A 144,179-nucleotide genomic window follows, 5' to 3' on the forward strand; every position below is an offset into this window, starting at 1 on the left:
GATATAATAACCAACTGTTAAAAAAAAAAAACTGCCACTGAAGGTCGCTGAAACGCACCATCGTATCTGTCAAAGATTACGAAATCCAGACCCCAATCCGTCTTTCTGCTGGCAGATCTGTCCTCCCGTCCGCTTGTCCGCCTGTCCGCTGTCAGACTGTCGGACATCGCCAAAGGTCAAGTCCCATAATTTGCGGCATAAAGAATTTGTGTAGCTGAAGAGCTCATATTCCCAGGAAGCCTGGACCCTAACCAAGCAGAAATTCCCTAGTGAACTATTACCCCTAGCCAACTATAACAGTCGACTGCCAAATGTGTCAAAAGTTCAAAGTCATCCGGTTGCTTCGGTGCCTAAAAAGGGTTCAGCTGTCCTACAACGAAGACCGGCATAATATTAACACAGATGCGCATGAATTATTCGAGACTCTGACTGTACTGCTACGCAAATAAAATTATTATCGGATGGCAAACAAAGGCGGGCCCCATTTCCATTTCCATTTCCCATTCTGAGCCGGCTGCCTAGAAGGAGAACTTGGCAGTGCACGCGATGGGTGGCTGCTGCGTTTTCGACCACTTCAATATAAATTGAATTAAAAATTCCACACCGGCAACTGGAGCGTTGCCATATTATATTAATATATTTTTCCCTAAGCAAAGTAAAATAATTCACTCCCATGATTTCCCAACTTTGACTGGCTCACTTGAAGTTCCCATGACATGTGCCAGAAAGCACTGAGTGTGTGCGTTGTGGCGCTGATGACACTCGCTGTAAGCAGTTACCAGTTGGCAGTTTGCTGCTTGCAGTTCTCTACTCTGAAGTCATAGTCTTCGGCATCACCCCGCCAACTGAACCAAGCCGAAATGCATAGCACCGACGTCAAAAAGTTTCAAATGCTTTAAATTAGCCTGTGCGCCTGGGCCAAATATACTTGCGGCCGAGAGCATCGAACCAACCTTCATTGGATGGACTTGTTTCGAATCGGCCTCATTTCCAGATATATTTGGAAGTGAGCTTTAAGGGGGCAAAGCATTGCCAATCTCAACTAACTTACCCAGCCTATTAAAGCATCGCCATGAGTCTTCTTCAGTACTTTAAATATAATATTCACAGTTTAGAGTTATATGAAATAATATTCAATACCGTTACAGGAATATTAATACAGTACGTAAATTAATTAAGACAAGATCAAGTATTACACAGGGAACTTGGGGCTCCGTTTATTCCTACTATTATTAGCCTAACCAAACTAATAAATATAAACCTTCTTTCTGCATATATAGAGAAATAAAAAAGCTATTTTGTTTAAGTAAGGGCAAAGCTCATGATTGGCTTATTAAAGAAGCATCTTTCAGTTCAGCGCTCCAGCTTACGAATTTAGATGAATTTGGCAATTTATTAAAAAAAGATAATACTTTTCGTAATATACTTGGGCCGTCGAACTAATATTAGCGAACTCCTGATAAAACCCCATCTAAATCAGTATCTCAAACTGAATCCGAATCTACAAAGAGAGTCGTACTGAAACTTTAAACCAGGCGTGGAAGGAAAACGGAGCTTTTGCCGCTCAACTTCGATGGCGGCAACAATTTTCTCTTTCTTAATTAAAAGCAATCTTATTTATTAGTTCAGCACACACACAAACGCTTCCATGGAGGAAGGAGGTACGAATAAAGACACTGGCTGCAGATACAGATGCAAAGTCTAAGCCAAACCCATTTAGATGGCTATGTGCTGGCTCTATAATTGGCGAAAATTATTTAATTATTATTAAGTGCCGTTTCCTCCGAGCAGAGCCAGGACAGCCCAGTCCGCTCGGGAGGCAAGTTCTGCGAAGAACTTTGGTTGGCACTCAACTCGACAGCGAATGGCCTGGCCTGGCGTAGTCTGGTCCGGGATGGGCTGAATGACTTGACTGTGCTGCAAAGTTTTGTTTTTACTGCATCCATTTGTTTATCGTCGCTCGCGCAAACTTCTGCAGCCATGGCTATTACTTTCAGTTGCGATTTCTTCGGGACTCGCTCTGCTTGCGCTGCAGTCCCACTGCCATAATTAGACAGAAATCTAATTTGGTAATCGCACATATGCACATAAGCAAACCCAAGCTCCACATCGAACAACAATAATGGGCGGCCTCGTCAATTGGGATTTGGGTTTCGGCTTCCCCTACCCGTCGAGTTGCATGTAATTAGTTTGCGGCGCGCATTGTTGTTGACAGATGAGGCTGCCGCCATTGCAGCTGCATTGCTCTGTTTGTTAACTTGATTAATTAAAATGCAGCAGCTCTTAATGGCGATGGCGTGCTCATTTGCCATGAGTTTGTTATGTGCCACTTTTTCAGCTGCTTATGCAACAGCAGCGGTCCCAGACTGGGCTCCTATCCCATAGGATCCCATCTTCAAAATATTATATCGTAATGGTACTCTTCAGCTCTGCTCCCATAAGAGGCAGCCAGTTAGCCAGTACCTCCCTAATTGGGCCAGATCCAATATCAAGTGGGCTGGAAAGCAGCGGGCATCGGGAAGCGTACAGCTGAAATCATACCCATCTATAATTTCAGATTCAGTCACAGATGCATCATCAGCAGCATCAAAACAGTTCTTGCAACGCAGTCTCTTGGCTGACAAGCTGAAAACTAAGCAAGAATTGGAGAAAAGCAAAGCCAAAGCAAAAGCAAAAGCAAAAGGCTGAGACTTGGACTGAGCCGTGGAGTCACGCCGCTTTATTTACTTAACCGCAACAGTAACAGAAACCGCAATAAGAACAACGGCAACTGCAGATGCAACTGCACTAATCTCAGCCAGCCAGTGGTAGCAGAACCACTACTAGTACCACTACCAGTACCGCCCAGCGGCGAGCGGATAAAATGCTGTGTAGAAAGTAACTCAAACTGTTCTGCGTTTCGCTCGGTGGCTGCTGTCAGCTTAAGTCTTTACTAACCAGGCTCATGCCCAACGGACAGCTGCTGGAGCTGGGCTGCTGGACGGGGGGAGGGGGTACGGAAACTTGGTCTGGGGATGGGTATGGGTATGGGTATGGCTATGGGCATGGGGATGGGGATGGGATGGGATGGAGATGGAGATGGAATGGGAACCTGCTAATGCTTGCATAAATGTTATAGAGATTGCGGCATTGTTCGCCCTGCTTTGCTGGGCTCTCAACTGTTGCTGATGTTGCTGCTGTATGTGGCAGCCATAATGCAATCGTAGGCCAGCGTCAAGGAAGTTTATGTTTGTTTTAGGTTTGGCATGCCGAGTTTTTAGAACTTCATTAAAATCACATAGCCTCGCCTGTTCGCCTTCCCATCTGCGGCTGAATTTCTGGGTACTGGGGCCGGGGAAAGAGTTCTCGCCACTTGCCAAGTACATTGCCTCATGTAAACTTGACCAAATGTAGCTGAGGCATTTCAACTTGTTTCCATTTACACGTGTGTGGCTTTCAATCCACTGTATGCGTGTGTATGTGTTTCTTCTGCTCTTGTTGGTGTTGCCGGTCCGATGCTGTTACCGCTGCTGCCGTTGACTTTTTGTGCGCCCGTTCTTGTTACCCCTTCTCTTCCCTTTGCCAGCTCTCCCAAACCCAGTAGAAGGGGCCCAGTGCAACTCCTTAATTAAAGACACGTTTTAATTTCACTCACTCCGGGGCTCTGCTCTCCAGCCCACAAGTGGTCGCTCAGATCCGACCAGATTCGATCCGATCCATTTAGCCAACTACGATGCCCAATTGCATAAATAATAATATGCCGGATAACACACACACACACACACACACACACCACCGACACTGTCGGTGGTATAAACAATTTAAAACTTGTAAATATTTTCGTGGTAATCCGCTTTGTCGCCACTTGGCTGTGGATGCGGATGCAGGAACAGGAGCAAAATCAGGAAGGAACAGGAGCAGGGACAGGGACAGGGACAGAAACTCCACCCACTCCATTGCCTGCTGTCGCTATAGTTGTTTCGACAGTTTAAGCAAAGTTAATCCCGGCTGAATGCAAGGCTTACCTGTTGACGCCACTGCTACGTGTTAGAGGGACACTCGCGGAACCAAAAACCAACAAATCCATAAACAATACGACAAGGACAGCCGACAGGAATTACGCGCACACCGAGTATGAATAAGAATACGAATATGAATATGGGATGGGCTGCGATCCTGAATCGGGACCTGAATCAACCGTGCAACACGACGTGTCTGTGGGTTTCCCGTTCAGCGCAATTTAATTCAACTGTGATGCGTTCTTTGTGTTTTGTTTTAATTCTTTCAGTACTGGCGATTTAATTAAAATCGTGCCACATCCGAATCACGGCCCATTGCACGCACAACTTTTGCACCAAATGACTGCACGAGTTCGCTTAATTCTGGGATTATATCCTTTAGTTTGTTTGTTGTTTCGGCTTGCGGTAGATTGTTTGATGTGTTTTTCGGGTTGGTTGGTTGTCGGTACTCGATCTTCTGTCGCAACGCACCAGACGCTATAAGCGCTCACAGTGAACTGAACGTTGGGCTGGCGCTTCCAAAAGACTTTTAAACATGTTGCCAAGAAAGTCCAAGAAGTTGGCCCGAAAGAAAAGTAGACGCTTCAAACCAAAGAGTCACACACACTTACACACACGGCCCCAAATGGTCAAGATGACGAGGCAGAGAGGAGAGAGCCCCAAAAGAGAGATCGCGAGCTGGTTTGCTTTGCCGGCTGCGCATGCGCTGAAGTTTCTTGCTCTTAGCCAAGAGCATTGGGCCACAAACTGCGGTAAATGAGTGTCGTGAGTTGCGTTGAAGTCGAATATGCCGAGCGAATAAGTGATTTCAGGGGTCAACTGGCCCTCGATGAAGCGCTGTTAAGTAATGGCGCCGCAGAATCCATGCACCCCACAAATTAATTAAGATTACAAAGGCCAGAAAGCTTGTGCAACTCCTGAGTATGCAAACGGCGGCGACCTTTGACATCCAGCCACCAGGCTGTGTCCCTCGCAGGCATCTTAAATATCAACAGCATTATCGGGCTTTGAGCAATGCGCTCGGCCACATATGTAGCTGGCCAATTGCGAAACGAAAGCACACTCAGTGGTAGCACCATAATTGGGCCTGCGAGAAATCTAGAACCCAGTAACAATTGCAATCCAAGCGACCAGCCAACTGGCGTCTGCGGAGCACTTTCTTTTCCGTTTTCAATTTAATGCATCGCTACAGAAGGAACGACACACTGGCTTTTCAAAGTGCACACACATTCAACGGCTCCACAGCTGTGCCCTTCTTATCCTGGTGGCTGCTGTCATTGTTGTCGTTGTTGCCCCATTTGTACTTCGACGACAATCAAGCCCATATGGTGGGGAGTCCAGTCCGTATCCTACGGAAATAGATATAGATGGAGGTCGAGATACAGATGAGGATAGAGATACAGACTCCACAACGCTATAGTTACCGTTACAAATGTACATGTAGCTGGAGACGTATGAACGGGAAAGGATGGTTTTGCTAAATTACTAGCAACTTAAGCGCATCTGCGGTAAATTCAATTAAACAATTTACCATGTGTGTTTATTTTATTTTGCCAGTGAAAATAAGCAACATTTAGTAGGTTGCTGCTTCTGGTGTTTCTCTTGCCGTTTAGATGTGCAACATCTGGCTAAATGAAGTGTGAGTATGAGGGTCTGGCTGTGTGGATACAACAATTTGGAGAGCGTCGAAGCTTCGGCTTGTGCTGCTGTGGCATTTACCGAAAACATCAAGTGTTATGCAAATATTTGCGTATCATCGCTTTTTTTGCTTCACTCCGGATCTAACCATTTGATTTATCGCTGTAGTCTTAGTCGACAGTGAAATTTCGACATCATTTCGCATAGAAATTTCTCATTATCCATGTCTCTGACCGGGGCACTTTCATATACTTTCAATTTCCTCGCATTACCCACTTATCAACTATGCACAATTTGTTTGGTACTCCCAAGCTCAACACCAAACTAATGCTAAGTTACACTTGCAAGTTCACTAATTACCCCAGGGACGCTAAGATATTTCAGAAACTAGTTGCTCTGTCGCAGTCAGTCCCGTAATTTAGATTGTATGCCGTTTTGGTGTCAACCAACGTCCTTGCGGCCCACAGGCGACCGGAAAAGCCGTCCGTTACGAAATATGACGTTTTAAAGCAATTTACATAAAAATATGTATTCGTCCATTGTAATCGAACCCGAAATGCTCTGTAACGTAAGAGTTTGTCATTTTTATTTATTAGAAGCTCGATCTGTGCTAGTTCCTATTTGGCTCTTAATTAAGGTCAGCAATTGATTTTAAATTATATAATAACAGTGGACTTAGCTGGCTTGCATTACATTTATGAAGTTTTATGCTTGTCTTAGTTTGTAGATGTTCCCCATTGACTTAGGGCATTTTACAAAAAACTATGCCATTTGGCAATACTCAATTAATTCATCATTTATCAAGTGGTGGCGAAAACAGAACCGGCGGGCCGGCGGCACTCGAGTGTCGGCAATCGTTGGCCATCGATGACAGCAACGCCGCAAAAGCGGTTGTTGCTGTTGAGCCCCGATGGTGTGCCTCTCGTCGCTGCTGCATCTGCTGCTACCGCGTCTCGTGTGACATGCTGTCCTGGAGGAGGGTTCAGCTCTATTACACCCGCGCGGTCACCCAAGGTTCACTTTAAAAAATGTTCTAGCTAGTAGTAAATAAGGTCAGCATGTGCTGTGGCATGTTATATACAAAATGCTTTTTTTTTTTAAAGTAAGCTGATCTTTATTGAAATGACCAAGCCCAGTAAATATGTATGTTATCTTCAGTATTTTTATTCTAAGTTTCTACAACAGCTATATGAATCTAACTTCCGAACATTTAAAAAAGAATATTACGTTTTTTATTGTAATTTGAAAATGATTCCTATAGGAGTATCTTTGTATATATAGATATATGTATATATATAATCCAAAATATTCTAATAAGAATGGGTTGGTGATGTTAAATGCAGCAAGCATTACAACTAAAGACAATTTCGTAGCAACAGACGGACCGACAGAAAGACGGATTAAGAATATATATCTTAAAATAATTTTCTTAAACATTCAAAATTAAATTATATGTAATATTAATTTTGTACAGTGTTTTGCTGTGAGGATGGCTGTTCTCCACGCTTTGGCTGGGCTCGTGAATTTTGACATTTTCAATTGTCGGTCGCTCTTCGCAGCCTTTTGCTGGCGCGACCCCTCAACCGAAACTGCTGCCGCTTTAGCTGTTGATTTTCAGTTAATTTTTCATTTTGACATTTCCATTTGTCAATAATAACATGTTGACCAGACCGTTGCCCTCGCCTCCGTGGCTTCAACATTCGGACGGACGGTTGGTAACTGGATTTCTAGCCAAAGAGGCGTCAAGTGGAATTGTTGTTCATTTAAAATGCATTACTGATTTGGTCTGATTCGTTTGGTCGGCAGTTTGGGCTCCGGCACCGCACCCAAGTACAAGGGAACCCCGAGAGACGAATCACATACGCATCTCTGGCTGCTCCGTTAGGTCTGCGGCTCACAAAGCTTAAACGCTGACACAGCATTCGGTACCCGAAACGGCGGAGTTCTAAGGCAAGTGGGAGATGCTGGGTCATCGCATAGGTGGCAAGCCGAGCTAATGAGATGCAAGCCACAGAGCAAGGCATGAAGCGACCACCTGGCCCACTGTCAATCAGTCACGGGTCTCGCATAAATCCGCTTACGTTAAATGATGGTTAAACAGCAACAGGCAACATCGACTGCCAACTCCATCTGCGGTGCTCAATGGATTTAATACCCAGCAAGAATACGCGTTGAAGGAGAAGTGAAATGCACTCGAATCGACCATGATACACTTCAATACATCGATCCCCATGGCGACACACAACCGCGGCGCAATCCATTCCAGTTGCAGACAAATGGAGATGCTGACAGCAAGAGTCTGGATAGACAGCACAAGTGGAGTGAAGTACTCGCCGATAATCGGGCTAACAGTCTCCTCCTGAGGCAATCGCTATAGCTACTCCTCTGTATATTCCGCCGACGGCAGATGTTGTTTAAGATGCCACTGCCGCTGCTGCTGCACATGCGCCCAACTTGTGGGCTACCGAGGCGCACCTAGAACGCAGATATATCCAGTTCAGGTACACCCTTAAATTGGTTAACAACATAGTACTCGTTTACCCTGGTTTAATTACAAAGAGCTTATTAATTAGAGTGTAAAACAAGAGAGAACGCTATAGTCGAGTTCCCCGACTATCTGATACCCGTTACTCCGCTAGTGGATGTGCGAAGAAGAAATTTCAACACTGACAGTTTTTGGCGGTTTGTGGGCGTTAGAGTGGGCGTGGCAAAAAGTTTTTTGGCAAATCGATAGAAATTTACAAGACCAATATAAAAATGAAAAAATATCAAAACATTTTTCAAAAGTGTGGGCGTAGCAGCTTTGGGCGGTTTGAGGGCGTTAGAGTGGGCGTGGCAAAAAGTTTTTTGATAAATCGATAGAAAATTACAAGACTAATACAAAAATGAAAAAATTTCAAAACATTTTTCAAAAGTGTTGGCGTGGCAGTTTTTGGCGGTTTGTGGGCGTTAGAGTGGGCGTGGCAACTTTCTAGCTTTTGTAGTTTCTGAGATCTCGACGTTCATACGGACGGACAGACGGACGGACAGACGGACATGGCCAGATCGACTCGGCTATTGATCCTGATCAAAAATATATATACTTTATATGGTCGGAAACGCTTCCTTCTGCCTGTTACATACTTTTCAACAAATCTAGTATACCCTTTTACTCTACGAGTAACGGGTATAACAAGAGAGAACGCTGTAGTCGAGTTCCCCGACTATCTGATACCCGTTACTCAGCTAGTGAAAGTGCGAAGGAGGTCTTCAACACTGACAGTTTTTCATTTTTGTATTGGTTTTGTAAATTTCTATCGATTTGCAAAAAAACTTATTGTCACGCCCACTCTAACGCCCACAAACCGCCCAAAGCTGCCACGCCCACACTTTTGAAAAATGTTTTGATATTTTTTCATTTTTGTATTAGTCTTGTAAATTTCTATCGATTTGCCAAAAAACTTTTTGCCACGCCCACCCTAACGACCACAAACTGCCCAAAACTGCCCAAAACTGCCACGTTTTTGAAGTCGTTTTATATTTTTTTACATTTTTATTAGTCTTGTAAATTTCCCATGATTTTCCAAAAATCTTTTTGCCACGCCCACTCTATCTCCCACAAACCGCCAAAAACTGTCAGTGTTGAAATTTCTCCTTCGCACAACCACTAGCTGAGTAACGGGTATCAGATAATCGGGTATCTCGACTATAGCGTTCTCTCTTGTATTTACTACGATTTGAATGTACACATATCGTGGGGGATCTTGTCTGTGGACAATTCTAGGATTCCATAAACACATCACAGTTTGTTACTAAGCAAAGAACATTTAATATAGGATACAACGCTATGCACGAATGACGAAACTACTACACATCTGATAAAATGCTAGCAGCAAAGAGGGTGCTGTAGCTAGCAAAAATTCAATGATTCAGTATGTAGTAACTAGACGGCACTCTAAACGAAGTTTTAGTTAACGTTTAACATATTTCCAATACCCCGGACTTAACGACTTCAGGAACGTAGGTAAATAAAACACACTATTTACACATTAACGATTACTTTCAGCATGGATACATAGTATGGGCTTTGTGGGTGTTTCGAATTAAATTTCCACCGAGTAGTATCTTTCCGTTCGTACGTTCATATGAACAGAAAGACGCAACAACACAGTAAATTGAAAATTAACAAGAGATAACGCGGTAGTCGAGTTACCCGACAATCTGAAACCCATATTTTAGATAGTATTAGTGCGAACGAGAAATTTCAAAACTTTTCTGGAATGTCGGTAAAAATTGGGAACAAAAGTGTGAGCGTGACTGTTTTGATAGATTCGTGAGCATTTTTTTTTTTTGAGAGTGCGATTGTCACTTGATTTTTACATCGCTTTCGTTTGATATGCCAAAATACATCTGTAACTCGCAGCCTCTGGCCAATAGACCGAGACTCAGATGCAGATATCACGAGTTACCTTTTGCTTTGAGAATTTACCTTCTCTGCGGTGTTTACAGAGAAAAAATCGACTTATTAAACTTACTTTTTACCAGCCAGGCATACTGATACGTCGACTTTTGATTACATTTATGCAAATTTGAAGCTCCATGTCCTAACCACTGAATTTTCAAAAGCTCCAAAGTTCTATATACATTCTTATATAAAATGGCAAGAGCATACATTCAAATTTGCTTCATGCCCTTACAGCGCCATTTCTGTGTGTTTTGGTTGTTCATGACGAGGTTGAAGTTTTTGAGCCCAAATGGCTACATGTGCAACCACAATCACTGCAGTTGAAAAGACTGGCAAACGAGTGAGCTTGTGGTGGAGAGCTTCGTTCCGACCAGTTTGAGGTATTCAGAACTTAGAATTGAGCCAGGCTACTTACTTGAAGCTCATTCCTCTTTTTATATTAAGGGTTAAACATGTATGGTTCGATAAGCTTGGAATGGTCTGTGACGTCATTGTATGTAGATAAATACTCCGTAATGTATGTATCATTACATACTTAAGTAAATAATTTATGAAGTACATACGGCAATACATTTTGTTTCTAATAATTCTAAAATTGACTAAATTTAGATCCGCACATGCAAGAATTTAATTGCTGTTTCAGTTAATAGGAGTTTTAGGCATCGGATTTACTCTGTTCTTGCTCCCACTGAGATGTTTGATTTATGGCTTTTAGCCGGGTATTTGTGAAAAAAACCGTTTCCAAAGGAATTCCAATAATTGTAGTAATTGAACCAGAGCTCTTATGTGGAGCAAAAGGGGCATCATTGCTCACTCCAACGTATATTACAGCCAAATAATATGCTCAGCATAATGGTCAATAGCCTCTTGACCAATAAATCAAATCTGGCGTTTGCCTAAACTATAAATTAAATGCTATAGGCCCAATAGAAGCCATAGTGCTCTGCAGCAGCAACAACTAGAGTCACAGCTGGACGATAAATGCCGGCAACAACTGAAATAATCGCTCGTAAATGCCTAGTGACAATAAAATTGATGATAAACCAAATTCAATACTTGAACATTTTCAGTTTGTCAACAGTGCGAAACAGAATCAACAGCAAAACGAATTAATGCAAAGCGAATTCAGCCTTGTTCGTTGGACTATGGTCGATAGGCGCCCGCCTCCTAGGCCTCCAAACACAACAGAGGATGGTTAGGACTGTATAATGCTACTTAAACATCCTATTAAATTAATCTGACGATTGCACAGTGGACTAAGCTTGTAGTATTGGTTACTGAGCTTTGACGTATATGTTATTACCAAATGAAATCTTATGACATCAACAAAAAAGTGACTCATCCAATTAACTTTAATTTAATCATGACGTTTTATATACTTGGATTATCCACAAACAACATATTTGGTGTTCTTTAATCGTGACCATCTCTACCTTGAACACCCCAAGTAGTATCCACATCCGTTCGCGAACTAGTCTTTCCGTATTAAAGATATTTGCATGAAGTCTCCTTTCAATTGATATATTTCTAATAATCAAAGAGATATCAGTAACGCTGCATTTGAAAATAAAATGTTAAATTCTTTCTTGGACAAAATTGGGCTTAAACGTGATGTAAGTAAGACTTGTTTTCTATAAGAAAAGCATGTACAAAAAATTTGTATACACATAAAAATATAGTAATGATTTCAGTCTTGTTACCTTACTAGCATTTTCCACTGTGGTTCAGCTTGATTGCTTCTCCAGGGGCCAAAACGAACTGACGGCTTGTCCGCTAGTGACTGCTTGGATTTTATTATTCCCAAAGCAAATACAGCAGAACAATTGCCTCTTACTCCAACTTACGTCTAATGACAGTGCACTTTGATCGCCAATCAACCGAAATCAGCTGCAATTATGCTGAAAACTCATAACTGTACTTAATTCTCAATTTTCAATGGTAATCAATTTTGTAATTGAAAATTCGTTTAGAGGTTTCAGACCACAAGCAGTTGCTTATTGTCTCCGTAGTGACCGAATGAAAAAGTTCCGTTCGATGGGCTAGTGAAACATGAACATACCTCAAACGCAAGAATTTTCAGCCTCCCCTCTCCAGCGGACTACTACTTTTGTGTCGTTGCATCGTCGTTGGCTTGTTGAAAAGTTTTGTGCTCTTAATTCTTATTTAAAATTGCATGCTCATCTCTTAAGTGGGCATGGTGCACTTATTTTTATTTATTCATGTTCTCGCAGCCCCTTGTAGTTCTTTCATCTGCGTTTTCCGCCGCGTTGCTGTCTTTTAAAAGCCAAACGGGCTGGATAATTTTCTTTTTCGCTCCATCAGGGGAAAATATGTCTTTTATTAGTTTTGTTGGGCGACTTCAAGGCGACTGTCCTTCTTGATAGCGCTGTGGGGCTATTTATTAATTATTTTGTCAATGGTTTGTTCTTTTTCGGCTTTATATGTTTTCTGTCAGCAACGAGAAAAATTCAGCTGCCCGGCAAAAAAGAAATACTTAAAAATAAAGTTTCAGTTCGTGCTTCGCTTTTTACAGCCGTTACTCGTTGAGTAAAAGGGTATACTAGATTAGTTGAAAAGTATGTAACAGGCAGAAGGAAGCGTTTCCGACCATAAAAAGTATATATATTCTTTATCTGGATCAATAGCCAAGTCGATCTGGCCATCGACCGTCTGTCTGTCCGTCCGTCCGTCTGTCTGTGCGTCCGTATGAAAGTCGAGATCTCAAGAACTTTAACTTTAACGCCCACAAACCGCCCAAAACTGCCACGCCAACATTTTTGAAAAATATTATGAAATTGTTATGTTATAAAATTGTGAAAATACAAACGACCCAGAACTGCAACGTCCACACTTTTCAAAAATGTGTTGATATGTTTTCACAAGCCGCCGAAAACTGTTTGTCTTAAAATTTCTCCTTCGCACTTCTACTAGCTGAGTAACGGGTATCAGATAGTCGGGGAACTCGACTACAGCGTTCTCTCTTGTTTTTGATTATCATCTAAAATAAATTTTTGATATTTGAGAGAAAGAATGCAATAATTTTTTATTTCTGGATAATAAAAACATACTTTTCATGCGAAAGAGCTTATAGACATTATGTGACTATTGGGTCAACAACTAGTTTTCTAATGTGAGTGTTAGTTTAACGTACAAAATAAATTTGGTCCTAATATTGCAAAGAAAGATTGTCCTTGTTAAAAACATGACTCCAATGACACAATTAAACAATGCTTTGTTCGTTTGTGCATAAATATGTCAAAAAATGTCATTCCAAAAGACTGCTTGTCATTTTGATAGTTTTAATGAGCTTATGCTTACGGACAAAGAAAGCTATTGGTAAATGGAATAATAATTGAGTTGCTTATTATGGTCGGTTTTTTAACAACATAATGAATTTCATTCACGCAATTGTTCTTACTAAATGATATTAAATATGATATTAAATGATATTTATAAAAACAATCTAATCATTACCTATTTGATCTAATGCATATATAGTACTCTAAACAAAAACAAGAGAGAAATCTATATTCGAGTTCCCCGACTATATGATACCCCTTACTCAGCTATTGGACGTGCGAAAGAGGGTCTTCAACACTGACATTTTTTGGCGGTTTGTGTGCTTTAGAGTGGGAGTGGCAAAAAGTTTTTCTGCAGATCGATAGAAATTTACAATACTAATAGGAATATGAAAAAATATCAAAACATTTTTCAAAAGTGTGGGCGTGGCAGTTTTGGGCGGTTTGTGGGCGTAGCAACATGAACAAACTTACGCTGCGTCTATGCCTCTGGAGTCTGTATGCTTAATCTCAACTTTCTAGCTTTTGTAGTTCCTGAGATCTTAGCGTTCATACGGACGGACATGGACAGATCTATTCGGCTATGGATCTTGATCAAGAATATGTTACATACTTTTCAACGAATCTAGTATGCCCTTTTACTCTACGAGTAACGGGTATAATGATAAAATATCAAAATATCTTTTTAAAAGTGCTGGCGTGTCACTATTTGGAAGCAAGCTTGAGCTGCGTCTATGTCTCTGAGATATGCATGCTTAATCTCAATACTGTAGCTTATACAGTTCCTGAGATCGAGAAATTTAAAGCTTTAGCATGCAGCAAGACTACAGCAAATTCTTGCCCTATACACAATTTAGTCATTAGCAACGATCTATAAATACATTTACATATTCAACCGTTGCTCTTCCTTTAACTGAGTAACTGGTATATGACAGTCAAGTATAGAGTTCCCAATAAGTTCTAAGTTCTAATTTTTCAAGTTAAAAATATAATATAATTCAGTTTGGATAACAAAAAAGGACATTTTTCGGACAGTGCAAGTTTTTACCTAACAGGTAATATCCTTCTCAAGGGATTACAAAAATGATACAGCATTTCTTAAATTAAAAAAAAAAAAACAAAATTTAATTGTAGAAACAATAAATTCAGATTTATTTAAATATTAAAAGATAAACGCTTAGTTTGGCTTGTGTTATAAAAAATTCGAATTGTGAAGGTACACTTGCAGCATGTGTGACAAAAACCAGATATGTACTTATATGGATGTCGATTGATATTTCTTGTGTCCGTTACATTTTGTATTACTTTGCTACGCATTTTCTGGGTCAATTTATCAGGCAGCTGCCGATTGACTAAAATAAACTGTGTTCACAAAGCACGGCTTTGTGTAAGCAGTCAAAGGAGAAACAGACCGAGGTTCAGACTGAGCAATTTTTTTTTATTATTCTTTTATTTTCTGTCATTTTCTAACACTTTGTTTACTGTCTTTAACGCGGACGTTCCCTGCTAGACTATGTACTTTTTGAATTTGTCTTTCTAAAAGACTTGATGTAAAAAGACGACTAAGAAAATCAGAATGAAAGGAGAAAACTATAGAAATGTAGCTCATGGGACATGTTAAATGATAAACTTATTTTTCTTTTTGTCTGCTCCAATTATATTTTACAAGATATGCATAAAGAACTCTGTATAACATAGAATAACAACTTAAGAAAGAAATCTACATTTCTGTTTAAAATTATGTCATATTAACTTAAAACTTTACACTAAATGAGACCGAAGTTCCCAAGGCTCAAAGCTTTAATACTTCTCTGCAAACCTGACCGACATGTCGCGACATAAGCAAACGATTAAGAAAGTATTGCGCTTTTTAATATATCAGATGCGCAATATATTTGTATACCCGTTACTCGTATAGTAAAAGGGTATACTAGATTCGTTCCGACCATATAAAGTGTATATATTCTTGATTAGGATCAATAGTCCGTCCGTCTGTCCGTATGAACGTCGAGATCTCAGAAACTATAAAAGGCTAGAAAGTTTAGATTTAGCATACATACTTCAGAGACGCAGCGAAAGTTTCTTGCAGCCACTCCCACTCTAACGCCCAAAAACCACCCAAAGCTGCCACGCCCACACTTTTGAAAATAGTTTTGATATTTATACTCGTTACTGGTAGAGTAAAAGGGTATACTAGATTCGTTGAAAAGTATGTAACAGGCAGAAGGAAGCGCTTCCGACCATATAAAGTATATATATTCTTGATCAGGATCAATAGCCGAATCGATTTGGCCATGTCCGTCTGTCCGTCCGTCTGTCCGTCTGTCCGTCTGTCCGCCCGTCTGTCCGTCCGTATGAACGCTGAGATCTCAGGAACTACAAAAGCTAGAAAGTTGAGATTAAGCATACAGACTCCAGAGACATAGAAGCAGCGCAAGTTTGTCGATTCATGTTGCCACGCCCACTCTAACGCCCACAAACCGCCCAAAACTGGCACGCCAACACTTTTGAAAAATGTTTTGATATTTTTTCATTTTTGTATTGGTCTTGTAAATTTCTATCGATTTGCCAAAAAATGTTTTGCCACGCCCACTCTAACGCCCACAAACCGCCCGAAGCTGCCACGCCCACACTTTTGAAAAATGTTTATATATTTTTTCATTTTTGTATTAGTCTTGTAAATTTCTATCGATTTGCCAAAAAAACTTTTTGCCACGCCCACTCTAACGCCCACAAACCGCCAAAAACTGTCAGTGTTGAAGACTCTCCTTCGGACTTCCACTATCTGAGTAACGGGTATCAGATAGTCGGGGAACTCGACTATAGCGTTCTCTCTTGTTTTTTATTAGTGTTGTAAATTTCTATCGAATTACCAAAAAAATATTTTTCCACGCCCACAATCCGCCCAAACGTGCCATGTCCACAATTTTGAAAAATGTTTTGATATTTTTTATATTTTTGTTGGTCTTGTAAATATCTCCCGATTTGCAAAACATCTTTATGCTACGCACACTCTAACGCCCACAAGCTAACAAAAACTGTCAGTGTTGAAGAGTCTCCTTCGTACTTCCACTAGCTGAGTAACGGGTATAGTCGGGGAACTCGACTATACCCTTCCGCTGTTGTCAAAGCAAGTGAAGGTATATAAGTAAAAAAAAAAAAAAATTTAAGTTCTTTTAAAACACCCATCGAATGACAGCACATAATTTCACGTTTGTACCTCTTAGGTAATACCCGTCTGAAGAAATAAAATTGTTTGCAGGGTTTTTTTTATGCGCAATTATATTTCGTATTTGGAACAAAAGTAAGTAAAGTATATTACTTTAAGACTTTGATAAAATAATTATGTATTATTCTTGGTTGCCATGGCAATTCTGCAAAATTCGCATTTGCTACAAGACTCATTGCCTCGTGCAGTTGTCGGATTTAAGCGGAATGTGACGAGCGACTTTTGTTACTGGTCGTGTAATTATGCTTTCATTTGGACATCAAATTAAATAGCGCCGTGCGTAGAACGAACTACTTTCATTTTGCTGAATCAGCTGATTTTGATTTGACGGAGTGCCACTTATAAAGCACTTTTTTGGCCCAGAACACAAACAGCAAGCAAAGGCATTCGGCTCGCACGCACTCCAATTTATTTGCACGTTGCGTGTGGGCAAAGACACCAAGCCCAATACCAATAAGCCGCCAACCACGGACAATAAACAACCAACAACCGGGGGCAACAGACAGCGACCAAAGCAACAGTCGGCAGTGGTCTGGTCTGGACCGGGGGAAAAAAGGAAAATGGAGACTTGCCCAATATCCGAGTGACATAGACAAGTCCACGTAAATTGTCAATAATGCTGCTCCGGCGTTGTTGTTTTCCACTTTGGCCGTGATTTGATTTTGACCCGCCCCCAACGCTTATCGCAGACGCTTGTTGACTTTTTTCTCGACTGTGTTTATGCCAATAGCTTCTGGCCAAAATGTCACTTTTTTATAGCCTTTTTATGAGCGCCGCGTATTGTTTGGCTTTTTTGCCGCTGATTTGGCCCATTCCGGCCTCGGCCGTGTTGTTAAGTGTGAGTCGCAACTTTCGATTACCAAAATTATTTCACTACCTAAGTGGGCAAACGAGACACTTTCCCTAACTTGCCGCTCGAAATACGTCGGATTCAGACCACGTGGAAGGCCCCTGCTCCGCCGTCGAGATGGACTAAAGCGATTTAGTTATTCAGACGAGCATTGAATTCCTTTTGCACACAGTCCTCGAACCAGTCAAATGGCCAAGTTAGACGGCGGAGTTTTATATTTGCGTTTGGCGCCGAGCAGATCTCTAAAGTAAATGTGCGCCGAGCATTTTAATTGCAGTCTTTTCATAAAAGGCCAACCAGCGGCGAGGTGGTAGCTTCTTTCGTTTCCTAAACTACATTTGACAAGCGTCGTCAGCGCGGTCGTGGGTGAAAATGGCCAAAATGCCATTCAGCTTTCGCCCATTTGAAAGCATCGGCACAAAGCTGCCGTCAGCAGCAAGTCTCTTGGGCCTCAGTCTACGCTTGGGCACAGTTAGCCCGGCATTCACTCAAAAAAACACTGCCCCAAAGAATCAATTACCACATAAAGCTTTACGAAGACTGAATCACGGAAAACGCTTCTTCTTCTCTCTGTCGGTGCTGGTTTTACACTGTTTCACTGCAAGAGCCCAGTTTCAGCCCGGGTGTGTTTGTCCGGGTGCATACTTATGTTAGCCGGTCTCTGTTCTGACAGCTGGAGTATTCAAAGAGTCGCTATTTAATTATAGTTAAATACTGCTATGCAGTTGGGGAAAGCCTCAAACTAATTTTCTGGCACAAGGTCAGAGCAGTTCTTCAAACCCGCTCAGGCTGCAGCAAACTTCTATGCCCATCTCCCTGCCCCAGCGACACATATTACGTGCCCCCGTACTTGTCGTGCCCGTTTCAGCTTGCCGCATTCAAATGCCTTTCATGGGGCAGACTTCAGCTGCAACTGCACCTGCGTTTGGAATCCCTTTGGGACCCGGTCCCTGCTCAATGTGCCGCAAGTCAGGGCAATTTTCACGCCTCTCATGGCAGTCACTAATTTTACTTTCAGGCTGGTCCCACTCCCAATGAGCAGCATAGTCGGTCACGCATGCGCCTTAAGAAGCCCGCTCACGTTTGCTGGCAGCGGCCGTGGTCGGCGAACTTTCGTGAAAGTTCTGTGTTGGCGAGTGCATAAATCTTCCCGCTATCTGCTTGTGGGGATCTGCCTGGGATCTGGAGCTTGGGAGAGACCTCAGTCTGTGGTAGCTCCAATCTGGTGGATCGGATCTAGACAATCGCGTTCCTGACTACTTAGCGGATGTGTTGTCGCAGAGGTTCCCACATCAGCGACTGGCATTGTTCTGCGGGGCATTATGAAGATGGTAATGAAAATTTCGAGTATTTCGAGAAATTTTCGACCTGTGACCGCTTTGGCTGCGAATTGGGATGGGCGGCAGCAACTGTTCTTGCCGCAACATGCATTAGCCCGAACGGTCGTTGCGGTGGGGCAATAACGTTAATTACAAGTTATTGGCATTTGCTAGCGCAATTCCTCCCCGCCTATTATTTGTTTATTTTATAACATCTGCAGCTGCGGCGAATGTAACTGCGACTGAATCTGCCACACTCTCATAATAGGGCATTATAAACGCGTACGTCGTCGCATTAAAACAAACATAACAACTACGTGACTAATTATGTTGGTATCAAAGTTGTTTCCCTCCCCTTTTCTACGGCATTAAAGTTCATTCCCTTCTGGGCGCGTTTATGGGAGTGCGGAAGAAAGTGAAATTAATGTTAAGTACGCGTGAAGCATGAGAGTTCGTTGCGGGCTTAGAAACAGTTTGGGCCTGTAAAACTTGTTTCTCATTTACTTGAAATAAGTTAATAGAATAAGAACTAGCAAATAACTGCAAAAAAATATCTCCTGATCCAAGCGCTCAGCAGGCCGATTTGGAAAGATTTCAACACTGTCCCTTGATTCAATTTAACTGAAATAAGACACTTTTTCGACAACATGCAGCCAGAATTTTGCTCGACCACATCGTCAGTAGTGCACATAAAAAATAGTTGCACGTATTTTGGTAAAAGCCGCGAACAGAAAAGCAGCTACAGAAAACGAAACTACAACCCGAAACGGAAACTAAAACGCGACCAGACAATAAAAAAGTGAAAAACGCTATGCAAATGGCCCTTTCCCGCCGCTTCTGCACTGCCAAGTGCATGAGAAAATATGTAAAACAGAAACTGGACGATGACAAGCTAGAGAATGGAAACCGAAAGTGCGTAATTAATTTCTTTTTTATTGCAGCCGGCTGAAAATGCTAAGCAGACGTGGAGCGCTGCTCATCCCTAGGTGCCATGGCCATCGGACGTGGGTGAGGAGAGACCACTGCAGTGCGGTGGTCCTCACGCGACTGAATGGTGGAGTGGATCCAAAGTATCCCCCAATAATAAATTGGAAAAGTGCTAAATTTAATAAAATTCTTATTTTCAGAGAGCCTGTCTAAGGCCATATAAGTCCCAGCGCAACCAGACTCGCTCATGGCACTCACACCAGCAAGAGCTCCAGCTCAGACACCCACTCCGGCACACACCCACCTACACACACACACTACCTAAAACAACAACCAACAAGGGTCACAACTGATGTGCGGTTTTGGTTTTATGGCTTACGGCTTTGATTGCTGTCATCGCTCAATTGATTTTTCACTAATGCCGTCAATTGGCAAACGCAAAACCGAAAAAAAAGTGAAATGCAAAGCATTAAAAACAACAGAACTTGAACGCCAAAATAAATAATTTGTCGAACAGTGATGTGCGTGTGCGATTTTGAGGCAAACAATACATAAATCGCCGAAAAGAAAGGAAAGAGCTTATGTTTGACATGAAATTAAATCGCATTCGAAATGGGAACATGTTCCATGGTGAACAATAAAACTAAAATAGGATTAGTTGCGGTCCGCGCTTAATTTCACAGTGCGAAATACAGGCCTGGCTTTGGATGGGTTTCGTAGAATAATGCGAAAAGTGAAAATAAACAAAAATTGTTACAGATACGCTTTAACACAGCAGCGGAAAAATTGAATTAAAGCATTGTCGGGGAGACTGGGCCACTTTAAACGAACTTTAGAATTTTCTTTGATAGCTGTCTTTATATTCGTTACTTGTAGAGTAAACTAGATTCGTCGAAAAATATTTTAGTCCGTCCGTCTGTCCATCTGTACGTATAACCGCCTAGATCTCAGGAACTCCTAAATCTATAAAGTTGAGATTAAGCATGCAGATTCCAGATACATGGGCGCTTGTTTTGTTTTCAAATGCTGCCACGCCCACTCTAACGCCCACAAACCGCCCAACGCTGCCATGCCCACACTTTTAAAAAATGCTTTGATATTTTTTCATAGTTTTATTAGTCTTGTAAACTTCTTCTCTAGCCACGCCCACTCTAACGCCCACAAACCGCAAAAAACTGTCCGTGTTTTCAATTTATTTTTTTCCGAAATTCTACCAATATTTCGGAAACGGAAATTTCTCGTTCCCTGATGTACTGCCCTGGGAACAAATGTGTCGCAGGTTTGTCGTTTTGAACTACAGCAGTGGTTAGATGTGATTCCGCTGTTTTCAATGTCCCACTAGATAGTGGCAGTTTAAAGGCACCCTTTTAAATGAACGCACTCTGGCCACTTAGAAGGAACACACATCGCCCCGGATCAACCAACATTTGGTGGCCTTCGCGCCGACGCTGGTTCCGTGCATCAGCATTCAATTTGTCTGGTTGCTCGCAAATCTTCGGGCAGCACAGCAGCAGCCGCTCCGAGCTCAGCTATCTGCGGAAATTTGCTCAGTTACTTTTGCGCAATCCCCAAATCCCAGTTCAATTTTATCTATGTATCTATCTGAAACTGCTTGGCAAATAGCAAACTCTTCGCTCAGTCCCTCTGTCTCTCTGTGTGCAGGTTGAATGGAACTGTTGACGCAAATGGACAACAAAGCTTGGCACTCAGGAACCCTGCTCTATTCTTTGCAGCTGCCCAACTAGTGATTGTGGCTAAAGGGAAATGCATGGTTCGTTTAATGGCAACTGGGCTTGAATTCATGTTTATTGCATTTTGCCTCGTTCTGTGGCAAATAAATGCCAACTGATACCAGCAACCTGTGATATGCACGGTTTTAAAAGGTAGTTCTGCACCATGCTTAATTTTTGTATTCGCTCTTCCTTTCATTTGACCCGGGAGAATGCCTGGCAAATGCCTCCCTCAAAGCCACCGCCGCCGTGTTGTGGCTTTAAAATGTAGCTTTGCTTGTGTAAACAGGTACTTGATTGGCTGCCCCTCCACCCTCCAGGAATTTGCACATGGGGTATGGCTTTGAATGGAAGATGTGTGCTGGTGGTCTTTGTTTGCCCAGATTGATGCTAACTACGACCTCTCCTTCCTCCCAAGAACTGTGCTACTGGTCATCCATTCATGCTTCTTTTTATTTAGTTATCCAGACCCCAGGCAAATATGAAGGGGGCCGGTGCTCTTGTCGGGGCACCAAGTAGACGAAAAGTTTATTTGGCATCGGTGCGTATGAGTAATGCGTCCGTCTGCTGGCCAATTAGGTCTGGTTTGTGCATGTACCGCAGCTTACAAGATTGTAAGCAATCGATTTGTATTTCCACCTTCCCACTTCACTTGCATTCAAGCTACTATCGAGCCATTTGTGTGCCCGGTGCTTCAGCTCCGTCAAGTTCGTTTTTATTTGTTTCCGGTGCCATCGGCTGACTGCATGCATGGTGTGTAAGCTGACTACACATCCTACGGTGAGTGGCACAAAGCAGGCCTTTTTTTTCCGCAGAGCTTAAGGACTTCCTTTTGTTCTTTGGTGGCGCATTTTTGTGTGCATATTTTACGGTTTGAAAATTATGGGAACCAGTATCTGTTTTTTATGTTATCCATCCAATTCAACTTTTCGGATCTCGAAATATCAATGCTCGCTCAATGGTCTTAGTCCTAATGCAGTCCCAGGAAACTGCTCAGAACTTCGGTATATCATGGTCTGCTCAGGATGTTTGAATACTGAATCCACGAACTACATAGGGGATACAATTCGTTTCCATCTTTCCATCTTTCACCTTACAGAGCGCAGCAGTTGACGTTCTATGTCGTGCTGTTGGCGGCCGAAGGTAAATTTAACTGCACATTGGCAAGCCGTTTTCACTATTAATTATTTACTGAAGAGGCAGGAAGGACAACATTAATTTTCCATTTTCATTTCCAATTAAGGTTGCTGCTCAAAGGAAAAAGAGTATCAGAGAAGCAATACAGGCGACATAAATAATATCTGATGATAAGGCAAGTGAAGCTCTTGGGATGGAACGCATTTCAAGCCAGCTACATACCGTTGGTATGCTGTGTTATATGAATATTCGATTAATTCGCAGGCCAATGAAGCTATAAAATTAGAAATAACAGAGACAAAATACATGGATTTGACTATTGGTTTTATATACATTTACTGAGATATTGCTTTCCATTCGGGCAAGCTTGAATGTCAAGTCAGGCACAAATAATGTGGCATTAGCCAGGATGTCTATGCTGCTGGGGCCTTGGCAACAGCTCAATTATTCCAACATGGCCTCGGCCAGGCATTTTTTAATAATGGCTAAAAATCATCGGAAATAGGAGTTCTGCCAAGAATGGCAAATCCAAAACTTTTTCTGTTCCCATCTTTGGCTTTTATTTGGGTGCATAAAGATATGCAAGCTAATTTTTTAGCTCGGCTGTAAAAAATAAAATGTAGGACCTAATGAAAAACGAAGCCAGAAGGACGGGGTGCGGGGAATGAAATAAATTTTTGCAGGGCCAAGGACTTGGCAAAGTATAAGATATAAATGCATATAGATGATTTTACTCGCGAAACAATAAATTAACACTGAGGCTGCCGAACGAAGGGCGCATCGAAAAGCTCAAATGAATTCCAAGCATTTTATTTACTTAAAGCTTTAATGTGTGGGTGTAAAAATGTCCGCTTTATTTGCGTCTTAAAGTTTGTCCGCTTGTGTGATATTTTACGCATGCTCAATGTGTAGATAAAGAAAATACATTTTTCTCGACCCTCCCAGTCCAAAAAACGTCGTTCCCCAATGAACATCAAAAGTCAACCGAAACGCAGGAAAGCAAAAGAGTTTCCAGCCATTTCATCGCCTAGCGACTTCGTTCATTAGAATTGCGATTTTCCCGTCGCCGGGCCTGGGAATATTTTACTAAATCGCTCGTAATCAATCAGTGGCAAATTAAATTTTTCTGTGCCAGCTTTGACTAAGAATAAGCATTGCACCTACCGGGAACAAGAGTCCGGATAAGCGTTCGATGTGTCTAGCACGAAGTAAGTGCTGCAAAGTATTTTCTTCTCCTCGATGTCCAAGAGTCTGGTCAATGTATCCTCCCCAAAGCGGACATCTTCCGCGCCGATTCAAACGTATTAAGAACCCCAAACTCGACTCCGGATTAATAAACGTGCCCCGAGCCAGTAGGCCCACAAGCGCCGTTTACCACCCGCTGACTGCCATTTATTACACTAGCCATAGACGTCGCCACGGTGCCCGCAATGCCGAGGGCGTGTGTGAAAAATTTTATTGCATACATTTAGTCCGTCAGCGTAATTTCTCTTTTTTCGGGAGCTTGGGGACGTTGCGCGTTGTGTGAAGTTTATTTTCTGCCGAGACGCTCTGACGAATGTGCATCTCCCCGGATATAAAGCATTTTCCAGGAATATTTGTGCGAAAATGGGTGCCAATTTAAAAAAACGAATGTAATGTTTCATTTCATGTCTCATCTAGTTTTTTATATAAATACCGAGACAATATAAGTTAGTCATGCCTTCCACCTTAAATAACACTCAAACAAGTCACGATGAACTGTACAGTCGAGTCTTGGGGGATCGTTTTTTTTTTACCTATTTCACAAGCCATGCTTTTTCTTTCTACTGGAAATTTAAATGGGAATTTTTTTGTCGGCCTTTCTTTGGCTTTCAATTCTCTTTACTGTCCGAAGTGGTGACCAAGTTAATTGGTCAACTACAGCAACTTTTCTTGTTTCTCACGTTCCTCGTCTCTAAATTAAGATAAGCTCACCAGAAAGCTTAAGTTGCAAGTGGCAGCTGATATCTTGACAACTTTATATATGGTACTTATGTGCGTCGACAACTACATATCCTATTCTATTTAAATCAATATAAGGTAGTATTTAGTAAAAGCTCCCAATGTTAGATGCTGCCACCTAATCAATCCATTTGCTGCTTGCACATCTTCATCTCTTCAGTTCGTTTAGCTTGAGAGACGTTAAAATAGCCGCTCATTAGATTCTTTGAAAAGTATGTAACAGGCATAAGGAAGCGTTTCCGACCATATAAAGTACATATATTCTTGATCAGGATCAATAGCCGAGTCGATCTGACCATGTCCGTCTGTCCGTCCGTCTGTCTGTCCGTCTGTCCGTCCGTATGAACGTCGAGATCTCAGGAACTACTAAAGCTAGAAAGTTGAGAATAAGCATACAGACTCCAGAGACAGACGCAACGCAAGTTTGTCGATTCGTGTTGCCACGCCCACTTTAACGCCCACAAACCGCCCAAAACTGCCACGCCCACACTTTTGAAAAATGTTTTGATATTTTTTCATTTTTGTATTAGTCTTGTAAATTTCTATCGATTTGCCAAAAAACTTTTTGCCACGCCCACTCTTACGCCCACAAACCGCCAAAAACTGTCAGTGTTGAAGACCTTCTTCGCACTTCCGCTAGCTGAGTAACGGGTATCAGATAGTCGGGGAACTCGACTATAGCGTTCTCTCTTGTTATACCCGTTACTCGTAGAGTAAAAGGGTATACTAGATTCGTTGAAAAGTATGTAACAGGCAGAAGGAAGCGTTTCCGACCATATAAAGTATATATATTCTTGATCAGGATCAATAGTCGAGTCGATCTGGCCATGTCCGTCTGTCCGTCCGTCTGTCTGTCCGTCTGTCTGTCTGTCCGTCCGTATGAACGCTGAGATCTCAGGAACTACAAAAGCTAGAAAGTTTAGATTGGGCATACAGACTCCAGAGACATAGACGCAGCGCAAGTTTGTCGATTCATGTTGCCACGCCCACTCTAACGCCCACAAACCGCCCAATACTGCCACGCCCACACTTTTGAAAAATGTTTTGATATTTTTTCATTTTTGTATTGGTCTTGTAAATTTCTATCAATTTGCCAAAAACCGTTTTGCCACGCCCACTCTAACGCCCACAAACCGCCCAAAGCTGCCACGCCCACACTTTTGAAAAATGTTTAGATATTTTTTCATTTTTGTATTAGTCGTCTAAATTTCTATCGATTTGCCAAAAAACTTTTTGCCACGCCCACTCTAACGCCCACAAACCTGCACTTCTACTAGCTGAGTAACGGGTATCAGATAGTCGGGGAACTCGACTATAGCGTTCTCTCTTGTTTTTAATTTAATTTCTGTGGTCAGTGGGCAGCGATCTGTGGAAGGCGGTAAAGATTACACACGCGACAGTTTTATTTCTTTCTATCCTTCTTCTTTATTCGACTCGCAGCAACCGATTGACTCTTCATGTTCATTACATCAGCTTAACATTATCTTAACATAGGTTTAACATAGGTTATCGTGTAGTGTAAGTATCGATATATGAGTGTGCCCAGAGGGTCAGCCTACTACAATTCGGCCATCCTGACGATAAGGATCCCCTGATCCTGGTTTCTTAGAACTAAACATTTATGTTGTAACAATTTGTTTATTTTTTATGGCAAATTTAACGAATTACGGTATTTTAGTGTATATTTCCTTTAAGAATTTGTTCGTTTTCCTATCCAAGGTCTTATGTTTTGAGCACTCCATACACCCTTGTAAGGATTTCGAGAAACTTGAAAACCTTCAACATCTTTTAGCAAGAACCTGTCGTTACGAAGTATTTTATCAATTACGTAAGGGCCTTTGTTCTTTGGGATCAACTTCCTAGCAACTCCCGCAGTACTGTCAAAATTTTTCACCATTACGTAGTCGCCTTTCCTATAATCCTTTGGCTTTTTCTTTGTTTTATCATAATATGTTTCGTTATATGCCTGTGTTCGATTTTGATTATCCCTAGCCCTTTTTCTGATTTCCTCTAAGTTTTCCACCTGAACTGTGTCGTTAATTTCTTCTAATCTCTCCCTAAATTCATCAATAATTTGACCTTTCTGCTCTACACCAAAGAGCATTTTACTAGGAACCTGTTTAATACTTCTGTGTACAGTGTTATTGATCGCATATTCTACTTGTTCGATTACATTATCCCAATGAATACCATTTTCAGGCTCAGTTAACTTTGCTATCATTGGCCCAATTGTCCTGTTTATGCGTTCCACTTGTCCGTTTGCTTGCGGAGAACCTGTTGCAATTTTTAGATGTTTAATGTTTGATTCTGTTAAAAATTGTGCGAATTCGTTTGATGTGAAACAACTACCTCTATCTGAGACTATACATCTTGGTTTGCTATATGCCCTAAAATAATCGGATAAAGCTTTTAGAACTTCTTTGGTACTAGTTGTCTTTGTTGTATATAATCTAACGAACTTCGTGAAACCGTCTACTACTAAAAATATGTGCTTATTCGCTCTTCCTGCCGCTACTGGTCCGTAATGGTCTATGTGCAATAATTCAAATGGTTTATCTCCTTTAGGAATGCTGTGTAGGAAACCTTCTGACTTCCCAGTGTTTGGAGAAAATGCTACACACTTTAGGCAATTCTCAATGTGATCTTTACATTTTTCCTTGATGTTTGTGAACCAATAAGTCCTCGAAATCGCATCTATCATTTTATCTCTACCAATGTGACCAAGTTCATTATGATATTTATGCAAAACGTGATTTTCCATTTCCTCTGGGACAAAGAATAATAAACGATCGTCATTTGTTTTTCTGTACACTACTCCATTTCTCATTTCAAACAGTTTATGCTGATTTTTTTCTAAATCTTCCTTTATTTTCTGTATTTTTAAATCTTTTGATTGGCAGATTAATAAATTGTCTTCAAAACTAGTGGTTTCTACAATTAAAATGTTGCATCTGCTCAGAGCATCTACGTGTTGCATTTTTGTCCCGGATCTATGAATCAGTTCGTAATCATAATTTTGAAGTTCGAGTGCCCATCGGGCGATTCTAGGATTTAGCTCGACTCTGTTTAATGTAAGCGTTAAGGAATTGCAATCAGTTAGTATTTTGAAATGTCTCCCTTGTAAATAGATTCGAAATCTACGCAACGAGTATATAATAGCCAAAGTTTCCAGCTCAAAGCTGTGATACTTCGCTTCAGTCTCTGAACTTCGCTTTGAAAAATAGAATACGGGATGGAGTTTTCCGTCTTCTTTCCTTTGCATTAAAACCGCTCCAAAACCCATAGCACTGGCATCGCAATGCAATTCAATAGCTAAAACGGGTGCTTCTATCAGTTTTTTCTTAAGGTTCAAGAAACAGTCTAGCTCTCTTTGTTCAAAAACAAATTCCTTGTCTTTTCTTAAAATGTCGTAAAGTGGTTTTGCTAACGTAGAGAAATCTTTTATAAACCTTCTAAAATAAGAACATAATCCTAGAAAACTTTGAACGTTGTGTACTTTTCCAGGAATTGGAAAGTTTGTAATTGCCTCGATACCCTTGTCATCTGCTCTGATCCCTTCTTTAGTGATAAGAAATCCTAGGTACTTTATACTAGATTGCATAAACTCGCATTTGTCCATACGAAGTTCTAATTTGTTATTGACTAGTCTTATGAACACATCCTTTAATGTTCTTAAATGTTCTTCCATGTTTGCACTGGCTATCATTATGTCATCCATGTATACGATAACTTTGTTTTCGCGTATCAAATCAGCAAAAATTTTGTTTACAAAGCGTTGGAATACTGCTGATGCGTTCTTGATGCCCATAGGCATCCTTAAAAATTCAAATTGTCCTAACGGAGTCACGAACGATGTGTATTTAATTGAATTATTGTCAACGAATACGTGAAAATATCCATTCTTTAAATCGAGCTTTGAAAACACACTTTTATTCACTAACTTGTCTAGAAGATCATCTATCAAAGGTAACGGATAATTGTCTTTTATTAAAATTTTGTTCAATTTTCTATAGTCTATACATAAACGCAAGTCTCCCGTCTTTTTCTTCACTAGCACAATGGGGGAAGCATATTCTGAATCACTGTTTCTTATTATGCCTTTGTCTAAATATTCGTCTAATAATTTTTGTAGCTGCTCCTTTTCACTAAATGAAAGTCGCCTAGGCGAGCAACTGAATGGTTTGGATTTTTCTAAACTAATTTTCATTTCGCATCTGGTAAATGGCCTATCTGGTCTCTTCGCATTGACGTAAGATTCTTCGAACATTTTAACAAATTTGCATTTCGTTTCATAACTTACATCACACCCGCAGTTATAGTCTAAAAATTGATCATCAACAACATTGATGTTCAGCATTTCAGTTTCAAAGTTGTCTCCTAAAATTTCTATTCTTTCACTTCGTTGTATCTCACCAGTTGTATCCTCTGACATTTTTTTCCTAAAAGTTTCATTCTCTAACAATTTTCTCTTAGGAGTTTCATTTTCTACACATTTTTCCGTAAACGTTTCATTTTTTAAAAATTTTTCCTTAAAAGATGCATTTCCTAACGATTTTTCCTTAAAATTTTCATTTTCTAACGATTTTTCTTTAAAATTTCCATTTCTAATGATTTTTCCTCTTCAGTTGCATTTTTCAAAAATTTTTTCCTAAAAGTTTCATTTTCTAAAAAATTTTGCGTAACAGTTTCATTTTCTAAAAATATTTCCGTAGCCATTTCTGTTTCTAAAGATTTTTCCACAAAAGTTTCAACTTCTAACAGTTTTTCTCTAACAGTTTCATTTTCCGTTGCGTTTCCTAACAGTTTTTCCTTAACGATCTCATTTTCCGTAACAGTTTTATTTCCTAACAGTTTTTCCTTAACAATCTCATTTTCCGTAACAGTTTTATTTCCTAACAGTTTTTCCTCAAGAGTTTCATTTTCCCTAACAGTTTCGCTGACATCGCAATTGGCTACTACGGCAGTTGCCAGTTGTTGATCATTTTCCCCAAATATTTTAATCATATTATTGATACCTTCATTAACGCCAAGGGTGTCTAGATTGATGTTCAAACCATATTGATTCATAAAATCCCTTCCCAGGACTACATCGTATCTCATTGATTCATTAGCGACGACAACCATTTCGAATTGAATTTTTATTTTTTCTTTTAATACGAAACATAAAGTTTTTCCAAATATTTTAAGCTGGCTCTTGTTTATTCCATGATACACTTGGTTAACTGCTTTCAAAGCTACTTCAACTGGAATTTTGGATTCTTTAATGAATGATATCGCGCTCCCTGAATCTATGAGACACTCTGCAATAATGGGTAAATTAGTGAAATAAACAAAGAAAATTTTTAACCTTCTTACATAGTTGTTAGTGTTGCTGTTGATGTTGCTTTTTCTTAGACGACATTCTCCCACAAAATGGCCCATTTCTCCACAAGCGAAGCAAGATCCAGGTGCCCTTGCTGGTTTGCGGCAGTCTTTGGCGAAATGGCCCTTGGAGTTGCAGTTCCTGCAACGCAGGTTGTTGACCACCGCCTCCGATGTTGACTTCTTTGGTACGTAGCTCCCAGCTTGTTGCGGGAGGCGTACATTGGTAAATGCTAGCAGCATTTGCTCCGGATTGGCGAATCTTTGGATGCGAGCTTGATCGCGTAAGCTCGCCGATGGGATCCCCTCAATGAGATGCTCGAGCAGTTCTTCCATGTCCATGTTGACGGTTTGGGACATCATTTTCTTTTCCTCGAAGTACATGGTGAAACGCTCGTTCCTTTGCCATTTTCGCTGTTCAAATCTTCGGCGCAGCTCTGATTTCGACGCTGCTTCTCCAAATGCTACGATCAGCTGCTCACACAGCCTTTCGAAAGTTTCTAGCATCCGAGTTTGGTTGGCGTGTAGCCAACGCTGTGCGTTACCTTTAAGTTTGGTAACAAACAGCATTCGTAGGCAGTCATCTGTTAGATTGTAGATCAGTCCTATATTTTTGAGGTGCTCCACCCAGTTGCGTGCGCAAATGTTCCCTTCGAAATCGATGGCAGCTTCTTTGGCATGAGAAAGTGAAACTGTTGATCCAGCCCTGGTAAATGGCCTCTCTCCCTGGTTGCCATCAGGGTTGCCACCCAATCCATTTCCAATTAGGCTGGTAGGGCGCAAATCGTACATGTTGGAAACTGTCTGCTTTTGTTGTAACTGTGTGTGTGTGACGGCACGCGTCTCCTCTTGCTGTTGTATGTGTGTGGCGGCGCGCGTCTCTTGCTGTTTTGTATGTGTGCCGGCGCGTGTCTCGTTCTGCTGTTGTGTATGTATGGCGGCGCTAAGAAGCTCTAGCTGTTGTTGTTGCAATGCGCTACGCGTCTCTGCTTGATGCAACGCATTTTCCTGCGTAATAAGCGCTGTTCGTAGCTGTGTGATAATTCCGAGAAGTTCATTTTGTTCTGGAACATTCTCGGAAACGCCTTCCTGTGACGAATTTGTTTCATTTTCAGGATCGATGATGCTTTGCGGTCCGGTGCCGGAGGTGCCGGGCTGATCTTCTTCTGGCATATTTCCTCGCTGTACAAGCGGTACTTGCCCTAGGCGAGCCATTAACTCCGATTTAATACCTTGGGTTGGTAAACCCAACGCCGAAAGCCACCTTTTTAATTGGGTGACGGAAAGTTTGTTGAGATCGGCCTGATTCATTTCGTAGGTTCGACCACTTCTGAATTTGTGGAAGGCGGTAAAGATTACACACGCGACAGTTTTATTTCTTTCTATCCTTCTTCTTTATTCGACTCGCAGCAACCGATTGACTCTTCATGTTCATTACATCAGCTTAACATTATCTTAACATAGGTTTAACATAGGTTATCGTGTAGTGTAAGTATCGATATATGAGTGTGCCCAGAGGGTCAGCCTACTACAGATCGGAAACATACATTGATTGTTACCCAAAGTTACTAAATTGACTTCTTTTGGAGGCCAGAAGGTGTGCAATGTACTGTTAAATAGATGACACAAGCTCTTCCCCTCGTTGTAGACGGTCCTTACTTCGATATGTTTTATACTAAAATTTATTACTATAAGTTTTTAATAATAATGACAACTTTTTACCACCACCTTCTATCGGTGTTTCTCTTCACGGTTGCGCAAACAGAAGGAACCCATCTTTGCCACTGCAAACTAAGTCAACACTAAATCAAAAGTTAAAGCTAACCCCTCAGTGTCCAGGAATCAGTGCACTCTTTGAATTGCGGCAGTTGCTACGTGGGAATTTATGAACTCTTCGCATGCCAAGTCTGAGGCTCAAGACGAAAAAGTTGAAGAGAACTCGCTGATGTCCTCAGGTCGAGCGGAAGTAGTGGCCTATAATGGCTCAAACGTAAAGTATGCGGCAAGAGATCGGAAGCGAGGGACTAACGCAGCTCGAGCCAGAGCATTGGGAATGACATGCGGACATCCGACATAGGTCAGAAGCCAGAAAGCATCATGCTAAGCACTTGGGCCCAACCTAGACGTCTCGGACAACTCCCGACCCTGTACATCGGCTTTATCAATTATGCAAATAGCAAATTTAACACCTCTGCAACTCGGCACATTCGACTGAGCAGTGCAAATGTACTGAGTGGGGCTCTGCTAGCTTAAATTGGGGTGGGGAAGCGACGCCATCGACCATAAATCGTTGTCCTGGAAGTGCAGTGCTGCGACGTTGGGAGATCGGGATAATATTTAAAGTACTTTGTTCCTTTGCTCAGCGCTGACTGACCTAACCACGCTGTTTAACTTTACTTTGTTAAACTTCGTTCCGGAAATCACGGCAAAGTGGATTTTTCCGTGAAACATAAAAGGAAAGCTCACTCTGTCAATTAATGCAAACCCAAAGTGGAGCCAGGCAAAATACAGGAGCACTTAGTACTGGAGCGATCAGGTGGAATCTGCTGAATTGGACATGAGAGCTGAGCAAAAATGAAGATGAAGTTGATTACGTGGTAAAATATTTTATGCGAATGCGAATGCGAAAATGAAACACAAACGGCCAGCGGGCTATTAATTTATATGCACGTGCGAAAGCGAAAGAAAACCGCCTGAGTCTTAATACTTTTTCATAATACTCTGTCGCTTTGCTAGCATAAGCATTTGTTTTATTCCGGCCACACCCACATTTTCGACCAACTCCGTCAGCTGCTGCTATGGTTTCAGGCTTTTCGTGTCCTGCTGAGCGCAGCACAAATGCCTTCGCTTTTAATATTAAAATAACCGGAAGCGGAAATTCAAAACGCCACGGTACCAACGTTTATCAGTATGTATGCATCCACACGGTCTGCTGGAAGTTGGGGTTTTTACATATTTGATTACGTATGAGAACCTTAAGCAACCCCTTGCATGTGGCAAAGTATTTATGAAAGTTGCACGCAGGCATTCCGAAAAAACGTCCAGCAGCCCAGACTGACTCCTTAGTCCAGTGCAGGCTCCGATCCTGAATGAAGGAGCCCACCCTACAGAAGTTCAGAAGCCCGCCAGGAGCCTTTTGTTTATATGCCCTGCAACAAATTATGAGTGCAGAATGTCGAAGGCTTCCTGGCGGAGTAGTTGAATTATGACAGCTTGTTGGCATAACATGCACGTTCCTGTAAGGCAGTCGAGGCTAGAGGAAATCGCTTATAATAAGGCGAAGGAAGGACGGTCGAGTTCAACGACTGGGAATGGAATGGACGGACTTAGGCGGATCCATTAAGACTGTTTTATTTGGTGCGATTCTGCTCTAAACGAACAAATAGCGAGCCAAGGTCATTCAAAGTGACATGCCCGAACAATCTAACATAACATCCGACCTCATAGTATACTCATAGTATAAGTTAGTATAGTGCTAAGTTTTGTCCACGCTCACTCTAACATCCACAACCTCCCAAAACTGCAACGCCTTCACTTTTGAAAATGTTTTTGATCATTATTAATATATTTTTATGTTTTTCCCTAATTTCTATATATATCGTTCGCACTTCCACTAGCTGAGTAACGAGTATCTGATAGCCGTGAAACTCTGCAAGTGAATGCTATCAAATTTCTCTGTTTAAGAACTCCGCTTGCTTCAACTCATTAATTATTCCACTCTTGCCATTTGGGACCGACTCTTGCCGATCAGTCTTGAACAACAGGGTCACAAAAGGGCCGAGAAAGAGTATATGCGTCCTAATGAATTACGGCATAGACGTGATGATGCACTTTTAGCCAATCCCGATGATGATAACTTTTTTCAGCACTTGCTCTCAATACTCAAATGTGCAATAAAATATGTGAAAAAATATTTCTTCTGCTACTGGGATAGTCAGCTTGTATATGGTTTTTGGCTTTACTTTATGAGGGGGCTCACGCCACATACCCACCCTACTCCCAAAGCTACCCGACGTTCTGCTGCTGCTACCACTTTTTATTTCCTCAATGCTGTGCACGGTTGCATCATCAATTATGCTTATCAAAACAGTGGAGGGCTAAACTTTTGCTGGCCAACTGCTGCCCGAGTGAGACACTCCGGCTCATCCCCTACACGCCCATCCACGCCCCTAACCGATGCCCTTCCCGATGACCCAACAACGGCTGCAAGTGATTTGAGTGCACTCGACAGGTAATAAATATGAAGTGCTAAACACGAGATATGCGCATTTTTCTGCCTGCAAAACTTTCGCCACAATGTGGCCAACCTTATTGAAAAAGCTTTTAAACAATTGCCGTGGGCACGGGCGGGGCAACCATGGATTTAAAACAACTCGAAGCTCAAAAGGCAAATATTGATAAAAATGTAGAAAGAGAGGTATAAGGTCAAATCCACGGGCGGGCTTTTGGGTAGCTGAACGGAGCTGAGCTGCATGCATTTTAGTGTTGTATTTTCCAATCAATTAAAAGTGGTAGGGAAAACACGGAACGCAGCGCGGGTAGCATGCATTTGTGGCACAGATTTACAGAAATGCACAATAATTTCTAACATCAGTACAAAACACAATGACTTACTGCCGTCGCTCAAAAAGTAGAGTACGCGCTCACCAGCTTATACCTTGTGACCATGGAGCGTATGCGCAATTTGAATGATTGTTTTTCGCTCTGTTCACTATGTTGCTGTTTGCTCAAGCCATGTGGGATTGGCAAGTGTGTTGATTACAGTTATTGCAAGTATTTGCAAATTTATTCTGTGCACTTTAGTCCTTTCAACTGTGATTAATGTGGCCTTACATTTTCCAAGTTGTTATTTCTCCCCAATGAATTAAAAAACATGAAGGAACGCTATAGTTCAGTGCCTCCAATATATGTACGGTTCCCATTTTAAAATAAATATTTCTATATGGTTTTATAATGGCTTTTCTATGGCTTTCCTAATAAGAGCAAGAGAGAATGCTATAGTCGAGTTCCACGACTATCTTATACCCGTTACTCAGCTATTGGAAGTGCGAAGGAGAGACTTCATCACTGACAGTTTTTGGTGGCTTGTGGGCGTTAGAGCGGGCGTGGCAATAATTATTTTGGTAAATCGAGAGAAATTTACAAGGCTAACAAAACTGTGAAAGAATATCAAATTATTTTTCGGAAGTGTGGGCGGTTTGTGGGCGTTAGAGTGGGCGTGGCAAAAAGTTTTTTTGCTCCTCGACGTTCATATGGACGGGCAGACAGACGGACGGACAGACGGACATGGCCATTTCGACTCGGATTGGATCCTGATAAAGAATATATATACTTTATATGGTCTAAAATGCTTCCTTTTACCTGTTACATACTTTTAAACGAACATAGAATTATATTATACAATTAAAGGGTATACCAGTCAAAAGTGTAAAAAAAATATTTATTAATCATCTGAGTAGTTAATTAACCGAATCTTTCGAATGCATTAGGTATAAACAGAAAGAAAACGCTGTAGTCGATTTTCTCGAGCACAAGCTTTTCGTTATCCAACTATTAGTAGCGCTTAGAGGTAGAGTAGCTATATAGAAAAATGTTGTTGGCATAGAGAAATTTTCAAGAAAATATGTAAAAAAAAAAATTAAATCTATAATTAAAGATTGGACGGGAGTTTTAAGCGCAGAGATATCTGGTCGTAAAACTAAAAAATCGTTTTTGCCAATAAATGAAAAGGTAAGCGATTTAATGGTGAATTCGAAAGAGCTGAACACAAGAGTTGTGGTGTCGGTAAATGTGGTTTCGGTTATCCTGTCAGCCATCAAACTTAATGCATCGTAAAATTCGATTATTTAATATTTTTTCACTTAGCCATATATTGATGGTGAGTCCTGAGCTTTTAAGCAAACAGGCGACCAAAAGCCTGAATTACAGTTGTCACAGTGTGGCTGCATGTGTTATGTATAGCACATATGGGTGCTGGCGTTCGCAGAATATCAGTTCATCGAAGGCAGCAGACTGGCGCTGAAATTAGACTTCCATATTGGGAGGGCTCGAGACTTAGACTTTCATGCTAAACTTTTTAATCAAAACGGCAAATCGAAAATAAAAATGGCAAAGTTTTCAATCTTCCAAACGTCGAAGTCTTTAGACACACTCAACTCGGAGCTGTCAACAGCCAATTTCGCCCATTTGGCTCCCTCACTGAAGAAATGCGCCGTTGAGTTTGCGGTCTTGGTTCAGCCCCGCTTCAAGTGGCTTGGCAGGACTTTCTCGGTGTGTGTACACTATAATTTCTTGTTGAAAGTCTCCATTACTTTTGCAGTTCAATGTTTTACTTTTGAGCCTCCACCCATTGACCCTCGTCCGCGTTGGCACTTGTGCAAGGCAAATTTACCAGGGGTTCATTTGATTTGCCAAAAACTTTGGTGGCCACAAAAGTTTGCTTCTCGGGACTGACGGCAGCGTTCAATGCATTTGATTTCACAAACACACTCGGCAAACTTTGGGGAAACTTCGTGGCACGGGTTTTGGCGGGTGCCAAAGTGCAACATGTTCGCTGCGAAATGAACTCTGAATAAAATGTTGACGGAAAGTAAACTGCCGGTCTTGAGTAAAACGTCCAAAAAATAATTGGCGCACCGCCCCAAAAAGATGGCAACTTCGTCAAATAGGCAATCTACAGTGTGTGTTGCGTCAACAATGGAGTCCAATTATGGCGTGTTGAAGAGCAGTCCTTACAATGGCCATCGATTCGGCATTTGTAGGGATGTTTGCTGATTGATTGGTTACGGCCCCCTGTTGGATAACTTACCGAAACCCCTTTTCCAAGCCCCTATCGCAAAAGTGATAAATGAGAAGTGGCTTGCATAGTTATTATTTAAATTACATTTATTTTTCAATGATAATCACTTGATTTATTTCAATGCTTTCGTATTGTTATTCACGCATTGCTGCTTTGGAATTTTCTGTCGCCCACTTTCTTTGTATTTGTGCGTGCAAGCACAATGTAGGTCTGGATTTATGTGGATTTATTCATATCTGTACTATTATTAAATTCATATTCGTCAAATTGTTGCAAGTTGAAATTTTACAATTATTTGCTCGAGCACTTATATTGAAAACAACTTGATGATCCTATATGGGCATGGGCTTTTGTTTAGTTTCTGCTGTTTCCACACAAAGAGTACAATAACCTATCACCATTTCTCTTTGCTTTCGCTTGTGATTTTCATTATTTGACGAGTGCCCATTACCGGCCATTCGATATACATATGTAAGTACAAAATATTTACAGTGGAAATGCTTAACAGTAAAAATCAACTAAATCCTTCGTTTAATTCATTATATTTCAATGGAATTGAATAACTTTAACCTTTAAATTGTCCAACGGGCCTTGGGCATACGCATACACATACAGACACATCAAAGAGGGTGTGACATCGCTTAGTATTTTTGTTTTATCAATAGTTTATTAATGATTAAGCTACGATTTTAGGTTTGCTGTGGGTTCGCTCTAATGAATGTATTCAAACTTCAAATGGTGTCCCGTCCCTTACAGTTTGTTTGCTTGTTTCTTTGTTTGTAAATTACGTACCGACACTGAACGAATGATAGTTACTAGGCTGGCTAGGTCTGACAACACATCAATTTGAACTGGAGCGGATCCTCTATATTGTATTCTATCGTAAGTGCAGCCTGCAGCCGATATGGAGCCAGCCTAAGTTTATTTAACAGTCGAGAAGTTGTACATAATATTTTACGTAGATTTTTGTTTCATGATTGAGGTGTCTCAGGGCGGCGGCACAGGCGGGGCACAAGCGCTGGAGTTCCATAAGATACTTCGGCACATTGTTCCCGGCCAGTGCCAGGTCAGAATTCACGTACGATGTATAGAATTTAATTATATTACCATGCTAGATATCTGCTTGCTAAGTAATTATTTTCAATTTTCCGATTTGGCAGAGTGACGAATTTAAACTATCCATTGTTCCACATTATGGCTAGGGTTTTGCCCCAGCCCGCTCGACTCTCTCTTTTGTGCTTTTGCAATTAATTACAGCTTGATTTTGACAGTTTCAAAGCCCATTAAGTGTCCGCATTCTCGTACACCTCATTTCCCTCCAGCTCGCCATCCCTATTCTGTCCACGGGCCCTGGGCTGTATGGGTAATATTAGTAATATGGGTAATATTGCACATTTTTAGTCAGCTGAATGGGTTGTGGTTGGAGCTGTATGATTTCCTTTTTATTTACACAATTTAAATAAATTTTCCGGCACACTTTGTAGTGCTCTTGTGAGTGCAATAAAATGTATATACAAACTTAATAACATAATTAATTAATAGGAGTTGATGGTCTCGTTTTTATGCTCGTTAACGATAATATCGTCCCGGTTGTTTATGCCGTCTTTTGTGTTGGACGTTTCTGCTGCTTTTTTGCTTAGTTTTTAATTAGCCATTAGTAACAGTTATAATATCGTTTTAATGTGTTTTTGTTCAAACATATATATATGTATATACTTCTTCAAATGGCCTTAAACCGGGTACTTATACAAATTCAAATTTTTGGGTTGCAAAGCATTGATCTTGACTAAACAAAGGCATATAAAATAAGATTTTGCTTTTAGCTCACCGAACAAGTAAAAGTGCACTACACATATACGTAACATCGATGACGGTAACCCAGGAGCTTGAGGAAATTTAACCGAGCGTTATTCATAAAAGAAACTTACAAACTCTGAAAACCTTAAACATACTGTACAAAATCAACGGGAACAAGGTTATTAACATAGCCAATTCTTATCCAAACTGGTCTAGATGTACGGGTAACTGTCTGGCACACAAACAAGTTAAGTACACTCGCAAGTGTATGCACACGACGATTGGCTTAACATGATCTTTACACTTGAGTGCGCATCTCTTACTGAGCTTAGCTTAGCAATTATCCTAGACTGGGGGTTATTCAGTTATTAACTCTGTTTCGGCAGCCATAGTTCTAACACTGAAATAGCTTAAATAGGATTTCCTTGTCGCCGTCCTTCCGTTCGCCTCGGCCGCACAGAAGGTCCGCTTAGGTCAGAAAGATATGTCTAATGCGGGTCGGAGGTTAGGACTTTCACATCACTGCATATTAGATATCAGCTTGGACCACTCACCTCACAACAACCGTGTTCAGCAGAAGACAGGGCGCCAGCATCGACCTAAATATGTGCGTCAGGCGATCGGCTGAGGAGGTCTTCCGACGCGAGATTGCCGCCATATTGTCGCCTGCAGGTGGCAGTGGGGAAAATTGGAATTTGAATTAGAGCCAGAATTCGCTAAGCGACAGACAGGCAAATGCAATTATGTGCACCAACACCCGTGCAGCGCATTTCCATTTTGCCCGCTCGCCGCATTTCGTATTTTCATTTTAATAAGCTGCAGGTTGCGCTATTTGCATACTTTCATTTACACGGCTTATCACTATTATCAAAAGGCGTGCGATGTGTACTTAAATGCTAAAACTACAAGGAACGCAGTTTGACGAGGTTTGGCAGAGCCAAGGGCTCTATAATGAAAAACTAAAAATCTGCATCGATTAGAACTAAATATCACGGGCACTTATTTTGTGTAAGCCTCCTTAAAATATCTGAATATTTTGTTATGGTCCTTAAATGAATATTACCAACGAGGAAAATGACATTTAATTTTTTTCAAATACAAAGTTTGTAAAGATTAAAAATAAAATCATTAAGAAAATTGATCATATCCGTTTTTGATAAGAAAGTATATTATATGCATTATAAAACAAGAGAGAACGCAATAGTCGAGTTGCTCGCGTAACGCGTACCGTTACTCAGCCAGTGGAAGTGCGCTCGACATATTTTTAAACATTATAGAAATTGGCAAGAAAAACAAGAAAATTAAAAATATTAATACTATTCTCAGAAGTGTGGGCGTCGCAGTTTTGGGCTTTAAAGTGAGTGCGGCAACATCAGATGCGCAGCATCTACATATGTCTCTGGAATCTGAATGCTTAATATCAATTTTCTGGCTTATTAAAATCCTGAGATCTAGATGTTGATTTGGACAGACGGACGGACGTACAGGGGGATCGTCAGACGGATTGACAGACGGACCTAATCCTATCTTGCACGGATTAAGGTCCGTCTGTCCATGTGCAAAGTAATAGAAAATGTAAATACATTTTATTTTGATTATATCAGTATATTTAAAAAATAATTATAGTGTATATAGAACAGTGGAGAATAAAATGGCAAATGGCTTAAACTAACTCATATAATATCTCTCGTCTGTTGATGCTGATTAAGATTATCTATACTTTATAGGACATTTTTTCTTTCTTTGCAATTTCTACTGATAGGCCAAGAACATTTTTGTCGAGCCCACTCTATTTTAGATTCGAGGAAGTCGACTTTTGCTTTCTCTCTTATTTGATTATTGAGCAAAATAGTCGTAGTGGATAATGCCTTTGTTAAGCCGAACTTGGGAATGCTGCACTACTGACACTTCGCCTTTCATAATTTGACAAATACAGCATACCTTTCGACACGAAGACGTAGATGCTCGCCGGCTCCGTGTTGCTGGCCGAGCAGGTGTAGTTGCCGGAGTCCGTGACCTGCGGTTCCCGGATGATCAGACGGCTCTGAGTGCGTGGTCCCGGGGTCGTCTCAATGGTTATGTCCCGACGGGAGTCGACGTAGTTGATCAGGCGATCGTTCTTTTGCCAGTACACGTACTGCGGTGGTGTAGGACTCTGTGGCACAAAATTGATGGGGTGACCGGAGTACGGACTTTTCAACTCACTTCTCGACTTACCTTTTCAATAATGCAAACTAAATTAATTGTTGAGCCCATGTCGACATGCAGCTCGCCGGAGCCCAGTATGAATGCCTCTGGAACAACCACTTGAAGATTCACAAAGTGGGAAATGATGCCTGTCGGTGTCGAGACCTGTGTGTTGGTGTTTGATATTATGGTTGATGGTCCGGGAAAGCAATGAATGGAAGAGACGGGAGAGGAAAGAGCAAGTGTGGCCATTGAGTGCGATTGGTATTCGTAATCAACTTGAAACTTAATGCTTCTGCAAACTGCGAGCAAGAATTACTTTTTTCCCAGCTAGTTCCGAAAAAACCTTCCGAGTGCAAGAAATGTTGCACTCATTGAAATGCAAATCAAACAATTTCAATTTGGCAAGCAAAAATGAAACAAAACGAACGGATTCTATATAAGTGGAGCGCTTTCTACACGTCCCAGCTCGGAGCTCTTCTCCAAAATATCCGGCAGGCAGCGATTTCAACTGCAGATTTTCCGGATCCGCTGCCGCAATGGAGTAGGAAAATAACCATTTCGGCATATTTGCATGCAGCTCTCGTTTGCTGCTCAGCTTCATAGTCCATATTCTGTATTCCGTATTGCGAGGTCTTCAGCCCGTTGTCCGAAGACAGGAGTCCGGAGGCGACATCGCCCAACCCACTGACTCTGAGCCTGACTCGGTGACTGACTGGTTTGTTCTGGCATGCGGCTTCTCATATTGAAATTGCATGCAAACAATTTTGAAATTGAAACTACGTTTGTGAAATTGCACCACGCTTCCTTTGCCCCTCATCCATGCAGTCAAAGCAGGGCGAATGGCACTTGTGCTGCTGCACAAACAGAGTTGCTGTCAAGTGTCCATTTCAGCAGTGTCTAACTTTGTTGCTTTTCGGTTAGTTGTTTCCCCATTCCCGAGTCTCCCTCTAAGCTGTTTTTCTTCCTGCACGACCCCTGCACGACTCCGCACCTTCCCTATTTGCATTCTCATGACTTTCGGGCTTACTTGTAAATTACTTCGTGAGATGGAAGTCCTTGCTTCTTGCAGGAGCCCGCATGTGTCGGGGTCCGGGTCATCCGGACCCGTTTTCTGGCCAAATTCGGCGCAGAATGTTGGCTGACGTTCACATGCGCTGACGGACTCGTCAATGTCAACGGCACTATCCCAATCCCGCTCCCAATCGGACTCGAATACGGATTGACATTCACGTTGGAAGTTTCCCTGCTAAAGAGAACCCGGCCAGAGCAGAAGGATGCGAGCGGTGGCCTTAAATCGAACCTTTGCATACACAACTTCATTTCCATTTTACAATTAAATCATGCGCAAAAGAACAAATCGACGTGACGTAAAATCAGGGAAAAGCTAAAGCTCGAAAACCTCAACTCAACGTTCTCGTGCAGGGAAACGCAGGGACGCGAAACGAGAGCATATGCAAATGGACTTTAGTTTATTTCAACTGCGCCTCATGCATAAAATATGGAGCCATCATTCCCGGCCGCCCAATACGACTCCCACGTCCTCCCGCACGCGCACTCCCACGCACACGCCCATTCCCGTTCCCATTCCCACTTACCTGGCACTCGTACATGCCGTGGTCCCGGCGCTGCACAAACTTTATCTGCAAAGTCCACATGTTGGAGCCGGGCGTGTGCAGTATGGCGAAGCGCTCGTCGTTCGTGTAGAGCTGGGCCCCGGACGACAGGATGTGCCAGTCCCGGCGGCGGATCCAAGATATTTGGTTCTGTTGACGAAAGCCCGAGCGGGCGCGTTATTAACGACCGGACTAATTGGTAATCGAGTACTACACACACGGATAATTAATAGCACTACAAGTAGGCAGCACAGACAGATCAGCACATGCAATTAGCGAAACATGCGAATATTACTCGAAATGTAATTAAAAAATACTCAAAAGCCCCACGGTGCAAGCACCATCACACCACACCACCAATGTCCGCGCCGCATTGTCTTTTCGCGGGGCTGTGGGTGGTCTGGGGGGAGGCTAGTTGGCTTAAATTACGAGATTGGTTTACAAGTGGATAAGCTATTTTTAATGTTCCTGGCCGGTGCACACTCAGTTCATAACAGGCAAATTCAGAAAATGCTTAAATAAATTAAACCCGAACCAGAAATTTCAACATTTTTGTGGAATATCGGTGGAATTGGCTGTGTGGGCGTTAAGGTGGGGATGGCAAAAAGCTATTCGGCAACTCAAAAGAAATTTACAAGTAAAATGAAAAAAAAAACAAAATATCAAAACCTTTTTCAATATTTTTCGTCGGCTTGTGGGCGTAAGAGTGGGCGCGGCAACATATGGAAACCAATTTGCGCTGCGTCTATGTGTTTCGGAGCCGCATGTTTGGTTAAAATCAATACATCCGCATAAAGTGTATAAAAGGAGCCGTAATTAATGCTCGTTAAATTGAAACAAACGTTTCCGCGGTTGTTTGTGCTTGACTGCTTAACAAATTAGAATTTTGCGTGCCGCTTTCAGCAAAGAGGCGAATGAAAATGCCATATAATTAGACAGAAGAATGAAATGGAAATGAAATGAAAACGAAAACGAAAACGCAAATGGGTAAAATGGGAAATGGTGCAAAATATCTCAAATACGATATGCACATAGAATTGCAGCAGCAGCTGTGCTCGCAGCATATCCTGGCCATCTTCATGCGCTGGGCTCGGATGGAATTCAATTTTGCTGCCACTAAACAAAGCGCTTTTCCATGCAAGGCATGCGGGAGGGGATTAGGCGGAGAGGACTTTGGGTTTCGGGCTTAGATGTGGGACGTGGGGTATGTGACACAGGACAAGTCAGGATGGAGTATTGTGATTTGGGCAAGCTGAGGAACAGCAGGGCGTGCACATTGAATAGAACAGAACCGAGCAGAACAGAGAAATGTCATTGCCGTTGCCGACATCGTGGTTCGACGAGGTACAATTAGAAAGACAAAAACAAACCCAATTTACACCCACTCTGTCCACACCGGAGACCTTGCAGACCAGAAAGGCGGTGCCACCCAGCTGGACGGTGGTGTTGTGCGCCATCAGCTTTTGGAGCAGGAAGATTCGCAGAAGGGCGGCAAAAAGAAACAGAGCAGGAGAGAAAGAATACAAGACAAAAAGTTAAAAGTTCATTTTTTACGATGCCGAAGGAGGTGGTTTAAAAAGCGAAACGCATCCAAGTCGCACAATTAGTCAGCAAAACAGCGCCTGCCCAGGATCCACGAACCGGTCCGGGCAGCACTTCAGTACTTCAGAGGCGGACCTACTTGGTCCGACTGCGACTGGGACGAGAGAGGTTGACTGGTGTGGGTGCTCGTGGACCGGGCGTCTGGTGGTTGCGGCGCGCCTGCCATTTGGATAATTAGATTCGAAGCCAGCGCGAATGAATTATAAATAAGCACTAAAGATTAATTAGTCCCGGCAATGGAGTCCAGATCACATCGGACTCGTTCCCGTCGTGCTGGTAATTAGTGTTATACTGGGAAAGTGGTCCGGTTTTTTCGCCTTGGGTCCTGCTGCATTTTTCGGATCCGGCATTTACGTGTTGGAGGGAAAGAGCACACTGTTTTGCTGACGAAAGCGGCTTTTGTGTTTGCTATGGCTGGAAAATTGGGTGTCGCAGCATCTGCGCTTGCAGGCGATTCAATTTAAATTTGATTTCGAATAACACTTTGTTAAATCCGTCCGGACGTAGGAAGAACGCTATCTGTCAATGGGACTTACCTCACTGTCTTCAAACATTGGACTGTCGCTCGAGTCGAGATTATTATCCAATTTTGAATCGCCATTTATACCGCCGCGCATCCATAGCTTTTTCCAATCGTTATCAGTGAGTATTGACTTTTGATCTGTAATAAAAAATGCAGCCACAAGCGTTAGACAAACGCAATTGCAGAGTGGAAAGTGCAGTCACAAATTGTGTTAAAGTCAGGTTCTTGGTAGCTCTCTTGCCTCCAAATCCCGTTGACGCCATTCGAAAGTAACCAGCACAATTGTCTGGGGTGGTGCAGTTAGCAAATTAATGTGATTGGCCCCGCGGCACGTACTATCCCATTTCCAAGCAGGTCAAAATACTTACTTTCCCGCTTTCCTAAGCCCACTTTATATTTTTGTTTAGGCTTTGCTATCCATGCGTAAGTCAGACTCCCCATATAACATATAAATATATATATATGAATATACATATGCATATATCTTTCTATCTAAACAGAATTACGAACTTTTAAACTCAAAGTGTAGGTATTTAAGTTGTGCGTAACGCATATGTGTTATCCGGTATTTTGGGACTTGAACTTAAAAGAGCGCAAAAGAAAAGCCAAACAAATCATAATCATTGGACCTGACAAAAGCATTTCTTAGTTAAACCAAGCTTAACAACAGTTTGTGTTGAAACTTAATGAGGATATAGAAGGAGAAAAACAGTAAAGTTAGCCCTTTTCACAGGTAAGATTTAATTTCTTGAGAAGCTCTTGCGGGCAAACTTAGAAAATAATATTTGCTTAAAACTTCTGCAACTATAATCTGGATGCCATCATTGCTTACGACGACCAGCAAGATGGCCATTAATATGCGGCTCTGGGATTATTAAAAAATCACCGAGGCTTCCTTTCAAATTTTAAATTTAATCAGAGCCACTTCGGTCCCTATCTGCTTTTTACTATAATTAGGAAACTTTGATTGCCCAGGCAACGTGGTCGAGTAGTGCAGCTGACCGTTTGGCATTCAAAATTAAATTAACGCAAGACTGCACATAGGTTTTTAATATTTCTTATACTGCGTGCTCGAGACTCTGCAAAACGACCATCCGAAGGTAGGTCGGGTACTATTAACTCGCTGGGTGCTCAAGAGATGTGTGTGCCTGGCTGTGAAGTGAGAGGCCTCTGGAAAGGAATTTATCCAATCAATCGGGCAGCGTAACCCGAAAACTCTAGGACTCCTTAGCCTTGGCGGCTTGCAATTCGTTGTGCTAAAAGTCGAGAAGGGGATCAAACAGCGCAAAAGGCGCCGTGTCGTTGGCCAAATCGCCCACCTCTGGCTGTCGGCCATAAAATACAGCGGAGCGAGCTTACACTTTTATTGCCTCGTAAATTTTTATAGTTCATACTTTAGGCATGCGTATGCAATACCGCAGATGTACGGTATCTGTGAGTGAACTGCTCCTGCGTGTGCGAGGGTCGTGTATATGTATTGGCCGTATATGTATTGGACGTATATGTATTGGGATTGTCCTTTGTGCGCCACCATGTTATTTATGTGACCAAAGTCCGCAGTGACGTCAAGGCCTGCTGCATTGATTTCAAATTTGTTCTGATTGACCAAATTCGAACTTATTTATTTCGTCATCAGATATATCCACGATTATCATTTGACTTGGACAATTGGCCATGCAAAGGACAAAATAAACTGGGAAATGACGAAAACGGAATACTAAATACGAGCTTGATGGTTTTTATAGTAGTTTCTGTATGAAGTGCTAAGCAGATTGCCTTTCCACGGAATACGTCCGTGGTACATATTTGGTGATACCTCCCTTCTTGTTCACGCAAATCGTCTTCTTCCTCCTATAATTTATCCAATACCAATTAAAATACTGTATAATATAACGCTACTTGGTCCGTGCTGGTATATAAATCTCATACTAAATACCTTCGGGTCATCCTGAACAGTAAACTAAAATTCGGCCGTCATGCTACATTGGTGAAGCAAACTATGTTATCAAAAGCTATGGCCTTCAAGTTTATGGAAGCTGCAACTAAATCACACATAAACAAAATCCGTTTAGCTCAGAGTACAACACTGCTAGTGACATAGAAAGAAATCTGACAATAGAGAAGGTTGATGGCGTTATCCAAGCGCTAGCTCAGAACTACGAAGACAGGCTGAACCGACACTCAAATGTTCTCGCTAGACGACTGTTACGACAGAATATAAGGAGAAGACTAAAAAAACTCCAACCATTTCCTAATTCTTTAAACTAGTTGTCTATGAATATCGAAATATATAAAATATATATTCTTGTAAATAATGAAAACTTGTTTACGTTATGTTCAATAAAATAGTATTACTAATTCCACTTCCGCAAATATATTATTTCTTAGGCTGCCTTAAGGTGACAGTAAAATAATTTAATTCTACATGTATCCAAATTTTTCAAAATCAAAAAAGAAATGAAAAAGTATCCAATCTGCGAAATTTTTAAGCATTTCTGACGTCCTTATAACGGGTGTTTTTTTTAGAGGTATAGAACTTTAAGTTGGCATTACTGTTCAAGATGGCGACCGATTTAACAGCTGTCAAGTGATTTATTCTCAGTTTGGTTTGGCAATTCGTCATGCGTGCTTACAAAATCCAACTCGTGCAAGAATTGAAACCAAACGATCATCAAGCAAGGCGTAGATTCGTCGAATGGGCCCAAAACGAGATTGCTGTTGTTCCCGATTTTTCATAAGCCTCCAAGATCTTGTGATTTAACACCGCTAGACTACTTTTTGTGGGGCTATGTAAAGTCATTGGTCTATGCGGATAAGCCACAAACGCTAAACCATTTGGAAGACAACATTCGCCGTGTTATTGCCGATATACGGCCAAATGTTGGAAAAAGTCATTGCAAATTGGACGTCCAGATTGGACTACATCCGAGCCAGCCGTGGCGGTCATATGCCAGAAATCATATTTAAAATGTAATGCCACAAGATTATCTTTCATGTCAATAAAATTCATGTCAATCGAATAATCCATCGTTGTTTTATTGCAATTTAAAGTTCTATACCTCTAAAAAAAACACCCTATATTAGCTACACAAGACTAGTAGGTTATTAAGCTCGATATAGTTCCTATGCTAACGACTTAAAATAGGAAAACTAATATTCAAAAATCTAAGGACCAAGAACAACTTTCAATTTTTGCCTAGACTCGCTTTACAATCAATAGGATCGGCCGATATTAATCCATTTGATTTGGGATATTACACAGCGTTTTACAAACGAAACAGCTTTAAATACGTTCAGATCGAAAACCATAGATAGAAAACCATGGATATAGAAATCAAGGACAGGCAAAGACAAGGCCACTTGACCCAAGTCCAATGATGGCGGCTTTATGACGGGTCAGGTTGGCTTGGGTGTTGAAGAGATAGAAAGCGAAAATATTTGTACACACACACCCTCACGATATTTATTCCTGCTTTTGTATGCATGGCAGGCCCTGCACACACAGGGCAAGTGGAAACATATTGATCAAGTTAAGAGGAATTTAAATGCTTAGGCCCAGACACAAAGCCAACTGCTCAGAAACTAAGGTCATGTGCGGAAGTGGAGGGGTGAAGGCCGAGCGCGATAATAGTGAGAAAACACGCACTGCTAATAAAGTGGCTCCGGCCGCGTATTCCAACGCATCCTTTTCGGCTAGGCGGTACGTGCGCATGTCGGCTGCCTGCGGCTTAGGCGTGTGAGTTATATTATGCCTGGAAGTAGGCAACTGTAATAAAACTTCGCAAGAGGCGATAGTAAACGGACCCCGGCAGTGGGGCTTTCGGTTAGAAATCCATTTCTGGTCTAACCGGACGCCGCAACAAAGGCGGCTAAAACTGGCAATATATAAGTTTTCGTTTCGTTCATCGCATATTTCATTCTTCCCCCTTACCCTCCACCACCACCTCCTCAGCTCCTGCCTTGCACCGCCCTGCGACTGCTAAAAAGCGATAAATAATGAAGTCAGCAAGTGAGGCTGGCATTCTCGCATGTTTATTATTTATAATATATATTTCTTGTCAATCTCTCTACCGATCCCGACCCCGATCCCGAGCCCGAATCACCCACCGCTTAACTGGTATGGCCCAAAGTCACGACACATTGGTTATTGTCCTCGTTGTCGACGATGTTTTTGTTGTGGCCATTGTTGTTGCTGTAACGGTTCCTGCGCACTTGCCATGCTTCAAATTATTATTTATCTGTCCCAGCCCTGTCAGCAGTCTGCGCCGAGTCTTTGTATGCCCTTCCCTGCTCCGCGCGACGTATACGTAATATTTTAATACCCCACCAATATGTTTGCAGCGAGTCTGCTAGTGTGCGAGTGTTAATCCCTAAATCTGCTTAAGTCGGCGTTCTTTTCCCGCCCGAGTGTTGAAGTGCTTAGCTGTTTTTAAGCTCTCCCCCATGACTGCCGTGGGCCGGCTGATGTAGCCTGTAACCCATAACCCATAACCCATAACCCATAACCCACAGCCCATAACCCACAGCCCAAGACCCGGTCTCAGCTCACAGGTGAAAGATCCCGCCAGGTATTACACACGGCCCACGAGCTTAATTTTAAAACCGCTAAGCAAATTTGCAAAAAAGTTTTCTGTGTGGCAGTGTCTTCCTTAGCAACCCAGCTTCAAACTCATTTGCACTTGAGCCTGGGTACGAGTGTGTGGAGAAGCCAGGTGAAAGGCATTCGTTCGTGCTTGATAATGTGCGTGTGGAGGAGCGACCTTGAGCGTTGCGCTACCCCCCACATATGGACAGACGGGCATACATGTTAGCTGAGCAGACCTTGCCTCGCCCTCTTTTCACTGCCAAAATAATGTTGTGCCGCTTCCTGCGCTTCTGACGAAGCCGGAAAAACGGTTTCAGTGGAAGGCCTTCAGAAGTAGGTGATACTTCGGTCTCTCCCCGAAGAATCTGAATCGCTCCCAAGTAACGATTTGCGAAAATCTGGCCCTGAAATTAACCCCAAAGTAACTGGCTTCGTCACTCCACCTTGTAAATTTTACCTGCGCCGACGCTTTCGCTCTTCTCCACAAATACCACGCATATTTTCACATGCCACGTCACACTTTCAGTGCAATTTAAAAGTCAATTTTAAAAGTTTTTCCGACAACGATTTTCAAGCCACAAGTCGTCGCCATAAATTTTCAATTTCTGCACTGTCACACGAGCTCCGTTTGTTTTCGGTGCGCCAAGTGTCCACCCCACTTTTCTCGTCTTGTTTCGTAATGAGGGGACCGCGCAATTTGATAAGGTGTCGTCGTGGGTGGCGTGGCTTGCTGGGTAATTTATGCGTAACGCGTTTGGCCGTGGGGTGGTAAAAAAAATAGAAACAAACAACAAGGCAAACACAGCGACTTCAACTTTCCATGGAGCCTCAGGTCAAACCAAAGCCGCAAGGGCAGCAAATGCGCCGTTCCCATCAACAAGGTGGGTCGCACTTGGCGCTAATCTCTCCCCTGTGTATTTTTCATTATCCTTATTATTTGTGAATGTTACGTGTTGCCCATAACTTAGGTGCTCTAACAATGCGTACACGTGCCGGGGGTGGGGGCCTTGAGGCGGGCTCTTAGGGTGTGTGTCGCCGACGATTTTAAGTGAATTAGTGGAAGGTCAAATCGCAATGCCCCGCGAATGGGGTATTCAAATGGCTTGCATAGAATATCCGAAAGGCTTAAGATTCTTGGTTACATTTGGGTAATTGCTCAGGGCCTCCCCTTTCCCACCCGGTGGAAGGTCTATCATGCTCTTCGCAGCTCGGATGCATTCCATTTGCGAATTGAATTGCAAACATTTAAATATCCCACCTATAGGAGATGATACCGAACCCCTCCCACAACAGAAAATATTCGACACAAAGTTTTGTGCCGCAGGTGCTTGCTTAGAACACTTCTAGCGTAATTAAATGCGGCAGAGACTACGATAAAATTCCTGGCACAATAAATCCACAAATTGGTAAAGTTTCACGCTGGCTTACGGACGACGTTAAGGAGCTTTAATTGCGGGCCAGAGGACGGGAACTGCGACCAAGACCACGACATGAAGCAATTTGTTACCTTGTGTAAATATTAAAATAGACTGGCTATCGGGGTGTCAGTCAGTCCACTCAGTCCGCTCAGTCCACCAGGGAGGGCCGTTCACATAAATTTCGCTTTAATTTACTTAGCACTTCACCAAATCCCTTCCAAGCAGGTCTAATTTAATTCTGAGGCCGGGGGAGGACAATAAAAGTAGATACGGCGAGTGGATTTGGGGGTATTGGAACGCACCTGGCTCGAGGGTGGTGGCCAGGAGCAGCGTCGGCAGGCAGAGCATCAGGATGCGCAGCTCCATCAGGTGCAGTGGCCGCCGCAGACGCAGCAACAACCGTGGCGGCACCATTGGCATCCTTGCTCCCTTCGCCAGGCCCGTGATTTCCCTGTTGTTCCTCTCCTCCTCCGAAGGCCTACTGTCCACGGCCTTTGTCCTGGCACATCGATAGGCGGGCGGAGCGTATTGTCTGACTGGCTTTTGTGGCTGCTTATTAGGGTTAATGGGTTTTTGAATGAACGCGCTGAATCCTTTCAGCTACGGCAACCACACAATGCCGGCATCTCCGGCGCACATATGCCCCGCCGGGTTGCTCTTTCTGCTCTTGCTGCTGCTGCTGCTGATGTTGCTGCTGTTGCTGTTGTTGCTGCTAGTTGATGCGATGCGATGCGTCGCTGATAAATGATGCTGGTCCGATGGCGATGTGCAGCTCAGCCGTTTTTGCAAGCTCCGTTTTCCGTCGTCTGTCAATGCGTTGTTGTCCTGCGAATCACAATGCTCTTTCCCGCCTCTCACACTCCTCACAAATTTGCAGCTTCTTTCTTCGAGGTTTCCCTCTCTATTCAGTCGGTGCGGAAAAAAGCTGCATGGTCTTCATCATTTTTCATGTCACTGCGTGTTAGCACATTAAGCCACGTCGGGGTCCGTGTAACACTGGCTGTATCTATCTTGTATTGTGTGCCTGGCAAAAAATTAACACTCGCCTTTTTATAAAATTACATTCAATTTGCTCTAGTGGATGTTCTGCCTCCTTGCCTGCGAAGAACAATGTCAGAAGCGTAGTGCCGATGATGAATCGTTTTCAGCGTGATGTCTTGCGAGGGTCCTTCGTTTTTGCACTTCCCGCTTCTCGGTTCCCGTGTTGTTAGCTGAAACGAAAAAGCACGCATATGATATGGCTGTAAATAATAGATTCTTCGAATAAGTATGAGTGCCTATGGAAATATAATGGTTGCTTCTAATTACAATTGCAATGGCCATCGCGAGATTCGTTTCCCGACCTAATTCCGACGGTCCGCTCGACCTCACGAGCTGCGGGGATTCCCATGAATTTGCATATAGAAGGAAATTTATTTATTGTTCGAGCAAATTTGGCACATTATTTATAGGTCAGCGATAGCCGGACTCCCCGGGCAAGGGGGACAAGGCGGGGGTTCTCTGGACAAGGATTATGCAAAATGACCGGCCAACAATTTGCTGAACTGGACGCTGCGCAGCAAGACTCAGGCGGGGTTTTCCATAAATTTGTATTTATTTGCTCGCACGCGTGAGTGCGTTTATTTAAATTTTTATGCTGAAAGCCGTAAAAAACAGAAAGCACTTGAGACTTGGACAAAGTTTTGTGGCGTGTCATAATTTTTATCTGAAGCGTGAATCTTTCTTTTGAGTCTGCTCCTTATTATTGCCTTACATTAAATAGTATTTTCATATTACGACGAAGCTTATACTCGTATTGCTGTGGGACAGCAGGGACAGCGCTCAAATCTAGCGATTTCATGGACAGAGTTTGTTCAACTCGCCGGGAAAACTGCGCTAATGAATACAAATTTCGAGAGCGCTGTGCACATAAATTAAAATTGAAATTCGGCCACAGAATTGCCAAAGCGTTCGCTCATTTTAATTACAGAACTATGTGGCTTTCTGAGCTCGCCGATTCAGAATTTCTGATTTCGCGCTGCAGGCCGCAAGTTTGCCATGGTATTTAATTAACGCCGCTGCTCTCATGGACAAACATTAGCAAATGTCATGCAGCCCGAATTTATGGCACACTCGTGTGCCATTCGTTTAAATTGATAATGCAGGGTGGGCGGCGATCTCCGGGGTGGCAGTTAGTTGTTATTTGCTGCCACTTTGCTTCTTTCGTTCAAATGCAGCAGTTTATAGTAATTCGGAGAGTAAATGTCCTGCCTGAGGAATTCTTGTTTATGTATCTGTGTTCTTTGGCCAAATGCGAGTGTGTGTGTGTGTGTGTGTGAGTTTCAGCGTGTGAGTGTGCGAGCTGTTCTACACAACTATGCACTTAAATGCAGTCACGTACACACACTGCGACGTACATATTATTATCTTGACACAATGGTGCCATAAAACTTAAAGACCCCCCCAGCATTTTGCATTTGCCTTTGCCTTTGCGATTGCGAGGGCAAGCGCTGAAGGACATGGCATTTGCTTTCGCCTCCCCCTGACCCTTTCACCCCTTTCGCCCCTTTCGCCCCTTCCGCCTCTTTCCCAGCGCCACCATCTCTCCACCGCCCCAGCAAGTTCTTTCTGGTTTTGCTTCTGTTTCTTCCACTGCCTCTGCTTCTGCTTTCCTTTCATTCCACTCGCACCCTGCAAATGCACATTTGTGTGCACTTCTCCACACACACGCACATGCTGCTCGTGGAGCTCGCTTTCTTCTTGCTCCCGGCGCTTTGGAGGCTATATGGAAATTGTAATAAGTTGCAAACCCAAAAAGCTGATGTCATGAGGTTAGTTGCTGGGGCTCAAGTTTCAAGCGACAATCATGTGCTCTCCCTTTGTGTTTTGTGTTTTGTGTTTCGCTCGGTTTTGTTTTGCCTTTCTTGGCTGCTGACCTCATACTTCACTTTGTAGCTTTTGTCTAGCCTGTCATACGACTGGCGCTTATGTTTGCTGCATGATACATATTGTTGTTGCTGGCGGAAGTGTAACTGCACGGCGACTTACTCGGTCCGCACATGCACTACTCGTATTCCCGCAGCTTTCAGTGAAGGCGCTCGTATAATTAAGTGTTTGGAAGGACTGTGTATTATGGTTGACAGTATTTGCAATTGCCTATAAATAATTTAAATGAATACTCGGAGATTTGGACCATGGCGTATACGTGATATGTAACGCTTTGAGACACAGCTAGGCTTTGATTGGGCTCACCTCATTGCTGGGCAGCCAGGTATATGTATTATTTAGCTTTTAGTGATATTTAAATATTATTTTTAAGTGCACACATTGTGCTGCTGGTCAGGTGGAAATGCCTTCAGGGCAGAGATCTCAACCACCAACTACTTTTTGGCAATTTGGCCTCGGGTTTGGTAAACAGGGAGCGCCCGCATTGGTTGGCTTTTTAATTAGCATTCGTAATTAGAGCGATTACCGCGCCAAGCGCTGAAACTAGATAATTATTACGGTTAACTCCGGCATTGGCCAGTAGATCGCACTTGTCACTGCCAGCTCCGACGGCTTTGAATTTCGTTGGCCATGGGCACGGACAAAGCTATTTATGTCGGACTGCAATACAAATGCCATAAATGCGGAGGCAAGCCATAACAATGTCCATTCTGTGGCTAAATCGGTGGGGCGAGTGCTTTGCCCCTGGCGTCCGGCCCCACCCTAGCCCACAAATTCAAATGGAAATTACGCGTTTCGAATTTTGATTGCACTTGAGTGCCTGCATAAAAATGAACATTATATAAATTCAAACAAAAGCCACCCCCAACCCACCAAAGGGCCGACAATGCAGTTACTCAGTAATATCAATTGTGAGTGTACAAACCACGAACCGATCCAAAGCCAAAATGAAAAAAAAAACAATACCTAGATCATGTTGTACATAATTCTACATTTTATTAAATCAATTATATAAAATAAATTGCCCATATAACAAATAAGTTGAGTTTTTCGACTGCAAAATTACTGGCTACAACAAAACCCTGCCACTGATATTGACATGACACATTGACATAGATATCTCAAGATCTTAAAAAAGCCGAGTTAACGAGCTTGTTTCATATATGTAGAAGAGCATATCAGACAAACCTTTAAGTGTCGTTTTCGTGCGGAAAATTGGCAAGCTCAGCCAGAACACACAATCGCCGTGGGTGCCAGTGTATGCCAGTATGGGAGACTTGTTTGCTATCCCGAGGGGTGCAAGAAATCCTTTCTAGAACTAGTTCTCAACATTTAAAAACGGAGAAACTTGCAGGCGGCAAAACTTTTTCAATTTAAACCCGTTGCACCCGCCGAACAGCCCGCCCAAGCTGCATCCGCTGCGACGCCATAACTTTAACTTTCGTCTTGTTAATTCACCGCTGAGAAGTGCATTGGCAACATTTGAATTATTCCGTGCCATTGCGAGACGGCGAGGACAGTTTTTTGGGCCCGACGTGCCCCATCTATTTACCACCCACCTACTGCTGCTCATTTAGCCTTAATTAAAAGTGCCGGAGTTGCCGAGCGGAGACTACGTTGTCGACAGCCCATTTAGCGGGTGCATTCTTTAAGACGCTCGTAAGTATGCCACCAAATATTTAAGGCACAGTTCGCTCGCGCTTCCCCTCTTGGGGGGGGTCGAGTGGTGCCAGTCGTGGGGAAGAAAAATCGGGGCAGTAATAATAAAAATAAAACTATTCCTGGTGTTTATTTAAGTTTAGAAATTGTACAAATTTTCGTAAATTGTTTTGTGCTTTGCCATGGTTGTTACAGGCTAAAAGGACGAAACTTTCCTACCATCGCCTAGGTATTGTTTGGATGTGTGCGTCACTACATTTGTGCCACCGCTTCTCCTGCTCTCTTTCCCCTGCCCCTGCCCGTGTTCATGCCCCTGTTCATGCCCCTGTTTATGCCCCCGTTCCGCCACAGGACCCCTACTTGGTCGTTCAGCATTTGCTTTTTTATTCAGTGCCGTGACTGCAGCAAAGTTTTAGTTTGGCAATTTTGCCTTTCCGTTCGCTTCGTGGGATATTTTTCTTTCTGTTTTCCTTTTTCACTTCCCCTGCGTTCGCAGTTGAGTTTCGCTTTTTTGGTGGACATTTTTGTTTCGTTTTGTGCTTTGTTAGTTCCGTTTCCGCCCGACGCTCGCTCACAACACACACACCCACACACCCACACACCCACACTGCCACCGACAACCCACTTACTCCCTCAGCGCCAGTGCTCTATTTTCGTTGCTGGCCCGTTCGTTTTTATTTCATGTGGTGTTGTCAACTTATTTCTGCGTTCAGTGATTTATTTTCTAAACAATTAAGTAAAAACAGAGATACAAAGGACGAAAAAGCAGGACCACTACAGATAGAAGCGGGAGAAATGCATCCTCATGAAATTTTCAGTGGAATTATTTACAGGATAACGCAAGATAACGGTCCACTGGATGCAGGTAAAACAGGGACGCAAACCTGAAACTAACTACCCTGCAAATATCTTTCAAAGGCAAAAGGTGGGAGGTTTAAAGGCAATGACATAACAACTAGCGGTGCTTTGGTGTGAGTTGGCAAGTTATTAGTCTTTGTTTGGCTGATCCATAAACTGATACCTTCCTTGCTGGTTTTGCGAAAGCTATTTTTGATGAGCGGCCAAGTTCCTCCTGCAGTAGGATAACTAATAAAACGATTCAGCACTATTTCCCTACAAAATTAATTTCTGTTCGCTCCCTCGCCAGTTCACGTGTGTCCCCTGTGCCAGTCAGCTGGCACATAAATCTTGGCAGGTATTTCATTATTTCAGACCAGCGCCAGCCTAGCACCGCACGTACGTAAAGACCCACCTATAAAGTCGTGTAATCGTCTTCATAATTCGCGCCAAGACAACTCGACTCAGCCCTTCTAAGCCATCCAAGCCAGCCAGCCGGCATAATGTTTAACGCTGCGCTGTGAACAATAAAGCGCAGCAGCGAGACTATTGCACACAGAAACCCTCGCACACTCACACACTCACACACTCGCACAAGGAGAAGTTTTCTTCGCTACTCCAGGAAAACCTACTGAAATTATGCGCATTTATCAAAGGAGCAGCGCAAAGAAAACTCATGCGGGCGAACGAGCGCGCACACTACTATAGGACCAATTACATGTGCGCCACGGCAACTGGGGAAAAGTGCATGTAATTTTGTGTCAGAAATTATAAACTCGGCACACACTGCACACAAGCGAGCGGATAGCGCACAGGAAAGGGCGCATCTGCAAAATGAAAACATGGAGTTTTCTATGAAAATGAACGGATTAAAAGTGTAGTTTTTTGCCATTCTTATCGAATTTGTACAACCATGCAGTTGTACTATCTTCATCAGAGCCATGCTTTTTTAAATAAATAGATCATTGCTCCCCTTCTAGTAGACGCTTTATATGCTATCTATTTGGAAAAGGATGGGTACGTGAACCCGCTCGTCAAAGTTTGGTATCATTTTCATGAACCAGCTGACATAACGTAGGCACAAATCAGAGGTTATCATAGTCCATCAGTCCGTTATCCTGGGCTGAAGGTTGGAGGCGCACTTTCCACTGTGCACAAAGACCCCGCCCATTTAATCTGGCTCCCTGTTTTATGCAAATTGTCGCCTAGCCATATTTCATAAATGCATGAAATTAATTTTACTCGCACAGTCTGCCGCATGCATAACTGACTAGGCGTTAGTGTGGGCATATACACACGTATGCGTTTTGATTGATTGTCCTCACTCTGCGGTAAGAGCGTTGGGCCACGTTTTCGAGCCAAAACTGGGCTGAGCGTGAGAAATGCATTTGAATTTACAATGTGTCAGACCGGGCACCATTAATATGCCTTACTCCCAGGTTTCGGGGCTATTCTGACGTTTATGATGGCCGGTCCGAAACTTTGCCGGTGTATAAGTATTTCCACACGCCGACCCCTCCAGGCCAGATAATAAGGCTTGAATTTACGATAAATGCTTTCCAGCCTGGATTTCTTCTTTCATTCGTCCGTCCTTTCTTCCTTTCGTCTGTCCATGCGGAATATTTTCAAGGACACCACGCAGGCATTATATAGCGAACCGGTTGCCATTAAAAAGGGTCCTTTCCCGGCTCCCACCCAGGGTGCAGATCAGGAAGAGGAGCCGGACCAGGACGAGGGCCCAGTCCCGGCGACCACAAAGGTTGTCAGGCCGCAAATGTTTCTCCTTCGCCTTCGATTAAGCGGCGGAAGTCCGCGGCACAGCCAGTTGTCCGTTGCCCTGGAGCCGGTTTCGGGCCATTGCCATTGCCATTGCCATTGCCATTGCGTGGTGGACATCATTGCCGCCATTAAGCTCTAATGACCGTAATAAATAATAATTTATTTTACCTGCAGGCCACCCAACACATCACCGAAGGTACAGTAACGCTATGCCAGCACGGGCATGTATGGGGATTTTAATTTCGGCAAGTTGGGGGCTTCGCAGACCCTTTGCGGTGGAGAGGCACGAACAACAAAGGGCTTTGTTGCATTCGCAATATTAATTGTCCTTGTTTCGGCGGATGCTCCTGGCTGCTCCTGGATTTTGGTGGCATTTCATAGCACGAGACCGCACAAAACCCTTGGGGTTGCCTAATGCATGCTTATTGAAATTGTGCGTTCTTGGAAAACGCGTGCAGGTGCCCCCAGAAATGGTACGTCCCAACCTTATGGGCATCGAAAGTAATTCGATGGTCTTGTGCGAGGGGAAATCGTTATTGGCCGGCGGCACTTAGATAGACTTGTGGTATATATTCAATAAATGGGAACTATCAAGGATACCCATGGCGTGGCCCATTAGAACTTATTTAATTTTTAGTCCGGCGAGTACACACAAGAAATGCACATCCGCTGAATTCCTAGCCCAAGTCCCAGAATTGGTGCGAAGCCGTTCAGCTGATACGGCTTAGCTCAGCTGGAAATAAAATCAATTGACGACAACGTCCTCGACAATGGCAGCATATGCTGCAGCGAGCACAATAAACATGGGCGTGAAAACCACAAAATTTTATGCAAACTCATAAAATGATTTTTACAGCTAAGCAACGAACAAAAAAAGATCCATTGTGGCGGGGCTGCTGCCAGGCATAGACAGCCAAAGCTGTCCAAAGATGGCCACATAAAACTCTCAACAAAAAGTGCACTAAAACATGGGGCCCAAACGTGTTTGGTTTGGGGTTTTGGCGGCTCGGGGCGCTAAAGCCGCTACAGCGTCAATATTTTTCCAGAGGCGATTTCGCCGAGTTTGCCAACAACCGCAAAACACCCAACGGATTTTAATACACAATTGCTTGTTTGTGTGCGTATTGCGAAAACCGATCAGAATGTAGAATGTAGAATGGAAGGGGGAACGGAATTGGCACAAAATATTGAGGCCAAATCGATGGCAGGCAATATATACTGCAAGCAAATGGCAAAGTCGGGTCCCCAGCGCCTACTAGTACGCCTTGGATAATAGAAATTGAGTCAGCCACGCCCGTTCTGAAAATCTCAGCTCAGGCTTCCATGCCTGCTCCTCGCGTGTGTGTGGCTTGGCCAGCTTTCGGGCTGACCCCAGGGGATTTGGAGCATCAGTTGGACAGTCATGACTATTGAACTAATATCCAAGCCGGTGGGAGGGTTGCGGTTTTGGCAGACTAGCGGCGAACGTTCCCTAAGCGCCACAAAATCGAGAATTTTATGACAGGCATTTCCTAAGAATTTCCCAAGCATTTCCCACCGCATTTCGAAAAGGAGCCGTGCCAAAGATGTTCAATATTTGCTTGCCTTGCAGCGGATCTGCATCATCCAGAATGCGGGCTAATTGGCTGTCCACAAAGGGCGGGCCTTTCCCTTTATCGCTTTCTCCTTTATAGACGGAGTTCTAGTACCCGAAATGGCTCGGAAATCTCCAGGTCTGTTGGTAAGCAGTGGGCGAGTGTGCTGGCTATTTAAGGCAAAACGGCCGTCAAAGCAGAATGCGGTGCACATCAAACACAGCTGTCATATACGAAGCCATCTCGCCGGAGATGATCTGATTTGTGATGGCCACGCCATCCGATGGTTTCCGGCGCTGGAGATGTCCTTAAAGTTTCGGCTAAAGTTCTTAGGCAGAACTTCAAAAGTAAGCAAAAGCAATGCAAATTTAGTGCAAAATTCTTACATTTTATTGATTGGCTGTCAATTGGCCTAGCACTGCATGTGCTGGATCAAAGAAACCCGTTCAAGTCGTGCACTTTTTCCGAGCAATAAACAGAGGGGCGGAATTATTGCGTATACGAAGCATGGGACGAAATTCCCCTGGTGGCCATAAGGTCGGAATACAAATAGCAGCCAGCTAGCGAAGGGGAACTGGAGAGCAAGCAGCAGCGCTCATATGCGTGGTGGGGAGGGAAATTAAGCAAATCCCAGCTAAGCAATTCCTGCAAACATGCAGCATTTATGAGCAAAAGGGAGTTGAGCACGGCAAAAGAGCACTCGGCGATGCAATTGAGGTTCATTAAACTTGTGCATGTTGCTCCCGTCCGTTTTCCCATTCTGCTTCCTGCAGCTCGTTGTCCGTGCTCCGTAGGAAAACATTTCGATTACCCTCACCTTTATCCTTGACAGTCCCAGCAGCCAGTCCTCTCCAGGACAAATTCAAGGGCCCGCCTTCCACTAAATCGGAATTGGTTACCCGGACAAGTGCGGAGGACTCGCATTATCCGGATGTTTATAATTATGGCCGACAGTCGGAGGGGACAGGCGCAGCGGGGAGCCAGTACCTCTCCAAGCACATACGTGCATTGGAATTGCATGCTGATGTGCCGCCCGCAGACCACTCTCAACTCCCCCTTTGCCTGCACTCACATAGTCATTACAAATGCAACATGGCCAAGTTGAGCTGAGCACAGCCGCGGGTGTGGATACCAAAAAAGAATTATTATGTTTCTGCTCGTCACTGCCGCAACATTATTCTCTTCAGTTAATTGCGACTGGGATAGGAGTCTATGTAGGGACAGGCAGGGCACTAAAGGGACGCGAAGCTCTGGGCAGGGAACGGCACAAAGAAAGAGTTCCATTTAAAAAATAATGAGTTTTCCGGCTTGCTAGCAAAAAGCAAGCGGGCTTGATGGAACGAAGTCAAGTCACTCTGCGACCACAGAGCAAAAAATTAACTTTGCCCATAATTATGGAGCTGACAAAATGGCGGGCTGCAGTGGGAGGGTCAAACAACCTGATTCAAGCCGCGCCAGGCTAATGGAAGATGAATACTATAGAGCTGGAGGGACTTCTTATCACGGTGATCCCATGAGGCTGTGCACGACCTTTCTTCTCTGAACTGAGCTCCAGGAGGCCGAAATCCAGATAAAGTTCGGCTCACCGACTACCAGAGATCACAGGAAGGTTTCTGTTTCATTGGGCATTGAATATTTTAATTAATTACCGGACCATTGTGAGTCCTAAGAAAAATCTCTTATAATTGGAATGCAAATAATAGCGAGGGGTGGCAATTGAGATCTTAGCCCTTGAACTTATCAGGATAAGTATAACCCGCAAACTAGAAGTTGTGAAATAATTATGGTCGCAAATGCCACCAGAATTCAAAAGCTTCCGAAATCCCTACCACGAAGTTTAATTTGTACTTCTTGGATAATGGTGTTTTCGGACTCATTTCCGCCCCCCCACATAATCCATTTGTTGAACTTGAGCTCTGGCTTAGGGGCGAGTTGAAATGGAAATCGTTTTTCTGTATTTCTGGCTCTTCCGCCGCTTTTTACTCTATTTTAACCATAATTGCCCCACATTATGCAGATGTGTACAGAATATGTATGCATTAGTTATCTGCTTCTCGTAAACGAATTGCGATTTTATTTCAAGTTGCTCTAACAATTTGCGAGTGTAAAGGAAGGTGTTTTGTTTCCCTTCTAACGTGCATTTAAACAAACATTCGAACAATTTATCTTTTGTGCATCGTAAATCCTGCTGCCTAACATTTGTGTAAAATTTATTTCCTGATTAAAACTTTTCCCTTTTTATTTGATTGAACTTGGAATCATCCTACCCTCAAGACATATGCAAGGTAATCTCAAACTTAAGCGAAGGCCACACAAAATTTGATCTATGTAACGACTGTTTGGGCTGTTATTTTTAGGATTTAAGGAGCCAGGAGAGATTCCGGCCTCAGAAACGATATCTACACTTTTGGCAGAGTCAAATAGTTTTTCGAACAGAACTCAATTTTATCGTGCGTTTCCTGGGAAATTAACATGCTGCCTCAACCCAGAATCCATGTGGATCCTAACTAGCTCGTCCTTGCCAACCCTCTAGTCACCTATGGCTGTAAGAATACCATATGTTTGCTTGTGCGTGACTTTGTGTGTGCGTTTCGGTTCAACACTAAACTTTTATTTTAGATTAAGTCAATTTGGCCAACAGCATGCGCCCCACTCGTGCACACCCACACACCCGAGCGCCCACCCATGTCGGTGAGCGGATGTTGGGCTGGGAAAAGTATTTTTCATTTGCTTGGCTGCCCTTTTTATGAACAACAACCTCACTTTCGAAGCTTTCGTGAGTCGAACATCAAACTATGCACGGAAACGTAGCCCAGAGGCTGATCACCGCTTTCATCGTTAAACCTTCTGCGTGTATATTGTCTGCTTTCGTTTTGAGTTTGGCCCATTATTACGTATACGCAACGTGGTCTCTACGGTGTAATCGACAAAGTTAAATTTCGAATTTCACAGGAAACTTCTCAGCCCAGGCCGGATTTTCGATTCACTCGTTCGGCCGCTTATTATCCCTCCAATGCGCCAGAGACTCGTTTCGCGGGAAGCGAGTTTAAGGCACGCAATAAATTATGTCGGAGGCTGTCTGTACCGGGTGCACTTACACAGCCGAGCAGGTCAGCCCTTTCTCTGCCTGATTGCTTGATTTATCCACCGTCTTTAGGCTAAAGACTTTATTGGAAAAGTTTGATTGGAGTTCCCACTACTCAAGCCGCCGCTCCAGTGCCATGGCTGCGAGTGCCTCTGCGGTTGGTCTGATGGCTTTATTTCGCGGAAATATCCAGGGGAGTGGGCGGTCTGAGAGAACCTTGATTGAAGCCTGCTCGCTAGGCCCATAAATCATATATGCACACGCCAATAAGGCGTAATTTTTAGTATTTAAACATTAATGGGCCTCCGCACAACCAATGTTAATAAATATATAATAACTGTTCATGAAAAAAGCAGTCATTAAAAATGTATAGGCGTCTATCCCTTGAGATGTACAGATTTGTGATGGCACATTGTGAAAAACTTTTAAAGTGATATTGCATTTGAACAGTTCAAAATAGTATGTTCCTTTGACACTTCTATTGGGTAAAAAAAAATGTTCCCGTTGAGGTAAAAATATACAAAATATTTCTCATTTTACTGCATCAGAAAGTGTTTCCCAGAAAGTGTTTCCCTTAAAGCAATTTCCGCGACCGTATTTTGAATCTGCGCATCGTAATCAGTCAGTTTTGTTGACTGTTGTTTATGGATCAGTGAGTATTGTTGCCATTCTGCGATTATCTCAACTGCATTTGTTAATTAACGGGAAGCCGTCGAAATGCCCCCATTTTGTACAGACATTTGCCTAACGTTTTCCAAAGTAGCTTATGCTATAATAGTAGTCGGTTTATTTTTATATATTTGTCTTAATAAATTCTTCTGGGGCACATACATCATAACTTGCCTCACGGGTAATGCAAATAAATCATCGTGGGTGTTGGCCATAGTTAAAATTGGGCCACAGGCATGCCCTAACGCCATCCGTAGGCTACTACTTCAGTGTGAGTGTTAATAAGTTTCATGGTTTCCGTTGAGTGCTTCTGTTTCTGATTAAAGCTTCTTATAGTATTTGGTTAGCAGGCTCCTTTTTTGCCGCTGGCATAAGTTGACATATTTGAACTACTGCTGCCAGGGACACAAGATGTATCGCCCCTTTAACTCCCTCGCCGGATGAAAAAACTTATTATTGCCCCATCTGCTGCCCAGAAGCTATCAATACTAAATTGCAGTCGACTAAAATATGCTTAAAGTTCTGAGATTACGAAGGACGCAAGTTTTTGACAGCTTGATTATACGGAAAGCCCAGCCAAATTAGGGTTCCTTAGCTGAATTCTGGTCAGCTGATCGGCTAATTTGCAATCATTAGGAGGCAGGTCCTTTTTTGGTTGGTATTTGGGCTTTGTGTCTTCCAATTGTTTTGTGTTTTTTAAATGAAATTTTAAACAAAACAGAGCCTAGAAGCTGCGCGCATCAACGCAGTGTGTGCATCCATGCGTATAATTAATCTGCTGGCATTAATTGCGGCAAGGGCAGAAATACCGCAATGCCAGCAGAAACAGAACCGAAGTGGGAATATAGCAGAAATGTAAGGAAAGCCAGAAAATATTTTAACGCTCAGCCCGGCGAGATAAGCTAAAGCGGGCACTTCTCTGCGCTTAAATGTCATTCGTAGTCAGCCAACCGTGGCAGCCAAATAAAAAACCGCCTACCATTGGGGAAAGCATTGAAATATCAGCAATGAGGGCCCTGGTAGGAGGCACTTTTTCGGACTTAAAGCTGAACCCCCTTCGGCCCTCAAATGCGCTTTAAATGCCTTTTAAGCAGATGAACTGACGGTTCCTATCAGGACGAGTGCCGTCCGTCTGCCTATACTGCTGACGTAATTAATTGCTGGCCAAGTTGGGCCCACGCCAACACATTCTCACCTAGCCGAGCTCGAGAAGGAGCACCTGGCTAAAGGAGGGCCGAAACGAGTGCACAATTTATAAAAGTCAACACTTGAACACGTTTTAACCGAAAGAAAGGGAACACTACTCGCTTGGCCAGGTCACTTCATTTTATTATCAAGCACATTTCTGCACGTAATTGTTTTGACGTTGCATTGCAAATTGTCCTTTTGGCCGGTGCCGCGATCGTGTTCGCGCTGGTTTTTTTACTCTGACCTCTGGTGTCGGGTTTTGGTCAACTAGTTCATTATCTGAAAGTATCGCAATTAATTTGTAAGTGTCAAGACGCTCCCGTTTCCATTCCCACGCCATGAAACGTGTATGAACTGAATTTTAATGTGGGTAGGACACGCTGCGAACACCTGGCGTATGCGTAATGTGGCGAACATTTAGTATCGGCCTCGAATAGATAGAACCATTAATCTGCGGTTTATGCTCCTCTTTCCTTACTTACCAGCCAATCAATGCGTCCTTACTGTCGCTACCTAAAAATAAAACAATACAAAAAAAATTAGTAAAAAGGTCGATATTCTCAAGCGAACTTGATCCTCGTTCAAGAATTATTCTGTTCAAAATGCATGCCTCTGACGCCAAATATGAGCTAATAGCTTCATGTACTCAACGTCTATTGTGTCTGTCATCTGTGCAAACGCAACACACACAGGGCACAAAGCAAAAGAACCCATGACGATGCTGACGATGATGACGATGCCCAGGGATACACACACTCATCCAGTGACACAGCGCGAGCCTCGCTGATTGCCGCCTGCTGAGTCAGGCATGTCAGCTTCGGCGCCATCAATTTGGGTGCTATTGACATTGGAGGCAGATGGAGTATGAATCCGACTCTGTATCCGCATCTGATCGTGAATTGAAATCAGAGACAGAACCTGTACCGAGCCTTTTGTCGGGGCTTAGGTGAAATCAATGCAGCCTAAGGCCTGGCAAACTCGCGTGTTCGACGGGGTCGTCATCGCCAGTTGCAGTCCAATGGACTCTGTGTGAAAATCTTCTAGTCTGCGTATCAACAGGCAAAGCTAGTTGGGCAGCTCTCACAAGAGGAATACTTTCGTGGAGCTGTTTCAATTATTTATTAGGGCCGTTCTGGGGAAAATAAAATAAATTAATTATGCTCGCCTCGCCAGTCCTACGCATAGGAACCTCAAGTAACCGGGGCTTAGGCAAATAATTAAAAAAGGACACGCTGGTCCATTCCGAAAAAGTAATTATTTGACTCCGGCTCCCCTCTCTATTGCAAACGAGCTCCGAACACCGATGGCGGATGGGGTAGAAAAGTTTCGCAACGAATTAAAATTAATGAAAATACATTTTCAGAATTGTTTCAACCCCTTTTTCGGCGGGTAGAGACCGGTTAAGTTGACGCTTGAAAATGATTTGAGTGCTTTAAACCAAAGCAAGCCACGACCGAGATAGAACCCAGTAAGAGAACGAAGGGCCCTGGCAACCAGGACGAGTCATCATAGCCGTCATTGTAGCGAGCAACCCGTGGGGCGACTTACATAAAAGCACTTAAGATATTTAGTTCATGTTCCCAATCTTGTATTTGAGGCCATTTTGGGGGTCGCAGCATCCTTTTCGTCGGGCAGTTCTTTTTTTACCAAACATAAATTTTGCAAATGCCTTTGACTTTGACTGCGGCTTTGGTTGCCCTCCGAAATCCCGAATATCAGTACCATTCCCCGCGTCGTATGCCAATCTTCGTCGAATCGATTTGGAAAGGCATCAAACTAATTAAATATTCGATTAGCCAAAGGGCCAGGACGGCAATGCGAACGCACTGACAAATTAAAAACGATTAATATGCCGTCGCAGCGCGTTTTAATATGAACGCGTAAGCTTTGGTTACTAGTAAGTTTACTTGGCGAACGGTAAAACCTCCAAATTGAATCCTTTTCTTCTGTTTCCTTAAAGCTGACAATTACGAATGCGCACTATCATTTGTTATTTTAATTAATCTCGTTTAATGGCGTCTACTTTGAGCTACAGCTTTTTGACGAGCCTACGTTGTCCATATGCTGCCAGCCAACACAACCACACACCCACCAAACCACCAACTCCCCTACTCGTACGCGCCCTCGGGCTCATGCATACATGCATAATTAATGGGCGGCTTCATCTGATTATGAGCATATTGAGCTTTGTTTTGGCCATATTGTGCTCGCAACTGGAAACCCGGACGCCCTTTCTGGATTTTTTTTAAAAAGATTCAGTGTTATCCCTCTTAAGCCGCCTCGACTGACATTTAAAACGCTTAATTAGCCGCGTGCCCGGCTCCTCGCGGTCAGATCCTGGTTCGGGTCCTAATGAAATTATTGATGCATGTTTGTCATGCTTCCGAGAATCCATGTACGGCCATTCATCCGTCCCAGCATCCTTACCCTGAGCATGAAATGACCGCTTATTATAGCCAGCTGCAGACAAATTTAATTTATTCAAAATGAGGCACATTGTGAGCTCATGTGGCCTTGCTGAAACTTTGAGTGGTCAAATGGCTGGGTCCATAATGTCCCCAATTTCGAGCTAGCCTCTTCCCGCCCTCCGTGTTCCGACTCCGCCCGTACTCATACTAGTTTTCATGGATGAACGAACCTTGGAGTTGAGTATTATTTAAAGAAGCAGCACATCCTTGACCATTAAAAGTGGCCCAGAAGCTCGAGCAATTTCATTTGAATTGTGAACGATCCCTTTTTTATTTTTATTTATTTAGCAGGGGGAAACGTGCAACCTAATCCCCTCGAGGTTATTGAACTTTACGAGCTTGGATTACAAGCCAAGCCCAACGAGTAGGAACCAGAATGGAAAACGGAAAAGTATATGAGCAGACCCTATACGATTTATTAGCCTATGTGTGACTGACAAGTTTATGTTTTCATTTTTCTTGGACTCATGAGTTTTGCACAAATTATAGAAGATTTAAATATGAGTGCCACTGAACTGCGATAAAAATTCCAGAGCTCCGTGACTGGGAACACCAAGACAACTGCCCAAATCGAGTTATGAGCTCAAGGCCCTTCTTAGCCGAGTTTATTGAAATGTTAGGCGAATTATACAACTCGAGTTCAGCGGTGTTCGATCTATTTATAGCCCTCGTATCCAGCATGGTTTCATGTAGGACAGCCAAGCTGGTGCAAGATTCTCTTTGAAATTTGGCCTTAATGGCGTTATGCACACTCGGATGCATATCGGCACTCAGCTGCCTTTCCACAACTTGACTATCCGCTAATGTTCCGCTTGTCCTGTGTATTTTGGGAGATTCAAAGCTCGGTATTTGCCTAGTGTTCTAGGCATTAAATCAATTAATGCGTGAGCTTATCCGCCGGGACATAAAGCACCAGAACTTTACCTCAACGCAGACAGCATGAAAAACTCCAGTTCAAGCAAACTGAATAGATCCCAAATTCCTGTGCTTTTTGTTAGGCAAAGTTTGTGTCACTTCACTGTACTTTACTTAACCTTACTGGGAACTCCACATTGGCTACGTTGGCTCCGCAAAAAGCCCTTCAGCGCGTAGCATTTAAAGCGCAGCAATTGAATTTACCGAACATGTTGCTGTAGCGCTTTTTCCGTGCATTTAGCCTCTTTCGGGCTCCGAATTCTGGGAGCCACTGCTGCTGCCCAGCCCATTGTGCCGGAATGACCAATTTTTTTGGATTTTAAATTCAGTTAACGGAGAGAAGAGACCTTCCACGGCTGGCGAGTTGACCCTCCCCTGATTGCTTATATTTCTGTAGCAGTTTAAACAGCTGCCAGCTGCATTTTCAGCCCAACTGAAAGAGGCTGCTGTCCGTTGCCTTGGGCGACTGGCCCCATTAGCTAGGAAATTTATCTACATGCACCTGACAGGTAGCCAGTAGCCAACGGGAGCAGCTTAGGTTGATTTAGTTGGGACGGGTGGACTGCCTCCTCCAATTGGTCCACCACTTGACGTGGCAGCCGGAATGGCACACGGACATCGGACATGGGGCTTTGCACGAGGGATGCTCACGGCAATTGAGATGCTGTGTGGTCTGCTAAGTGCTGCCTGCTAAATAAGCTTAAATTCAATAAGTTAATGGCAGCCCCTGCCACTCCGCTGGATCTAACCTGATAGCTGAAAGCTGTCGAAATTGCTCGTTGCACACAATTTCATTTTGCATGTGGCAAGTGTTTATTTTGGGCAACAGCCATCAGCCCTAATTACATTAGGCATTTAAAGCAGGGAGTCAGTGCTTGGCTGTTAGCTGCGGCCACTTCGGTTGGCTGTCCGCAAACATTTCGAGCGGCAGGAGTCGTTCGCGTTGTCTAAACAAGAAATCACACAAACGGTTTCGCTTCATTTGCCATAATCGGCAGCAAATAAAAGCGACTTCCAATGCCATTTGTCCCTGTCAGATCGCAGTTTACGATTGACTAACGATGTGCGCGAATAACCGAGTTACCCACATCCCCAAATCGGAGTGAGAAAGTCATTTCGAGTGCGTAACAGTCGTTGCCGCGAACGAGGACTAAGATAATAATAATTATGTACATATGCCTTGCGTGGTCTACGTGGCGGACATACGTGATCCGCAGTTGGGAAATAAGTAAAATGAATCCGAAGCTATACGAGTCAGCAGACGACGACGGGAAAACCCTTTTAAGATGTCAGCTTGCATTTTTGTCAGGGCTTTCTGGGCCTAATGAACGCTGACGTCAACAACGGCACTGATTCCTATGGAGCAAGCCATCGCTGGTGGATACCGCGGTGCTCCGCTTGCTTTCATACCCAATTAGCCTTGACTGTGATTAATACTGACCGTAATTTCGTTAAATCGCCTTTTGATATAACCTCCCACCAAAATCGACAGCGGAAATGAGAGAAGACTGTAGGCTCGGGCCGTGACATAAATTCGCTACGATTGGAAGCCCTATGCCGTTCAATCTGTAAGCATGTAAAGGCGTGCATGAGTGGCTTTGCTCGGCTCTTGGAGTGCCGAGGGTCCAGAACACAGAAGACCAGTTTCCCCCACCTGAAGGGGTCATCATTAGTCCGTGCACAACACGACATTAAATCTTTATAAATGATGCGGCCCAATTTGGTTTGCTTACGAATAGGCTAGAATCACTTTATACAAGTGCGTAATAAAGCGTACTTAGCGTAGCCGTATTATGTACCGAAATATAGGTATGCCTATAAAAAACAGGAAAGTGTTTATATGACTACTAATTATTTACTGAATGCAATTACATACGAATTCTGAAGGGGCTGTGGGCGGTTGTAATACGTGTTATTCAAACTTGACGTACAGACTCTACGTAAAGCCAGATACCGTAACGCCATTGTCAATACTTTTCATACTCTTACTCGAGTAATTTACCTAGGTTATTACAATACATACATTTGATGGAGATGGTAATGGCGGTCCTTGCCATTGGTTCCTATTTATACCCGTTATTCGAAGAGTAAAAGGGTATTTTCGATTTGTTGAAAAGTATGTAACAGGCAGAAGGAAGCGTTTGCGACCATATTAAGTATATTTATTCTTGATCAGGATCAATAGCCGAGTCGATCTGGCCATATCCATCTGTCCGTCCGTGTGTCTGTCCGTCCGTATGAACGTCGGGATCTCTGGAACTATAAAAGCTAGAAAGTTGAGTTTCAGCATTTAGACTCCAGACACATAGACGCAGCGCAATTTTATTGGTGTTGCCACGCCCACTCTAACGCCCACAAACCGCCATAGACTGTCAGTGTAAAAAATGGCTCTACCACAAGCTGAGTAACGGGTACAAGATAGTCGGGGAACTCGACTGTAGCGTTCTCTCTTTTTTTCTTATGCATTAATACCGAAATTAAGTGACCTTAGGGGCTTTCTTAACTTCTGACTCGGTGGGATACAAATATTTTGAGGTGAGACCGTCAAAATAAATTTATTTTCATTAGAAAAGCAAACCACAATTTAAACTAACAAGCTCCTTAACGAAATCTCATTAAATTGTGTGTGTATACCAAGTAAAATACCCTGCGCGTCTTTACTCACCTGACACGTCATGGCGATGGCGATGGCGATGTTCTCTTAGTTTATCGTGTGTGTGATAATAATGACGACCTGCTGCATATTTTCTCTTGTTAGCTGTCAAAATAATTGACATAAAGTGGCATGTGTCTTCGGCGTTGTTATTTACGAGCCGTACACGCATAAGCGAGTAACGTAACAAACGAGCTAGCCACGCCCACCACTGAAAAAATGGTAAGGTATCTGGCTGGCAAGGGAGTCGACTATCTGACTCCTGTATCTGATGCCCACCATCGCCCACCATGGCCACGATTTATTTTCCCAAAACTGACGGGGAGCTGGCCATTCAAAATGCGTAGCTTGCTTCTCAAGACTTGCATAATAAAGCTAAGTAGGACTAATTTATCAGATATTTTGGCAATTCTGATAAAATATACTCTAATTTCGTGCCTCAGTGGCGGTGAAAGAGAGCGCGAATTATTCGCCCCTGGCAATCCACCTACGAAAACTACGTTCGAATATAATATTCACGGCCGACTGAAATATTTATTAATGAAATTGCTTGACGCTGTTAAATATTTAGCTCTTGTGCATAAGCAACCCTCGAAATATGTCCAAGTATTTTTGACTGTCAGCCGGTTGCCTTCTCGCAAAGCCCGTATCCTTTGCTAGCAATTCACACAGTTCACTGTCATCGGTAATTTTGGGTTCATCAAAAATTAAGCACGAGCTGCAAAGCAGCAGGGCAGGCAGGAGTTGTGAAAAATTCCTGGCGCAAAGTTGGTTAATGGCCATAAATGTGGCAACAGACGATGACAACGACTGAAGAATGAAGTTTAATGCGCGCACAATGCTGCGCACTCACTATGCGCGTATACCCAGAGGAACATGTGAGCGCCAGTATACCAACAATGCTTTCCGGGCCGAGTTGCCTCCTGGTGGGGCTTAATCTTTAGCTACTTTCGCTTCGCGTGTGCTTTGGGGCTTGCGAGCATTATTAATAAGTATGTACGACGCTGCGTATACGTGACATTTACGGAAATTTGATTGAAAAATATCGAACATACTTTTCGCCACTTTCCCGGGGTGACATAGCGATTCCATTTGATGCGAAGGAAAATATGAGTTGATATGCCAATTTCTTCCCCGGATCTCAGGAGATGCAGCGGTGCGGAAGGAGCAGCCGGAGGAATCACGTAGTGCTTCTGTCGACTTCGGCCGTGTTGTGTTGTATTTTACGGACCCGTTTTTCCCCGCCCAATGAGGCACTGTTACCGATATGTGATGTGCGTGTGTGAAATTACGTGTCTCCGGAAAAGGGTAATCTGAGTCGGCCCCGACATCCAAACTCCTACCGCCTACCACCCCCAAGACTTATCCACACGCCGGAGTGGCTTTGCAGCAGTGCAGCCGCGCTGACAGCTCGCAGATTTTCAGCAGTAGTCAACATTGATTCATCAAAAATTAATCGAATCCCCAGTCTGCGGGCCCACGTCAAACTGTCAGCCGTCACGCAGGACCAACTAGCCCACTGGGCCAGACTTCAACCTCCGATTCGCACACGTTTCGCACATTGCGTAATCCGCTTAAAGCAACAACTCGCATTGGCGTCGATAGGCGGCGGCCCACCAAAAGCCGACTGCGGCTGCCAGTTGACGGCCGCGAATCGCTGGCTATGCCCGCTCACTATTGTCGTCTCATTAATATGTGCGGAATATGCAGCATAACTCAAAGGGGTCGTATTGTTGGGTCCTAGCCGCTGAGCCTTTGCTTTGATTTCGAGACCCACCCCTGCACCTGCAGCCGCATCTGCATTCCACTTGACATTAATTGCGCAGAACTAAGTATCTATTATATGTATATATCTATTTATGTATATATATACATCCGAATGCGGCTTTGCTCTGTCGGAGCGTGACAGCTGGCGGCGTGACAGCAACTTTTATTTATGCCAAGTTTAAGTGCAGCTTTGTAATCTCGCTTTCATCCGACCCTGGACCGGCCAGCCTCCGGCTCTGAATCTAGACCAGGATCTGGCCATTTGCCAGATGCCCCTTGCCGATTACCGATTGCCACATGCCAGCCACGAGCTGTGGAGCCTTTGCAGCTGAGCTTTCAGCCCCTTCCGTCATACATTATATCTGATCCCCAGCAAATGCTGCAATTTGCTGCACATCACTGCTGCTAGATGCTCTGCCAATCAATCGCCTGCTTCCGACATGAAAACAAGAGAGAACGCTATAGTCGGGTTCCCCGAAGGAGAAATTTCCACAGTGACATTTTTTTGCGGTTTGTGGGCGTTAGAGTGGGCGTGACAAAAAGATTTTTGGCAAAACGAGAGAAATTTATAAGAGTAACAAAATGTGAAAAAAAAATTAATACATTTTTCAAAAGTGTGGGCGTGGCAGTTTTGGGCAACATAGCAACCTTGGGCAACAAACATGCGCTGCGTCTATGTATCTTGAATCTATATAGTTCCTGAGATCTCCACGTTCATACAGACAGACGGACATGGCCAGATCAACTCGGCTATTGAATTTGATCAAGAATATATATACTTGATATGGTCGGAAACGCTGCCTTCTGCCTTCTGTTACAACGAATCTAGTATACCCTTTTACTCTACGAGTAATACCCATTACAAAATAATGGAACATAAATGTATCTGCTTTGAGCATCCGTTGGAAACGAAATTGTTAACCGGTGGATCCGTTCTCATAATTGCTTGCCTGTTTAGACCTAATACCTCGTTTACTTTGCGTTGAGTTGATAGGGTCGGCCAATACTTAGCAATCGCAGTCGTGGCTCCCATGACGAATGAGTGTTGATGCCCGCACTTTGGCCAACATAAATCAGCCCAGGTGCGTTTCAGCCTGCAAATGAGCTCTACGGGCCAGATTTGCGGCAGACGAAACTTTTGGCCGGCAGCCGCTACCTGGTCCCGTCCTTTCGGTGTGTCAATAAATGAAGCGTGATTGATTACAGGGAAAAGTTTTTGGGGCACCCAAGCAGGGAGTATAGCCATAACACAGTCGGCCGTCTAGGGCTACTGGACAGGTGTGCGATGACGGCTGTTGGCATTTGCTGGAGTTTATTGTTTGAATTTCGTGTATCTTTGTTCAGCTGACAGTCCCCCACCATCCACCGCACGCCCCACTCCCATGAATATCGGCTTGGAAAATATTTTGTCAGCCATTTTTATGCAAATGAAATACATTTTGCATAAAAAGTCAAACATCAACAGAGATTTATGACTTGTTGAAACTTTAGCATAATTTCATAAATATTTAAATATTTTCATGTGCTGCTCCAAAAAAGGAAACCAAAATTATGCACAAGTACGAGGACGTCGGCTAAAGGAAAAAGGATGATTATGTGCAAATATTTGCGCTCATTATGCACAGTACTCTTTCCTGCCCAAAAAAGCGAAGCCATCGAGTGGTCAGACGTGCCGCCATGGAAAAATGGGCCAAGAAAAAGTATCTTTTCTAGCAAGGCTCCTATTTTAATGTATTGTTCAGCCAATCGGTTAATCGATCGAAAAATGGCTACCAGGAACAAACACTAAAATTAAAAGGAATGAGTCCTCGTAACAAAATCAATCGAATTCGTTACACATTTATTTGCCTGCCAAGTACAGAATACGAAAATTACACCAAAATGTAACCATATTAAATTGATTTCTTTAAGCATACAATCTGGCCATCTGGTTATTAGGTGCACGAAAGATTTAGTCAACTGTAGAGTGTTGTTACGTATCTATCTTTGTGCAATCCGTGGAGTTGATTAACCCTTCGGTTGCAATTGTGGTCCATGACCCTTCTCTTATATGCCGCGAAATTGGGAACCCTGCCAAAGCAAATAAATAATGCATTCTGCCCGTGCACGAAATAACAATCTGGGCCCAATTGTCGAGCACGCTCGCACGGTTTGCGGATTGCTTTAAATGAACGCGGGAAATTGCCACGCTCCAGCTGAAGCCGCGAGAGTGCCAGTGTTTTGTCGGACTGCCCATGACAGTCGTAGGCACTTCAATTAATGTGCGCTCGGCTAATTACAGGACGAGCAAGCATGCAATAATTCAATTGCACTGCGATGGATAACGCATGCCGGACTCGGGCTCACATTTGCATTCAGCCCCGCATTAGAACACGCCATTCTGGAGACCCACAAAAGCACAAGGGCGCTTGAAAAGGACACGGCAGGGGACCCAGAGGCAAGCGGAGCGATAAGAGCCATGAAAGTTGCCACGAACAGGCTTATGTCGGGCCGCTTATCGGCTGCGTTTTATCGCTTCCAACATTTCAAGTTAATTTACTTCGCTACTTTGATCTCCCAAGGCCCGCCGCAATGACCGAGTGGTGGGAAATAAGTTTTCATATAAATTTCTCATTTTGAGCGACAACATGCCAGGCCAGCGCCGAGGGATTTATCTGTCCAATAAATTGGGCATCTTGCGATTCCGAATATTTTCGAAAACCTTTCAGCTAGTGTACCAGCCCGCACTCTGTCAAAACATCCTATAACATGGCAATAACAGCCGAGTGTTTACAAATAAGCAAAACCCCAAAGATGTCCAAAGGACGGGGATAGGTTGGAGCTCAGCTGCACGACAAGTGATTACACGGCTTCTTTCGTGGAAGTGTTTTCCCCTTGCTGATTCAGATATCGGGTCCCTGGCAACAGGACAACAACTGCGTGCCACGGAAAGTTTCTTCCGCAAACGAGGAGAGGAGGGCAGAATCACGTTCCACCACTGCCAGTGCTGCTGGCCAGTTCCATGAGGTATACGTTTGGTGTTGTGCAACTCATATAGGAACTTTCGTCACCGCCTGGGATCTCTATTAAACAGGATTGCAATGCGCCTCGATCAGATAATAGGTAAGAAAAAATAAAATAAGTAGGTTTAGTGCAGAACTGGTACATAAAAGAGCACAAAGGTCCTCGAAAGCCAATTTTCGGCAATCGTTTATAAAATATACTGGTTGGTGGTAAAAACGCGAAATCGAGTTGTAAGGGAGAACTAGGGATATGACCAAAACAATTATATTTAAACGTTTTTAGAACTCTAACTTAATGCAAAACTTTCGTTTTTAACACGCAGGCACAGACACAGCATGGAACTATTTTAAAACAGTTTATCGGGTTCGTAGACTTCATTTAAGGTCTTGAGCCTTGAGCCCCTTCCCACCGCCGTGCCCACCCTTCCATTTCACTGCCCTGATGCTGTTGCTTTGGAAAGAATTTTCCGCCTTGCCTTGCGAAATCGTTTGCACAGCTTAACGACATCAGAACGTGGGCGTGGGTGGGGCAGGTTGGTGTTAGCAATGGTGTGTGTTAGCAATGGCTCCGCTTATGCTGCGCAAATAGCACCGACGCCACCACCACCCCCCGCCATCGCTTTCAACGATCCGACGGCGCCCTTTGGCATCGCGCTTTGTTGAGATTTTATAGCTTGCATTTGTTTCACGCTCACTCGACGTCAGCGGCATTGACACACATACACTTGAACACTGCGCCAACATTTGCGCTGCAGACACCAACACTCGCTCACACACATCGATGCCGAACTGTGCATGTGCTTACATATATGTATGCACGCAATTTACGAGGCGCTGCAAATGAAATTTTGTTTGTTTGTTTGTCGACATTTTGAACTTTCGCTGTGCCCCCATTGTTGCGCAACGACTGTTGTTGCCGCACTTCGTTTAGTTCACAATCTTGTGCATAACAGTTGTTGTACCCGAAAAGCGTCCAATGCCGCCTTATGACTCAAGAAAATAAAAGTGGGAGCTCTGCGCACTTCCGGCGAGCAAGAAATTTACAATTGTACAAAGTGTACACTCCCCAAGTGTATGAGCGGTATAAGTATCATAATATGCATTGCACCGTATAAGGGCATTCTGACAGGAATGTGCTCCGAAACTTTACTTACACCTTAGCAGTCCGCGTGCCGCTTGATTTTGTTTGCCTGATACGAGCCACTGCCCAGCTCCGAGAAACTTGTATCTTAGCGATATCGATTTGTGCACGGGACCCTACATATTTCCCTGCATACATATGTACATATACGGCGGCCTCTGTGCGTTTCCGTTACGCTGCGGCAATTAGCAAGTGCCGTGAAATGTTTAATGCCGCAAATATGACAATATTCGCGGCATCTTTGCCTTGGGAAACGGTGGGGAAAGCGAAGTCATGAATACATTTATTTATTGAAGTGGCGCCGAAAGCCGCGGCGCTTTAATTCATTGCCACACGTCTTTGCAACTCCTCCTTCCCTCGTTTTAGGAGCAGCGGTTACCGCTCAGCAAGGCCTTGTGTAGGAAAATCGGAATAAGGTCGCAGCCATTGTTTGCCGCTCAATTTGCGGGGTGCGCTGGAGCGGCCCAAGCCGCTGGCAGAGAGCGGAGCAGATTCAATTAGAAACTCCAAAGTCGCAGCTGCTAGTGGCTCGGCCTTGTCACTGTCAACCGCAGGATACATGCTTGATAAATTAAGTGGACCTGCAACAGGCAACATCGGCCAGTGGAAAGCCATTAACAACGAGCCACGAGGCCTACAGCCGCCAAGATTACGTAAGCTGTACCGAAGAAACGGAAGGACTGAACGGTCAGCAGCACCTGCTGAGAGGTATTTACTCGTGATTTGCTGGCTGGGAAATTCGCTGGCCAAACTGAGCACACGGACTCACGTGATTCGGTGGCACCCGAATAGTGACGACAATTGTGGGTAACAGCCAGGAAAACTGTCCGCATAACAAAAGTTTTAACTCAACCGTTGAACGCACGATTTACTATTAATTAATGTCCTGTCAAATATGCAAATGGCTTCCAGTTCGAGTGGCGACAAAAATTAAGGTCCCGAGGCGAAATTGAACGCACCGCAAGTCTGTTTCGTAGAACAATGCCGAGGTGCGTGCGCGTGCCGAAATGTTTGATGTTGACATGCCCCTAAAGCCGGTCCAAATACGATACGAAATGGGTAGCAACCCCTCTCCGCAGGAATACGGGCCCTTCGGCCCGGAATCCTGGCACACGCACATTATTGACGTCGGTCGGAGCTCCGCTCTTTCCCAGTCCACAAATTGATCAAAGGAATGCATGGCATTGCCAACGGAAGGATAGAAGGATGGCATACTCCCGGCGTTCCCGTAGCTCTGCCTCGGTGCTGCAAAGTGAGCCAATAACCAAAAATTCCATCTGCACCTTTAAGAGGTGCCTTTAAGATTCGAACGCGTGGAGAGCAAAATACCTGCGGCTCGCCATGCTCCGATTCAATCGAACCCCACACATGCGGGCGTATTCAATGGCATAGAAATAATTTCCACCTCAGTTCAAACGCTTAGCCAGAAAATTTCACATCACAAAAAAGACGTTCTGAAAGTTCGTTATTCAGGAACTGGAACAAGAACAGGAACTCTGGGGAGTGAGACCGCGTTGGAGCTTTTTTGCTTGAGCCTGTGGCTATTTTTATTGAAAATTGTGGACTTTGCATGTGGCACATAGAATGGTGGAGCAGGACTGGAATTTAATTTCGGCCTGGCGATATTTTTACGAAGTTTCAGGCGCCCCCACGTTCCCGCCCACTGGATACCTTCTCAATATTTCACCTGTCTAATTCGTGCATACAAATAACACAAGTCCGAAAGTCATGATCCCCGGGCTCAGAGCTGGCCAAGTCAGAATCGAGAGCGACGGTCATGATGACTGTTTACCTATTTGGAAGGGCCTTTGCTAGAATTAAGAATTAAAATCTGATTTATGTGAGAGCCGCTAGGAAGACACACACTGAATCAGGAACCCGGACATGACTGCATTAAACTTGATTTCGCTTACATTTTTTATGACCACAGGGTACTCTGCGCGGTGGCACAAAAATTTCATTGAAAACGAGATACATGAATAATTCTTTATTGTTCGGTTTTGTAGGGCTATCCGAGCTCTGAAAAATCGCATCAAATTGTTCGCTGCCCTATCCAGTTTCCCTCATACCCTGGCACCAATACTTGCAACCGAACGTGGAGCGCCGTGGTGGCAGCCGGTGCTACCCCATGTCAGATTTTGTGATGGAAGGGCAGCAAACCGCTTAATAAGCAGCGCAGCTGTCAGAAGTCCAATATCCATTTTTTTTGTCGTTGACTATTGGCTTTCAGATTTTTCGTTTTTTTTTAATGCGTGGTGTTTAGTGCTGTGCTCACAACATTTCGGCCATCAAAAGTTATTGTGCAGCGCTGGCCGTTATCAATTTCTAGCCCACAAGTCTCTTCGCCGGAAGTGCTCAAAGCAATTGACAAAATGGCGCACGCAATAAAGCCGGAAATGGCGGAGCCTTTAGCAGCTGGAGCACCCAAGGCGAAAAGTCCAGGTAAGGATTTATTTATCGCTGCAGGCGGGCAGCAAATTAATTTTGAGGGCCTATCCAATTCGCAATATCTTCGCCGGGGGGTTGGAGTCTCGTATCTTGATGTCATGGGACTTTGTGGTGTCATCAACGCAGTTGGCGCCTTATGAAAGTGGAAAGCCTGGCCAGAGAAGCCCCCATACCACCCATCCCACCCAGCCGACGTGGCCTCGTTTGTGGGTGGCAAATTGCAGCTGCTGCCCAGTGTTTTGACAATAATCAAAACTCAAACAGCAGCATCGCTGCGACAGCTTAGGAGCTCGGCAGCCCGGGGTCTTGTACACCCTCCCGCCCACACTAATTGCTTTCAATTTAATGAAAATTTTAATAGGAAAACGCTCTGCCAAAAACAGTTGTCGCTCCCTGGGCTCGTCGGCATGCATGGACATGGCGTGTATAAGGTACATAAGAACCCAGGGAGCGGGTGGAAGACATCCTGAAAACTGCGCCAAAACAATTTGCACCTATTATAGTGCAGGCTATTTATTTAGCAGACACACTTGATAAGCAAAAGTATGAATATTCGGGTATGTTTTTGGTTCATTTAAGCTTTGTTTTTGCATTTGGCGACCACAACTTTGAAGTACTCAAGAAATGCAACGAAATGGATAAGAGCGCCTCCGAGAAGTCGCGTTCCATCTACGATTCGGGTTTCGAGGTGCCAGTTTGTCGAGTTCTATCTTCAGCCATGGCGACCAGCTCGCCTTGGTCCTTGGCAATGGCTTTAAAGCGCTGTCTGAAAAGAGCATCAACCGCACTTTGCTGACTACCTGCTGAGTCTGTTTTTAAACAATTTGGAAAGGAGGGTATTTTTCCCCATGGGCGATGAAGATCTGACGTTGAATTTACGGCTCAATAATAAGGACACAACTCCAAGCTGGCAGCAGAAGATTTTTTGGTTTTGGTATTGGCCTGCCAAAATTGTCAGCCATAATTCTGGTCCACGGCAGTTTGCGCATCGATGGAGCCAATAAACAATGATGAATCACTTATAAATTGTTGCCATATTTCGAGGTCCCACCTCGAATGAGTTGGACGAGGGTTGTGGAGTGGAGTAGAGTGGAAATTGAAATTGATGACGTTGCTTCTGACGAAGCTTTTGACTTGTCGCCGCCTAAATGCTTCCAAGTAAGAACTCCTACTCTTCTTCCACCCACAACGCGGTTGTTTATTTACCAACATTAACAAAATAAATGACGTGCAAAGAAAAAGGAAAACGCGAACGCGAGTCGACGATACTGCGAAAAAGTTTGAATAGACAAATTATTGCGATGCTACGGCGCTAGAACAGAAGGCGGGGTAATCACTTATGGTAACTGTCATCCCTCAATCGGCAGTCGCTAAACACAATTCATTCAAAACTCTCGGCAGAGGGCAGGCGGCGTAGAGTTGCTATCCGGGATTGGCAATGGTGGGGCATTTTTAACGTGGCCGTCTTTGTGACGACTTTTACGTTGATTGGTTTTTGCCTGGAGTAAAATCGATGGCTTTTGGTCACGTAATTAAGAGCAAACTTATTAATCGCCGTTTGACAACTCCCGGCAGCCAGCTAATTAAGTCAAATTGGCTGCAAATCGGAATTTTATTTAATCGCTTTTTCCAAATGAGGCGTTTCCCTTTTGCGCATTGTCTTCTGGCCATAAAACCCGTCATGCTGAATGGAAATACTGCGTCGTCAACTGTATAGCGGTCGTGTCTGCAAGTCAAAGTGAAAATTTGACAGTTTCCGAAAGGTTTCCGTCCCTAAATGTCAATTGAGAGGTAAGGTTTTGGGCCCGAGTTCCGGCTCGGGTTCGGTTTGGTGGGCTTACCTCGTCGCCTGGCATTTTGCTCTACGGAACCATGTAGAGAGCCCTTCCGTCAACAGTTTCTGGCGGTGGGCATGTACATTTAAAAAATTGTATAATAATTATAATTTTGTGAGTATTTGCATATTCGTCTGCAGAAGCGCTGGAGGGACGCGGCCAAAAGGGGTGTCTTGGCTTTCTGGATGTGGGCTTTACATGACAAAAGTTGTGCCTTTGCAAAGTTGGCACCATTATAAAATGTTTGTGGCAAGCTGCGTAGCAAGCTGAAGACCAGTACTTTCGGTACTTTCCCTCCCAGTCCTCTTCGTGCGCCATCAGTGTTCTTAACAATTTCTGCGAATGCTCGACAAGCTCAATAATTGTGAACTGGATGCGACAAGCCCCACAAATACGTGTACAATGTAATGTTTTTGCAGCTTAACTTAAAAATATTATAAGATATATAAATATTGTTTATAAGTATAGATGTACGAGGACGATGGCCTCGTAGCTTGTACTACTAACGTGCTATGTTTGTTAGGTGTTTTTGTAAACTGTGCTATCATCTTTAATAAAATAAAATAATATAAATGTAACATGATAACAGTTCAGGACAAGGCCAGTGTGCATTAATATTGCACGTCACCCCTTAACATAGTGCAAGCCAAATGAATATAGAAGCCTGGTGGTGTATTTTACGTTTGTTTAAACCAAGATGCTGTGATTTCTAGATTTCTTTTCTAGATTCTAGTAATTTGAAATATTCAAATGCCTTTTAAAGCGGTTTCCCAGCTCCTGCAAGCCCCTTCGTCAGCAATTTAATTACAGCTGCAAAACATCATCGCATATTGCAATTGAGAAGCATTGGATGTTCTTGATTGAACCTCTGTTCGGCAGCTGGCAAATCGCTCCATTGTGCCCGTGCCTGAGAACAAATGTAGCTTTTAATACATTGTCACTGCAATTGACATTTTGTCAAATGGCAATACAATGCGATTTCCCCTTTAATACATTCCTCCCGTGTGTGCTACACGAGCACATATGGCTGTGAAAACCATCCACGTATCTGGCTTTCGCGCATTTGTATCTGTATAGCAGTTTTTAATGTAGCGTAATAAATTGAAAAGTAAGCAAGCGAATAAAGCGCACAGTCACACACATTGCGGAAGAGGCAGAGATCAGGCATGGGCAATGGCAAGGCGACTATCGCATTCAGACAGTCATAAAAGTAAGTTTAACAACCCACGCCGCCGTTGCTTTCGTTTCTGCTGTTGTTGATGTTGCAAAGTTTTCTAGTGCAATCCAATGCGAAACACAAAGATACTTATTGAGTCCAACAATCTTCTGGGATTGGAAATTCCACCGTTTTGTTTTGCAGCAGAACACACACAGAAGACAACTCAATCGCTTGATTTGATTTCGGGATGCTGAGAAATATCAATGGCTCAGCCGGAAGGATTCCCGGCCACTCGCATTCAATTTTCAGCATCTTGCTATTTGTTACTTGCGTCCCCTAAGCCCCGCCTCCCAAACTTAATGTCACGTATTTGATCAGAAAATTAAGGATCAAAAAGGCATTTGTGTAAGCATCTGAAAATGTTGTGATTTATTGCGCCACAGCCGGCTGGCCCGTCCAGCCTTCTTGGCCAAGCTGTGGGGATTTGCACACATCCTTATGACGAACGAGAACGAGACCCAGCTGCTGCCGGTCTGGAACTGCTGTCGCAGACTCAGACTGTTTAGTTTTAAATGGGGACGTGTACAATTTAATTTAATCTTTGGATTTTCCTTCGCACAAGCTGCCCCAGTACCTCGTTAGCTCTCGCTCTTTTGGACCACGTCCCGCTTGGGCGAGATAAATTTCGCACATAGATACCGCAGAACAAGGGAGGGCAAGGGGAACAAGGGGAACAAGGGGAGGGCAAGAAAATATGTAAAATCTTGTACTTTTTCTGGGCTTTTTTGTGAGATAGATTACCGTATTTCGTTTCATTTTATGCAGCTTTATTGACGTTTGTCTCCGGGAAGCTTGTTTTTTCAATTTCCGAATATCTTTCGGCCACATTCCTCGACAGCCGCTTACAAGGAAAAGTGATAAATCACTTACCTGAAGAGCTATCCTTTGAGCAGGTCAAGGATCATAACATCGAGATGCGAGTGGACGGCGAAAACGCAGTGTCATTGCAATTAGTAAATGCGGCAAAGAATATTTCAAATATTTATTAAATTCACAGTATCTTCATCCGATAGTAATCCGAAAAAGCCTGCCACTTCACAGCCCTCCACTCAACATCCAGTCAGCTCGTCGAGCAGTCAATTTAATTTGCTGAGAGCAATTGCTTCCCTCGGCACGTAAAGCAATTTGAAATGAGCAACTGACAGCAAATTTAATACATTTTTCACGTTTCATAAGCAGTGTGTGTGTCGCTCCGTGTCAACAGGAAAGGCCCGACGAAACCGATAGCCCAACATAATTATGTCGTTGCATATTGGCGATGATTTCTGCACATTGCCGCAATTATTGTCTGTTTATGCTAATTAAAAATCAATAGGAAGTGCCATCGCGATGTCATTTTTCCCCACTCATGTTAATTGCGCTGGCCTTCCTGTTTACCTATCAATCTCCATCGCTTCTTGCGAACCGCTCCTGGGGATCCCAGCGTTTTGGTTATTGGGATGGATTGGGGTGAAGCAGTGTGAAACGAGAAAATCGGGGAGGCAACAGTGCTTTTGGCAAGGGAAATCCAGATTTGTGTAAGCTAAGTTATGTTCCAAGTCCCACCATTTCCGCTTTTTCTTTAATTATGTGCTGTTGCTGTTGTCGGGCTTAAAATATGCAAGCCAAATAAGGGGCGTTTACTCAATTAACGTCCAATCCTGGACCCAGCTACCAACCAGAACCGGCGTCATCAGATCCATGACCAGGGGATGGCAGCGGTTATTTTTGGTCTTTATGTCAAATGAAGCGTGCGAATGCCATAACGCCCCAAAGCCTGGCTATTATATGCGCAGGCCCTGAGAACGCGGCCTGCAGGCACTTCACATCACTCAACAGGGGCGAGCGGTCTTTTGTGTGTTTGCCCAACAAGTGACCAAAGACGGACTGAAAAGACAAGCGCCGCTTGTTGATAAAGCCATCAGCTAAAAATCGATAAAAATAATAAAGGACGCAGGAAAATACCCGGAGTGTGTATACCCGGCTATGTATGTATGTATTGATGTGGATGTTGATGCGACATGGTGCGATGGTGATGGTGTGGCGTTTTGAATGCGATTCTACACCCAATATATATACTTGTTCTCTGCTTTTGCTTTACCTAATCGGAGATACCGATGGCGAACTCTATGTGTATCCTCAAAGACCACTAATAAAACAAGTGATGTCATTTTTGCTCTAATTGATTTCAATTTCAATCGGCATTTTGTATGCCAGCTCGCAGAAGTGCGCTCACCAGGAGCTCACCAGGCTTTCGAAGCGAAAAGAATAATAAAGCAATAAATTAAATTAGTGCGCATTATTTAAAAACAAATAGTCCCTGGTGGCTCGACGCATGTTTGCGAACACAACCAGCAATTGCAGCGTCATAAATTATGCATAAACATTCATGCAAATCAACACTGCCAGCACGCGGGCCTTGTTTGTGGAGATGTTAAGCGCAGCGGGAGGTTGCAGCTTTCGGGAGTCTAGTATTTAGGTGTTGGGGCTGGAAGCCGAGCGGACTCATAATCGAATTAGTTGCAATAAAGCACGAAATTAATTTCCGGTCCGCACGCCGCAAGCCACAAAACATAATTGCGGTGCAGGCGGGGGATGGTAGGTGCGGTTGGATGGGGATGGGGGAGTGCAGTCGGTATTCTTTTCGGACCCATATCCCAACTCTGTTCCAGTTCATAAAGCCAGACGCTGAATGACCCATCGCACGTTTTGATAAGGCGCAGCATAAAAGGATAACGGCATAAGCAAGCGGCAAGCGAATGTCCGCAGTCAGTTCATATTGGCCGGACTGTCCGGACAAACGAGGCAGATAAAAAACGATTGCAGCGATACGAGCTGTAAATAAAGGGAAACCTGGTATCCGAGTCGGGGACACTCAACAATCGCACAAACTTAAGATTGCGTAGCACACAAATTGAATTTTGCGGTCAGGACGGAAGGCCTTTGTTTGAGCAGCCGGACGCAACAACGCAGTAGCTGTGGATCTGTCCAAGTTTTATATGGCAGCATATTCACGCCAGAAGCCTCGGTATTCCTATCAATCGCCCCATAACATCTTTTGGCCGGCTCATGCCGAACTTACGAACCTCTGTGGCTGAAAAGTTGCTTAATGTTGTATGAAATATTTCTCGTGTGCCGGGAGCTGCAAACGGAGCTTACATGCGATGATACTGATGGATCCACGCAGCCACACAGACATCCACATTTCAGTATTTCATTCATCCCGCCAGCTCCTCAGGGTACTCAGCATGTATTGACTTAGAATTTCTTTTTGCGACGCTGGCTTAAAGGCACACTCCCCTGCGGCAAGCCAGATGCCATATTTCTCAAGTCTGTGCAGTGCCAGCCAAGGGACTTCTGCGTCGGATCCTGGCGATATAATTTGTGGGCGGGCTGGCCATCACACTACTTTCTATGATCTAACGGGCAGCAGTTAAAACTTTTGGGCAGAGCAGTGTCTTTCGGCCCCGACCGAAGGCCCCAAAGAGCTATTACTAAAATTGAACACATCTATCTCACATCTGTCTTTTCCATTGGCAAAGGGGCCACATTCTCTTTGGAGCAAGCTCACTTACCACTGGCAAAAATATATAATATATGAGCGTGAAAGGCAATGCTTTTATGGTAATAAGCTCGCATTACATTCTGCAGCATGGAAAACGACATGATGGCCACATTTGATGGGGCGCAGCGGAACTTTCGAACGCACCCGTATGGGAGCATCGGTTGCTTATCACATAACACCGAATGGCTCCTCTCGCTTTAACTTCTTTTTTGCTCCTTTGCTTCTCCGATGACGTTTTTCTCGGGGAAGGACGTTCTGCAGTCAGTGAGACTCAGAAACAGTTTATTTTCGTAACTTTACTTAAGAGGACTTTCGCTGCTAAATTGTTAAATGAACGCGACTTGCCGGCTCGGCAACAGCCCCTCACTGTGGGCCAAGTGCGCAGAGCCAACACAAGTGCTTTGTCCTTCTCCTAGTTACACACTCCCAACCAGGGACACATTTCATTTGCGCCTCTTCCAAGAGCCCTTTGTTTAGACGCTGGGACACATTTTTAAATCTTGATGTCGTGTGCTCACTTCGCCCGGGTATTGTTTTTATTATGGCTGGCATTTGCATGCATCTGTATGCCGAGGAGACACAACTTGATCTTAGCACGGCACGAGGACCTTGAACCCTCTAACGAGTTACAGCGCGAAGCAAATGGCAAAGGACTTCAAGAACGATGGTGATTATAGTGCGCGCACTTGGATTGTGTTTTACATTTATAAGCTCGTTACAGCGCACGGTGCTGTCAATCCTTGCCACGCTCATTCTAACGCCAACAAACAGAAAAATAATGCCACGCCCACATTTTACATTTTGTCGTTTTCATTTTTACATACCCATACTTATAGGTATGCCCAAAAGCTGATTAATATTTCAAAAGGTTTGGCTTGAAAGGCATAATGGCTTGGCGTGCTATATGTGTTTAATGTACATATGTATACATATATGTGAATAATGTACAATGTCACCTAAAAGCATAATTATTTTAAAACGGGAATAAGATAGTCAAGGTTCTTAAAATTAGCTTAAAGATTCTAGGGACGCCAACGCTGTGCAAGTTTGTATAAGAACGCTGTCACGCCCACAAGATCTGTCGGAAAAATATTCCTGAGAAACAGACGGACATGGCCAGATCGACTGGGCTATTGATCCCGATCAAGAATATATATCCTATAAGGTCGGATACGCTTCCTTCTGCCAGTTATATACTTTTTAACGAATTTAGTATACCCTTCTACTGTACGAGTAACGGGTGTGAACAAATGCGGAGCTAGCACCAAACCGAATCTCAAGGGAGAGTAACCACTTTTCAGTGTCAAACTGTTGTTTTCTGCCTTGACAGAATTGCTTCAATAAAAGCACTAAGTAATGCGAAAAGAGACAGCAAGAAGTGCTCCCTCCTCTTTTCCACATGCCAAGCACACAGAGTATTTCTTACTTAAAGAGCAACCGAAACGTATTCACGCTCAGCTTCGTCCCCCAGGGATACGCAAAGCCTGTATCCTAGCATGGTGCGGATTAGCTCTTTTTGCACAGTGTATATAGCGTCTCTCTATGGTCGTTCTATTAAGGCCTAATTGAGGGCAATTACTTGCCGCTCAGCTAATAAAAACCTTAGAGATATTTGCGCATTTCAACTAATGATTTTCTGCTTAGACCTAAGCAAACACTGCCAAAAATTTAAGTGTCCAGTTGTGTTGTGGGTAAGTTACACACACACACACCATGAAAACGGTAGCCCGCACAATATCTCATTAGCAGGCGGCTGACACAGTTATTAATAATTCATTCAGTGCTAATAGAATGTTTGTATTTTGAACGGACCACATGACACAGAAGCAGAAGTCCCAGGAAAGGACATGAATCCAAAGCTTTTTCGATAATTAGACAATTTCCTGAATAATTCAGATCTCATATGAGCAACTCTCCACTTATACCTGGACAGCACATCTGAGACGGTGGGGATCCGGCTATCAATCAGGATTGGTTGCCAGCCAAACTGCTCGTATAATTTTCCTGTCATCAATTCGCGTGGCCCCGCCCACAAACGTATTTGGCATGATTACACAAAGTCCTCATTAAGGTCTTAATTTGTAAAGCTCGAGGCAGGAGTATTTTCAGACCTAAACCCTTATCGGCTTTTTAAAACTTAAGCAACTATTTTACTTACTTCATTTTCCCAAAGCCTGTCCTTTTTTTCCCCTATTTGTATCGACTCACTTCTCTCCCCTTTGTCAGGTTTATGCATTTGGAGCCCAATGGACTTTGCCATCGGACTCGGATTGCAAGTTGCAATCAAACGGAAAGCACTAAAAGATTCGAGCCTATATATATCAGCGAAGGGTTGCACAATGCGGGTGAACACTCTGGGAGAACCATAAGCCGGCCAGTTCGAACCATGCATGATTCACAAAAATAAATTAAAAGTTGGCAGCGACCTTATTGTTTAGCTACATTCCCGTGCTTCTGAATGGTAATCGAACGGCCAGCAGTATTTAACCTTTTGTTTGCTTTCGTGGCTATTGCATTTTTATAATTGAGCACATTTAAAACTCGTGTTTATGCAGATACCTTGGCATTTGGCAACCCTCCGCAAGAATATCGTGTGGAAAACCCCGGCGGACGTGTACTAAGATGACATCATCGTGCAATTGACGGGGTCCTAGGAATGACAACATTTGAAAACCAGGATAAAAACAAAGACTCGCTGGAGACACAATGAAGTGAAATGATGCAAGAACGTTGGGGAAGCATCAGCAGGCTGCCAGCCAGTCTACGCACTGATCCAGTGACTCGTTCAGGCATTTGGCCAAGAAGAGGGCCTCATAACTAAATGGGAACTTACATTCCCTATAACGCTTGTTCTCGTTTCTGTTTTTGCTGTGGTAGCAACATCAGCTTTGGCTTCCTGGGCTTGCTTGTAATCCGTTATTAAAATATTGGTTGTTTTTTATTTGACTTTGCTCTTATAGTTGTGGCTATTTTGCATAGATTACTATGGAAGAACCGAGCTCGGAGCTGAGCAAAAAGCTTGTCGAAATATGTAGGACACACACTGGCAGAAGTTTTTATGTGCTGTGTGCACAAAATCAAATCAAATTACTTTTTAGTAGACTTCCAATTGAAATACATATTTGCGGTTCCATGACAAAAAAAAAGTCGGGCGGCCTGGGGCCGGATGATAAACACATATTACGCAAGTCTGCCACGCTCATTAGCAAGCACACAAGGTGTCGAACTACAAGTCATAAAACTGGGACGCCCCGTTGGTTCCGGCTTCAACGGTAAGGCAGGGCGATAGGCACGGGGCGTGTCCCACTTGCACACAGATACCCGTCTACTGACATGCATGTGAGTCCCCGAGGTGATAAAATGCTCCTGCTCCAATCGACCCACTTGTCCGGTGACAGTCCAGAATTGATATAGAACTTCCGCGAGCACACATCCTGCCGCCCTGGTGACCTTTTACTGCTTGCTCGTGTGTACGTGCACTCACGCTTTTAAATATGAAACGCGCATTAATTTTGACATCGAAGCGGAAATACATTTAATTGCTTTCTGCGTGGCCGCTCCCCCAACGTCCCCCAACGACTTAATCGCACGGCCACCCCACCACCCACCAAAACAAGTCCACGCGCCTTATCGCTGGGGGCTCCGACATATACGAAAAAATAAGATTCGCCATTAGCGCTCGTCTCCAAGGGCTTCGTTAGCAAATATTTAGCTTGCGCTTTCATTTTGTTGTTTAACAAGAAAGCCGTACGATTCCTGGTCTCCCATTTGCATGAGCTACTTCGTCAAAAATTCATTCCAGATGTATCGTAATCCTATCGACCTTAAAGCGGTTTCAAATATATAGGGTGTTTTTTTTAGAGGTATAGAACTTTAAATTGCAATAAAACAACGATGGATTATTCGATTGACATGAATTTTATTGACATGAAAGATAATCTTGTGGCATTACATTTTAAATATGATTTCTGGCATATGACCGCCACGGCTGGCTCGGATGTAGTCCAATCTGGACGTCCAATTTGCAATGACTTTTTCCAATATTTGGCCGTATATCGGCAATAACACGGCGAATGTTGTCTTCCAAATGGTTTAGCGTTTGTGGCTTATCCGCATAGACCAATGACTTTACATAGCCCCACAAAAAGTAGTCTAGCGGTGTTAAATCACAAGATCTTGGAGGCTTATGAAAAATCGGGAACAACAGCAATCTCGTTTTGGGCCCATTCGACGAATCTACGCCTTGCTTGATGATCGTTTGGTTTCAATTCTTGCACGAGTTGGATTTTGTAAGCACGCATGACGAATTGCCAAACCAAACTGAGAATAAATCACTTGACAGCTGTTAAATCGGTCGCCATCTTGAACAGTAATGCCAACTTAAAGTTCTATACCTCTAAAAAAAACACCCGTTAGTTGTGAAGGCCTTTGTGTATAAGTTTTTTTAATCTACCCATTTATCAATTTCTCTTCGACCTTTGTTTTCTGCTCATGGAACACACAACCGCGTAAAGAATCTACCTAAAATTGTGTGCTGCTTCCGTCTTTCCACAAAAACGAATCAAACGACAATTATAAAACCTAAAGTGTACGAGCTGTTTAACCGTTTAACACAAAACAAAAATTAAAATAGTTATGTTTGGGACAATAATTTTTAAGTATCCATTTCTTAGTGAACTCGCAGATTATAAAAGTGGAAGTAAACTACTTTTATAGTCATTTGAAATAGTCATTTGAAGTCTCTAATATATGCCAGTGAAATATACATTCTTATTAAATATGTTTCATTAGTCAATTCTAGGAGTGACCACTTTACAAATTTGCTCTTCCGAAACCTAACTTCATTTGAACTTTTCTTGGTTGATAGCCAACGCAGTTAGGCATTTACCTTCTTTAATAAGTCAGAGGTGATGTGTTTTCAAGACACGTTCGTGGTATATGTATGTTTGACAGCATCCAAGTTTGTTCTTGTCGCAGGCCAACCAAAGCCCATACTTTCAAGTCCCACGGATATAAGGGGCAAGAGGGAGTTAAGAGGAAGCAGCGGAAGGCAGAAAGTCACAAGCATTACGTTAACCACATGTCATACTCACTAGTGAAAAACGGCCAACTGTAAATCACTTTCCAAGTGCGGCTGAGCGCGGAACGGATACTGAAGCGGATTCCAGTACCTGGTGGATCTTGTATTCTTGTCGGGCACTCGCGAGTTTCGATCATGCACGGCTCGTATTAAGCTATCAGGCATGCGTCCGCAGAACCCGCACTCCGGCACAACTCGAATGCAATGCGATTTGGGTCAAAGTGGTGGCAAAACGACAATTCAGCCGCACTTTTTACAGTTGTCACTACTGATGCCTGTTCTCGAATTCCCGGATTCTCAATACCTCTGGCGGCTCTGGCGTTTCGGATTTGGCTTACGTTTCTGCTATTACTTTTTGCCACCGATGACAGCAAGCTGCCTTCGCACTCGCAGTTGCTCGCAGGAACAGTTGCCTTAACGCGGAGTCACTGGCGAATATTACGCCCGCCGCGCACCAGTTTTCGCGAGCATTAAGGCGTTCACAAGAATAACACGTCGCTCCCACAGCGAAACATCCAACTTGAACTTGGTAGTCGCGCTGCACGATTTAATTGGGGCAACTTTGGTAATTTCAAACGCACTTTTGCCGCCGGAACCCCCAACTTCAAATCCAATCTCAGCCTCAGTCTCGTACTCGGTGCGGCCTTGTTGTTGCTGTGTTGAATGGTATGTCAATGGTTGATGTGTTGTTGTTGCTAATGGGCAACGAGCGATGCTGTTGCTTCCGCAGCGTGCACAGCTTTCGACGAGCAAACGAAGGGAACTGACCGGACGACCAGGACTCAGTTAGCATTCGGAAACCTTCCGCCAATGGAAGGGAGCGCCAGCGCCTGCGCCTGGCCCAGCTGAGCGAAAGCTAAACAAAAGCTGAGCGGAAGCTCTGTCAAGCTTTTAGGTCAGCGACACTTGACAGCGCCTAGCTTTCGATCCCCGACATGGCCCAATGAGCCCAACCGCTACACCTGACTTCCATGGCTTCCAGGGCGCTGGCAGCCTAAGAGAGTCCATTCTACGCTCTCGCTGTCTCTTAGGTGTCTTAACGGGGACTCCGAATTCCTTGGTCCCAAGATGACCAAATTGTGTCACATTTGAGAACGGAACTCACATTGCCAAAGTCACGTGCCGGAGCGTTTGGCTGCTAAAGGACCCCAACAGCCGAACCTCTTATGGCACCCACACTTCGCAAGTACAACTGGCGAATCAGTGTCCCGCAAATTGATATCCTAATGCAACTGGCAGTCATACGGCACGCACGCCCCACGGACGGATGACTGCCGCAAGCGGTGCCGCAACTTGCAACTAAACTTTTGCGGTGACCAAAACCGAACGTGGAGTAAATCCCCCGGCCAACTGACAACTACAATGACAGCTATAGGTGGCCACCAGGATGCAGGACAAGTGGAAGAGTGTGTTCCCACATGCCGCTTGTCGTATTCCATTAGTGTGCCGACCAACCTTAATGATTTCTTACTTACTGCGCGCCATTTCCACGCTGGAGTGACTGTGGGCGAGAGCGCCAGCTCACGCACACTCACTGTTACAGGGGCATAATCGCATTCGTACTGGTTTTCAAGTGCTGTGGCATCTACGAGACAACGCTTTTGAGTGGGGTCGCCGTATTAATCTGCAAGAGGTTGCCTGTGTGTCTGTGTGTCTGCATCAACGGTCGGGTAAAAGTTCAAGAAATTGCTTTTGCATGAGCCATTCGGAGCGCGGTGGGCGGGAGGCCAGAATGTCGGAAGAGCGCTGGTTGGCCGGACGCGCGTCCTGGCCACACAAAGGAAGCTCTGGAGATTGAAAAAGTATTGGGAACCGATAGGCGGCCGTTCAAGTTATATTACCCTTAATTAGGGAGTAGATTCAACCTGCAGATGTCTGCGCTGCCATATACATATGTATGTACATTATGGGATTCAAATGTACCGAAATTTAATTATTGACACCGCTCACTAAAGTAACTTAAAGTAACAATTTCACCTCGCTCAACCTTGGTCGGCAACTTTTCCCGCAAACCTACTGTTCTCGAGAGCCGCGACTATATGATACCCAGTACTAAGCTAATAAGCTGTCAAGTAATAACATATTGTAAATATTCATATCCAATTACCAACAGTTTTGCATGTAGAGTTACTTGATGAAAAATCATTGGCCGTAATCTGTCTTTTAAGCGATAAAATAAAAATAAATTGAATAATAGTAATAATATACCCCTAATCGGGTCAAAATCGCCATCAAGCCAACACATTATCCAACACATTTCTAGCACTGTAAATAAATAGAAAATAAGAGAGAACGCTATAGTCGAGTTCCCCGACTATCTGATACCCTTTACTCAGCTAGTGGGAAGGCGAAGGAGAGTCTTCAACACTGACAGTATGTGGGCGTTAGAGTGGGCGTTGCAAAAAGTTTTTTGGCAAATCGATAAAAATTTTCAAGACTAATACAAAAACAAGAGAGAACGCTATAGTCGAGTCCCCCAACTATCTGATAGCCGTTACTCAGCTAGTGGGAAGGCGAAGGAGAGTCTTAAACACTGACAGTTTTTTGGCGGTTTGTAGGCGTTAGAGTGGGCGTGGCAGAAAGTTTTTTGGCAAATCGATAGAAATTTACAAGACTATGTGTGGGCGAAGCAGCTTTGGGCGGTTTGTGGGCGTGGCAAAAAGTTTTTCGGCGAATCGATAGAAATTTACAAGACTAATACAAAAATGAAAAATATCAAAACATTTTTAAAAAGTGTGGGCATGGAAGTTTTGGGCGGTTTGTGGGCGTTACAGTGGGCGTGCCAACATGAATCAACAAACTTGCGGTGCGTCTATGTCTATGTCTCTGGAGTCTGTATGCTTAGTCTCAACTTTCTAGCTTTTGTAGTTTCTGAGATCTCAGCGTTCATACGGACGGACAGACAGACGGACAGACGGACATGGTCATATCGACTCGGCTATGATCCTGATCAAGAATATATATACTTTATATGGTCAGAAACGCTTCCTTCAGCCTCTACGAGTAACGGGTATAACGAGACACTACTATTAGAGACTATAACGATATGCCTTGCTGTCTGGTATTTATGGTATTCTAAGCATTACCATAGAGAAGTACGGTGAGTGAGAAGATAAGAGTGTGATCGGCAGGCACCACACCGAATGCCTCGGGAAAACTTAGCCACTTTTATTAGCATTATTCACTTTAGCTCTGATGGATACTTATATGAAGATGACTCATAAGGCCATTGGTTGATTGGCATAAGACTTCAGAAATTAATTTGATTTCCTTAATTTTCAATTATTCAAGCCGAACAACTGCAGCTCATTGACACAACCGGCAGAACCATAGAAGCCGTTTATCAATGAAATCGTTTGGAAGTTGGTGTTACACCCCCACACACATACAAATATAGGAACGTGGGACAGCATGTATGCACTAAGCCCCGTAATGTTGGGTTATTAAATCAATTTCGTTTGTTGCTCTTTTGAACTACTTTTACTTGCCATGTCAGGCAGTCGAACTTGTCTGTCAGGAAGACCAAGCGGGACTCATGTCTCGGCCAAGTTAATGTCTAGGCTAACTGAGCATGCAATATTTAAGGAGTATGGAGCCAGACGGTTTTCCAGGGAAATCAATCCATTCCACTGCAGAGCTTTGTGTTCGGTTCCGTCCTTGTTTGCCTACTGTATGTGTGTGGGCACAATCACCGCGCGAATAATTATTAAGTTCAAATATGCGTGGCAGCCGTGTAAATATTTACTGTATGAAACAAATTACCTGATTACATTTGGGTCAAGCCATTTTTGCCACCAAAGTGACGCTAAATGCTCTTATTTGTGTGCGGGTTCGCCGGAACCCTACGTACATTCGCACAATCACGTGGGTAAACAAAACACTGCCACCCCCTCGTAGCACTATCATAGCAGTCAGTTAGATGTATGTGGCGTATACTCACGGGTCATACAGACAGAAATTAATTAAAAGTTTGTATATTGCTGCAACAGAATGTCTAGCTTGTTTATTTGCCCTGCTGTGTACGTTTGCTCGTGTGCCTGTCTGTGTTGGATGCAGCCATTGTTTTTTGTACGCGAATGTTTCCCATTTTTTATATATTTTCACGACCTTGTAAGTTAACAATTTTGGCCATTCACTCTGACGCAATGTTTACACATTAGTAATGGCATTTACGACCCTGGTATGCACCCATCGTCATGTATTTTACATGTTCGTTTATGTGTGCGCAAGGCTCTGTGCTGCTCTTGTTGCCTGTGGGATTGGCAAGAGAAGAAGTTACTAATCGAACTGCGTTTTTATGGCTTGAAAGTGCAGAGTAAAATGGCAGTAGCTATATTTTGTTAGACCAGCTGATGAATTACATCTTAAGTGATCTATAGACAGCTAACGTACATTTGCATGCGTAGAATCAATATCTATTTTAGCAGCCTGACTAAATAGTTTAAAAGAAGGTTTAGCAATAACGATAAATAATTTAACAAAAGATTATTCAAGAAACATTAAATCAATTATTGTTTGTTTGAATCGTGGCAATTTCGGCTGTCAAGATTTCTCACTAGACCCCTCCGGGATGTTTAATAATTTTGAGGTCTCTGCAAAGGCTCCACTAATTTTCAACAAATCAAAAACAGATTGACACTTAGTTTTCGTACTCGGTGCTCTGCAGGCTGTGTGTTTTGCGAGTTTGGCATGGAGGAGGGTGACATCCTTCTCAAAAAGCTGTGTCGTGTGCATTCATGTGGCTGCGTGTGTGTGGGTAAAGTGGGCGTGGTAGCTCACTTCGATAGCTCGCTCCGAAAATGTGTGTAAGCTACTGCAAACATATTCGCACAGCTGCGCAGCATGGCATTAATTTCCGTTAATTAAAATAAATACGTCAAGCGATAATAAATGATGGCGTGGATATCAAGCGAGCTCCTGTAAAGCATGCTACAAAACGATCCAAAAGACACACGCCGCCTTCAATTAGTCGACCACTTCAAACCCGAGCACTTGCATCGGCGGTACCTGCTCCTGTGTCGACTTTGGGAAAGTGCAAAGCGCTGCAATTAAAGGGATAACTGATTTGGCCAAAAGTAACATAAATTTTAGTTAAACAGGCTAAAACCTATTCAAATGCTGTGATGTGTCAACACATAAGCCGGTGTTGCCGGGCGTGGGATGTGCAGGTTCACCTTGACAGGACTGAGGAGATGGAAGCTTGCCAAATAGCCGGGCCAAAGCACAAATTACAGTGACGGACCCGGAGAGCAAACGTATTCAAGTGTGCGAGCTTGGCAGGAGCAAACAAAAGGTTATCCATGGCCTTCTTGTCGGTGTTCCTTGGACACAGTGCTCACACACGATACGGGAAGTAGCAACAGCTGCTCGGCAGAGCTCTCCATAGCCGGCTGATGCGGCTACGGGTGTCCCTGCTATTGAAATGTGCAGTAATGAAAAAATGTCAGCTTACACGTGGCAGGATAAGGGAAGTTGGTAGCTGTAGCTATGACCGAAGCTGATGCTGAAACTGAAGTTGAGGCAGACACTGAAGGTACATTCAACAAAAGCGACAGCGACAACAAAACATGTGTCAACTGCCAGACATCCTGAGCAATATTAATAACACTCGGCGAACATATTTTTCATTAAAGCTGCAAGGGGATGTCACACAGACGCTACATAACATAACATCTGTGTATCTGGGCGAGCTTACTCTTTAAGGATGATTATGCTAAGCTTTCAGCACACACTCGCCCTCACGCTTACGGACAAACAGAAGAAAATTTAATAAATGTAGTTAGGCGGCGATTAGCGGCCACTTTACACTCCTCCCACGCGCAGAACGGCCTTAAAAAGTTTCTTGGAAACCCTCGTGCCAAACTGGAGCTGCTGTTTTTCTCCTGCCGCGCTGCATTTGCAAGAAAACACTGCCCCACGGCGAAGTTGAAGCAGCTCACACTACGTATGGGGAACGTATTAATTGCCATTAAGGACCCGTCTGCTATTTTCGCTAACTTTTCCATAATTTATGCATGCTGGAAATCCAGCATGTGAAAACGAATACAGCCCAACCGATGCAGTTTCAAATTCAATTTCGTCAAATCGGAATTCGTGTAACACACTGTATAAATGTTTGTTCTAGTCAAGTGCTTTCACTGGTTAATTAAACAACAGTAGAGAATTTCTCAAGTTAATAATTTAACAACAGCAAGGGCCATAAACTTAATGAAAACTTTTCGAACTCATTGAAAACTTCATCTATAAAAATGTCACAAGTTGGGAAGACACCGGCCTATATAAGCCTGGCACCAGAGTACTGCGCACACTGACGCCGAGATGGTCTTTAAGCTGATACGTCCCGCTCCACTCACGGAGCAGAAACGGTCCCGTGATGGCTGCATCTACCTCTACCGTGCCATGAAGTTCATTGGATGGCTTCCCCCTAAGCAGGGGGTGCTCCGGTATGTGTACCTCACCTGGACGCTCATGACGTTTGTGTGGTGTACAACGTATCTGCCGCTTGGCTTCCTTGGTAGCTACATGACGCAGATCAAGGCCTTCTCCCCGGGAGAATTTCTCACTTCACTTCAGGTGTGCATTAATGCCTACGGCTCCTCGGTAAAAGTGGCAATCACATACTCCATGCTCTGGCGCCTGATAAAGGCCAAGAACATATTGGACCAGCTAGACCTGCGCTGCACCGCCATGGAGGAGCGCGAAAAGATCCACCGAGTGGTGGCTCGCAGCAACCATGCCTTTCTCATCTTTACATTTGTCTACTGCGGCTATGCCGGTTCCACCTACCTGAGCTCGGTTTTAAGTGGGCGTCCGCCCTGGCAGCTGTACAATCCCTTTATTGATTGGCATGACGGCACACTCAAGCTCTGGGTGGCCTCCACTTTGGAGTACATGGTGATGTCAGGCGCCGTGCTACAGGATCAACTGTCGGATACGTATCCGTTGATTTACACCCTCATCCTTCGCGCTCACTTGGACATGCTAAGGGAGCGCATTCGACGCCTCCGTTCCGACGGGAACCTGAGCGAGGCCGAAAGCTATGAAGAGCTGGTCAAATGCGTAATGGACCACAAGCTAATTCTAAGGTAGGAAGAGCTTATGGTATAGCCACAGCTAGGGCAACTTACCTATGTTTTTCCCGTAGATACTGCGCTATCATTAAACCAGTAATCTCAGGGACCATCTTCACACAGTTTCTGCTGATCGGCCTGGTTCTGGGATTGACGCTGATCAATGTATTTTTCTTCTCAGACATCTGGACGGGCATCGCATCCTTCATGTTTGTCATAACCATTTTACTGCAGACGTTCCCCTTCTGCTACACATGCAACCTTATCATGGAGGACTGCGAGTCCCTGACCCATGCCATTTTCCAGTCCAACTGGGTGGATGCCAGTCGTCGCTACAAGACAACATTACTGTATTTTCTTCAAAACGTGCAGCAGCCTATCGTTTTCATTGCCGGCGGCATCTTTCAGATATCCATGAGTAGCAACATAAGTGTAAGTGGTTGCCAAAGTAATACATGCCCTTTGAATTCTCTTTCATTTTCTACCCCTTCTTTAGGTGGCAAAGTTTGCTTTCTCCGTGATAACCATTACCAAGCAAATGAATATAGCTGACAAATTTAAGACGGACTAAAATGATACATTTCGTATCCTTTTTTGAATCCTCTTCGCACCACCGTTATTCCCCAAATCGTGACCCCCACAAACAATATATTTCCAAAACATATGCTTACATTTATTGACACTGTGGAAAGAGAGATTCTTTAGCTTTCTCTAAATAAAGAGTTGTATTAGGGAATGGTTAATTGTGATACCAACGCTGTGCAAGTTCCCAATGTCGCAACTCGTTTAAAGCTGCCACGGACACACTTTTGAGAAACTGTTTGATTTTATTATACCCGTTACTCGTAGAGTAAAAAGGCATACTATACTCGTTGAAAAGTATGAAACAGGCAGAAGGAAACGTTTCCGACCTTATTAAATAAGTATATTCTTGATCAGGAGCAATAGCCTAACCGAGCTGGCAAGGTCCGTATGAACGCCTCGATCTCAGGATAGAATCCAGATCTCAGCTAGTATGTTGAAAGTAGAATACAGCTTCCAGAGACACAGTCGCAGCTCAAGTTTGGTTCCAACTTTTGCCACTCCAACGCCCACAAGCCGCCCAAAACTAACACGAACCATTTTTATACCCGTTACTCGTAGAGTAAATAGGTATACTAGATTCGTTGAAAAGTATGTAACAGGCAGAAGGAAGCGTTTCCGACCATATAAAGTATATATATTTTTGATCAGGATCAATAGCCGAGTCGATCTGGCCATGTCCGTCTGTCCGTTTATCCGTCTGTTCCGCTGAGATCTCAGGAACTACAAATGCTAGAAAGTTGAGATTAAGCATACAGACTCCAGAGACATAGATGCAGCGCAAGTTGGTCGATTCATGTTGCCACGCCCACTCTAACGCCCTCAAACCGCCCAAAGCTGCTACGCCCACACTTTTGAAAAATGTTTTGAAATTTTTTAATTTTTATATTGGTCTTGTAAATTTCTATCGATTTGCCAAAAAACTTTCGGCCACGCCCACTATAACGCCTACAAACCGCCAAAAATTGTGTTTAAGACTCTCCTTCTCCCTTCCACTAGCTGAGTAACGGGTATCAGATAGTCGGGGAACTCGACTATAGCGTTCTCTCTTGTTTTATTTATCATTTTATTATTTTTTTTTGCAATTTCTACCGATATTCCAGTAAATGTTAAAATTACTTCATGCAAATTAAAATTTTTATTAAAAAATTATTTAAAAAAATATTTTATTTTAATATTTTAGTAAATTTATTGGTGATAAACTTTTCAAACTTATACAATATTACAAGACACTACTATTGGTTTTTATCTTAGATCGTTCTCGATCCGATCTCGAAACAGACTGACTTCTCGATTCTAATTCCCGATCCAATCAACCTCGGCCAGAAGCTTTTCTTTTGAAACTTCTTGAACTTTCAATTAGGTTTAAAATAAAAGCTTGATGGCGAAATTATTTCTCTGCGTTGTGAAATTCAATTATGCTGACTGATGCAGTTTGATTGAAGCGCAATAAGTTGACCATGGTTTGGTCTCCAATCGGATGCTGTGTTTCTGAGAGTTCAATTATGTATCTTAGCGGGTAGCTAATGACAAAAGCAAAGACAAAGGAAAAGCCTCCTAGATTGAAATTTAAAATTTGTTTATAAAATGGGATAGAGTGCTATGTTTGCGGGTTGGATAACTCTCCCCCTTCTAAAATTACGCGTCCCGCTTCATTACGAATTTCGTTTAAACGCTCATTTAATTCTGTTAAAAATACTTCCTCATTATTTGGTTTTTCTAGTTTTGGCCGTTTTCGTTTGGTTACAAATATAAAATATCTGAATTTTATTATTAGTGTAGTGTCAGATAAAAAATTATTAAAATTAAAAATATAAAAGAAAGTGATATCTTGGTATTACTTATTTTAATGAAGGAACTTAAAATGTTTACATTATCTAGAGAGAGTTCCGAGTTATAAGACAGTATGTAATCGGATATTTGATAATCTGTAAAATGGTTTGTAGTTATGTATTCAAGAATTTTACTTTCTAAATTGGTATATGAAATGTTGTTTATTGTGGTTGTACCGTTAAATGTTATTACAAATTTCCCGTTATGTGGGAGTTGTTAACAATATTGTAACCATTTATAAAAATGGCACCGTCTTGGATGATATCTATTTCCTTATTTTTCCCCTTATTTTATTGCAAGTGGATTTTTCTCCATTTAATAATTTGGTAAAACAGGTTTTTTCTTTATTTATGGTACAGTAATTGTTAAAAAGTTCGGTCTTAAATGTAGACATTTCATAATATGTATTGTCGTATTTTGCGACTTGATTGCTTATTAATAGTTTTCCATCGCTTTTGGAAATGCTTTATCGATTAAATTTTGCAGGTCAAATGTTAAAAGTTTTAGGCGATGTTTTCTTAATGGTAAATCTTGGTCAATAAATACATGTTCAAAATCATCAGAAAGAGATTCTATTTCTTTAAACAATTTGGAATTGATAATAAATTGTTTGTTATTATTTTCTATTAAGTCCTTAATTGAATTTTGAATTATGACGAAGTCATCATGATCCGAAGTTCCAGCTAACAACTTCCACGCGGTTCCTAATTCATTAATTCCCCTTTTGGATCTAGATGATATTAGCTGTGATAAAATTAGCTCGATAACTTCTATATAAGTCGTATGCGATTTCCCATTGTGATCTTGTGTTAGTGTCTCTTTTTATGTTTTCTGATTCAATAATATGAATTGGTCTTTTATCGCTATAAATAAAATCCAATCTGGAGAGAATTGCTTGGAAGTTTAAAACTGTACCATGGTTAGTTTGAGCATCATGTGCTGCTCCCATGATTTTATTACATAGAATTGTTAAAGCGATAAAATATTGTTCGCTTCGAATTTTATAAAGATTCATGGCGGTTTCAGCCGCTTCTCTCCAGCTTACATATTGGGTTATTTCTCCTCTGAACTTTTGTAAAGATTTACCTACCTCTAGAGTAGTTTCACATTTTACAGTTGGGTCGATTGTTTGGATTTTATAATCTTCTGCTACATTTATGCTAGCGGTTATCTGCCCTTCTATCCCTTCAATTTTTCTGGTTACTTCACTCAATTGTACACTTATTAATCGGTTAATTAATTCCATAGTCAGATTGCTGTCGTTGGATATCCCGCCCGCAGAAAGAATTGGTGCTAAACCTCCGGTTGCCATTGTTAGATTCAAATCTTCAAAACTTTTTATTAAATTTTCCAGATTGTTTTCTTTTAATAATGGTTAAGCTAGATTTTAATTTTTTTAAGACTTTATAATATTTTCTGTATCTTGATCTTGTTTTATTACAATTTTTTTATACTTAATATTATTTTATTCTGCTTACGATACTTTCCGTTGTAGTCTTCTTTTAGTTTAGTTATCCTGAATATTTTCTGTTGGGGTCTTCCTTCAATAAATTGTTGTATTCAGCTTTGACAGCGGATGGCTCTCTACTCTTCCTTCCTTCGTTCTTGGTGTTGATTTTTTATTATTATATTTTGTTTAATATTCTGGTTTTCGTTTTTAGTTGGTTTTTACTTGTGTTTGTTGTTGAGTTCTGTTTAGTATCGTGTTCTTGAAACTTGTACTAAGTATTCAGTCCACCTTTTTTAACTTCTTAATTGGATAATTACATTAATTAATTTCCAATTAAGTTTTTCCACGATCACTGTCACAGTTATTAGATGTCGTTGGATTAATGAGGATATTTTGATTTTTCCTCTAAAAATATGGGTTGTTGGCGGCGCTTGTTCCGTTTTATATTTAACTTATTATCGTTAATATTTATAATATTTTTAGAACTTTTGAATTACATCGCCCCACGTTGGACGCCAATTAAAATTGTTTCAAAAAATTATTTAAAAAAAATAGTTTATTTTAAAATTTTTTTGTACATTTATTGGTGATACACTTTTTTAACCTTTTACAATATTACAAGACACTACTAAGATCCGATCTCGAAACAGACTGACTTCTGGATTTTAATTCCTGATCCAATCAACCTCGGCCATCTTTTCTTTCGAAACTTCTTGAACTTTTAATTGTTTAAAATAAAAGCTTGATGGCGAAATGATTTCTCTGCCTTGTGAAATTCAATTATGCTGACCGATGCAGTTTGATTGAAGCGCAATAAGTTGACCATGGTTTGGTCTCCAAGCGGATGCTGTGTTTCTGAGAGTTCGATTATTTATCTTAGCGGGTAGCTAAGCGCTGGCAAAGGCAAATGACAAAAGCAAAGACAAAGGAAAAGCCTCCTTGATTGAAATTTAAAATTTGTTTATAAAATGGGATAGAGTGCTATGTTTGCGGGTTGGATAACTGGCACTTCAGATTACACGAGCATCTCTCAGATCTATTTACTTAACAAAGGTAAAAAGTATGTTGCCGGTGGATTTATACAAGTTTAAGTTACAATTAAAATGTAAGCACTATAGCGGTAGTGTCTGTTTGGTTCCTAGATGATTAAAGATTTCGTAAAAATCTAAATGGTATTTGGTTTAGCAATTTCGTCCAAAACATTTTTTAAATGCCAAGAAGCAAATCACTTTTAAAAAATTATGCTCAAATCGAAAGAAAGTTAATATATTTGTATAAGTGTATGTATATATATATTATAAAAGTTTATGAGGCGTTTAGGATGACCAAATGAGCCCAAAGCCAGACTTACAAATCTCAGGGCAGAGATGTTTTAAGAATTAATTCATTAGAAAGAAGAACATATCAATTAGTCAAATAAGACCGTCACGACTATATAGGAATGGGTCTTATTCTTTAGCGTCCGAGTCGTCTACGCCCAGTTCTGAAGACTCCTCCAAATCACCAGTGTCGTCCAGGGATTGCACATCCTTAAAGTGTAAAACCATGACGATCATGGCCACGAACAAGACCACGGATACGATAATATTATCCCTCGCCACATCCATCTCGATGGTCCACAGGTACTTGCTAAGCTTTGAGGTGCATCCGGTGCAGTTCTGCTCCCCGCAGCAGCAGCCAATGGGCCAGGTACGGTTGCTCGAGGCTGTCTGGTAGTCAACTACGCTGGTCTTTCCGCAGCACTCAAACTCCACTTCGACCTTGCCAAGACTGTTTCTTACCCACATCTGCAGTACCAGCATCTCGACGAAGAACTCGAATCTTCCGCGATACATGAAGCGAGTCACTCCAATGCTAATTGTGTACAGCAACACCACGCAGCCTATAAGCATATAACCCGCGAACTTTAAGACGGAAGGATGTCGGGCCATGAAAATCCCAAGAACCGCGTTCAATATGTAGGCAACCATGGTCAGAGCGCGTACCCAAAAAAGCCAGGGGCGCAAGGCGACCGGGTATAGACGTAGGCCCGGAAACATGACCACCTTTAGATAGAGGTGGCTGAGCACGTCAAGCAGAAAGATCAGTCCGACCACCACCAGAACCACATTAATCTGCAAGACGCAGTCGTGTGACATGCGACACCAGCGAAACGGATTAGCCATCTCGCCGGGTTAGGCTCCAGTTGATGAAAGCCGAGCCAGGTGAGCTACACGAATTCCTGTTGTTTTACTTTGAAGTAACGAGACTTCTGCCTTCTGTCGCTTTGACGTTTTCCACCTGTCGCCGCTTCTGATTAAAGCCAGTGTGACCCGCCTAAGTGCGTAATATAAACATTTAATTTCCAATTAGCTCTTTGGCCTTCCCCCTCTTCGGCCACTAATGTCACTAGTTGCTATGGCTATGTTTACCTCTCGAAAACGAAATTGTGCACCTGTTGCGGATGGGGCCATATCGAGAATGGAGACGTGGGTGCGAGTAAATATATTTGCGCTTCGACATGAATCAACCGTATGCTGACTGTCCATACAATATAAAAATGTTGTTTGCCCTTACGTATATATTTAAAAATCAGGAGAATGCTATAGTCCAAATCACCGACAATCGGACAGCCGTTTATCAGCAAGGTAAAGGGCAAACGAGAAATTTCAACATTTTCTAGAATTGGTAAAATTTTGAGACAAAAATCAGAAAAATATTAAACATTTTCCAAAAGATTGGGCGTATCAATTTTTGGGCATTTTGAGGGATCTAGAGTAGGCGTGGCAAAAAGTTTTTTAGCTAATCGATAGAGATTTACAAGACTTACAAGAAATTAAAAAAAAAAGAAAACATTTGTTAATAGTGTGGGCGTTGGAGTGGGTGGGCAAAAAACGTTTTTTGGCAAATCAAGAAAATTTTACAAAACTAATAAAAAAATGAAAAAATATCAGAATATTTTTTAAAAGTGTGGGCGTTGGAGTGGGCGAGTCAAAATAAATCGACAAAATTCCGCAGCGTCTATGTCTCTGGAGTCTGCATGCTTAATCTCAACTTTCTAGCTTGTATAGTTCCTGAGAACTATATGGACAGACAGACGGACGGACGGAAATGGACAGATCGACTCGGCTATGATCCTGATCAAGGATATATAATTTTTTAAACGGTCGGAAACGCTGCATTAGAAGAAATGGGCATGGTGTGTGTGTTCCCTTTTTTGCAGGGTAAGTACAAATTTGTTAATAAATCGTGTGGTCTCCAAATCCATACTAGCTTAAACAGCCCCAGAACATCACCGTGCCACCACCAAACCGATTGATTGTCTGGACGGCATTACCTTTTAGTTGTTTTGGGATGCATAAATTGCTGGCTAAAGGATCCCTGAAACTAAAACGCAAATTCATCAGTCCATAAAACATCAAACCAGAACTCTAGAGGCTTCTCTTTATACTCCTTTATACTACTTGGGGTAATATCAACTACTGCACGAACAACATAGGTGTTGATGTCAAGTTCCTTTATTCTGCGACGCAATGTACTATCGCTAATATGTTTTTCAATTAAATTTTTCGAAGCTGCGGCAATTTTAACGAGACTTATGTTGGGATTACTTATTACAACTCCTATAATGTGTCTGCAGTCTCTAGGGTTCAATACAACTTTTCGGCCAGTTCTCTTTTTATTTTTCAAATTTCCAAGTGTGTTCTTTTGATATTTTTTCATTTTTGTATTAGTCTTGTAAATTTTAATCGATTTGCCAAAAAACTTTTTGCCACGCCCACTCTAGCGCCCACAAACCGCCAAAAACTGTCAGTGTAGAAGACCTCCTTTGCACTTCTACTAGCTGAGTAACGGGTATCAGATAGTCGGGGAACTCGACTATAGCGTTCTCTCTTGTTTATTTATTATTTTATTTTTTTATTGTTATAAATAATAATTGTCCAGGTTTTATTATTTTTATTTTTATTTTTTTAAATAAATTTGCGTTCATGTAAATTGATAAATAAAACGATCCCGGTGCCTTAACAACGATTGTTGTACACATATTCGGTCGTTAATATTTTAAATCACTGTGCGGAGGATCCCGTTGCCTTGGCGGCGACTGATGTATATATTCACTTCTTGCGCAGCGAGTTCTGGTCACAATAAATTTCAGTTTTTTGATTTCCTATGGGAAATATTGTGTGTCTAAGCTGTTCAATTTTATTTTAAAAATATTCATCTTCAGCAATACATAGTTCAGACGTTTCCTTCTTAAATTGAAATCGGATTGGCCTGTACCAGTACCGGATCGACGATGGTCTTGGATTCTTCCAAATACAGATGGAATTGATTGAAGTAATAAGTCGAAGGGGTACGTATGATGTTACAAACAAGCTGTTATCTGCCAAGTCTTTATCTGCAACCGCTTGTTTATGTTCTGCATGACCAGTGCTACCGTCAAATACCCCCTTTCCTTCTATGTTATTCACAACATCCTTTTGCAGCTCCAATACACGCGTTGCAGTATGATCTAACAAATTTTGAGGTTTAAGTTCAAATTTACGAATCGACAAGTATTAATGTTTTGTTAAATTTGTTTCCATCAATAGTGATATCACTTCTTCAATATAAGGTTGAGTATGTGATTTGAAATCAGATGAGCGCATACCAGAAGCAGCAGCATGTTTTGCGACCTCGGCTATTCGTCGACGCTTCGTCCTTTTTAAACAGTCTGCCAAACTTTTCTTTGGGCGGCCTCGAGCCAAATTGGAAATTGTTTCAGCATTCGCTGAAATGGATTCGCCATGGATTTGAGCCAGCCAATCCGAATAATTTTTCAACACGGTTAAACGTGTCCGCTTGCACTTTTGCCAAAGCTGCGCGAGCTTTATGCAAATGTAATTAACGCATTTTTCCAGCCCATCCTGGTCTACCTCGTATCCCATATAATAGCATTCAAAACATTAGCTACTTTTTCTTTAGGAGATTCTGCTTTTCCACACCAAATACCAAATGCATACATACGGGAAAATTGGCGTTGATAAGTTGTACCTACATATGTACGAAAATAATAAAAAACAAGAGAGAACGCTATAGTCGAGTTCCCCGACTATCTGATACCCGTTACTCAGCTAGTAGAAGTGCAAAGGAGAGTCTTCAACAGTTTTTGGCGATTTGTGGGCGTTAGAGTGGGCGTGGCAAAAAGTTTTTTGGCAAATCGATAGAAATTTACAAGACCAATAAAAAAATGGAAAAATATCAAAACATTTTTCAAAAGAGTGGCCGTGGCAGCTTTGGGCGGTTTGTGGGCGTTAAAGTGGGCGTGGCAAAAAGTTTTTTGGCAAATCGCTAGAAATGTGCAAGACTAATACAAAAATGAAAAAATATCAAAACATTTTTCAAAAGTGTGGGCGTGGCACCTTTGGGCGGTTTGTGGGCGTTAGAGTGGGCGTGGCAGCATGATTCGACAAACTTGCGCTGCGTCTTTTGTAGTTCCTGAGATCTCGACGTTCATACGGACAGACAGACGGACAGACGGACATGCCCAAATCGACTCGGCTATTGATCCTGATCAAGAATATATATACTTTATATGGTCGGAAACGCTTCCTTCTGCCTGTTACATACTTTTCAACGAATCTAGTATACCCTTTTACTCTACGAGTAACGGGTATAACTATGAGCATGAGCAAACCGAAAATAAACACAAATCATAAAATAATACGTGTGACGCTCCGAACATAGTAGCACATAGTAGCAACACACAACCCGCATTCAAATTCAAACACAATGCGCGAGTTAACATGCCCCTCTCCACGGCCACAGGGAAACAACACCGACCCGGCAACAAATTTAACGAAGATCGCCAACACGAACTCGGCCGAAGAGACATTTTGCCTAAGCATACATACAAGAGAATTCTTCTCGTTTCATACCCCGAACTACACAGTTGTTTTTTTGAAAGCTTTTCCTCCCCCGGCCACAGGATTGTAACTGGCGCAACCGGACTACGGACAAGGGATTAACAATGCCCACTACGCTTATCGTTCTAATTCTAAAGAGGTGATGAACATGTGACGGCAGTGGTTGTGGGGATTTTAGTAGTGAGTGGCGAAATAATAAATTAAGTAAAAAGTTATTGAAACATAATGACGTCCAAGTGCAAATAAAACAAAAGAAACAAACAAAACCAAGTTCAAAACGCTTCACAGGCGACCGTATATGTCTACATCAGCCTCTGATAAAGCTCCGGGATCGCTTGTGCGGGACAATTTACAACAATTATACCAACAAGTTGCTGCGTGTGATGACCGTATAAGTGTACATCAATCGCTAATAAGGCAACGGGATCATCCATACACCCCAACTCATAAAATGATACCAATTAAAAAAGAAAAAAAAAAGAAAAAATTGACATATCAAACTGCTGTGCGTGGTGACCGTTTGTATGTGGTTGGTATGCTTTTTCGTTATTTCACCAGAATAGTAATTTCATCACTATAGAAATATTGCATCAGTCCATATTTGCATGGTTGTTGTAGTTCTGTAGTTCTGAGAACAACTGTTTTGCGCGGCGATAGGCTGGCGCCGCTGTCGCTGACTGCGAGTTGTTATACAAAACAAGAGAGAACGCTATAGTCGAGTTCCCCGACTATCTGATACCCGTTACTCAGCTAGTGGAAGAGAGAAGGAGAGTCTTAAACGCAGTTTTTGGCGGTTTGTAGGCGTTATAGTGGGCGTGGCAGAACGTTTTTTGGCAAATCGATAGAAATTTACAAGACCAATATAAAAATGACAAAATATCAAAACATTTTTCAAAAGTGTGGGCGTAGCAGCTTTGGGCGGTTTGAGGGCGTTAGAGTGGGCGTGGAAAAAAGTTTTTTGGTAAATCGATAGAAAATTACAAGACTAATACAAAAATGAAAAAATTTCAAAACATTTTTCAAAAGTGTGGGCGTGGCAGTTTTGGGCGGTTTGTGGGCGTTAGAGTGGGCGTGGCAACATGAATCGACAAACTTGCGCTGCTTCTATGTCCCTGGAGTCTGTATGCTTAATCTCAACTTTCTAGCTTTTGTAGTTCCTGAGATCTCGACGTTCATACGGACGGACAGACGGACATGGCCAGATCGACTCGGCTATTGATCCTGATCAAGAATATATATACTTTATATGGTCGGAAACGCTTCCTTCTGCCTGTTACATACTTTTCAACGAATCTAGTATACCCTTTTACTCTACGAGTAACGGGTATAAAAAGAAGTGGTAAAGAACTAAATAAGCCAAATATTAGACTTTATTGTGACCAGAACTCGCTGCGCAAGAAGTGAATATATACATCAGTCGCCGCCAAGGCAACGGGATCCTCCGCACAGTGATTTAAAATAAATAAATGTGAGTTCTGTGATTAACGACCGAATATGTGTACAACAATCGTTGTTAAGGCACCGGGATCGTTTTATTTATCAATTTACATGAACGCAAATTTATTTAAAAAAAAAAAAATAAAAATAATAAAACCTGGACAATTATTATTCATAACAATAAAAAAACAAGAGAGAACGCTATAGTCGAGTTCCCCGACTATCTGATACCCGTTACTCAGCTAGTGATAGTGCGAAGGAGTTCTTCTACACTGACAGTTTTTGGCGGTTTGTGGGCGTTAGAGTGGGCGTGGCAAAAAGTTTTTTGGCAAATCGATAGAAATTTACAACACCAATACAAAAATGAAAAAATATTAAAACATTTTTCAAAAGTGTGGGCGTGGCAGTTTTTAGCGGTTTGAGGGCGTTAGAGTGGGCGTGGCAGCATGATTCGACAAACTTGCGCTGCGTCTATGTTCCTGGAGTCTGTATGCTTAATCTCAACTTTCTAGCTTTTGTAGTTCCTGAGATCTCGACGTTCATACGGACAGACAGACGGACGGACAGACGGACAGACGGACATGGCCAGATCGACTCGGCTATTGATCCTGATCAAGAATATATATACTTTATATGGTCGGAAACGCTTCCTTCTGCCTGTTACATACTTTTCAACGAATCTAGTATACCCTTTTACTCTACGAGTATCGGGTATATTAACGGCAACAACGCTCGTCATGATAACACCCGACATGATAACACCAACAATGACAATAATAGCCGCTTTATGCAGAGACAACAAAATTTTAACAACAATAATAATAGACGCTTCACACGTCAAAATAATTCCCATAACGATAGTAATGGTCGACAAGATAGAAAAACTCTTGGCAGGAACCCCTTCCACAATAACGACCAACCAGATCAGACCCTAAGTCACCAAAACAGGAACAACTATAATCTAAGCGCTATTGATTTCCACCCCCACTTCAATGGTCTCCTAGGCATGGATATCCTATCTAGCCTAAATGCAAAAATAATCCAGCCTAAAATAAAATAATCCATACTAGAAACACCAGAAACCGCCATCCCAATCCTCACAAGGGCAAACCCTGTAGACACATTACATAACCTGCCACAAATTACCAAAATGGTTCTTCCGCTCCCAGTAAACTTCATGCAGGGAGACTTTATATGCGAAACCACAAATTTGGATAATCAAATATCCATAACAGGCGGTTTATACACCGCAAACGCAGGATCCGCCTATTTCGAAGTCTGCAATAACTAAGACCAGATCCAAACACTTTACCTCGAGGAACCGTTACAGGCAGAAGAGATCTCTCCACGAACCCACCAATATTTAAACTGCATGTCCACGGCAACAGATACAGAACGACCGGACGACCAACAATTAAACATTCAGACGGAACACCTCAACAGCGAGGAGAAACAACACATACTCAAACTATGCAAGTCATTCAAAAGACTTTTCCACAACGAAAATAACCAACTAACGTTCTCTAACGCCGTCAAACACTCTATACCAACAACAGATAATATACCGATTCACAAAAAATCTTATCGTTACCCATTTGTACATAAAGACGAAGTTCGAAAGCAAATTTCAAAAATGCTCGAACAAAACATCATAAAAAAACAGCCATTCCCCCTGGAGTGCACCCGTCTGGGTCGTACCTAAGAAAAGTGACATCATAGGCGAAAAAAAGTGGCGCTTGGTAATCGATTTTCGGAAATTAAATGAGAAGACTGTCTGCGATAGATATCCTATCCCGAACATTGCAGATATACTAGACAGCACTTTCCTATGCTGTGTATTTCACAACGATAGACTTAGCAAGTGGCTTTTACCAAATTCAAATGAACCCACGCGACGCGAGCAAGACGGCATTCACTGTCGAAAATGGGCATTACGAGTTCACGAGAATGCCCTTCGGCCTCAAGAACGCCCCTGCAACGTTCCAACGCGTTATGGACAACGTTTTAGGTGACTTGGTCGGTAACATCTGTCTCGTCTACCTCGACGATATAATAGTATTCTCACCCTCACTCCAAAAACATATAGCAGATACTAAATCGGTTTTCACAAAACTCCACAACGCAAATCTAAAAATCCAACCAAGCAAGTGTAGCGATTTCCTGGGACATATCGTAACCCAGTAAGGAGTCAAACCAAACCCACTTAAGATTCAAACCATCAAAGACTTCCCCTGCCCAAAGACAACCAGGGAAATTAAATCATTTTTAGGATTATTGGGTTATTGCAGGAAATTCATAAAGGAATTCGCGAAAATACCTAAACCCATAACGAGACAGTTAAAAGGGAAGAAATCTATAATAATAGACGATGAATTTAAACTAGCATTCGAAATGTCGAAAGATCTTCTTTGTAATGATCCCATACTCATATACCCTGATTTCAATAAACCGTTCACGCTGACCACAGACGCAAGTAATTATGCGATAGGCTCTGTGTTGTCACAAGGGCCAGACACTAATGACAGACCCATATCTTTTGCTAGCAGAACACTATCGGACACGGAAATCCGCTATTCTACGATAGAGAAAGAAATGCTAGCCATCATTTGGTCTGTAGGTCATTTCAGACCATACCTCTTCGGGCGTAGATTCAAAATAGTCACAGACCATAAGCCCTTAATCTGGCTAGAAAATCTGAAAGGCCAGAATCCAAAACTACTTCGATGGAAAACTATCCTGGCCGCTTACGACTACGAAGTCGTATACAAAAAAGGGTCGCAAAACGTAGTTGCTGACGCACTCAGCAGAATTGAGCCAAACTTAAACATAAACGAAGACCCACAAATTATACCAATCGCTTCGCAACCATTAAATCACTTCAATTGCCAAATAATATTCCGTACCGGATCAGCAACTGTGAGACAAGTAGAAACACCATTTATCCATAAAGTAAGACACATAATCACACATAATTTTGACTCCGTTACAAACACCCTTCAAACAATCCTGAAACCGAATAAAACATTCGCAATATTTGCACCAGACGATATTTTCAAAATAATAGAAGAGTCCTATAATAACTATTTCTTTGAAAATGACTTATACAAAATTTTCCGCTGCAATATATGCCTAACCGAAATTACGAATCCTCTTGACCAGGAAAACGAAATTCGTGCGTACCACTTTAACACTAATCATAGGGGGATACTCGTAGATGAAACATATAACCATTTAAAAAGGGACATTTATTTTCCGCATTTAAAAGACATTATCACAAAAATTATAAAAAATTGTGATACCTGCCTAACCCTAAAATACGATAGACACCCCCATAGACCATTGATGCAAAGCCCAACCGCCCCAGAGGGACCATTGGCAGTCGTACATATAGACATATATTTCATTAACAATACTTGTAACCTCACAATTATCAATAAATTCACCAAGCTAGCGCAAGCTTACCCCCTTAGCAATAGGAATTCAATAAAAGTCGCCGATGCCCTACTATAGGGTGTTTTTTTTAGAGGTATAGAACTTTAAATTGCAATAAAACAACGATGGATTATTCGATTGACATGAATTTTATTGACATGAAAGATAATCTTGTGGCATTACATTTTAAATATGATTTCTGGCATATGACCGCCACGGCTGGCTCGGATGTAGTCCAATCTGGACGTCCAATTTGCAATGACTTTTTCCAATATTTGGCCGTATATCGGCAATAACACGGCGAATGTTGTCTTCCAAATGGTTTAGCGTTTGTGGCTTATCCGCATAGACCAATGACTTTACATAGCCCCACAAAAAGTAGTCTAGCGGTGTTAAATCACAAGATCTTGGAGGCTTATGAAAAATCGGGAACAACAGCAATCTCGTTTTGGGCCCATTCGACGAATCTACGCCTTGCTTGATGATCGTTTGGTTTCAATTCTTGCACGAGTTGGATTTTGTAAGCACGCATGACGAATTGCCAAACCAAACTGAGAATAAATCACTTGACAGCTGTTAAATCGGTCGCCATCTTGAACAGTAATGCCAACTTAAAGAAAACACCCGTTACAATTCATAAGTCACTATGGCGCACCACAGAAAATAATCTTCGACCAGGGCGCGGAATTTTCGGGCAGTCTATTCAACGACCTCTTAACTCAATTCCAAATAACAGCTCATACAACTTTATTCCAACAATCTACGGGAAATGCTTCTGTCGAGAGACTGCACTCCACCTTAACCGAACTATACAGGATAATCATGAACAAAAGAAAAGAAGCACGCCTAGAACGCGATCATGTCCAAATACTCTCAGAAGCAATAGCAACTTATAACAATGCAATACACTTCAGCACTTCCTATACCCCTTTCGAGCTCTTCCACGGAAGAACTCACATATTTAACAATACAATAACATTCGACAATTACCACGATTACCTTAAGAAATTAAACGAATTTAGAAAAGACATATACCCAAAAGTACAGGAACATTTAAACGCGACCACAGAAAGAAGACTGGCTAAATTAAACGAGGACAGAGAGACAAAAATCCAAGTCGAGCCTAATGATAAAATATTTAAAAAAAGAAAACCGTAGAAACAGGATAGCACCAAAATTTTCACTACACAAAGTACATAGAGACAAAGGCATCACTTTCCTAACAACTAAAGGTCAAAAGTTACACAAACAAAAAATTAGGAAAACAGTTAAGAAAACAGTGGAAGAAACATAAGATAGAAAAGCACTATTCAATAAATATATTATTATATATATATAGGAGGAGTTAACATGCCCCTCTCCACGGCCACAGGGAAACAACACCGACCCGGCAACAAATCCAGAGCCGAAGAGTTTTAACGAAGATCGCCAACACGAACTCGGCCGAATAGACATTTTGCCTAAGCATACAACTTTTTGTAATAAAGAGAATTCTTCTCGTTTCATACCCCGAACTACACAGTTGTTTTTTTTTAAAGCTTTTTCTCTCCCGGCCACAGGATTGTAACTCGCGCGCGCGCCAAGAACACGAGTTACCGCCTCAGCATACGCCGTCGGCGGTCCCCCGCCGAAACCCCCTCGTCAATCAGAGACTTAAGTGTCGCCTCAGCAAGTCCCCTCTTGACATCTGAGACTTAGACGACACTTATAAGTATTGGTATCGAACGGCACTTGGAATGCTGAGTCGCTACAACATCGGGGTTCACCCGATACCCCTCGAACCACAGAACTGCATCCGCTCCAATTCCACCCTTTCGACCAGATCAGCACTTTAAGTAACAAAATGTAAACCCAGAGTTGTGAAGAACAAAATAATAGAAATAAAGATTTAGTCGGAAAATAGAAAGCAAAAAGATCAGACGTTCAATTCTTTAACAAATTCAATTCAACTACCAAAATCGAAATCACTCACCAACTCCCCCATAACCTCCATCAAATCCACAAGGACCTACTAATATAAACTGGCGCAGTCGGTAGTCCTTTGGCCTAAGGACGGATTCAACAGGAAGGAATGATTCGTGACGACCGAGGATGTGGAATGTGGATGTGGATGTGGATGTGGCCCGGGGGGAAAAAAAAAAACCACGAATAAAATTTGTTTAAAAAATGAATCAATTTAAAGTTCGATTAACAATAAAATGCACGGAGAAGAAGTTCGGTTCGATCGGACGAACGGTCGGTGGCGGACGTTGGCAGGCGGTTCGCGTCGAACGGCCCAAGCATACGAACGACCGTCGGTAAGCGATAATGGTTGTCGGCGGTTCGACGCAACGGGAAGTTCTCCGAGCGAACGGTCGTCGGTCGACGTCAGGCCGGACGGCTCGGGCGGTCGGAGTTCGAGGTTCGAGGTTCAGTGCAACAGAAAGTTCGATGGTATGAGACGGTAGGAGAACGATCGTATGGAAGCGAACGTTGCATACAAGTACAGGGGCGTATCGGAAACACCGCAGGGCCTGAAGTAGAGAAATTTTATTAATTTGGGGCTCGTTCGCATGTATTGGGCAGGACGCTGTGCAAACAGGGTGGCTGCTTAGCGTGAGGACGAGACCAAAGGTAGACAATTAAGAATAGGATAGACATTCACATGTATTAGGCGGCGCACTGTAACGCACAGGGCGGCCGCTTAGCATAGGAATGGATATTCGTATATTGAGGAAAGGTAAAAAATTTTAAAGAGAGGAAAATACAACCGAAGAAATAATTTGGAATAAATATCCGGTTTTGGCAAATTCACATTTTTAGTTACTATTACCATTACTAATTATTAATAAGACACAATATTAGATTAAGTAACACACACACAAACAAATACACTCGAAGAAACATATAGACAAGCAGAAAGGTAGCTGAGTTAGCAGAAAATGGCAGCTACAGGTGTACTAGAAGCAATCAAAGTGATCGATTTGGTAGAGATTATTTCCAAGTATGATGGCGAAGGAGGTAAGCTAGACGGATTTAACTGCGGTGGAACAGGTGTTAGGTTTGATCAAAGGAGAAAAAAGGTCGAATGTGGGACTTATAGCGCTCAGAGCAGTTAGGAGCAAGATAATAGGAGCAGCAGATAGGGTCTTAGATCTAGATGAAACGGAATTAAATTGGGACCAGATTAAGAAGATATTAGTTTCCAATTTTAAAGACAAGAGGTCGGAACAAGACCTGATAATGGAGTTGACCAATATTAAAGAAAGGAAGTTGGAAGTGGAGGCCTTGTATACCAAGGTCATGACATTGAAAAAAGACGCTGGTGAGCCTTGTTAAGTCTAGTGAAAGGGGAGAAGATTAAATGGTATGAGGAAATGGCCTTAAATGCCTTTGTATCAGCATTAAAAGGGTCCGATAGGGGTGACCATTAGGAATATGGAGAGGCTGAACACAGCAAGAGCTTATGAGACAGCTTGCAGGCAAAAGAACTTGGTAGCCTTGGCAGAAACCAACTCAGATCAGAAGGCACAGGAGTCAACGGAGTCAAAAGATAAGGCTACTGAGGAAGTTCAGAAACAAGTGGAGAAAGGAGAAACCCAGACAGTTGAATTTGGATTCTCATACCCGATGATGGGAAATCCATTTAGGGCAGGAAACTTTAATCAAGGAGAGACCATATCGTAGCTATCAGAATAGGAATCCAAGATGGAATCAGGGACAGGCAAACAGGGACCGACCATGGAACAACTATAGCTATAATAACAACAATGGCAGAGAGAGAGGTCAGCTAGCAATCGAAGCACCAAAAAACACAGAGGGCAGCGGACAGTCAAGAATGTCCAAGAACTTTAACAACTCGAACAATTCAGGGCAATCCAGACAGTCGTACAACTCGAACAACTCGAACAATTCGAACAACTCAGGGCGATCTTTCAATTCAAATAACACCTCCGATAGGATAGGTAATCAAGCGTCGATTAGGGGTCAATTACATAATATCCAAGAGGATAATGCAAATTTTTCCCAACCAGCCTCGAACAACCCTCAGGATATTTAGAAACCAAGAAGAGTCATTCGACGCTGCCTTATTTATTGATAAAAGTTAAAACAGGAAAATCAATAAATTGTTAATACATACAGGATCCACCTTTTCATTTATTCGACCCGAGTTAGCACGACCTCAGTATATAAGGAAATCAAAAGACCCAATAGCTATTAAAACCATTACACAGTCCCACGAACTTGAGAGGGAGGCATTTTTATCAATGTTCCCGGAACTGGGAGGAGTCGGTAAAATAAGAATGTTTCTCTTTAAGTTTCATCAATTCTTCGACGGTTTGATCGGAATTGATGTACTCCAGCAATTGAAGGCGGTGATTGATATACAGAACGGATGGTTCATCGTGGCGAATATGAAACAAAATTTTTTGTTTTTTTTTGTCGCGTATAGGCCATCGAAACTGTATACAAAAGAGGCCGAATCAAAGTCATATCTGTTTCTGTACAATTGCAAGACGGAGATTTTTTTCTAAACAATACTATAATAAAAGAGGATGTTGAGATTTCTGAAGGTATGTACAGGGCAGTGTCAGGACAGAGCTTGGTAGAGGTAGTAAACTATGCGGAGACAGATCAAGACATATTTTTCGAAGAGCCGATGAATGTTGTCGAATTTAAGACCCCGCAACATTTCGAGTTGAATAACATAGAGGAAAAGAAAAACGACGGAGCGCGCCGGTATGGTTGGTGCCGAAGAAAAAGGATGCTTCTGGGGAAAGGAAATGGCGGATGGTAGTGAACTATAGGAAGTTGAATGAGAAGGTGATAAAAGATAGATACCCGTTACCAATAATAAGTGACGTATTAGATAACCAAGGAAGGGCTAAGTACTTTTCGACGCTAGATTTAACAAGTGGGTATCATCAGATTGAGGTTCAAGAAGAAGACATTCCGAAGACGGCTTTCTCTGCAGAGGAAGGACATTTTGAATATGTACGTATGCCGTTTGGGTTAAATAATGCTCCCGCGACATTCCAGAGGTTAATGAATAACATTTTTGGGGAATATTTGTGCAAATGTTGCCTCATTTATATGGACGGTATCATGGTCTTTTCAGCGTCCCTACAAGAACATGTTACAGACTTGGAAAAGGTTTTCAAAAAACTCACGGAAGACAACTTTAAACAGTTGTAAGGTAAAAAGGCATTGCATGAGAAGTATGTAGAGGCATTTGAAATATGTAAAACCTTATTGTGCAACGACCCAATTTTACAATTCCCCGATTTTGAGAATCCATTCATCTTAACCACAGATGCCAGCAATTATACTATTGGATCGGAAGTACAAGAAGGATATTAAACATGAAGAGGTATTGAGTGAGGCCTTTATAACATATAATAACGCGATTCATTCGGCTACAAAGCTGACACCCCAGGAACTCCTTACAGGCAGAACGCATACTTTTCTGAATAATGTGACATTTAATAACGAGCACGATTATTTACAGAAAATTAATGCATTCCAAGCCGAAATATATCCGAAGATTAAAAAAGGGTAGAGAACGAAAAAATCAAAAGAATTGAGTTAGCTGATGCAGACAGACAGGAAACGGATACAGTACAGATATGGAACACGGTATTTAGAAAGGAAAACAAACGTGATAAACTCAATCCGAGGTTCTCAAAACAGCAAGGGTAATTTAAACCCACAAGACATTCATCCATATTGTAAGGTTACAGGAATATCAAGAAACGATAGAGAGAATGGAAAATACACTTAGGGAGATTGTGGAAGAAGCCGAAACCAGAGACCTAGTTAAATCACTGCAGATGATAAAAACAAGATTAGAAAGCATATGTCCTAAACGTAGGAAAGCAAGGGGATTAATCAATGGATTAGGATCAGTTATTAAATCGGTAACAGGAAATTTGGATGCGGAAGACGCAATAAGATTAGAGGAGGAAATAAGGAAAATGAAAGAAGAGGAAGAGAGACTAAAGGAAAGCATGAGTTCGCAGGAAAGGACAAGTAGCAATGTTAGAAATTTGACAAGATATATAAATGAAGAGCAAAGTAGGGTAAATACATTCATAAATAATTATAGAAACGGAATGAGCAAGACATTTGTTGAGGCAGACAAAAGGATTTATAGATTAGAATACATCGAACGAATTTCATTAACAATTAATATGCTAGGGTTAAACTTAAATGATGTTGCCGAGAGCTTATTATTAGCTAAGATAGGCGTAATTTCAAAATTCATATTCGACAGGCAAGAAGCAAACAAATGTATGCAAGATCTAGAAAATCAGGGTGTACAGACACATGTATGAATTCTTAGACCTAAGAGCCTTAATGAACAGAACGTATGTCATATTTTCAATTAGAGTACCTATTTTTAAGAAAGAAATATTTTCGTTGCAATGAGTAATCGCACTTGCAATGAATAACGCAGAATTTGTAATAACACCAAATTATTTGGCGATTCACCAAGACGAAATGTATTATTATAAAGAAAAATGTCAGTTTAAAAGGAATATATATATATATGTTAGAACGATAAGATTGTAAACCAAGCTAATGAAATATGTATAAGAAGGCTGATAGGTGGAATGGAGGCAGAGTGCGAGACGAAGGATGCAGGATTCATCACCGGGAGGTACATCGCGATATTTAATAGAGAAAACGTGAAACTACAAACAAACAGTTGAATGGATCGGCGTTAATAAAATTTAGCCATTGCAAGGCAATGGTGAACAACGTCCAATACGAAGCAGGATTGAAGCTGGATATACCGCAGATAGACGATCAAGAAGAACAGGACAGTCCAAGAGTATGGGATACACGAGTTAAGGATGGAGGATCTCGAAACCAAAATACAGATCAACAAAATACGATGGGGAACCATGGTCCACGCGACAACTACATACACGATGATTGGCGTCTCATTGATAATGGTATCTGCTGTAGCATGTTTCACCAGGAGGACAACCATCTTCTCACCGGCGGACACACCACCAACCACCTTCACACCAACCACCGCTCCAGTTGCTACGTTTGCAGCAACCATGTCCCCGCTATGGTCGGTAGTTCAGTCTGAGAAGGGATGAGTTACCGCCTCAGCATACGCCCTCGGCGGTCCCCCGCCGAAACCCCCTCGTCAATCAGAGACTTAAGTGTCGCCTCAGCAAGTCCCCTCTTGACATCTGAGACTTAGACGACACTTATAAGTATTGGTATCGAACGGCACTTGGAATGCTGAGTCGCTACAACATCGGGGTTCACCCGATACCCCTCGAACCACAGAACTGCATCCGCTCCAATTCCACCCTTTCGACCAGATCAGCACTTTAAGTAACAAAATGTAAACCCAGAGTTGTGAAGAACAAAATAATAGAAATGTAGGGATAATACAAATTAAGTTTATTATTTTGGGTATTGTTCACAAAGTTTGAAATTAATAATTATAAAAATGAAAAGAACTACGACTCTCGCACTAATGAACGCATCGACTGACTTCGTTAAAAATTCTGCAGCGACTAAATTACTTCAGAGACACAATGGGAGAGAGAGACTGTTGGCAATGCTGTTAGGATCTGGCTGATGAAATACTTGGCGGTTCTGGTGAAATAGGAAACAGTGTGTGCACTCCGAAACATCTAGGCTGCATGATAATGCCAACTTACTCCAATCCCACAATCGGCCATCCTGAATATTCATTCGCCCCTGAATGAACTCCATTTTTTTATATATTCGGCTGCAGTCGTTGTTATTTTTGGCCCTTCCTGATTCCCTTCCTTTATTACTTCATAGCGACCGTGGTTTAGTTTTTTTGTAATTTTATACGGACCGAAAAATTTTGGCCGAAGTTTCATTCCTGTTCCATACTGTGTTCTCTTAATGGCTACCAAATCTCCTTCTTCATATTCATTTTCAATCTTTCTTTTCTCATTAAAGTTTTTCCTATTCTCTTGCTGAACTTTTTCTATGTTTTCCTGTGCTTTCTTTCGAATCTCTTCCCTCTCATCGTTCAATTCTTCTAGTTCTAAGTCATCTATTAGGCCTTTTATATCATTCAGCTTAAGTCTCATATTCAATCCTGTCAAAATTCTAAATGGACTATACTTAGTGGTTCGAGGTGGAGTATTGTTTATGATTTGTTGAACTCTGTCTACGTGGCGATACCAATTTACTGGGTTTTCTTGACACATTTTGCCGAGCATCGGGATGACAATTTTGTGTATTCGTTCGACTTGTCCATTGCCTCTGGGCATACCTGTCGCAATGTGGAGTAGTTGAATGCTTTCGCGATTGCAATATTCAGTAAAGGATCCTGAAGTGAATGCGGTTCCTCTGTCCGTAACTATTCTGCGAGGGTTCCCAAAAACTGCTGCTTGCTTCTCGAGTTTTTCTATAACCTCATCTGTTCCTGTTGACTTTGTTGGATAAAGCCAAACAAATTTAGAAAAACCATCCACGACTGCTAATATGTGGTTATACTTCTTTTTTGTATCGGTAAGTGGGCCAACGTGGTCGATGTGGTAGGTTCCGAGCGGTTCTTGAGCCTTGTCGATCGGCGATAGTAATCCTTCCTTTTTTCCGCGCTTAGAGTCAATGATCAGGCACTCTACACATGCTCTAACCACTCTTTCTACTTTAGGCAGAATTCCTGGAATGTAGTAGGACTTCTCCAAAATGTCTCTGGTTTTTTTAATTCCGAAGTGACCCTCTTTGTGTGCTGTAGCAATGATTTCATCTACCATCGAGTCGGGAACAACTATCAGTTCATTTACTGGATCCTTGCAAAGGATATTATTTTTTATATAAAAATCTTCGTGCTCCTTATTACTTGCCAATATAACTTTGACGGCTTTTATCCAGTTGTCCCTGTTCTGTGCTTCGATCAAGCGTGATTTTGTGGAATCCGCTATTAGAAAGCACGACAAACGGCTGAGTGCATCTACGTGTCTCATCTTCGTTCCGGCTCGGTGCTCCACTTTATACTCGAATTCCTGCAATGACATTGCCCATCTTGCAACTCTAGGAGGCAGATCGTCTTTTTTGATGGTCATTGCAAAAGCGTTGCAGTCTGTGACCACTGTGAACGGCTTTCCCAACAAGTACACTCTCCATTTTTTCAACGCATTCACAATGGCTAAAACCTCGAGCTCATAGGAACTGTACTTCTCCTCACAATTGTTTGTTTTGCGGCTCATAAATTCAATCGGGTGAAATTGCTGATCATCTGGGTCCTTCTGCATCAGAACGCCGCCAAAGCCATATTTACTCGCATCTGTGTGTACTTCTGTAACAGCTAAAGGGTCAAACAGTTTCAGTACTGGTGCTGATACCAATAGTTGTTTTAAGTGGTCGAAGGAAGCGATACCCAACTCAGTCATCACGAGGTTCCTATCGTTCTTCTGATTGTCTTCCTTTCGAAGCATGTCACTCAAAGGCTTTGCTGCCAAGGCATAGTCTTTGATAAAGCGTCGCATGTATGACGTTAAACCCAAGTACCTCTGCAAAGCTTGCCTGCTTTGAGGGATTGGAAAGTTAACAACAGCTTTGATTTTCTCGTCAGTTGGGGATATGGTTCCATTCTCAATCGTAAAGCCTAAGAAGTTAATTCTGCTTTTCAAAATCTGTGCTTTCTCCCACTTAATTCGCAAACCTGCCTTCGACGCTGCGCTCAATACGATTTCCAAAGCCTTGATTCCATCGTTCTCGTCCTTGCTTGGTACGATTATATCGTCCATGTATACTACGATTGTCTGATTTTGAATGAGTTCTCGCAAGACTGCTGAAACATAACGACAAAACACAGCCGGGGAATTTGAGATGCCAAATGGAACATGCGTAAATTCATACTGTCCGTTGTGAGTCACGAATGCTGTGAACTTCCTTGAATCTTCGTCGATCGGCACGTGGAAAAATCCATTCATCAAGTCGAGAGTGGTAAAGATTTTCGACCCCTGCAATCTATCCAAAACATCGTCTATCAGGCTCATCGGAAAGTTGTCCTTCTTGATTTTCTGGTTAAGTTTCCGATAGTCACAACAAAATCTCTTCGATCCATCCTTTTTTGAGACTAGTACCACAGGCGATGCATACTCTGAGCAACTTGGTACGATAATTCCCTCTGAAAGCCAGTCTTGCACTTGCTTGTCTATGAAACATTTGTTCTCGTACGAAGTTCGTCGTGGTCGCTGATAAACGGGTACATCGTCTTCCAATATGATCTTCATATTAACTGGAGACGCCAATGACTTTACTGGTTTATAGTCTTTAACTAGATTTTCTACCTTTAGCTTCTGACTCTTTTCCAGGTGAGATAGATCGATTTTGTCGAGCACGGAGGACTCATCGATGATCTCAGTGACACGCATTCCTTTGAATGCCGTAGCGAAATCCTTTTCTTTTTCTTTAAATAAGACCCCCTTCGAACTGAACACGACATCGATACATTGGAGCACATCATTTCCAATAATGGCTGCGTACTCCAATTCATTCTGTTTTACTACGTGAAAAGTTGAGGTAAAGCATACGCCATCCGCCTGAAGGTTAATATCAAAGCATCCTATTGTCCTTAGCTCACCTTTGCCAATGCCTCTCAGATGTTTAAATACAGGCTTCAGCCTTAAGTCTTCATAGCTTCTGAAAATATCCTCCCTCATCAAGCACAAGTCGCATCCCGAATCGATCATCGCTACGAATGTCAAACCATTTGCTACTATCATTTTATATATTGACCCTTTTTCAACATTGACTTCCAGGACATTCGCTTTCTCATTCTTGACGACAACATTATTTTTCTTTTCCGCGCAGTTCTTCGATATGTGCCCTTTCTGGTTGCAATGATAGCAAACTATGTCGCCTTTACAATCTCTGGCAATGTGGCCTTCACTGTTGCACTTAAAGCATTTTCTCTGGCCATTACTCTGTCCTTGTTTCGCTGCCACCTCTTTTTTAACAATTTCCTTATTAATTCCTTTTCCCTTTATCTTTTCGTAAATAGAAATTTCGTCCTTTAGCTCTCTGATAGTTTTTGCGCGATACAGCCCAGCCTTATTTATCCTGCCATCCGGTATGCCTTCTACAACATACGAAACTAAGCTCTCCTCATCAAGACTTATCGATTTGCTGATCTCCATCATGCTGTACAAAAACTCAATGCATGTCTCTTTTGGTTGTTTTTGCCTTTGCCGCAGAAGCTTATGAATCTCAGCCGAGCATAATTTTTTGCCGAACTCATCTTTTAACGCGCGCTGTAACTCGACCCACCCTCTAATTCGGTTTGTGCTTTTGATATAAAGCTTGGCGGCTCCGGTCAAAAGTTGTTTAGCATAGATAAATCTTTGCAAATTGTCCCAGCCTACGGTTACTGCAACGTCTTCGAACTCAGACAACCAATGATTGACGTCTTCGTGGTCTGAGCCAGAAAATGATGAAATGCTGTCTTGGACATCGCGTAGAGTAAATCTCGAGCCTACGTGGTGACTAACATCTTGATAATTAGATGAACCCGAAACACTTACTGCATCCTCATCCTCACCGCCCGCATCAATGCCATAGTGTTCAAATAATCTGTCCTGCATAGCGCTCTTTCGCCCATTGGTATCCAAACCCAATTCCGTTAATTTTGCCTTTAAAAAAGGCACGGTCAATTCGAGAATTTGTCTAGCATCCATGTTAGTGCGTGAGCCGTTTACAAATTAATTTAAATGTTAAACAATGAATTCAAAAATATTAAACAATGATAAACAAATTTTAAAACCAATTTGTTAAATGCGCAGCCTCTCGCTCACCCAACCAGTTGTTACGGCTCTCTTTCGCCGCACTTCTCGTCTCTTCAATGTCGTCGTATTTAAGTTCTTCTGCGTTGCGAAATTCGTCTTCGCCGTAACCTCGCTCCGTATTGCGTTACGGATCACGTCGTCGTTTGCTCTTACGCCGCCGTCGCTGCTCCTGCTCTTCGTTATTTCGTCGTTTTGTTCAAAAATATGTACTCATATACTCGTCGCTGTGCAAAACTAGTTGTTGCAATATTGCCAGCTCCAAGTCTTGCCTCTATTTGCGTCTCTGCTGCTGTTTTTCTTTCTTCGTCGTTCCCGTCGAAATGCACGTATTTTGTTGCACGCTTGATCCTACTCACGCCGTCGATGCTTCTCTTGTTTTTTTTGCGTCGTATGATCTCCTCTACTCGTTTACTGTTTCCTTCTTTATTTGGTTTGTCGTTGTCGTTGTCGTTGTCCTCTCGTTGTCGTTATCCTCTCGTTGTCGTTATCCTCTCTTTGTCGTTGCTTTGAAATTCGTCGTTTCTTTCGCCAGCTCTATCCGCTCTTCAATACGGAATTTCACCACGAAAAATTCTTGTTTCGACACGTCTTCAAAATGCCCAAGAACTTTCATGTGCACGTCGAAAGACTTTCTACTAGTCCCACCGTTGCTCTTGCGTCGTCGTTGCAACAGTCGCTTAGATATACTTTCAAAGGGTCTCTTCTTTGTCGAGAAAAGATCCAGAATTTGCTCCAGTTTTGCTTCGTCGAATTGTCGCACGCCAGTTTCTCTTCTCCTTCGTTCTCTCAAATTCGTTAGTGTTAATGCACTTTTATTAATTTTTTTCTTTGAACGTTCCCGGACGAGCCCCCAATAATTTGTAGGGATAATACAAATTAAGTTTATTATTTTGGGTATTGTTCACAAAGTTTGAAATTAATAATTATAAAAATGAAAAGAACTACGACTCTCGCACTAATGAACGCATCGACTGACTTCGTTAAAAATTCTGCAGCGACTAAATTACTTCAGAGACACAATGGGAGAGAGAGACTGTTGGCAATGCTGTTAGGATCTGGCTGATGAAATACTTGGCGGTTCTGGTGAAATAGGAAACAGAGTGTGCACTCCGAAACATCTAGGCTGCATGATAATGCCAACTTACTCCAATCCCACAGAAATAAAGATTTAGTCGGAAAATAGAAAGCAAAAAGATCAGACGTTCAATTCTTTAACAATTCAATTCAACTACCAAAATCGAAAACACTCACCAACTCCCCCATAACCTCCATCAAATCCACAAGGACCTAATATAAACTGGCGCAGTCGGTAGTCCTTTGGCCTAAGGACGGATTCAACAGGAAGGAAGGATTCGTGACGACCGAGGATGTGGAATGTGGATGTGGCCCGGGGGGAAAAAAAAAAAAAACGAATAAAATTTGTTTAAAAAATGAATTAATTTAAAGTTCGATCAACAATAAAATGCACGGAGAAGAAGTTCGGTTCGATCGGACGAACTGTCGGTGGCGGACGTTGGCAGGCGGTTCGCGTCGAACGGCCCAAGCATACGAACGACCGTCGGCGAGCGATAATGGTTGTCGGCGGTTCGACGCAACGGGAAGTTCTCCGAGCGAACGGTCGTCGGTCGACGTCAGGCCGGACGGCTCGGGCGGTCGGAGTTCGAGGTTCGAGGTTCAGTGCAACAGAAAGTTCGATGGTATGAGACGGTAGGAGAACGATCGTATGGAAGCGAACGTTGCATACAAGTACAGGGGCGTATCGGAAACACCGCAGGGCCTGAAGTTAGGTTAGGTTACTTTTTGTACATTGCAAAAGCCTGGGCTCCTGTCGGCACTTGAATTAAACGTTAAATCTTAAAATGTTAATAAACAATGCAAAAAAAGAATTATTTAGTTAAGTGGAAAGTAAAGAAAACTCCAACGAAAGATAGCAAACATAAACAAAATACATCTGCAACTATATACTAAACACAACACTAATTTACGCAAAACACAGACCGTCGTACATATAATTATACCCGTTACTCGTAGAGTAAAAGGGTATACTAGATTTGTTGAAAAGTATGTAACAGGCAGAAGGACCACATAAAGTATATATATTCTTGATTAGGATCAATAGTCGAGTCGATCTGGCCATGTCCGTCTGTCCGTCCGTCTGTCCGTCCGTCTGTCTGTCCGTCTGTCTGTCTGTCCGTCCGTATGAACGCTGAGATCTCAGGAACTACAAAAGCTAGAAAGTTTAGATTAGGAAGGCATACAGACTCCAGAGACATAGAAGCAGCGCAAGTTTATCGATTCATGTTGCCACGCCCATGCTGTCTCTTTCGATGCTTTTCTTGAAGCGATCAGTAAGAACAAAACAAAAACATGAAGGAATTTGAATAGCTAGACCAATTATAAGAAAGTAATGATAAATTTTAAGTCAAAATTTGGACTTTGATTTTTTATTTTTGGCCTATGGGGGGAACCACTGTGCGGCGGAGCCCCAGACTGGATGTCTCGGGTGTTCCCGCAACTGCGATCACCACGGCCATAGCAACTGGCAACCCGGCAAGCTCTGCAGTGGAACAGCCGCCAGGAGAGCGGCAAGTAACCTGCAGCCTGCAGCAACGGGGCAGCTTACGGGCTCCAAGACTGTAAAAGTGGCGGCCCAAACGGAAAGGATCGCACGCCTAGAGTTGGAGCTAGTGAAGGCAAGGGCGAGTGAAGGACACGCAGAGGCCGCCAGGGATCCCGTTGGAATCAGGGCACGCGTCATAGGAGTGGTGCGGCGAGTGTTTGAGTGAAATGGTGTGGGTTCGAGTGAGAACCTGCCCAGACACATTACGAGTGACAATCTGCAACTGGTGCTTGGAGTTACGCCATCTTTGGATGCGTACCTGCCGGCGCAATTGAGTTGAAGTTTGCCGCCACAATTGAGTGGAATTTTATCGCCGACCTTCGGCGGCCATTGGGCATATATGCAATCTGTCACAACAACAGTGAGCTATTCTCCGCCATTTTGTGTCACTGCCATGGCCCAGCCTGAACGAGGTTATTTTCATCCGCCACGGGAGCCAACACACAATTTTGAGGTATTAACGCCATCGCGCTCATCATATAAAGTGGCGACGACGAGCATACCTGGGTGGATGCCACGCATACTGCCTGATCTTCCCGAGTTTGAGAGTCAGCTAGAGGAATAGCCAATATTCCTGTGCTCGTTCATGGAGACAAAGGCAGCTTACCAGTGTACAGAATTGAAGAATAATCAGAGGCTAGTGACGACCCTGAGGGGTGAAGACCGAGCAGCAGGGAAGTCGCTGCTCACACACCCCAGCAACGTGCAAGCTGTTATAAAGCACTAACGATTCCGGTATGGACGTCCGGAGCTACTGATCCGTAGCCAATTGGAGAGCATACGCGATGTGCAGACAATTCAGGATGCCAACATCGCAAGGATCGTGCCGTTCGCCACAAGGGTGAGCACCATGGCAGCGTTCCTACAGTCAACCGCGACCGACAGCCAGCACTTAAGAAACCCAACCCTAATGGAGGCGCTGATTGCCAAGTTGCCTGTGAGCAAGAGGTTGGACTGGGTGAATCACATCAACCTATAATTTTACGTACTTGAAATTTTTACAGAGGGCGCCGCTGTTTAGTCAGCTGTTTCGTTTGCGCTAACACACCGATAACCGATTTTTTGTTAATCGCTGAAAATTCTTGCAAGTTTAATGTGACAAAAAGTGTAAAAACCATTTTTAAAATTGTTACTTTTAACATGCAGTCTAATCCTTGTGGTTTGTAATATGTGCTTATGATCGTCGATTGTTGAAATTAACTGTGGTGTCCCAATAATCTTCTGTAAGTTCTAACATTCTTATCAATTCTTAGTACATGCTATTAGTATAAATGCACACTTTTGCAAACTTTCTCCAAAATTTAACTTTTAAGGGTCTAACCTCAAAGTGAAAAACAGCGAATTGTTCGAGGAATGGAAAACAGAGACGAGTAATGCAAAAAAGAACGCAATTTTTAATTGTTTTAAAGCTTTAATTCGTGGATCTTGTTATGAGCGAGACGAAAAATATCTATTAGAACATAGTAACATCCTATGCTGGAAAATTTCTGAGTTTTGGCGAAAATCCAAATGTAACTTAATGCAACTTAAACGAAAACTTGCTGACTGGCTAAATTGGGAGACATTCGTTGTTATAACGAAACGGTCAAGAGATGTTGGACGGCCTGCATTACCATATATGTCAAAAAAAAAAAAAACTCAAAGAAAGGAAGTTGCAGAGCTGTTAGCAAAAAGGTCCGAAAATGTACAATTCCTAATTCAAGTAGCAAGTGCTCCTACTCAAAAGAAGCCTGACCTTGCCTCTATCTTAAAGTTTTTGGCTATATGTCAAAAAAAAAATAAAAAGCAATACGCGATTTTTTAAGACAGCCAGCGGCCAACACAGCAAATGAAGCTTTAGCTCTGATTTTGGACCGGGACAAAAAAAAAATGTTCCCTCATATGCCGGCCGAGAGACATAGAAGTATCTGAAACAATGGCCGAGGAAACTCTACAAACTCTTCTGGACCACACTGCAGCTCGAATTCCATCCTTACAAAATAAGGTTATTTTAAGCGCAATGCAAAATCAAGGCACGGATTTCCTAACTGCAGATCTCATTTTAAGCCACGGGTTGGATGGTAACTCTGGACAGTCTAGCTACAAGCACGGATACTCGTCTGAGCAACCCATAAACACCGATTCAAGTCTATTCGCTACGACGGTAACGCCATTAAGACTTTTGGATGCATTTAGTAACATATTGTGGAATAATAGGACACCACAATCAATTCGATATTGTCGTCCTTTGAAATAAGCTTTCATGAAGGAGTCAACAGATGTAATACTTCCGAACCCAGCTCAACCCAAAAAAGGGGCAACGGTTTTACGTGTAAAAAAGTATGTTAAATTCGAATCCGTTAGCATTACCTGCATATTCTTGCATATTTGGCCTGAAAACGATATTGTTTGAGTCAGTGTTGGTGAATTCGTGCGTGAGCTGACACAGCACTTCGGCGCGCACCGCGCATTTCGTGTACAAGCTATTGGCAAAGTAGACTTTTATTGAATGAAATATTATCCACAACCGTACATAAAGTTCTGATCCATGGCCCACAAATCGCCCAATTAGCAATTTTACCGATAGGAGTCCCGAAATAAGGATGTGCGAAATTACCGAGAACATTACTCGCGGAAATGTTGACGAGAAAAGACTATCAAAGACATTTTTCGCCGACTCTTGGCTTTATCAGATCCGCTAATTTCAAGCCTACGAAAGGCAACTCCGAAAAAGGGAAAAAGTTTGTTTCCAGAAGCGATCGCACTGCTCTGTTACGAGAAATTTACTTCTGAAGACGAAAACACAGAAAGTAGTAAGTCAGAGGAAGAAAATTCTGAAAGCGTTGACGAATGTTCGGATAGTGATTAATTATGTACTTGAAGAAATCGTACCTTTTTGTAACATAGATATATGTAATAACAGATAAGAGAACGAATAAATAATATTCCATGGAACATGTTTATAAATGTCGTTCTTCTTGAAAAAAATATCCATTATTTGATTTGATTTTGGTAATCAGCGACCCAAAAAACACTTATGACATGAATTTCAAAACAAACGCACTATTTTTGACAAAAAATGTCCGCCATTTTGGATCCGCCATTTTGAATTTTGATTTTTTTTCATCCTTTTCGTAATCAGCAACCCCAAAACCTATAAAGATGTTACAATAAACGAAAAATATTGGCTTTTTGATTTTTGGCCAGGATCCGGTCGCCTGCACGCAAGGAAAATAAGCCGAATGGATATTACCGATGTTTTCCAAAGAGCAATGGATACGTCAAATCCAATAATGTCATCAGTTAACCTCAAAAGGAAGTAAAAGAAAGACTGTGCCTACCGGATGAAGTAACAGGAATACTATCTTGTGAATTTAAGAGCACCAAAAATTCCTGAAAATTTATTAGGATATACCTGGAATATGGTGCTGGAAAACAAAGGCGATGACGATGAACAATAGGTGTGAAACCTAAATATATTTATTACAATAATATTCTAGTTTCCTAATTTCAGGAACAAACATATTTATGCTATTATTTAAGAAAAAAAAGCTGTGAAGCAAGAAATAAAACTTCGATATTGTTTAAAAACAAGGTAAGCAACCCCAGTTTTTACTTTATTGGTTTATTTTAGTTCGCTTTTACGACGCTGTGGTCGTTCAGTTGATTTTAGATGACGAGTGCGTGCACATTGAAAATAATAAATATTAAAACTTCAAAAGTCCTTTGTTTAATTGAGACTGGATGAATATATGGTGTTTCTTGGTTGTATTCTTGGTCTTAACAATAGTGGTATATGGACCGTTGAAAGGAAAGTCAAGTTCACCGCTTCAGAGATTGTGCCTCCTAGCCGTGCCACAGGATAATCTTCTAGAGAAGATGGTCAGCGATTATCTCGAGATCGAGAATTTCGGAGTGAAGCCGGCACAGCCAGTCGCAGATGACGGCAACGCTCGGGCCCTGAGTATCCTGGAGGAAACGACTAATCGAGTAGGACGACGATAAACCCGGGCTGCTATGGAGAAACGACGAGGTGAAACTGACAGAAAGCTACAGTATGGCACTCAAGAGACTAGTAAACATTGAACGGAAAATGAGGAGCGAAACGGACTTCGCGCGGGCCTACAATGGAGTTATGGACAATTACGTCAAGAAGGGTTACGCACGACGACTGGAGCCCCAGGAAGTCCAGAGGTCCCAGGAAGGCAAGGTACTTCGGGGTAGAGAACCCGAACAAGCTTGGAAAAATCCGGCTGGTCTTGGACGCGGCTCACCTTGCTCGGCGGATTATGGGAATACCGTGAATGCTTCGCAGTATAGCAGCACGGATCCGCGAGCAGTCTTGACGATCAACGAGTATCACTACCTAGATGACTACGTCAACAGTTTCCCAATTGAAGAAGAAGCTAACGCCGTCTCGTCACAGGTGAGAGATATACATGCAGAAGCTGGGCTTGATTTTTGTCGATTACTTCCAGTTCGGCAAGTGTGGTCAGAGCGTTGAACCCACTTAAATCCATCGCTAGCGTCAGATGGCCCGAAGCTGAGGAGAAGGTGTACTGGCAGGCAGCCACAGATGACTTCAAGTTCGACGTCAAATACTGTCGAGTTCCAAGGAGCGTGATGACAGGAGAACGCGTCCCCACGAAGAGGGAGTTCCTGACCCTGGTTATGTCCACGTTCGGCCCGATTCACTGTGGTTGATCTTGTATGGAAAAAGCGGCAACAAATACTTACAGCTGGAATATAGATCTAAATATTTTTGTAGAGCTATAAAGACCAAATAACATAAAAAAAATTTAAGACAAAGGCCAAATACCATATGTTAAATCCCAAAGAAATCATAAAATAAAATTTTAAAACTCAAATTCAATTGCATACTTTCAGGGTTTTTTTTTTTTTTTTTTTTTTATTAAAAAGTTTGGACATGTAAAATTAAATTATTGTACTGCTACCTTCAGGCAGCCTAAAGAATTATATCTTTAAGGAATAGGACATAGTAATACTATTGTATTAGACATAAAGTTAACAATTTTTAAATTATATTCGATGATACATGTTTTATCTTTTTAAATATTTATTGACAACTAATACAAGGAATATTTATTACGATATATTTATTTTACGATTACTAAAAGATAGATTCTGTGGGTATACTTTCAGGGTAAGAAATCCAATGCAAAAATATATAATATTTATAATATAAATATTATAATACACCGTGCCTGCGTTCGTCGGTGGTTGGCAAACAGCCAACACCGCGAATGGCACTTTTCGACAGTTGGCGGAGATCGCAGTATTCCGGCGAACTTATTGACTTCGGTAGAAAACTGACACTTTGGTGGTAAATAACCTCAAAATATGGTTAACCACAGCGATGATGAAGACGCCCACTCGAGGCAGCAACCGCCCCAGCAGGCACAAACAGTGCCCCCAAAACAAGCGCCTCTTCAATGGCCACAGCAGACGCTTCAAACGCCGCTGCAACAGCAGCCGGCGACCCAACCAGTTGGGCCACCGCAAGGTTCATTCCAACCTCAATTTTGTACCTATTTCGTAGCATAAGTAAAAATCACGCAGCGACGAATATAAAAAATCAGCAGCAGTCGGCGTTTTTCGTTTTTTCGCTTTCTTTTGGTCACATTTTTTAGAGGTAGCTAGTATATTTTTAAACATATGGGCATACCAAATATTTTGGTAGACAAGTAACATGATTGAAAATTATTTTTTTTCCCGTGCCCTTTTTAGTTTGCTAAGTTTTTGCCAGTACGACAATATTCAGTAAATTAATTTTATAAATCGTACAAAAATTTTTATTCAACAAATGATACTCTTTTTCATTGATATTCTTTATAAGTGAGTTATGCAAAGTTCTTTGCGAAGGAACATTAAATTAATTTTTTTTTTTTAGTACTTCGTAGTACCGCCTTTGGCCCTTATAACACTATTTATTCTTCTTGGTATCGAATCATATAAATTCTGCAAATATTCATTTGTGATGTCTTCGTACCATACTTTTTCTATGATTTCCCGTAATTCTACCATAGTTTTAGGCTTCCGCTTTGCTTTTTTTTGTTTGCTCATAAGGGCCCATACATTTTCTATTGGATTAAGGTCAGGGCTTTTTCCTGGCCAATTCAACGACTTAATTCCCAACTTATCCTTAAAATGGTTACCTTCATTTAAAAAAACATTGACATTTTATTAAATTGTTATTCAATTTTATAAATAATACATTAGAACAACAAAATTTCATTGAAAAAATTGGGTCGTTTTCGTGCTCGGAAATTGATTCTATGGAAGGCACTACTCCATCCAAAATAATCTTCTTGTATTTTTTTGTATTGACCATACCCTCGAGCATTAAAATTGACTCACATTTATATTTGGATATTTTTTTTTTTTTTTTTTCGCGCGAGTCCCACGGCCACACCTCCCGCCCAATCGACCGAGGGGCGCTGCCGTGTATCGTACGGCTCGAATCGCGGGAAGATAGACGCGATATAGAAGACAGTAAAGGACGAGGAAATATATGTATATAGTAGTAGTAAGATCTAAGAATTCGTTAAGTATGTTAGTATTGATCGCTTTAAAAACGGCAGAGAGTCAGAATTAGAGATAATAGGATACAATCTATTATAGTCAGAACATAATACTCTGTAGGGATCATGCAACTCATAATTAGATCTACAATGATTTAAAATTAGAGGTACGTAATTTCTAGTAAATCTGCTTGGAACAGTGAAGTTTAGCCGACTAACCAAGTCGGGACTATCCACTTCACCACGAATAAGGTTAAAAATAAAGACTGTTCCAAGCATCGTTCTACGGTTAGCTAAGGAGGGTAAGTTAATTAACATTAATCTACTTGAATAAGGAGGTAATCTAAGGTTTGCATCCCAATTAAGGCGCCGTAAGGAAAAAAGTAAGAAGTTATTTTGAACCGATTCGATGCGGTCCGAGTTAACTTCATATTGTGGACTCCAAACAGGTGATCCATACTCGAGGATCGGACGGACTAGAGAAATAAATAAGGTTTTGGTCATGTAAGGATCATCAAATTCCTTTGACCACCGTTTTATAAAACCAAGCACACCTCTGGCCTTATTGACAATAGACGAAATATGGTCTGAAAATTTAAGTTTAGGGTCCAGAAGAACACCAAGATCATCAACATGTGTTATTCTGTCCAAAGAGCACCCACTTAAAGTGTAAGTTGCGTGCATTGAGTTGGCACGACAAAAGGTCATAACTTTTCACTTGGAGCCATTTAAGTTTAATACGTTATCGCGGCACCAGGTTTGAAAGCAATCTAGATCGGATTGTAAGTCCAAATGGCGAGAAATGTTCTTATATTGCAAGCATAATTTTACATCATCAGCGTACATTAGTACACGCGAATGATTTATTATTAAGGGAAGGTCGATAATAAATAAGGTAAAAAGGAGCGGACCTAGGTGGCTCCCTTGTGGGACGCCGGATGTGACTCGGAGAATACAAGAAAGAGACTTTTTAAAGAGGAAACCTAACAAATCAAGTTTTTTTTATTAAAAGTGAATGATTACATAGTCGAATGCTTTACTGAAATCCGTATAAATGACATCTGTTTGAAGATTATTTTTGAAGCCCTGTTCTACGAAGGAGGTTAGCTCCAGAAGGTTAGTAGTTGTTGATCTGCGTTTTATGAACCCATGCTGACATGGTGATATAATTGACATACAAAGGTGCTGCAAATGAGGAGTGATAACGTTTTCAAAAAGCTTAGGGATAGCAGACAATTTGGAGATTCCTCTGTAATTGCTTGCATCCGATTTGCTACCTTTTTTATGGAGAGGGATCACAAAGGAATCCTTCCATATTTGGGGGAACTGTGTAGATTCCAGAGATAGGTTAAACAGTTTTAGTAGAGGCTTGCACAAGGCTTCCGCACAGAATCTAAGCACACAGCCAGGAATTCCGTCGGGACCTGGCGAATAGACAGGCTTAACTCGCTGAAGATCATAAAGCAGTGAGCTTTCGTTTAAAGTGGGACAGAATATTAAATTTGACTTTGATACCGCGTAAGAGTAAGGTCGTTCGGAATGAGGTAACGTAGAATATGTGGTTTGAAAAAACTTGGCAAATAGATCGGCTATTGCCTGATCCGATGTTACCGAAGTATTTTCAAAAAATAGCGAGGAAGGGTAACTGGTTGTTTTGCGCTTAGTGTTAACGAAATTATAAAACTGTTTGGGATCCTGTGCGAACTGGAACTTACAACGGCTTAAATAATTCTTATAACACTGAGCGTTAAGCACGGTAATATTTAACCGAGCACTTACATATTTAGAAAATATAGATTGAGAACCGGTATTTTTAAATATGCACCCCCATATCATAATATAAGGTGAATGCTTGACGGTGGCCACACAGCATTTTTCGTCATATCGCTCACCCACTTTACGCCTGACTCTGCAGAAGCCATCGTGTCCAATAAGGTTGAGTTTGGACTCATCTGAAAACGTCACTCTTGACCATTCAGATGCACCCCAATTTTGCTTTTCCTTTGCTCAATTTAACCGATTTTTCTTCATTCGACTGTTCAGAAGTGGTTTTTTTGCAGGTGTTTTTGAAAGTAAGCCCACTTTGTTCAGCCGACGTTGTACAGTTCGGCCGATATTTCTCTTCCTAATTCTTGGTTTACCTCAGATGCTATTTCTACAGCAGTTTTAAAACGATTTTGGATCTATTTTCGCAATATGACGATCTTCCGAGTAGTGATGCACCTGGTCATTCCTGATCCTTCTTTTCAATCTAACACCCCGGTCTCACGATATTTTTTTAAAAATCGACGCACTGAGCTTTCATTGCATTGTGTTTGAGCTGCAATTTCGCGATTTTTTATAAAATAAGTAAAATAATAGTTAAAACAGAAAACAATGAAAATTTATTTATGTATCATTATGTATTATGTTTTTATTTTTGCTATTTTTGTTTCTATAATTTTTTAAAACTGATTAGTTTTATTATTTCATAAGCATTATACAAAAAGAAAGTCAAAAAAATAAAAAAGTATAAGTAATTTTAAGAATAAGTAATTGTCAAAAAATGTAGTCATTCGTAATTAAATACAAGTCGCGGCTACTGAATGAATTTGTCGCCTCATGCGTCTGTCGCCTTATGCTGCTCGGCAGCAGAAATCAGAAGTAGCAAAAAGTCGAAAGCACCGACTTACGCTCCTGCGACTGTTGATCAGCAGCAATAGCAACGAAAATCAAAAGCAGCAAACAGTCAAAGGCGCCGACTTATGCTGCTGCGACTGCTGACGACTTCCGAAAGTCGTCGGTAGCTGCAGCAGCGACTTACGTCTACGATCAAAAGCAACAGCAAAGCAGAAAGCGAAAAAACGAAAAACGGCGACTGCTGCTGAATTTTTATATTCGTCACTGCGTGATTTTTACTTATGCTTTGACTGCGACATCTGATTTTTCAGAAGCAGAAGCAATTGTTCACTTTCTGATATCGCTCGCAGCAGAAGCAGTGAAAAGCAAAAATATTGCGACTTCTGCTAATTCGACTGTAGCTTTTCAAACACTGATCTTGACAATATCGCGATAATGCCTGACAGGACCTGGGAGTACGCGCACCCCACGATCAACGCGGTCGCCTCGTCTGCTCCGATTACAACCCATAACGCGTCAGCACGGCACGGATCTGTGGAGCAGCAATTGACGGAGTTGAAAGCGATGATAGCCGAGTTCGGAAGGCGCCCAGAACATCAGAGCCGTAGTCAAACCAGAAGCAAAAAACCCAAAAAAGTCCCGTGACGATCGCTTTTGTTTCTACCACAATCGGTTTGGTAAAAAAGCGAGGAAATGCAGATCGCCTTGCAAGTGGCCAGCGGGAAACTAACCGCCACTTCGCAAGAGGCAGCATGCACAGAATATTTGATAGAAACTGGCGCGGACATATCAGTTCTGCCCGCCAACGCATTCCCTCACATAAAACCATTGTCAACGCATCAATTATACGCAGCCGATGGCACACCAATTAGCACCTACAGTACGAGAACCCTAGCACTCACACATGGACTTCGACGGTCTTCATCAAGCGACGCAAAATCATCGATAGAGCCACCTCACTGTCTACAGTCTGTGAACTTCGTCATGTCCAGTACTCACCCATCTCGTTCGTTTCCACCGAATGTGAGTACCATGACATAATTTTACAATATAAAGACCTGACCCTGCCTCCTGTTTTCGATGAGGAACTCATGCAAAATACCCGAGTGCAGCACTACATTGCGACAGAGGGCCAGCCCGTACTCGCAAAGGTCCGCCGTCTGAATGCTGAGACTCTAGCGGGAATATGACGACCGAGCAGCAGCAGCTGGGCCATTAGATATGGTGAAGAAGAACAGAACGGCGAATGGCGACCTTGTGGTGACTATCGTCGGTTGAACCCGATCACTGTTCCTGACCGATACCCGCTCCCACATGTCCACGACATCAACCACGTGTTCGCCGGCAAGTTCATATTCTCCACCATCGATCTGGTCAGTGCCTATCATCAGATCCCGCTCGCGCCGGAAGATTGGAAGAAGACCGCGATCATCACACCATTCGGACTCTTCGAGTTTAATGTAATGACATTTGGCCTCCGCAATGCATCGATGGGGCCTCGTGGTGTAGTGGATAGCGCAATTACCTGCTAACCACGGGGTCGTGGGTTCAAACCCCACCCATGACGAGAGCATGGCCATACAAAAACTTCCTCTCTGAAATGCTTTTCTAACTTTTAGAAAGTATTCTTCCACATGACTATTACAACTATTTTCGGCAACTTCCACTTGCCCCAACGCCCCCACCCCCCTTCTCACTACATGGGAGAAAAAACGGGGACACCCACATAGTACCAAGCGCACCCTGCGTTTTTCTTCGAACAGCAACAACACCCAGCAGGGCGAGCAGGGCTGGCAGTGGGGAAACAACAACATCAGATAGCAATCTAGTCCTACACAGTGGCAACAGTGACGGCAACAGATATAGAGTGGGAATTTTCGTGTCCAAGCGCATAAAGAAGGCACTGGTTTCCTGGGAACCCATTTCTGATAGAATCATGACCGCCAGGTTCAGTTGTAGAGCTAGATACATAAACATTACTCAATGCTATGCCCCGACGGAAGACGCAAACGACGACACCAAGGACGACTTCTATACTGCCCTTACAGCAACCCTCAACAAGCTACGGCAAGGTGACATTAACATCCTCATGGGTGACTTCAATGCAAAAACTGGCCCCAACAACACCGGACTAAGATCTGTCATGGGCCAGCATGGAACTGGGACTCGCAACGATAACAGAGAGAGATTAGTGGAACTCTGCCAGCTATTCCAACTGGTCATCGGCGGCACAATATTCCCACACAAAGATGTCCACAAATACTCCTGGACATCTCCCAGTGGTAATACGCGCAACCAGAGTGACCACATATGCATTAGCAGGAAATGGAGACACTCGCTACTGGACGTACGGTACAAAAGGGGAGCAGCCATAGACAGTGACCATGAGTTGGTCATTGGAGAACTTTCAATAAAGCTCAACCGCAACCACTCAAGGAACACTGGCAACAGTCAACACCGGCGAGCGCCCCCTCTGAACCTGCACTTCCTTAGCGACTCTACTCTGAAGACGAGAATGACGTCCACGCTGCGAGAACAGCTAGAAGACCACCCATGGGAGCACACCTGCAGGCAACTAAGGACCACGGCGGAGGAAATACTCGGCCTGCAACAACGCGGAAGATCGGACTGGATATCTGAAGGGACCTGGGACCTGATTAGAAGGAGGAACCACCTGAAGCCTCTGGCGGACCAGCTCACACAGTACCGTTAAGAGTATCACGGACTATGCAGAGCGGTGAAAAGGTCGGCCAGAAAGGATAAAAGAGCACAGCTGGATAGACTTGTGGCAGACGCAGAACGAGCAGCCGGCGAGAACAACATGCGCTCGCTATACCAGCAGATTGCACGGTTCACAGGAACCCATCACAAACAGAACAAACCAGTCAGAGATCTAGAAGGTAACCTCCTATCCAATGATGACGCACAAATCCGAGGATGGCGCCAACACTTCATGGGAATTAGCCACATCACATCACCAAGCGTGGCCATAGACTACAGGAGTGTTGTGCCGCCAAGTGGGAGTAGCAGGATACCCTCTGCACCCCCGAATGTAAGAGAAATCGTGAATGCAATAAAGAAGCTGAAGCACAACAGGGCAGCTGGCGAAGACAACATACCAGCCGATTTGCTTCAAGTTGACACCCAACTGATGGCTGAAATATTGCATCCACATTTCTCACGCATATGGGAAGGCGAGACGGTGCCAGCCTCCTGGAAAAGCGGAATCATTGTGAAGCTTCCCAAAAAAGGCGACCTTAGTGACTGCAACTACTGCAGAGGGATAACACTGCTCAACACCAGCTACAAGATCTTAGCTACACTTCTGAACGAACGCCTCCAGGAAAAAATTGAGCCATCAATTTGAGACGAACAGGCAGGCTTCAGACCACACAGGAGTTGCAAATACACTACGCATAATAACCGAGCAAGCTGTGGAATGGAGAGCCCCGCTTTACCTCCTGTTCATCGACTTCAAGAAGGCGTTCGACTCAGTTGAAAGAGCAGCAATATGGCGAGCACTTGCAAGAAAAGGAGTACCTGCAAATCTCATCGCCATCATCAAATCGATGTATGACGATGCCAACCTGGCGGTACTGCACAATGGAAAAACTAGTGCACCTTTCCAGACAAACACCGGAATTCGGCCAGGATGCCCGCTGTCACCACTCCTCTTCAACATCGTAGTCGACGAGTTAATGAGCGAAGTATGCTCTTCCAAGCGCGGAATTACGTGTAACCTCACCAGACACCTTTAGGACTTGGACTACGCAGACGACATCTGTCTCATATCGCACAGACTCGACGACATACAGAGAAAAAATGACGACCTCGTCAGGATAGCCAGCAGCGTAGGGCTCGAGATAAACTTAGCGAAAACAAAAGCTATGCGCTTCAACCACTCCAGCCAAGGAAACATCAACATAAATGGGAACCCAATCGAGTTCATTACCAGTTTCCCATACCTTGGCACCATCATATCCAACAGTGGTGGAGTGGATAATGATGTCTTCAAGCACGCTCAGCATTTCGGAGATTATACCGCATATGGAGAGACCGACAAATAAGCCGACGAACAAAGCTCAGGATCTACAATGCGTGTGTGAAATCCATACTGCTATACGGAAGTGAGACATGGCTCGCCACGAAGAAAATAACGCAGCAGCTACAGGCTTTCAGCAACAAATGCCTGAGAGTCATATGTGGGGTATTCTGGCCAAACAAAATAGCCAACACAGAACTGTGGCGCGTTACAGACGAGTCCCCGATTCACATACAAATAAGGAAGAAAAAATGGATATGGATAGGGCACCCTCTCAGAAGAAACCCGAGTAGCATAGTAAGGATGGCACTAGACTGGAACCCCCAAGGAAGCAGGCGAGTTGGAAGGCCAAGAGCAACCTGAAGAAGAACCGCTCACCAAGAACTAGCCCAAATAAACACCACATGGGCAAGTGCAAAACAGACAGCTCAAAATAGAGTTAGATGGAAAGCTCTCGTAGAAGCCCTAAGTTCCCGAGAGGAATAAAAGGAATTAAAAAAAAAAAAAAAAAAAAAAATGCATCGCAAACGTTTTAGCGGCACATGAAAAACATTCTTGGCGATCTCGACTTTGTGGCTCTTTACATCGACGACATTTGTGTGGCTTCGGCAAGTGAAGCTCAGCACCGTCAGCACCTCAAAATTGTATTTGATCGCCTGCAGCAAGCCAACCTACATATTAACGTGGCTAAGAGTGTGTTTGGTCCGAGGACGCCGCATTTTTGCACTGCAAAACCGACTTGGCCAGCGCAGCACGGTTGGCGCACCTAATAGCCAACGCACCCCTTGCTTTCCTGCTCTCTCGCCAGCCATTACGCGGTCGGAGCAGCGCTTCACCAGGTCAACGACAAACAACTGCAGCACCTGAGCTTCTACTATAATCGCATCACGGAAACACAAAAGCGCTACAGTACGTACGATCGGGAGCTACTATTTACACCGACCACAAGCCATTAATTTATGCGTTTCGACAGGATCACGAGAAAGCATCGCCACGGCAAGCGAGACAGTTGTCGTTTATCGCCGAATTCTGCACGAAAATCGAGCATATTATTGTTGCGTCCAATACAGTGGCAGACGCCCTATCCCGCATTGCTGGAATCGAACAAATCGACGACGAGCTGCAGCAGCTGTTAAGAGACATCGAGACTGGCAAATCTTCGTTGCAATTGCGTAAATTCCAGCTGCCGAACTCCAACATCAGCGTATATTGTGTGGAAGGGATTTATATTAGCATGTTCTTTTTTATTTCGCTCACTCGCACAGACTGACTCTTAATCTAGTTTACATCAGCTTAGCATAGTCTTAACATAAGTTTAACATTGATATCGTGTAGTATAAGTATCGATATCTCAGTGGGACCAGAGGGTTAGCCTACTACAATTCGGCCATCCTGACGATAAGGATCCCCTGATCCTGGTTCCTTATGAACTAAACATCTATGTTGTAACAATTGTAAGCATATGGCAACCTTGCCTGTCAAGTACGGTGGTACCCGGGAGAAGTCGAAGAGCAGTCAGTCGTCGTCGAAGAGCAAGCCGTCGCGCAGCGTCTGTACGCGTGATCATATTTAATTCATTTAATATTTCATATATCTAATTTCATTTAATAAACTTATATTTGCTCAATCTCATTGCCTCACCACTCCTAAAGCCATTCCTCCTTACACAATTTGTACCTATCCAAGGTCTTATGTTTTGAGCACTCCATACACCCTTGTAAGAATTTCGAGAAACTTGAAAACCTTCAACATCCTTTAGCAGGAACCTGTCATTACGAAGTATTTTACGTATGGGCCTTTGTTCTTTGGGATCAACTTTCTAGCAACTCCCGTAGTACTGTCAAAATTTCTCACCATTACGTAGTCTCCTTTACTATAATCCTTTGGCTTTTTCTTTGTTTTATCATAATATGTGTCGTTATAGGCTCCGTTAACTTTGCTATCATTGGCCCTATGGTCCTGTGTATGCGTTCCTCTTGTCCATTTGATTGTGGAGAGCCTGTTGCAATTTTCAGATGTTTAATGTTTGTTTCTGCTAAAAATTGTGCGAATTCGTTAGATGTGAAACAACTTCCTCAATCTGAGACTATACATTTTGTTTTATTTTTTTTCATATCCTCAGAGACAACGAATAATAACCGATCGTCATTTGTTTTTCTGTACACAACGTAATTTCTCATTTCAAAAAGTTTGTGCTTATTTTTATCTAATTCTGCTTTTATTTTCTGTATTTTTAAATCTTTTGATTGACATATTAAAAGGTTGTCTTCAAAACTGATGGTTTCCACAACCAAAATATTGCATCTGCTTAGAGCATCTATGTACGTGTTTAATTTGTTTTCCGGATTGATGAATCAGTTCGTAATCATAATTTTGAAGCTCAAGTGCCCATCGAACGATTCTAGGATTTAGCTCGACTCTGTTTAATGTAAGCGTTAAAGAATTGCAATCGGTTAAAATTTTGAAATTTCTCCCTTGTAAATAGATACAAAATCTACGCAGAGCGTATATAATCGCCAGAGTCTCCAGCTAAAAGCTGTGATACTTTGCCTCAGTCTCGGTGCTTCGCTTTGAAAAATAGAATACGGGAGCACGGGAGAATAACCCAGAGCACTTGCATCGCAATGCAATTCAACCTCATCTTTATGATTATAAATAGCTAACACGGGTGCTTCTATTAGTTTTTTCTAAAGGTTCAAGAAACAGTCTAGCTCCCTTTGTTCAAAATAAAATTCTTTGTCTTTTCTTAAAATGTCGTAAAGTGGTTTTGCTAGCGTATAGAAATCTTTTATAATTCTTTTAAAATAAGAACATAATCCTAAAAAGCTTTGAATATTGTTTATCTTTTCAGGAGTCGGAAAGTTTGTAATTGCCTCAATGCCCTTGTCATCTGCTCTGATCCCTTCTTTGGTAATGAAAAATCCTAGGTACTTTATACTGGATTGCATAAACTCGCATTTGTTCATGCGAAGTTCTAAATTGTCATTGGCTAGTCTTATAAATGTTTAATGTTCTTAAATGTTCTTCCATGGTTGTACTGGCTATCATTAAGTCATCCATGTACAGGGTCTGGCACTCGAAGTGTAACCAACTTCAGACCGCTCGCGCAGCAGACGCACTGGCATCAGCTGTCTGTAAGTTAGCTAAATGACAGTTCAGAGTATTGTTTACAGCATTTTGCCGAGAATGAACGTAAAAAAAAGAAATCAGTAATGGATTTCAAGCGAAATAGTGTGGTTGCATTATATTTAGCTGGAAAATCACAACCAGCGATTGTTTGAGAGCTTAAACACCTTAAAGTGAACAAAGTTTTCGTTTATCGCACCATAACTCGTTACAATGATACTGGTAGCATCGAAAAACGTCATGGAGGTGGTCATCATAAGACTGCAAAGTCACCTGAGATGATTCAAAAAGTGAAGAAGCGTCTTGAGCGAAATCCCCGACGATGCAAATCAAATGGCGAAAGAACTGAAAATATCTGATCGTAGCATCCGCCGTATACTGAAAAAAAAGGTCAAGCCTTATAAGATCCAAAAGGCGCATGATCTCACACCAAAGCAGCAACAAGTCAGACTTCAGAGAGCGAAGGAGTTGCTTCGCTTGGCCGAAGGTGGTCAATTTCCGAACATTGTGATTTCTGACGACAAAATTTTTACAATTGAGCAATCCGTAAAATCTCAAAACGATAGGGTTTACTTGACCGACCGTTCATACGAGAATTTGAGTCATCGATTGGCCACCAGGAGGCAGCACCCTCCACAGACACTTCGAGTGCCGGACCCTGTATACGATGGCTTTATTTTCTCGTATTAAATCTGAAAAAATTTTGTTTACGAAACGCTGGAAAACTGCTGATGTATTCTTGATGCCCATAGGCATCCTTAAAAATTCTAATTGCCCTAAAGGAGTCACAAACGATGTATATTTAACTGAATCATCGTCAACAAATACGTGAAAATATCCATTTTTTTTATCCAGCTTTGAAAACACAGTCTTATTCACTAACTTATCTAGAAAATCATCTATTAAAGTCAATGGATAATTGTCTTTTATTAAAACTTTGTTCAGTTTTCAGTAGTCTATACATAAACGCAAATCTCCTGTTTTTTTCTTTACAATGGGAGAAGCATATTCTGAATCACTGTTTCTTATTATGCCCTTGTCTAAATATTCGTCTAATAATTTTTGTAGCTGCTCCTTTTCAATAAATGAAAGTCGCCTAGGTGAGCAACTGAATGGTTTTGATTTTTCTAAACTAATTTTCATCTCGCATCTGGTAAATGGAGTATCTGGTCTCTTCGCATTGACATAAAATTCTTCGAACATCTTAACAAATCTACATTTTATTTCGTAGCTTACATCACATCCACAGTTGTAGTCTAAAAACTGATCATCAACCACGTTGATGTTCAACATTTCAGATTCAAAATTGTCTGCTAAAATTTCTTTTTTTTCATTTTGTTCTTATTACTCGTGGCATCTTCTGACAGTTTTCCCACACTAGTTGACTTTTCTGACGATTTTTTTTAGCAATTTTATTTCTTAACCATTTTTCCCTTTCAGTTGCATTTTTCAAAGATTTTTCCCTGAAAGTTTCATTTTCTAAAAATTTTTCTCTAACAGTTTCATTTTCTATTGCATTTCCTAACGGTTTTTCCTTAACAATCTTATTTTCCTT

At 42.6% G+C, this 144,179-nt stretch overlaps 6 protein-coding genes across 13 annotated transcripts; 3 read left to right on the forward strand and 3 right to left on the reverse strand.

Moving 5' to 3' along the window:
• Positions 1 to 19,302: 19,302 nt before the first annotated feature.
• LOC120456956 lies at positions 19,303 to 20,462 on the forward strand. Of its 2 annotated transcripts, none has more exons than XR_005616891.1 (3): positions 19,303 to 19,491; positions 19,719 to 19,847; positions 19,905 to 20,058. XR_005616891.1 is itself a non-coding variant. In XM_039644103.1 (3 exons), exon 3 carries the CDS (start codon positions 20,057 to 20,059, stop codon positions 20,207 to 20,209), a length of 153 nt encoding a protein of 50 aa, XP_039500037.1. In that variant the 5' UTR covers positions 19,303 to 19,642; positions 19,719 to 19,847; positions 19,905 to 20,056; the 3' UTR covers positions 20,210 to 20,462. The 2 variants fall into 2 exon arrangements, 1 of the variants encoding a protein (XP_039500037.1); XM_039644103.1 differs by having other exon boundaries at positions 19,303 to 19,642; positions 19,905 to 20,462.
• Positions 20,463 to 29,494: 9,032 nt separating this feature from the next.
• On the reverse strand, positions 29,495 to 31,442 carry LOC120451416. Its single transcript, XM_039635091.2, has 2 exons — positions 29,910 to 31,442; positions 29,495 to 29,854 (listed from the first exon to the last, which is right to left on the reverse strand). The coding sequence occupies exons 1-2, from the start codon at positions 31,224 to 31,226 to the stop codon at positions 29,843 to 29,845; spliced, it is 1,329 nt and encodes a 442-aa protein (XP_039491025.1). The 5' UTR covers positions 31,227 to 31,442; the 3' UTR covers positions 29,495 to 29,842.
• A 5,357-nt stretch (positions 31,443 to 36,799) lies between these two features.
• Positions 36,800 to 91,002, reverse strand: LOC120454558 (zwei Ig domain protein zig-8). 7 transcript variants are annotated; one of them, XM_039639997.2, is made up of 10 exons: positions 90,244 to 91,002; positions 64,641 to 64,671; positions 50,745 to 51,653; positions 44,453 to 44,577; positions 43,700 to 43,771; positions 42,297 to 42,464; positions 40,729 to 40,863; positions 40,453 to 40,666; positions 39,066 to 39,177; positions 36,800 to 38,999 (listed from the first exon to the last, which is right to left on the reverse strand). In XM_039639997.2, the coding sequence occupies exons 3-10, from the start codon at positions 50,860 to 50,862 to the stop codon at positions 38,981 to 38,983; spliced, it is 963 nt and encodes a 320-aa protein (XP_039495931.1). In that variant the 5' UTR covers positions 50,863 to 51,653; positions 64,641 to 64,671; positions 90,244 to 91,002; the 3' UTR covers positions 36,800 to 38,980. The 7 variants fall into 7 exon arrangements, with proteins under 7 accessions (XP_039495931.1, XP_039495921.1, XP_039495911.1 ...); XM_039639987.2 differs by having other exon boundaries at positions 43,700 to 43,774; XM_039639977.2 differs by having other exon boundaries at positions 43,694 to 43,774.
• Positions 91,003 to 96,548: 5,546 nt separating this feature from the next.
• LOC120454864 (odorant receptor 42b) lies at positions 96,549 to 98,043 on the forward strand. Its single transcript, XM_039640420.1, has 3 exons — positions 96,549 to 97,315; positions 97,375 to 97,732; positions 97,797 to 98,043. Exons 1-3 carry the CDS (start codon positions 96,549 to 96,551, stop codon positions 97,869 to 97,871), a joined length of 1,200 nt encoding a protein of 399 aa, XP_039496354.1. The 3' UTR covers positions 97,872 to 98,043.
• Positions 98,044 to 102,404: 4,361 nt separating this feature from the next.
• LOC120453548 lies at positions 102,405 to 103,431 on the reverse strand. The gene has a single exon (XM_039638304.1). The coding sequence runs from the start codon at positions 103,328 to 103,330 to the stop codon at positions 102,614 to 102,616; it is 717 nt and encodes a 238-aa protein (XP_039494238.1). The 5' UTR covers positions 103,331 to 103,431; the 3' UTR covers positions 102,405 to 102,613.
• Positions 103,432 to 140,040: 36,609 nt separating this feature from the next.
• LOC122756524 lies at positions 140,041 to 140,681 on the forward strand. The gene is made up of 3 exons (XM_044006348.1): positions 140,041 to 140,181; positions 140,272 to 140,407; positions 140,472 to 140,681. The coding sequence occupies exons 1-3, from the start codon at positions 140,041 to 140,043 to the stop codon at positions 140,672 to 140,674; spliced, it is 480 nt and encodes a 159-aa protein (XP_043862283.1). The 3' UTR covers positions 140,675 to 140,681.
• The last annotated feature ends 3,498 nt before the right edge of the window (positions 140,682 to 144,179 follow it).

The sequence above is a fragment of the Drosophila santomea genome, chromosome 2L (genome assembly GCF_016746245.2).
Source record: "Drosophila santomea strain STO CAGO 1482 chromosome 2L, Prin_Dsan_1.1, whole genome shotgun sequence".
Lineage (NCBI taxonomy): Eukaryota > Metazoa > Arthropoda > Insecta > Diptera > Drosophilidae > Drosophila > Drosophila santomea.

Excerpts from the sequence above, each read along its gene's own strand:
- LOC120453548 (XM_039638304.1), bottom strand. The coding sequence starts at position 103,330 with ATGGCTAATCCGTTTCGCTGGTGTCGCATGTCACACGACTGCGTCTTG.
- LOC120454864 (XM_039640420.1), top strand. The coding sequence starts at position 96,549 with ATGGTCTTTAAGCTGATACGTCCCGCTCCACTCACGGAGCAGAAACGG. Across the intron at positions 97,316-97,374 it reads GACCACAAGCTAATTCTAAG|ATACTGCGCTATCATTAAAC; the intron begins GTAGGAAGAGCT and ends TTTTTCCCGTAG. Across the intron at positions 97,733-97,796 it reads CCATGAGTAGCAACATAAGT|GTGGCAAAGTTTGCTTTCTC; the intron begins GTAAGTGGTTGC and ends CCCCTTCTTTAG.
- LOC120454558 (XM_039639960.2), bottom strand. The coding sequence starts at position 50,862 with ATGCCAATGGTGCCGCCACGGTTGTTGCTGCGTCTGCGGCGGCCACTG. Across the intron at positions 43,775-44,452 it reads CAATGTTTGAAGACAGTGAG|CTGATGGCGCACAACACCAC; the intron begins GTAAGTCCCATT and ends CTGCTCCAAAAG. Across the intron at positions 42,465-43,684 it reads ACAGAGTGGGTGTAAATTGG|AACCAAATATCTTGGATCCG; the intron begins GTTTGTTTTTGT and ends TTTCGTCAACAG.
- LOC120456956 (XM_039644103.1), top strand. The coding sequence starts at position 20,057 with ATGTGCGGTTTTGGTTTTATGGCTTACGGCTTTGATTGCTGTCATCGC.
- LOC122756524 (XM_044006348.1), top strand. The coding sequence starts at position 140,041 with ATGAAAAACATTCTTGGCGATCTCGACTTTGTGGCTCTTTACATCGAC. Across the intron at positions 140,182-140,271 it reads AAGCCAACCTACATATTAAC|CCAACGCACCCCTTGCTTTC; the intron begins GTGGCTAAGAGT and ends CGCACCTAATAG. Across the intron at positions 140,408-140,471 it reads GGAAACACAAAAGCGCTACA|GATCACGAGAAAGCATCGCC; the intron begins GTACGTACGATC and ends GCGTTTCGACAG.
- LOC120451416 (XM_039635091.2), bottom strand. The coding sequence starts at position 31,226 with ATGAATCAGGCCGATCTCAACAAACTTTCCGTCACCCAATTAAAAAGG.